At 47.8% G+C, this 139,528-nt stretch overlaps 11 protein-coding genes, 1 long non-coding RNA gene and 1 pseudogene across 17 annotated transcripts; 1 reads left to right on the top strand and 12 right to left on the bottom strand.

Moving 5' to 3' along the window:
- Nucleotides 1–10,318: 10,318 nt before the first annotated feature.
- Nucleotides 10,319–15,348, bottom strand: LOC120700252 (BEL1-like homeodomain protein 7). 2 transcript variants are annotated; one of them, XM_039984477.1, is made up of 6 exons: nucleotides 15,197–15,348; nucleotides 13,783–13,858; nucleotides 12,164–13,149; nucleotides 11,594–11,970; nucleotides 11,447–11,507; nucleotides 10,319–11,253 (listed from the first exon to the last, which is right to left on the bottom strand). In XM_039984477.1, exons 3-6 carry the CDS (start codon nucleotides 13,025–13,027, stop codon nucleotides 10,606–10,608), a joined length of 1,950 nt encoding a protein of 649 aa, XP_039840411.1. In that variant the 5' UTR covers nucleotides 13,028–13,149; nucleotides 13,783–13,858; nucleotides 15,197–15,348; the 3' UTR covers nucleotides 10,319–10,605. The 2 variants fall into 2 exon arrangements, with proteins under 2 accessions (XP_039840411.1, XP_039840410.1); XM_039984476.1 differs by having other exon boundaries at nucleotides 14,735–15,203.
- A 4,895-nt stretch (nucleotides 15,349–20,243) lies between these two features.
- On the bottom strand, nucleotides 20,244–32,567 carry LOC120700253. 2 transcript variants are annotated; one of them, XR_005685826.1, is made up of 5 exons: nucleotides 31,556–32,567; nucleotides 24,458–24,523; nucleotides 23,130–23,206; nucleotides 21,026–21,059; nucleotides 20,244–20,920 (listed from the first exon to the last, which is right to left on the bottom strand). It is a non-coding gene; the product is annotated as an uncharacterized LOC120700253 (long non-coding RNA). The 2 variants fall into 2 exon arrangements; XR_005685825.1 differs by having other exon boundaries at nucleotides 24,446–24,523.
- A 2,501-nt stretch (nucleotides 32,568–35,068) lies between these two features.
- LOC120700254 (epoxide hydrolase A-like) lies at nucleotides 35,069–37,039 on the bottom strand. 2 transcript variants are annotated; one of them, XM_039984479.1, is made up of 4 exons: nucleotides 36,606–37,039; nucleotides 36,326–36,502; nucleotides 35,703–35,941; nucleotides 35,069–35,616 (listed from the first exon to the last, which is right to left on the bottom strand). In XM_039984479.1, exons 1-4 carry the CDS (start codon nucleotides 36,906–36,908, stop codon nucleotides 35,355–35,357), a joined length of 981 nt encoding a protein of 326 aa, XP_039840413.1. In that variant the 5' UTR covers nucleotides 36,909–37,039; the 3' UTR covers nucleotides 35,069–35,354. The 2 variants fall into 2 exon arrangements, with proteins under 2 accessions (XP_039840413.1, XP_039840412.1); XM_039984478.1 differs by having other exon boundaries at nucleotides 36,597–37,010.
- A 3,599-nt stretch (nucleotides 37,040–40,638) lies between these two features.
- LOC120701166 (epoxide hydrolase A-like) lies at nucleotides 40,639–56,035 on the bottom strand. Its single transcript, XM_039985309.1, has 6 exons — nucleotides 55,991–56,035; nucleotides 55,655–55,903; nucleotides 48,602–48,691; nucleotides 48,316–48,492; nucleotides 41,303–41,541; nucleotides 40,639–41,196 (listed from the first exon to the last, which is right to left on the bottom strand). The coding sequence occupies exons 1-6, from the start codon at nucleotides 56,033–56,035 to the stop codon at nucleotides 40,947–40,949; spliced, it is 1,050 nt and encodes a 349-aa protein (XP_039841243.1). The 3' UTR covers nucleotides 40,639–40,946.
- Nucleotides 56,036–56,738: 703 nt separating this feature from the next.
- Nucleotides 56,739–60,368, bottom strand: LOC120700257 (ubiquitin-conjugating enzyme 15). 2 transcript variants are annotated; one of them, XM_039984481.1, is made up of 7 exons: nucleotides 60,213–60,368; nucleotides 60,000–60,103; nucleotides 59,642–59,744; nucleotides 59,472–59,535; nucleotides 57,848–57,883; nucleotides 57,216–57,304; nucleotides 56,739–57,125 (listed from the first exon to the last, which is right to left on the bottom strand). In XM_039984481.1, exons 1-7 carry the CDS (start codon nucleotides 60,240–60,242, stop codon nucleotides 57,030–57,032), a joined length of 522 nt encoding a protein of 173 aa, XP_039840415.1. In that variant the 5' UTR covers nucleotides 60,243–60,368; the 3' UTR covers nucleotides 56,739–57,029. The 2 variants fall into 2 exon arrangements, with proteins under 2 accessions (XP_039840415.1, XP_039840416.1); XM_039984482.1 differs by lacking the exon at nucleotides 57,848–57,883 and having other exon boundaries at nucleotides 60,213–60,367.
- Nucleotides 60,369–61,323: 955 nt separating this feature from the next.
- On the bottom strand, nucleotides 61,324–64,646 carry LOC120700256 (purple acid phosphatase 2-like). The gene is made up of 3 exons (XM_039984480.1): nucleotides 64,087–64,646; nucleotides 63,649–63,961; nucleotides 61,324–62,527 (listed from the first exon to the last, which is right to left on the bottom strand). The coding sequence occupies exons 1-3, from the start codon at nucleotides 64,255–64,257 to the stop codon at nucleotides 61,629–61,631; spliced, it is 1,383 nt and encodes a 460-aa protein (XP_039840414.1). The 5' UTR covers nucleotides 64,258–64,646; the 3' UTR covers nucleotides 61,324–61,628.
- Nucleotides 64,647–71,773: 7,127 nt separating this feature from the next.
- LOC120700259 lies at nucleotides 71,774–72,715 on the bottom strand. The gene is made up of 2 exons (XM_039984485.1): nucleotides 72,583–72,715; nucleotides 71,774–72,551 (listed from the first exon to the last, which is right to left on the bottom strand). Exon 2 carries the CDS (start codon nucleotides 72,532–72,534, stop codon nucleotides 71,806–71,808), a length of 729 nt encoding a protein of 242 aa, XP_039840419.1. The 5' UTR covers nucleotides 72,535–72,551; nucleotides 72,583–72,715; the 3' UTR covers nucleotides 71,774–71,805.
- Nucleotides 71,868–73,470, bottom strand: LOC120700260. The gene has a single exon (XM_039984486.1). It carries the CDS (start codon nucleotides 73,439–73,441, stop codon nucleotides 73,049–73,051), a length of 393 nt encoding a protein of 130 aa, XP_039840420.1. The 5' UTR covers nucleotides 73,442–73,470; the 3' UTR covers nucleotides 71,868–73,048.
- A 235-nt stretch (nucleotides 73,471–73,705) lies between these two features.
- Nucleotides 73,706–75,509, bottom strand: LOC120700258 (purple acid phosphatase 2-like). Its single transcript, XM_039984484.1, has one exon. It carries the CDS (start codon nucleotides 75,346–75,348, stop codon nucleotides 73,885–73,887), a length of 1,464 nt encoding a protein of 487 aa, XP_039840418.1. The 5' UTR covers nucleotides 75,349–75,509; the 3' UTR covers nucleotides 73,706–73,884.
- Nucleotides 75,510–98,654: 23,145 nt separating this feature from the next.
- On the top strand, nucleotides 98,655–102,637 carry LOC120700261 (protein NUCLEAR FUSION DEFECTIVE 4-like). The gene is made up of 2 exons (XM_039984487.1): nucleotides 98,655–100,728; nucleotides 102,408–102,637. Exon 1 carries the CDS (start codon nucleotides 98,746–98,748, stop codon nucleotides 100,696–100,698), a length of 1,953 nt encoding a protein of 650 aa, XP_039840421.1. The 5' UTR covers nucleotides 98,655–98,745; the 3' UTR covers nucleotides 100,699–100,728; nucleotides 102,408–102,637.
- A 2,600-nt stretch (nucleotides 102,638–105,237) lies between these two features.
- On the bottom strand, nucleotides 105,238–107,609 carry LOC120700262 (annotated as a pseudogene).
- Nucleotides 107,610–112,563: 4,954 nt separating this feature from the next.
- On the bottom strand, nucleotides 112,564–114,576 carry LOC120701615. 2 transcript variants are annotated; one of them, XM_039985594.1, is made up of 4 exons: nucleotides 113,866–114,576; nucleotides 113,638–113,749; nucleotides 113,138–113,315; nucleotides 112,564–113,053 (listed from the first exon to the last, which is right to left on the bottom strand). In XM_039985594.1, the coding sequence occupies exons 1-4, from the start codon at nucleotides 113,866–113,868 to the stop codon at nucleotides 113,011–113,013; spliced, it is 336 nt and encodes a 111-aa protein (XP_039841528.1). In that variant the 5' UTR covers nucleotides 113,869–114,576; the 3' UTR covers nucleotides 112,564–113,010. The 2 variants fall into 2 exon arrangements, 1 of the variants encoding a protein (XP_039841528.1); XR_005686180.1 differs by having other exon boundaries at nucleotides 112,564–113,315; nucleotides 113,875–114,576.
- Nucleotides 114,577–114,965: 389 nt separating this feature from the next.
- On the bottom strand, nucleotides 114,966–119,108 carry LOC120700263 (LRR receptor-like serine/threonine-protein kinase FEI 1). The gene is made up of 13 exons (XM_039984488.1): nucleotides 118,862–119,108; nucleotides 118,647–118,782; nucleotides 118,314–118,385; nucleotides 118,055–118,126; nucleotides 117,860–117,931; nucleotides 117,701–117,772; nucleotides 117,519–117,590; nucleotides 117,305–117,411; nucleotides 117,017–117,199; nucleotides 116,533–116,865; nucleotides 116,180–116,434; nucleotides 115,738–115,871; nucleotides 114,966–115,636 (listed from the first exon to the last, which is right to left on the bottom strand). Exons 1-13 carry the CDS (start codon nucleotides 118,986–118,988, stop codon nucleotides 115,412–115,414), a joined length of 1,860 nt encoding a protein of 619 aa, XP_039840422.1. The 5' UTR covers nucleotides 118,989–119,108; the 3' UTR covers nucleotides 114,966–115,411.
- Between the last annotated feature and the right edge of the window lie 20,420 nt (nucleotides 119,109–139,528).

A 139,528-nucleotide genomic window follows, 5' to 3' on the forward strand; every position in this document is an offset into this window, starting at 1 on the left:
ATCACTTGGTTTTGTTTTGGCTCTCAAGTTCCAACAGGTGCTCATCATCACTTGTCCTTCTGGTCATCCCTTTGTTGTATTCCTCCTCTCTTTTTTTTTTCTTTTCCTGAAGTGTGAGCCAACTGCCTGCATGCCAATTCAGTGTTGGATTTGCATGAAGGAAAAGAGGAGCAGTTGTGGATGCACGACGTGGCGGTCGTCTGGTCGGTTGCCCCTTCCAAGTTCCGACCAACCAATGCTGCCGTTACGTTCGTTCTACTAGAGTTCATCTGGATGAAGGTTAATTGCTGCGTGCAGCTTCAGTTCACTGCTGAATAGTCTGAAACCAAAGGGATGTTTCACTTTCTAGAATAATCTAGGTTATTACTAGTTGCTTCATTCTTTTCAACTCTACTAGGCTGTCAACAACAGTAAATTTATAGCTTAGCTGTAGCTGTAGATATTTCACTTCCAGCTTTGATGCATCTGGGCTTCAGTTTTCATGGATGTGAGATGGATCGAGTGCGTGCATAACCAAAAAGAGCATCAGACGATGGTGCTGTTCTACCAACCTTTCGCTAGCTTTTGATGTGCAAAAAGGGTCGGAACAGCATCTGATCAGAAGACCCACCCAGTCGAGAAGCACATTGGAATACTATTAGGTCTGGTTTGTTGGTAAAGGAGATCAATTAATAAGAGGCAAATAAAGTGTAAGGGTTGAACAAAACAAGCATGGAGGGGAATTTGTCTTTACACATGCGTGGACACGGGAGCATATATGATGTCCGTAGAGTGTCCGAGATCAACCTTTTGTATCACTAGTCTATCAACCCGTGCTCCCGCACGGACTAGTTAGAGATATCTAATAATTATCTATCTCACACTCTCTTTAACCAATTAAATATTCTAATCCAGTACTGCAAAGATACATATTTATTATTATGTAATTGAAATAAATGTGATAGGTTTAGTTACTAACATTTTTTCTCTCACTTCGCATCACACCTCCATATATGTTTGATATGCGTTTAATTAAAAACTTTGTTTGAGCTATGTGAACAACATGAAAATTGGTATTCTTATCTCTTCTCTTATACATGAATATATGGTGACAAACACATTATGGTTAGTATGTTTATATAAATAATAACATGAATAATATAATAATAATGATAGGAATAGTAATTTAGAATTTTATATTGATGCGCTTTAAGATTTTATTATAATAACAAAATTTTGATTCAGATTTGGGGTTCATTTTAACTTTTTATTATGTTATCATTGGATAATATATATGAAAATTTAGGGGGTTATTTCATATTATTTTATAATGGCATAAGTGGGTAATTTACATGAAGATTAGGGGGTTACTTTAGATTATTTTCTATAATGACAGAGGTGGGTAATTTAGATGCATGTTTAGAGGGTTACTTTAGTCTATTTTTATAATGGCAAAGGTGAATAATTTATTGAAAAAATAACAGATCCAATGGCTATTATGATTAGAGTTGCCGAATTGATGGCCGTATGTTTCTGATTTTTGTGAGAATTTGTAAGATTTCTCTATTTTTTTAAACTGTCCACCTAGGATCTTAGGTGGCTTCACCTGAAGACTTTAAAAGGAGCCTCCAATTAGTAATAGTAAGATGTTACATACAGTAGGCCCGGCACAGCATCTTCAGTAACAAAAAAGAAAAAAAATCTCAAGATCGATGGTAACTGATCTCCAGATCGATCATCAGGAGATGTCTTGGTCTTGCAACAGTAGGGACTCATATACGATGTGTATATAATCATTCTTATTAATTTCACATAAGAAAAACAAGAAGTGTCAGTCACAGAATAAATAAGCAAACTTTGATCAAGCAAGAGTCCATAGACGACGATAGGAGGATTAAAATTCCATCCATGTGGTGCTGGGCGTGGACTGGTTCACGCAACGCAAGCAAAAGAGTCCAACAGGAGACTAGCTAGCTACCGTAGAAGACAGGGCGGAAGAAATTAAAGTTACTGTATTAGATTAGAAATAAAAAAAAGGACACATTTCTGCCCAGGTCCAACAGGAGACTACTCCATCAGTCCACTGCCACCCGGTAGTCTATGGTAGGCTGGTTTCCTTTGGAAAAATGAAAGACACTGGACTAACAGCGGTCACGAAAAGCAGAAGGCGCATCGACGACGACGAGGCGAGGACGGAAGACTTGTGCGACGACTATGATGAGCACGCAGAAACTGCAGCTAGATATTTCGTGTGCAAGCAGAGGCAGGTGAGGCCGTCTCCGAGGATAAGGGCATGTACAGCATGCATGCATTAAAACACAAAACACCCACAGCAAGCAAGCAGATGGTCCTCCTGCTCTACTATCAATGCAAATAAACTTTATTATTTGGTCGCTTTTATTAAGAGAAAGGAACGTCACCTGGAATGGAAAAGGCAGACCAGTGCTGGAGGTCGACGAGAAGCACATTGCATTGCTTGCTTTGCTGTGCCTGGAATATTATTATTAGGTTGGCATGGTGGCGAATGAAAGAGACTAATAATAGGACCGCTGGGATTAAGACCGTCCCACGACTTTTCATTAAAAAGCAAGGAGCATGGCGGCCAAGGAGACTAGCGAGCTGAGCTGACACCAAGTGTTTGATTAGTAATAATAAGCATGTTACAGTAATTGAAATTCCTTAACAGCTGTATATATGCGTGTACATGTCAATTCCACAGCTAACACTTGGCCAAGTGGTAATTAATTCTGTCGTAGCAACTACTGTTTAATTACTCCTACGTCCCGGTATATATATTTATGTATTAATTATTGGGAAAGAGAAGAAATATTATTATCAGTCCCAATGGGACAATAGTAAAACAGAATCAATTAGACCTTGTTCGGTTACAGGGGCGAAGCTTAGATCAAAATGGCGCATGGGTCTTGTCCATCGCGAGCCGGGGTCTTTGTCTTTGAAGAACAGTGCAGCACAATATTTCCTATGGAGTTTGCACAAATCTATTGGGGTATGCAAATTCCAATAAGAAAGGGCAGCTCCGCCCCTGTTTGGTTATATAGGATTTATTCTGGGCCGGGAATACGCATAACAAGAGAATCATGATAGATGCAACAAGAGATAGAAATTTATTCTGGATCGAAAATTGCAACATCATAGAATATTGGGATCCAGCCAATGAGTCGAGGGGTGTGGAATCAATTCCAACATCTTAGTGTACCTATCATGAGTCTATTTTCTTACAGTGGAATAAACTCGGAACTCTTATTGTACCTATCATAAATTTTTTGTAGTAAATTATTACTGGATCGGAATAAACTCTATATAAGTGAACAATGCCTTAGGAAGATGGCGGTGAAAAGCGCTACCACTATTATTCCTTTATTTCACAAAGACAAGTGACCCAAAAAAAAAAGGGACTTACAAGCAGGTCATCGATCATCAAAGGCCGGCAGGGTCGTCCACGATAAAGAAGACTTTTGTGGACAATGAATAGCTACCTACCTAGTTAGCTAGCTAGCTAGCAGTGCACCCAAGGCGAGGCGACTGACCTAGAGCAAGTATTATTATGGCAGGCGAGTTGTTGGCGAAATTCTATGTGAAAAAGTGAGAAAAGAGGAGAGGGATTGAAGCGGACGGAAAGCTGGCTTCAAGTAGACGACTACAGATCATGCTGCTCCTATTCGTCATGAGCATTAAATGGCGCACGCTGCGGATAAAAAAATAGTTATTTTGGAATTTTGGATGGATGACATGGTGCTGCTATCCGCCGGCAGCAAACAAAATCTATTATAGCTTTGCTCCGAAGATGCACGAGAGTAATGGGAATTGACAATTTGTTATGCTATCGATCAATCTACAGTAGTGGTGGCGCAGTTAGGGAAGTGGATGGCTGGTTGTCCAAGATTGGCGCGCAATTCCTCATCATTAAAAAAAAGAATAGACTGTTAGCGTTCATCCTTCGCCGTCGCTGCTTGCTTGCTAACTAATCAGTCATGCATGTGATGACTTCATTGACTTATTCGTCGTTGCATTTGAATAACCAATCCATACGAAACAATATGACTTCTTTGGACTTACTGGCTTATCGTGTTCTAGAACCTACCAATTCATTTCATTTGAGGATCATCGTTCACTCCCCAAAAGCTGTTCGGCGAGCGTTGGCCATCCCCGACCGTCGGATCAGCGGGCCGGACGGTCCATATATATCGTCCGAATCATGGAACTTTTTGTAAAGAGGTCCTTCTACTTATTGAAAATCAATTCGTAGTCTAGGGAAGCATGCATTTTTTTCACAAAACCTCTTGAGCTTCGCTCAACTCAACCCGCAGTTCGAGCGCCCTCTCAGTTCTTTTGCAGAACCCCCTCCAATTCCGCTGAAATTATCTGTAGTGCGTCTTTGGAAAGACGCAGGACCGGGTTAACCCGCGACAGGTCGCGCGATAGGCCAGCGCGCGACACATGTTTTTCTCCGACAGCAAGATTTCTTGTTTTTCTACAGCGGCGCGGCGCATGCACCACTCAGTGGACAGAAGCGAGTACTAATATACAGATACGTCCCTTTCCAATGACATCACCACTAATGTCAGCAATACAAATTAGTTGCATTTTCTTTTAGTGGTCATTAGTCACTCATCAAGCACTCGATTTCAGCTCCGATCGCACCATTGTGCTTCTTTTAAAGAGATTTACAAAATAAGATCCATATTGGAGGACCAACAAAAAAGTCTGTATTGTATTTATTATATGATAAGTAAGGTTATTTTCCTTTGTTATTGTGTCAAAGTGAAATATAGCTATCAAAAGTGAATGGAGTGAGTAGTTTGGTGCACATTGTTTGCTAGGTACAAACTATAAGTTGCTATGTAGGTTCTATATAAGTTGCTACATAGGTTTCTGGGGTCTATGAGCCATTTAAAATCATTCTTGGGTCTATGATCCTTCCAAAATTTGGAAGAAGACCTAGTTGTTCTCTTCAGGAACAAGTTTCATCAGCCCCTTCGTGTTCGCTTTTCTGTGCCATGCTGAAAAGAAGTACAAAAATACACTTCATAGTTGAGTATCCCTAGCTGCTGGGGATGATTTTTATAAACTGAAGATACTTAAGTTATTATGCTATGTTATGTGTAAGTTGCTACATGATAGTCCAAATATAACAGAAACAACGGGATGTGTGGTCAATAAGTTGCTAGTTGGTCATCTGAAAATAAACTCCCCTCTAAGAATAGTATGGCAGGATATGTATGTGCTCAATAAGTTGCTAATTGATGATCCAGAAAATAAACATCCCTCTAAAAATATTGTGTGATTATAAATAAAGCAAATTCTAGTATAGATTTGTGGAGAGAAAAATAAGTAGTCATATAATTTATTCATGGGTAGCTGGTAAAAAACACTATAATCTCCAACCTCATAAACTGTCTCGTGTCAAGGAACACAAATTAGAACACCCCCTACATTGTGTGGTGGAAAAAAATGCATGAACAAAAAAATAATTGAAAGTTGCTCCTACATCTGTACAGGTTGCTATAAGTTGCTAATGAGTTAACCATTAAATTGCTAATGAACATTTTTCATAGGAGATGTTGTTTGCTAGTGCATCATTTTGCTAGTGCATGAATATAACTTCACACAAACAAACACATATTCAGAAAAAAAATCGCACTTGCATGACCAGTAGAACTACCCAGTACCCACCCTACCCCCACCCCCAAATCCATGTGCGAGGATGCTCCCTCTCTCTCTCCCTCCATCCTATGGATTAGGACATCAAATCCCAGAGGATGATGCTAAAAAATGCTCCCCAACCCCGGCGTCCACTCGAGCTCAACCTACGCCAACTATCCCTTGTAGAAAAAACATGAAAACTCAGTGTTTGAGTCTGCATATTGTGATAATCTATCCTCTAGTTCTAAAACGGACTAAGAAAAAATCCCAAGCAACAACGGACGATCACAATTGTAGCAACTGTAACAGTAGCATTTACGTCTATTTTTTCAGCCACATCAAATTGCATAATGCAAAAAATAAATCAAGCAAGTTATGTCATGATCGTATGGATAAAAAACATAGAAGAGGAAGAGAGAGAGAGAGATTCATCATTTTCGAGTTTCAATTTCCTTGCTGTGGTAGAAAAAAGTAAAACAAATGTGGAGAAAATGGCATACAAAAACGGTAACACATAGCTTGACACTTTATATTGCCAAAGTTGACACAACTATTAGAAAGTAAATTGACCTAGAATACATTATAAGATGTATTCTTTTTATCATCATTCAAATATCCTTGCAGATTGAGTATCAACCATCGGGTTCTCTCAAAAACATTAATATGGGTTCTTTACAGGTTGGGTGCCAACTATCAGGTCCCACGAAAAAATAGTAATATGTTCTGAACGGGTTGCTAGGCGCGCCCTCTATCCTGTTTGCATGTATCACCTTGAGTGTGAACATTCCGCAATCATTCCCAAGTTGAGAAAAAAAAGAGAGAAAATGGTACATAATGTATAGCTAATCCAGAGTTTAATACATTGTACTATATCTGCATGAGTTGCTACTATCATATGCATAAAGTTTGCTACTGCTTATGCATAAGTTGCTACTGCATGTCCATAAAGTCTGCTATTGCATATACATAAAGTTGCTACATAGATTGTCTGGTAAAAAAACAATAAAAGTGACAACGAGCCTACTATGTCTAGTTGCCCCACCCTCCCCAACATGACATGAATATTCTATAGAGATAAAGACTACATTTCTCCATATTCAGAAAATGGGCAACTATCCCTGCAAGTTGGGTTCCAGCCATCATATTCCCTCTAAGTGCAAACTATTTTAGAGACAAATTGTGGTGGTACAATGAAAATAATAAATTAATAATACATATGCTGTTTTACTTATGTCTTTGAAATATACATGCTATCTAAACAAAAAGAAAATTCACCTCTAAATTAGTTGCTAGATGCTTTATCATATCATAAAAAGTTAACAAGCTCTGTCAATTGTGTGTTTTAGGAGGGGGTGCTACTGCATCCGTTACCATACTTCATGTAACCAGTTATTGTCTAGCAGTACGGAAACGCTTCCTGACGTTGATTTTCAGCACCTAGCTAGACTGCAACAATGATCTATGTTCTATTTTATAGATACAAAAAAGCAATATGAAAAGTAAATAAACACTAATTCAGAGTAAGATCAAAACGTACATAAACAGATAGCTTCCCCTATGGCAGACATCCTCTTGCACAAACGCCTTCTTCTTCCCGAGCGGCGGCAAGGCTACTGCTGTAGGGATGACTGGGCGCCAGCAGCTCGCCGCGGCCTGCAGCTGCGCCGCTGCTACCTAGATGCCATCCACGCCCAGTAGAAGAGGCCCTCGCAGTGCTGCTGTAGTGGCACGGGGCTAGGGTGGTGAACGACGGGAAGGAGACGGGCGCCGAACTCACAGGAAGGACCGGTGGCACGGAGAAACTCTCCGGCACGACCGGAACTGCCGCCGGAAAGGCCGGGATGCCCCGGACCCATGGCTGCGCGGAGAGCGATGGCCTGCCTACGAGCGCCGCTAGACGCGCTGAGAGGTCGTCCATCTGGCGCTGCATGCTGTAGATGGCCACCGTCAACATGTTGAGAGCGCCCGTGGGAGGCGTAGACTGCTACGCAGGCAGCGGCGGCGTGGTGGCCGTGGCGGTGTTGAAAATTGGCGGCGTGATAGGTGAACCAAGGCCAGCCATGGGCGCTGTGGTGGGGAACATGGCTGGCGCAGCAGGGGCAGCAGAGTGGGCAAATCAGGGCCTGATCTCTAATACCAAATTGTTATGGTGGTTGTTGGGATGAGAGGATTAAGGATGAAGAGAGAGAGATAGCTAGGGCTGCTGGGGCGCTGGGAACGCCGGCCGCGGGGCTTTGCCCACGGCCGGCAAGAGAGAGAAGGTATTTCTTTCTAATCTCTTGCTTGATTTGATTGATACATCTCCTCTTTTTATATAGAGAGGTTTACTTGACCCTTAAGCAAGCAACTAATTAACTCTAATGGGCTAAGGCCCAATAGACCCTTAACTCCTCTAACAGGTTCTCTCTTTTGTTTACACCTACGTAGGTCGCTAGACTTGAAACAACGGGCACCCTACTTTTTTTGCGTGCGTGTGTGATGCGCAATTCTGGGAGGGTAGCAACTAGTTTCTTGGAGTAGCTGCAGATACAGCCTCATGTCCTGTTTGAGTACGGAAGCATGCCATTGGTGCTGTGCTTGATGAAGCAGTTAACTGAAGATCAATTTCACAGAAATGCTTTGACAATTGAAATGCATACGCCCTTGAAGCTCAGTAATGTTGTTTAGTTGGAGAAAGTTACCAGCAGGAAGTGTGACAGTGTGTAGCCTTTGTGGAATTTCTTTTTAAACACTTCAACATGCATTTTTCTTCTCCTTCTGTTGCTGAATCTGGCACCAGTAGAATATTTCAGAGGCTTGAATGTGATGCTCAGTTGAAGAGGAGTTTCAGTTGCTGGGTGCATGGTGGTCATGTCGAGGAATGTTGAGTACTCTATCCTGCTTGTGATGAGTGAATTGTCAACCGTGCGGTGTGATCGTGCGCTTGGTCTTTGGATTGCAGGTACACGGGCGTCGAGTGTCGACGGAGAGTTGCCGTGGAGGAGCTCGGGCCGAGCGGCAGCTGTGGCGTCCATTCCTGGATCGAGGGCGCAAGCGGCGACGGAAGGCGGGTTTCTTGGTTTGCGCCACAAAACTAAGGAGGCGGACGGCGGTTGAAGATGCCAAGTCGTGGAGGCACGGGCGTCGGTCTCGGGACTGACGGAGGCGACGGGCGTCGACGGCGTCTAGAGCCTCACTGCGGGCGAGGAGGTGACGGGCGTCGGGCGGCGTCTAGGGCCGTCAGAAGGCCGAGGCGGGAACGGCGTCTAGGGCCACGGCGTGGAGGCGGGAATCTTCCCGCGCGAGGAGTTTTGGCGGTTTTCTCAAAACCGGCCATCTACCCGGGTTTCACGGACCTTCCAAAACCGTGCACCAGATCTTCATCAAGATGGCGGCATCATGGAGAAGACTTCGTTCCGAAGAAAGAACCTCAGCCGTCAGATGAGATTGTGTACAGGGGGATGCTGCAGACCAACCGGTCTGACCGGTTCCTGGCACCGGTCTGATCGGTCTCGGCGGGTATAAATACCCCCACCAGCCCGTGGCTGGTTGAGTCTCTTGAGTCTTTTTGTATTCTCTTCGTTTTTTCTTTTCCCTGCCCCTGCTCCAGGTTAGGGCCAAGGACTCCAACGCAAAAGAGGGTTAGGGTTTAGTTAATCTCTCAATTTTATTGGGTAGGATGATGGGCGGATGGCTCTAGCTTTGTATAGGTGAATTCCTCTGAATTTTATGAATGAAATCTTGTTCAGATCATCTATGTGTGCTGAGTATTCGTCCTCCCCTTCCTCTCTTGCGTTTTGGGTTTGATTTCTCCTCTTTTGGGATGCTTCGTGTTTAGAGGAATCGAGCCCTTGGATTCGTGTTTTGCCGAACTCTTTGTGACGATTCCGATGCATCTAGTCTAGTGCCAAACCCCCTGGAATCGTGAGTTCTCACGAATTGAAGTTTTTTGTGTTCTTGAGAAAACCCCAATCCACTTTGATCTTCCCCCGAATTCTAAAGATTCTTTAATCTTTTGGGAGAGATCTCTTGGGGATATGTTCACTGGAAAGGTGTGAAGGTATCCTCCAAGTTTCGTTGGATTTGGACTTCGTTTGCTCGAGATTTGCCATTTGAAGCTTTGGTTGCGGGCTGTCTGGGAGCGACCGGTCTGACCGGTCTAGGTAACTGGTCTGACCGGTCTAGAAATTCAATTTCCAGCCCGACCGGTCTGACCAGTCTGTGATAGCGGTCAGACCGGTCTGACTCAGCAGTGCTGCTGTTTGGGGAGTTTTTCCCGTTTTGCTTCCGCAAAGTTTTCTAGGATGTGCTGCTGTGAGATAACTAGTCCATAGCTATTCTCTCATACCTTAGGTTGAGGGTTTGCGGTGATTTTGGGATATAGGCCGACGGGTCGATTTCGGAAGAAATTTTGATCGGCTCCCATTCACCCCCCTCTGGTCGCCGGTTTCAGTCCCTCACATATCGTTGGCAACTTGCAGCGGAGGAGGCTTCAGGCTGTGTTTTCAAACGGAAAGGCACTTGTGCCCTCAAAAACAAAACAGAACGCACTTGTACGTGGAGCGAACTGAAACGGAGGTGTAGTGGTATGGCAGTGGATGATGAATAGGTTGGCTAAAGTGATAGAAATTCACAGAAACGTTTTCAAATTTTCGAACACATTGCTCGATAATAAAGAGTAAAACAAAGAATAACATTAGCAGCAAGTAAACATCATATTACCAATTCCTGGAACCTAAGTAACCATTACTTTACAATATGCTGCTCAAATCACAAGATTTTACACGTATAGTATATTGTGTTTCATCTTTACAAGATCCTTTTTTACCCTATCACCCCCACCACCTACACTATATTACATTTCCTGCTATACCTCCAATCTGTATCGAATTGAAACTACAGGCTACAACCCAATGCTCCTTTTAGGCATATGTTATTCACCCAGCCAAGCCAGGTGTTAAAAATCTTCTGAACTATGAGCATTCAGGCCACAAAATCATGCAGAAGAGGTGATTGCTCGAACCTTTGCCGTTGATCCATCTGGTTCATTGATTCATAGTCTGAAGACACAATGCTCACACCGAGAGGAGCGGTAGCATTGTAGATGTCATCATCCCCGACACCAGCAAAGCTCTGCTGAGCATTAGGAACCGAAAGGCTGCTGCCGGAGTGCTGCAAGCCAAGTGTCAGTGATACGTTGCCGTTTCCATATCTCCCAAGCTCTGCAAAGTGGTAGGCCATGAACCGGGCATTCTCATCTTGATGATGTGCAACAGCATTGTGGAGGAGGAGGCCACCATCTGCTTCGTTTGGTCTTTGGTCCTTCAGCATCAGGTTCATGAAGCTGTCGTCAGGGTTGGCCTCGTTCTGGAATCCAACAGCTGCTCCACCAACGTTCATAGTCCCTATGCTGGCTCTCGACTCGCTCAGCTGGCTGCTCTCACAAACCCGAGGTGTAGAACTTTTCAGATCCTCCTTGTTTTCAGAAGATGCCATTTTGCGCTTGCTTCTTGGCGCATTGTCGGAGGAAGAGTTGGAGTCTTGCTCAATATCTCCAATCTCTTCCTTGTACATGTCCTCAATCATTGGTTTCCAAAGGCGGACACGGGCATTTATGAACCAATTTGAAATCTGGAGAGGCATGAAAGTATAGTCAAAAGATAGAACTCTTGAATAAACATAAATAATGTTAGAGGCAAGAATAACAATTGTGCTGAACAGCCTCTGGCATTTGTGTACAGGTTTGAGGCGCAGCGATCAGCATAACAATATCAGCTGCTGGAACTTAAGATATGGATCAGGAAAAATGAATAAGAAACATTACCTGACTCCTTGTCAAGCCTGTTTGTCTAGCTAGCATCAGCTTTTCAGAATCTTTAGGGTACCTGCAAAACAATGTCATGGCAAATGAGGAACAAGAAAAGAGAACAAAAGGAATATTGGATAAAGCACCACAGGAGAAGCAGCTTACGGGTGAAGGAAATGCTCAAAGAGCCAAGCACGAAGAATGGTAACAGAGTTTTCAGGAAGCCCTCTCTGTGGCCTCCAGGCATTTTGTGGAATCATGCCATACTGTTGGAAAGCTCGTTGTTGCCTTAGCTGTTGATCAATGTACCGGAGACGAGTTAATTTGCCCTCCTTGCCAGATGAATTTTCCTCCTCTCCAAGCTTCTTTCTGATGACATTGATCTGATCATTGATAGCATCCTTCAGGCACCGGAAGTGTCGTGAGATTGTCTGGAGGGCAACTGCAGTGTAAGGCTTGGCAGCTCCAGGCCCAGCTACCACATCAAAAGAGGAAACCACACTTTGCATTTGGTGGTAGTAGTGCTTGTATTTCCTATCCACCTGAAATATATACACTCAGCATTAAAAAAGCAGTGTCCAAAACCTTACGATTTTCTAATCTCACTAAGCTATTAAACACTATGTTATAACTCAACCTAATAGTTTGGATACAGATCTTTGATACAATAATTGTATAGAAAAAAAAAGAATTGATGTTGGTTATTGGATTTTTATTTCAGACAGTGTCACCCACCTCATCCAACATAGCCATCAGCTTTGCCATCTTGTTCTGAAGTTCTTGCTTCTCAGCAGTAGAAAGCTCAGGCGCTGCATTGGCAGCAGACTCCTGTGGATTAGAGGACACGCCCTCACTTTTCAGCCCTCCCTCGGTCTCCTTGCCATCTGTCTTTCCAGCTTCGACTTGTTCTTTCTGAGCTTTCTGCTTAATATTCTTCCACACGTTCACAACCTCATCGAGCAGTTCTTGTGCTGCCTTCAGATACCTGGAGTTCCGGATTGCACGTGAGGCCTCAGACTGCATACTCTTCATTCGGATGTCATCAACTCGAAGACTGTCATGGTAAGAGTGTGGTGACAATATATCTGGTTTGACAGACCAGTATGGTAAGGAAGGTGCCAGGATTTGTGTGTTGAGGCTCAGAGATAAACCTTGGCCTTGCACTGAGGGAATGTTCGATGAACTGTGGTTGTTCAGAACACCAAAATCAAGCTGTGCACTATTGTGGGCATCATCATGGATGAGATCAGCAGTGCTACTTTGTGATCCATCCATCATATGCATCAACATCTCGTTTTTCATATCTTTGACTGGACCGAAAGAGCGCTGCCCCTGGTGGGAACCAAGCATGTCAGACTCCCTTGCTGATGAGTCTTGGGACATGACTGAAGGATGGCCAGGGTCAGGCATCTCCATGCAATTCTGCTGAGACTGCAGAATACCACTAAATTCCGTGTATGGTCCGGAAGTAGAATTGTTCAGATAAAGCAAGTTCCCTAGAGCTGATGGCATAGGATAGGATGCATTGCCGAGGTCTCTTGAGTACATGTTCTGCGAGTCCCTTTCACTACCCGGGCTCGAGTAATAAGTAGCCATCATACAGTTTTGGCTACTAACCGATCAAGATCACTCCAAGAGATAGGTGTACGCAGAAGCACCTCGGGTATTGATAGATGAATCACGTTTTAGCAGAAGACCCAAACCTTTCACTTACGGCTCGCCTGCAATTTGAGTGACGAGATGCGGGTCAGATAAGAAGCTTCAATAATATTCAAGATTGATATAGGTTTATTCTTTACTGCAGTACCAAACAACACAAAAAGTTCATGAAGTAGAACAGCAAGTGTTAGCAGTGCAGCTCAATGAAATGGAAATGACTTCAACAGAAACTTTGCACACTAAACGTTTAATAAAACAAGGTATTCTCCTGGGAAAGCAGAAAAACTTGAGGCAAGTGATAAGTTAGATATCAAATTGAAGCTCAAGCAGATTTGTGAGAGAAGTGGGATTATATGAACTGAAAATGCAACATGCCAATTGGCAGGCTGGAGGCACAGGTGGTCCTCTTCACTTTTAGATTGGATCAAGAAAGTATTCGGCTTTGTGCGCAGCCTCCGTTATCATGATAAACAAGAATATATGCTTACGAATTCCATTTTTTATACCAAGATGAACAATTGTGCATCTCAAGAAAACAAAATCAAATAATTGGACCAATATTTTTCAAAATACGGCTCGATATAACCTTGTCTCTACGGAAACCATAATTAAGAAAAATAGAATTGCGTAAATAATTTGTCAGAGTTTGGACAACTGACTCTTGAGAGAGAGTATTGGCCAATTTTCAGTAGTACCTTGTTCAACCAAACTGAGAGTCCTCAAAGATGCTTCGCAGGCATGTACCACCAATACGAACTGAGTTTGATCAATCTGGAATAAGAGATAAAAACTGCTTAGCCTCCTATCCCCAAACTCCCAATTAGGGTGGGGAAATCATGGCAGAGACTAATATTTACGGCATAAAAGAGGTGAAACCAAGAGAAAACTCCAAGACAAAAGCTTTGATGTTACAGGCTGGGTAGTACAGAATAAATGAAGCAGTTAATTCCGATGAAAATACGTAAGATTTTGTTGGCAGGAAAGCCACTTGTGGTGCAGTAATCTGAGCACAAGAAGTACAAAAAATCCAATTCCAATGATAAACAAGAGAAAAACTTGTAGAATTCAGTCACAAATCCAATTCTACTGATAAACAAGATCAAATTAATAGCCAAGATACTCAACAAATGAGTTGGTTGCCAGTTCGAAAAGAGGCTGAACACAGAATTCGGAGAAACCAATCTTTGAGTTGTGAACCAAATAAAAGAGGCGAGGTTCGCAAGCATCAGTTAGTAGAGCAAGAAAAGAGAAGAACTTTGGTGAGCACATGTCACCTCAAGGTAAAAAAGGAACATCTTTTGTCTTGGAGAGGTCTCTCTTCTACAAGAAAACCCAACAGCGGCTTATCATCCGTATCGGACCGAAATCGGCGAACAACGAGAGGAGCTCGATTTTGTTTTCCAAATTCAGAGAGAATAAACGGCAACACACCCTACCAACTCTACTAACCCAAGAAAGCAAGAGCAGCCGGGGAACCGAAGAACAGCAATAGCACCAGAATTCAGAAGTTTTCATCGGCCAACCGAAGCGAGCAAAGAAGAGCTACACAAGCATGCAGGGTCCAATTCTTTGCTGCTGCAGCGGCAAGGAGAAGCTGCCGATGGTACAATAAGGGAGAGGCAATAAGAAAATGGGAGGGAAGATGACCTGAGAGCGTGTTGTGCTCCTCTCATGGGGAGCAGAGCAGGAGCAGGCAACAAGGCAGTCAGGGATTGCCTCCACAGCAAAGCTGATCTTCTTGAGGTTGAATGGGGAGGGGAGGAGAAGGAGAAGAGAAGGGGAGAGATGAGAAAGATAATCAATCCTCCCAATATGGTGACAAAATCAGATCCCAGGATTAAAATAACAATTCCAGAAAGAAAAAGGAGCTCCCCTTCTCTCTCTAGTCTCTAGTCTCTAGTCTCCCTCCCTCCCTCCCTCTGCTGCTATAGCTCTAAGCTCGTCTGAGGCAGCAAATAAAAAAGGGAGAAGAAGCTGAGCTCGCACCACCCACTAACAGCACCACCAAATATGGAATAATGTGTGCCTCAAAAAGAAATTGTTTTTCCTGCTTTTATTCATTAATTGGTTGTTGTTGGGGTGAGCAGGATTATACTGGCATTAACTAACCTCTTCCCCTTCCTACTGTTTGCAGCTTGGAGTTATTTGCAGGTGTAACCACCTCAGGAGTAGGAGGAGCCTTCGGCGGCTGCTTGCCGTCGCCGAGTTGTTTCTTTACGACAAAGCCTAGGCGTCGCTCGCTCCGGCAGCATCTCTCTCTTCTCTTGTGCTGTCTGTCAACTAGTAGTAGATTAAAACTGGATTTGGAATTGTGTAAAAATCCAAGCTTTATTCAGAGGAGATGAAAACCTGTTGGTTGATGGCATTGCTAGTGCATCTGGCTTTTGGGGGTTGGGTTTGATGCCAGCTAGCTGATGGGCGAGATACGCAGAATCGTGAGACCATTCGAGGACAAAGGCATGGAGGCAAGGTGATTTATCGTGGGCACTCTCTCGTACACACTAACACCCTCTTGCTTGCAGTTGGAGGGAGAAAATGAGAGGAAAAAAAGGACTCAGGAAGAGCACACGAAGTGGAGCTGCTTAAGACTCTGAGCTGCAGCTGCTCTCCTCTTTATAGACACACCGGTCAAAATGAGCATTTACAAGGTAAGGCGTTATAGTGTTATGCAGTCTCTACCACTACTAGCTACTGCTGCTACTACTAGTCACTACTGCTACCATGTTGCCAACTGCAACTGCTACTATACACAATAGTATTTGCCGCCCAACATTGAAGAGACAGCCTTGACTGAGCAGGAGCAAGAGCCCCTACCAGTGTAGAACCTAGACAAGCTAGAGCATGGGTAATTATCTAACAATTCTTCCCCTAATTGCACTGCTCTTGCTTGATCTCCTCAACTCTTATCTTGGTCCTCAACTCTGTGAGTCGAACGCGCCCAAATGGCTTGGTGAGGATGTCCCCGAGCTGTCGAGCTGTCTCGACATACTCCAGCTTGATCTGTCCACCATCGATGCAATCACGGATGAAGTGATACTTGGTGTCGATGTGCTTGCTCCGGTCGTGGTGGACGGGGTTCTTCGCTAAGGCGATGGCGGACTGGTTGTCCACCATCAGGACGGGTGCCCGAGCTTCTTCTCCGGTGAGCTCTGCTAGCAGCCGCCCCAGCCAAACTCCCTGGCAACATGCCGTCGCCGCCGCAATGTACTCTGCCTCGCAAGTGCTCAGCGCGACGACCTTCTGTTTCATCGATTGCCAGGAGATCGGGCACGCTCCAAGGAAGAAGAGCACACCAGTCGTGCTCCATCGTCCATCAACATCGCCCGCCTTGTCGCTGTCGCTGAACCCAATCTGCTCCAGCTCTCCTCTGCTCCTCCTTGGGTAGACGAGCCCGTAGTCGCGCGTCCCTGCCACATAGCGGAGCAGATGCTTGACCGCGGCGAGGTGATCCTCCCGCGGCTCCGCCATGAACCGGCTCACGTACCCCACGGCGAACCCAATGTCCGGCCGCGTGTGCGTGAGGTAACGTAGTGCGCCGACGATGCTCCGGTAGCTCGTGGCGTCCACCAAGGGAGCAGTGCTGTCCTTTGACAGCTTCACCTTCTCCTCCATGGGCGTCTGGCACGCCCTGCACTCACCCAATCCGCTCCGCTCCAGCAGCTTCCTCGCGTAGGCGCTCTGGCGGAGCTTGATGGCATTTCCGGTCTGCTCCACCTCAATGCCGAGGTAGTAGGTGAGCAGATCGAGGTTTGACATGCGGAACATCGACTTCATCTTCTCCTTGAACGCGTCGATGTCCCGCTGCTCAGCTCCGGTGATGATGATGTCGTCGACGTACACGCCGACGATCACCAGACCTCCCTTCGACCGCCGTGTGTAGAGGGCGTGCTCGATGGCGCACTTGGTGAAGCCGAGCGACGCGAGGCTGGCATCGAGCTTGATGTTCCACGCGCGCGGTGCCTGACGCAGCCTATATAGGGCCTTGCGCAGGCGGAGCACCCTGTGCTCCTCGCCGGTGATGACAAATCCTGGCGGCTGCTGCACATACACCTCCTCGGCGAGCTCTCCGTTGAGGAATGCCGATTTCACGTCTAGGTGATGGACCTTCCAGCACCTCACCGCCGCCAGCGCCAACAGCAAGCGCACGGACTCCATGCGCGCCACCGGCGCAAAGACTTCCTCGAAGTCGATGCCCTCGCGCTGCACGAATCCCTTGGCGACGAGCCGCGCCTTGTGCCACACCACCTCGCCGCGCTCGTTCCGCTTCACCTTGAATACCCACTTGAGCCCAATTGGCCGGCAACCGGCCGGCGGATCCACCAGCTCCCACGTGCGGTTCTCCTCCACCGCCGCCATCTCCTCCAGCATCGCCACCCTCCAGCGTGCCTCCTGTTCTACTGCGGCGAAGTTTGGTGGCTCCTCTGCGCTGCCCAGATGCAGCTCGAGGTCGTCCAGCACATGGGCCGCCTGCCCGGGCGGACTCCCCATTCCAACGATGTCATCCACCAAACGGAATCGGAGTGGTTTGCCGGAGTAATTGGCATCGATGTTCGGGGAGGCGCTCGGCGGAGGCGTGACGAAGCGAATCGACGAAACGATGCTCGTTGTGGCGGAGATCGGAGTCCCCTGCCCCGCTCTCGAGGGTGTCCGTTGTGCCTCGCTCGAGGGTGCCTCCTGCGCCTCGCTCGAGGGTGCCCCCTGTGTCGCACTCGAGGGTGCCTCATGTGCCGCTCTCGAGGGTGTCCCCTGCGACTCGCTCGAGGGTGCCCCCTGTGCCGCTCTCGAGGGTGTCTCCTGCGACTCGCTCGAGGGTGTTGCTTCCCCTTCGTCGTGAGCCAGCTCCCCCGCCCCAGAGTACACCATGTACTCGACGGTGAAAGAGCTGCTCAGGCCGCCTGGCGTCGCTTCCCCATCGCCGGACTCCCAGCCCCAGCACGCCGCATCGTCGAAGACGACGTCGCGGGTCACGACCACCTTACTGCTGGCCGGGTCGTAGAGCCGATAAGCCTTGCTCTCGCGCTCGTACCCTAAGAACACCATGGGAGTGCTCCTGTCTTCCAGTTTGGCGAGGTTGGGCTTCGTCATCTTCACGTGCCCGACGCAGCCGAATGTCCTGAGGAAGGACACGTCCGCCTTCCTCCCGTGCCAAGCCTTGAATGGCGTCGTGCCCTTCAGGCTCTTGGTGGGCGCGCGGTTCAGGATGAACACCGTCATGCTCACCGTCTCGCCCCAGAATGCCGCCGGCATCCTCTTGGCCTTGAGCATGCTCCTCGCCATGCCGACCACCGTCTGGTTCCTCCTCTCGACGACGCCGTTCTGCTGAGGCGAGTATGGCGCCGTGAGGTGGCGTTCCAAGCCCTGTCCCGCGCAGTAGAGGCTGAATTCGATCGAGGTGAACTCGCCACCGCGATCCGTCCGCAGTACGTGTAGCTTCTTCCCCGTCTCTGTCTCCACCTGTGTCTGGAACTCCTTGATCGCCGCCGGCGCCTCGTCCTTACTCGACAGCAGGTGCAGCCACATGTAGCGGCTGCAGTCGTCCACCAGGAGCAGGAAATAGCGCCGTCCGCCATGCGTTGCCGGCGTGATTCGCCCGCAGAGGTCGCCGTGGACGAGCTCGAGGGTGTCGCCAGCACGGTAGCTCGCCTTCTTGGGGAACGGCAGCCTCCTCTACTTCACGGCAAGGCAGCTGTCGCACAGCTCACCGGCATGCTCGATCAGTGGCAGCCCTCGCACCATGCCTTGCCGCGCCATCCTGGCCAGAGCATCGAAGCTCAAATGGCCGAAGCGCGCGTGCCAGCGCAAAGCCGCATCGTCGCACCTTGCCGCCAAGCACACCGGGCGCGCAATGCGCAGTGCCAAGGTGTAGAGGCGATTCCTGTCGCGCTCGACCTTGCTGAGCAGCTTCTGCACGCGGTCCCTGATCCGGAGCACGCCGCCGTCGATCAGCACCTGGCAGCCTCGCTCGTCGAGCTGGCCAATGCTGACGATATTGCTCCGGAGCTTGGGGATGTAGTACACATCCGTCAGCGCCTTGTGCTCGCCATTCTTGCACTGGAACAGGACCGTGCCGCACCCCTGGATGTCGACGCCGGAGTTGTCCCCGAACTTCATGGTGCCGACGACTCCGGTGTCGAGCTCGGAGAAGGCCGCGCGGTTCCCGGTCATGTGGTTGCTCGCGCCGGTGTCGAGGTACCACTGCTCCTCTGCCTCCTCCTCCGCCCGCCCAAGGTTGACCCGTGCACGCGGCTCGTCGAGCTCGACGCGCCCGCCGCGGTCCTCTGCCTCGATGTTGATGGCGCAAACCTGCGCCATGAGCAGCGCAGGCTCTTCCTCGTCATCCTGGGCGAGGTGCGCCCGCTCCTGGCGCCGCGGCTCCTTGCAGTCGCGGGCCCAGTGCTCGATCTTGCCGCAATTACGGCAACGATCCTTGTCAGCGGCACGATCTCCGCCGTCCTTGCCGGCGCCCTCCGCCTTCCACCGTGGCTTGCCACGCCGCCTGCCGCGCGCGCCGCCTCCGCCGCCGCTGCGCGAAACAAAGGAGCCCTCCCCCTGCTTCCTCTCGCGCAGGCACGCTGCCCACTGCTCCTCCGTGAGCAGTAGCTGGCCGCCGGCGGTCGTGCGGGCGGGGGCCTCCGCGCGGTCCTCGATCGCCTTAAGCCGCCTGGTGACTTCCTCGATCGAGTGCGCAATCTGCGCGAATCGCGGCGGCACGACGCGGAGATACTTCGTCACCGCTTCCTCTTCGCCGATGTCGATGCCGACCTACGCTAGCTGGCTTACCAGAGATGTGAGCCGCAACGCGAAGTCCTCGATGGCCTCACCATCACGGAACGCGATAGCCTCGTACTCCCGCCGGAGCTACTGCGCCTTCGCCTTGCGCACGCGGTCGCCGCCGAGCCACATCGTCTCTAGGCTCCCCCACGCCTCCTTGGCGGAGTCCTTGGCGCCGAGCAGGACGACATACTCGGTCAGCACCAACTTGAGAATGGCTTCCATGGCCGACTGGTCGTCTTCTTCGTCAGCGGTGCCCATGGTCACCGCCGCCCACAGGCGCCTTGCCTTGAGTATCACCTTCATCAGCACCACCCACTCGGCGTAGTTCATGCGAGTGAGCATGGGTACTGTGCGCCGCCAACGTCCCGCACCGTCTTCTTCACGACGTACGTCGTCTGGCGCCCACGGCCACGCTCTTGAGAACGCCCGCGCTCATGCTCACGATCCAAGGAAGCCATGGCCACCAAGCTCGAACACTCAAGCTCTCAATACCACTTGTTGGCACTCCTTCACACACACACACAACACCCTCTTGCTTGCAGGTGGAGGAAGAAGATGAGAGGAAGGACTCAGAAAGAGCACACGAAGTGGAGCTGCTTAAGACTCTGAGCTGCAGCTACTCTCCTCTTTATAGACACACCGGTCAAAGTGAGCATTTGCAAGGTAAGGCGCTATAGTGTTATGCAGTCTCTACCACTACTAGCTACTGCTGCTAATACTAGTCACTACTGGTACTATGCTGTCAACTGCAGCTGCTACTATACACAATAGTGTTTGCCGACCGACATTGAATATGCAGCCTTGACTGAGCAGGAGCAAGAGCCCCTACCAGTGTAGAATCTAGACAAGCTAGAGCATGGGTAATTATCTAACATTTATCACGTGTGACATCAACGCCCCAATGAGAGAACCCCAAAACAATTAGTGGTGGGGCCCATCCCTCTCCTCTTCCTCCTCTCCTTTGCTTGGGTCATTGCCTCATTGGGTGGTGGTTCATGTGGTCCACGAGCTTACGCCATGGCACGGGTCCACCAACCAAACCAAACCTCCTCATTTCCTCTGCACCAAATTGCAGAGCTGGCTCGTTAGCTGCATGCACAATATTTTTTGAAAATGGGCTGCATGCACAATATTGATGCAATGTTGAATTGGAGCTTAGCTTACTGGTAATTAACATGTGGCAACACCCCAGCAGCAACTGCAGTGAACATGAATAGATTTATTTAGGCAAATTTTGCATAAGCGAAGGGTGTAAATTAAAATATTCCACACACAAAAAAAAAAGTATCATACCCCAGAATGAAAGCTAACATATTCCGCAACTGTTTGCTGGAATACGAATAAATAATAGTAGACGTAGACCAAAAATTGATGTGTGGAAGGACACCTTTTAATTCCGTCCCTAACTTCTACTACATAATTTCACCAATTTACCTTTGTGCTGACGTCACATATATGAAGTAGCATCTTTTCACCCTATGATCACACATCTTAGCAGTCATACCTGTATTAAATGACCTTAGTACACCTGAACCATAACATGGACATAATCCCGAGGCATCCTCGGCTGAACCCGGCAGGGATAACGCTAATAATTAAGTACTCTCACTAATGGTGGTTAACTTAACCTCTCTTCAAATCAAAGGTTGCATTGGGAAGCAAGGGCTTGCTGTGCACACATTGAGGTTGGAAGTGGGTGTGCTGTGGTTTGGATGGTCAGATGGATGGATGGATGGATGGATGCTCTTCATCTCATCTCCCTAACAACCAGTGGGTGGACCTAATACAAAAACAATTCATCCAGCCTTGTCTTAGACTTTAAATTACAAATCCATCCATCAACCCTACCTCCTCCCTACCTGTAGTGAGTGCACGCCTTCCTTTTTATCCTACTGGCTACTTCTACCATCTACTCCCCATCTTTTTTACTTTCTTGTAACCACCCACTAATTAACCTCTTTCCACTTTTTAGCTTGCTTCTTTGTGACGAGGATATGTAGCATATTTTAAACATGACAATTCAATCAAAATATCTGGTTAAGAGGAGCAGTACAAACTTTCGTATAGGAATTATTATTTTTGAGTTACTGTAAATATGTTTCTTAGTTACCCAACCATCACCAGAACAATCAGATCACGAAGAACTTCAAAAATAAAACCAAAAAAAAATCACGCGAGCATCCAGAGCTCATGTTTACATCGTTATTGTTTCTTTGGTCCTGTTACTTGTCAGGATGAAGAAGAGGATATAATTATTTTGTAGTATACTAGAAAATATAAGAAAGTGTAAAACAGAACAATTAAGATAGTAACAGAAAAAATATGCAAGCTGCTGGATGACAAATCTTATATGATGCCTTGTTATGCAAGAGAAACACTTTGATTGGCTGTTTTGTTTTTCAGGGAAATCCAGCAGTCGTCTTGCAAGTTGAAGCCAAGTTCGGCCACCATCCACAGTTGATATCTTATTCAAATGAGTGGGCTTAAGATAAAATTATCGGCATGATTATTCTGATCGATAATTTGTTCTTTGGCTACCTTGGTAAGCTCTCCTCCTTTGTTGTAACTATTGGCTACTTTTGGTATTTGTACATGATATATGTATAGAGCCAAGGACATCCATGAAATTGTCAATCAATTTCCAACGGTGGTAATTATAAAGTAGAGGAAAATAAATTCCCTTGGATCATACAGCGATAGAATCTAGTTGCCGAAGAGTTATATATACGATGGAAGTTAGTATTTGAAATTGTTGTGAACTTTCGCTGACAGCTGGATTTATATATCAGTCAACTAATTAGGTGCAAAATTTATAGGGCCCTCAAAATTTTTAATTCTGTAATTAAATTTGCACAAACACATTATACAGTTCCTTGATTATTAGCAACTAATAAGCTGTTGCTGATATCGCGGTGACGTGTGGTGATCAATTATTATTATTATTATTAGCCACACCACACGATGACAATGGTAGGCGAGTAGGAGTTGCTGTCATGGTCCTTGAATTTAGTGTGGGGGCTCTTGATCTGTTCCTGCTTGCTTACTCAGCCTTCCTCCCTCAACCATTTATTTTTTCCTAGCGCATTTGTATTTGTTGCTATATTATATGCGTCTTCCTCTTTGATTGCTTTCAATCACAGAAGCTTCTCTTTGAATTAGGTGTCCCGGGCGTGCCACGTGGCCGCCGCTTACCAGACAAATCAACCTTGTCAGCTTTTAGTACTATTGTTAGTCTCCGTAATCAACGATTAAACTACTACAAACTTACCAGCCGATCTGGACCTGCTTGTTGGATTGGTTTCCATGTGCGAAGCAAATCTTGTTCTATGCATGCCTCAGACAGATCTGCACAAAAACCACAAAACCTATACATGAATAATTTAATTGCTGCGGATATGCTTTTTTTTTGAACTGAAGATATGCTTTCTTTTCTTATCCAGGGTTAGTACGTATATATAGTGTCAATTTTCTTTTCACCTTTGTGTTTACCGTACCCTGCTGTTAAGTTTTAATCTGCACGAGCAAGAGTTCCCTAGTGTCACAGTGTGTGAAGAGAAATCATACATGCGCGTGTAAAGCTTCATACAAATATCTCGATTGATTCATAGTGTGTAAGTTTGTGAATGGCTCCATTGATGTGCAGCACACGGCATAGACAAATTGGCATTAAAAACGTCGAGGTAAAATCCAAAGTCCACATAAGATTAACTTAAATTGACCCAACCAACTGGATCACCATCACGGTGGTATTAAATATTCTTGGCCATCTTAACCATGTCATCATCCAAACTACCAGCAGTTATATATTGTCACTAAAATATAGTGGCTTGTAGGCCGGAGGATCAGAAGGCTCTAAAAAATGCACTGATTGTGCTATTATTTTAGGGCACACCTGGACAAACAAGTCTTGTCAAATGCTGCCTAAACAATTGCTTTAGTGTTTGTGCCACACAAGCAAGATCCACTTCTTTATTTGCTTGCTATTAATTACGAGGAAAAATTCTTCCCATGGAACTGTTATTGTTTAATTCAGCTTGGCAGCTCTAGGTGACGGTATATCCATTCTTGAATATGCAGAGATCAATTAGGGATCTTAGACTGTGTCAAACACTAAAATGCTTGTCCAGATTAAACAACATTGTGGGATATAATGAATTTTAAAGAAGTGTCATCAAAAGGACTATCCTATTTCGTTCTGAAAACCCTCTTTTTTTGCATCCTTTCCCGTGGCACCAATTTCAACTTGCTGCACCTTCATTCTTCTATATTCCATGGATAAATGAATATTGACCCATGGATACTGCAGCTAATTAGTTTGATTTCCTTAAAAAATTATAATTTACAGGGCCTTCGTCTATTAATCATTTTTATCAACGTACTTTTGCCATCTAGCATAAGTGAATTATATTTGTACTTGACAAAAAATATTTAACATTATAATAATTGTTTTTTATCTTTAAAAAAAGAGAATAATTTTTTTTAGCTTTGGGAAAAGCGAATTGCTATACTTAGACATTGTCACCATCTACTTTGTTCACCTTAAAAATATTTGTGAAAGGGAGATGGAAGCATGAAGAAGCTGACCAGATGAATGACCTTTTTGATGACTCATGATTGGCGCCAGCTACATTCCGTCCGTCCGTCTGTATATATATCCATAAGCTGGCAAGTTTTCAGGTGTTAGAACAGCTGCTAGAAAGCACTACATATCATGCATGGTGCGTCTACATGTCAATAATCATGGACGAAATGGACCTAACAATTCGGCGTCTCTGTCGGTCGCCAGCCGATGCAGATGCGTGCATTTTTTGGCACAAAAAAAAACGTGGAAAAGTTGTTGCCTCCGGATAGAGACCAAGATGACAAGTTCCGGCAACTCTTAGGCTTATGAGACAAACAGCCAGCTTTTCCGTTGCACCGACGGTGATAGATATGATGCATGTAAACGAATGCATGCAAATGACTGAACCATCAAGCCGACAGCAGCAGGCAGAGCTATCCTTGTTCATACCACACTCATCAGTCAGCCATAAGCCCTAGGAATGCAGATGCAATGCATGACCCATGACCGAGTTCAAGACATCCCTCTCGATCGATCTCTGTCATCCTTTTTTTTTCCTAACTTAAAAAGGAACATAATCGACTAATTTCCTTGCATTTATTTGTAATAGAAACATTGTCTAAGCATGTCACTAAGATGAGATTGCAGAACATGTGTGCCTTTACTCTCAGCTCACAGGTCACAAGGCTGCTGCCCTGCATAGCTACAGTACAGTAGCACTGCCTTGCAAAGGACAAGGAGGAACCCAACCCTAGACGCTTTGCATTTTTACATTGGTCAAAGCTTCCCTCTTTGTGCAGAGCCAGGAAGGCAGGAACCTAGGCAAGTACAGTGGTGTGCATATACACCAAGGAGGATATGGTGCTACTGTTGTTCTGCCCTGTCAGCCTTTACTGCTCAACAAGTTTGCCTTGCCAGTTGCCCCATCCATTAGCCTAGCCTGCTGGCCAACTGTCTATGAGTCTATCCCATCTAGGAGTATCATCTATCTTTTTGAAAAGTTGTATCATCTATATCTATCTGTGGCTAATGCTATTATCAGTAACCTTCATAGCCTTTTAGTTGAGTGGAGCTAAACTTTGGCCTCTTGGTTACTGCACACATTTGAAACCTACCCAACTTCCATTTCCATGCGTGAAATTGCTCACCAAATATTTTTCACTTCCATTTCTACGTTTGATTGTTTGAAATTGGTCGCCAAACATTTTCAAAGCTCTGGAAACAAAACCAGCAAACTCTAGGTCCAAGACATATGCTATATGTACAAGTACAACTACCCTATGAATGCAGGAGTATCTATCAGGTAATCAGAGCATCCAGATACATCTTTGATCTACTGGGTATTTTTCCTTTTCCTTTTGGAAAACGGTGCGTTGGGTTGGGTCCAATGGGCATTTAAAAGCCACAGTTTCAGTTGGTCTAATTAATTGTAGCACCTGTTGTGAAAACATCATTTGATCTGTTTTTTAATAGAAACCAAATAATTAGGTTCCACTTACCTCTCAGGAGAACAATACATAACCATGCTATATATATCACTTCAGTTACTTCTAAAAAATAAACAAGAAACCAGAAACATGGTGCTGAGTGCGAACTAGAATAATATACACCATGGAAGCATGGTATGTGTTATCCTGTCCATCCATTAGTCTACTGTTCATGCACCGAGATCCGAGCCGAGCAGCAGGTGGCAGAATTTATATCACATCCAGTATTTGGTATAGTGTACGTATACGGTACATGTACAGGGTTATACAAAATAAAATAACCTCTCTCAGTCTCTCCCCCCCAATTCTCCATTTGCATTCGTGTCTTCTCTCTCCTGCGTCCCCGTCTCTCTCCCTCCAACCAAATCTGTACCCGACCGCCGGCACTCCGGCCAAATCCGGTGGTGTTGGGCGGCGCACCGGCCAGATCTGGTCGTGTTCGGCGGTGCTCAGGCCAGATCTAGCGGTGCTCAGGCCAGATCCAGCGATGCTGGCCGGCGCTCATGCCAGATCCAAGGGAGCTCCAGCGTGGCGGTGGGGCGCGCCAGCAGCAGCTCTCGCTCGCCCGTGGGCCGTGGACGGAGTGGAGACCTGCCGGGCTGCAAGGACCTCGCTGCGCGGGTTGTTGACGGGAGAGCAGCGGTGGAGCTCCTGCGCGGGGAAGGGTTGCGCTCTTGCGGTGGCTAACGCCCACCCATGGCCGGCTGCCACGCGCAGCGGTTGGAGATGCCCCGTGGCCTGCCCCATGGCCGGCCAGTGGAGCTGCGCGGGCGGCAGCGAGGCGCGGGCGCCGCCGGTGCTCCTCCGGCCAGCGGATCTACGTGTCCGCCGAGCATCCGTGACGCCATGAGCGTGAACGCGGCGGATCTGAGCGGACTAGCGCCGGATCTGGGCGGCGCGCGGCGGGCAGACGGTGGCGGGGCAGGACCACGACACAGCCTTGCCATGGAGAATCGCTGCTTCGGCCCTTCCGCGGCTGCTGCGGTGTCGTGGGCTCATCCTTCATCTTCGGCGACGCGTGCGGGGCCGTAATGCGGCGCGGAGGAGGGCGCGCTCCACGCCCAGCAGCCCCAAGAGTTCCACCACTGTGATTTCCCCACGACTTCCCCGCACGTCGACTAGTTCTTGAGCACCAGCAATGGTACGCAATTTGGCTGCTTTCCCGAGATTTATCATCGTTTTGTCTGGAGATTGACGGCTTCCATGTGTTGCGTGTGCAGAGCTTATGGAGGCGTCGCTCTCGACGGCGAGCTGCGCGGAGGAGATGCAGAAAGCGGAGGGGGTAGGTGCCGCAACGACGCGGCGGCGCTGCGGCTCAAGGAGGTGCCCATAGCAGCGATACTAGTGGCCGGGGTGCTTGGGGTCGGCCTACCGCTCGCTGGGCGGATGCGTCGTGCGATTCGCATGACCAGAGCAGCGTTCTTGGCGGCCAAGGCACTCACGGCCGAGGTCATCCTCGCCAAGGTTCGTTCACATGCTGCACGATGCCCAGCACACACTCTCCAGTCCCTTCCTCCCTGCCGATGAAGATGCAGATGCCGAGGAAGGAGCGCTCCACGCCAAACAGCTCCAGGCACGACTATCTGAGTGATTATGCGAGTGATTTTTGGCTATTTTTTTCCTTTCTTCTGAACGGAATGATTTGCAATTGTGCTCCGGTATCTTGTTGTGGTTCTTCTGCAAGACATGCCTTCTTCGCTCATAAATCTATAATGCCTTGTTCCCGCTGTTGATTAGTTGAAACTAAGGTGTAGCCATTCTAAACTGTTCATGAGCACAATTTTATTTTCTGTCTTTTCTATTGCTGTTTTTCGTGAGCAACAGATGTGTGTTTAAAGGGTTATTCATATGTGGGGTACTTAGATTTGTGGCTGGCTGGAGAACTTTTGTTCTTTTTTCTTATATATGCTTGTATTGCTCTGTGTTGTTGGAATTTTTTCCTTCTCAAATTTCTGTCTTACCTACCTTTTTATTTCTCTTGATATTGCATTTCATGAGCAAGATCTCTGTTCATGTGTTCTTCACGTGGTGTATCATGGTGTACAAGAGAGTACCTACTTTTGTTCTTTTTTCTTATATCCTTGTATCACTCCATTTTGTTGGAATTTTTTCCTTCTCAAATTTCTGTTGTACCCACCTTTTTATTTCTCTTGATATTGTTTTTCATGAGCAAGACCTATGTTCATGTGTTCTTCATGTGGTGTACCATGGTGTACAAGAGATGAGTAGCTAGTGGTATCTGATTTGATTAGTGTTTATAATTTATTTTTATGTACATGGTATTTTATTGTAGGTGTACCCCGGTGTACTATAGACTATATACTATGGTACATGATTTGATTAGTGTGGTTAAGATTTGAGTGCAGCGTCTCCTATTATTTTTTTGTGATCTTGGAGTAAAATGTAAATTAGATTGATCTTGGAGATTTCCGTGTATGTATGGGGAGAATTTCTGCTTCAATTTTTGGAATTATACGAATACTCAAAAATATGTTGAGTACACCACGGCACTTATTTCATTTGATAAATATCATAATTAGTACCGTTGCAGTAGCAGTTAGAGCGACTTGTTTCAACATATTACTTTTCACGAGCACGATGCGAGTTTATGGATTTTTACTGGTACCACAGTGCATATCAAAATGGTATTTTGATGTATATTCAAATAAATGTGTTATCAATTAAATTAAAAAACCGTAGTCTATATTCAAATAAATGTGTTATCAATCAAATTTAAAAAAAATGAGAACGTGACAGTGTGCAGGGGACTAGAAATGAAAGTATTAGGGGTACATGTGTTCAATTGATGTGCGTGTAGTTCATTTGCGAGGAAACAAAACATGTACCTCGTTAAATTTGAAGAGTACCGGGCCTTCACAGCTTGGTACATGAGCGTACAACATGTACTGGTGGCTGCTCCCGGAGCCAAAATATCTGTACAGACGGTGGCATATTGGAGCGGTAGTGGGGTGTCATACGCCCAACGGTCAAAAAGGTGTTGTACCCCCTGCTCAGCTTTATGCACGAGCGCACGGATCGAAGCGCCTTTACATCCAATCAGTCAACATCAGTGCAGTCCAGAGGCGGTATACGATGCAAAAAAAATTAAAATACGCTAGTTATACGATGGGTGGGTGCTCCGATCTAGCGGTTGATATCAAAATGGATGGACAAGATAAGATCAACCATAGCTGCAAGGTGTACCGTTCATTTTTCGGCTGAGTGCAGGGTAACAGAAAACTTTGGGTGTTATATTTATGTGCTTCCAGACCTTTTGCCAGAAGTCAGTTCAATTGATCAGAGAAGAGGACGCAGATGCACTAATGCACCCTTGCAGCTTTGCTCCGTTCATCGCAACATTCTGTTATATGTTAGGAGTTGTTTGCTTCAAAAAAAAATGTTAGGAGGAGTTGGAAAGGGAATTGCAGCAACTAGCTACAGTATATCCATTGCAATCTGACTGGCATTGCAGCATGTGCCTCCAAGACATGGTACTGGCAGACAATGCAGAGAAAAAGGCGTCTTGATTCAGAGATGCTGACTGGTTCACGGGTCCCAATTGACACAATGAATGGGCCCGTCTGGATTACTCTGAACACGAACCCAGCTACAATCCTACTTCAGCAGAGTACTACTATCCTAGCTAGCTATGTAGGCACGCAGAGTCCAGGCATGCCATGTGTAGGTTCAGCCTTCAGCAAGGCCAAGCGCCATCATGATAGATAAGTTCACTGCATGCAAACATAGCAGAGAAATGGGCAGGGCAGCACCGAATCTCTCTCTAGGTAGAATCTAAAGAATGTCTCTCTAGCCACACATTCATTCAGAATATGATTATAAGGAGGTAGTTGAGAAGAATTACCAAAAGCGGGCCATGAATTAGATATAGTGATTATCTCTTGCATGATTAGGTTACTAGTACTAAATTGTCCAATGCTACAACCAGATGGAGCATCTATTGGGCAAGGCCCTGGTCATGCTACCATGCTCTCATTTGTTTGGATACTAGCCAGCTGGAGTTTATATTGTCCATTTGTCGATGATGGGTGTAATGTTCTTTTTGCAACTTTGCTAGGAACTTGTATAATCAAAGTGTGAAGGGTTTGGTTTTGACCAAAAGTATGTGAATGAGCTTGCACAATACATTTGATTAGCACCAGTTTCCAGCCCCCGCGTCATCTTAATTTTAACATATCAAAGACACAAATGTTCACATATGTTGCGTGCTTGATGAACACGCACAGCTCCCCTGTTTTTCTTCTTCTTAAATGTCTATACTTTTGAATGCTTAACCATGGACGCATCAGAAGTGGATAGAAAAATCCTCAGTCTACAGTCTGAAGATATCATATACGGTTACCTAAGCAGAACATATAAATTTCATTAACATTTGGAATAATAATCTCAAGGAAGTTTGTGTTGTGATTCCTTACGCCACATGTGTATGATTTCAGGATCAAAAGTGTGAGCTCCTACTTTTTGTAAGCTGTGCGTGTATGACTTCAGGATAAGCAGAGCTTAACTCAAACAACCTTTTTGTTTCAGGATAAGCAGCAGCTAGTACTATAGTAGTACTGTGTTCTCGTCAGCCTTGGTGACTAATTAACAAGTGCATATGTAGCACCGTGGAATGCAGGATAGTGACCTCTCACTTGTACTACTGACATGTTCTTAGTTCCGAATGCAAAGGGTATCACTGCTTTGCACAGGTAGGTAGTTAGAGGTTGGAGGCCGAGGACTGTTTTTTTCCTTGTGAAAAATATGGTCATCATATATTATGAGCTTCATAGGATACATGGAGCTCAATCTATCGTACAGGTATTATAATAGATGCATGAATGGGCCACAATGCAAAAAAGATGAGCTCTTGTGCTTTTTCAAGGACAGAGCACAGTGCCTACCATTTGTGAACGAAGATATCACTATATCAGCACGAGACCAATCACAACGAGCACACCAACTAGAAAACCAGTACCGCAGGATACAGTTAGGGATCGAAAAGCTGCAAATAGCTCGATCAGCCTGGACACCATGGAGATTAGCCAATCCTGATTGATTTTTCAGTTGTCAATTTATTATTGTGTCAACTTCTATGAGAGAACGAAATTAAAGAGCCTTATGATAGATGTCTGTTAAGCCGGCTATGAGATGAGATGATTACTTTTGCGTTTATGATGATAACATTATTGAAGCTAGTAGCAATGGACCATAGCGGCCGGCCGGCCCCTTAACTTGGCGTGAGGGAACCGATCACATTAGCTTGCGCGTAGAAAATGCTGTGTGGTCCGTGGTTGTCTCAATTATTGATAAGAATCTAGCAAGCTGCACCAGAACACAAGTCTCATCCCATCTTCTTTTCTCGAGAGAGAAAAGGAAAAGGGAAAGGGAAAGAAGAGGTTTTGGTCAAGCCAGAATCATCATGAGCAAACCTTACAGTTAGGCCCATCTGGCCCACTAAACCCCTACAGAATGATCACATTTCGTTATCCTCTCTTCTCATTTTCTGTCATTTACTGGTTTCTTTAATTTGATCTGTCAGATTAAATTATTCATGTAAGGTTCTGTTTGCAGCTAGCAGAGTATATACTCCTATCCTACTGCATGCAGTAATAAAGATTCATTCAAGAGTAATAAAGAGATCAGTACCTATGTTGTACTATCAGCAGAGTGAGAAGAGGAATCCATGAGGACAGGTTGTTTGTTCTGTTCTTGGCTGCGGATCAGAGGATTAGGATTGCAGTTGCTATACTGTATAATGCACCACATAGCTTTCGCAGCAAAGCCTGAACTTTATCTTGTAAAGCATTTGTGGGGTCGATTCAGCTCCAGGGACTTGCAAAAACCATGGTAAAGCATTCAGGATCATCGCAAAACATGTCAGGAAATCCTGCTTTAATTCCTGTGGCAATAAGTGGCATCCATGTTGGCTGCAATCCACTTGATGCTCACTGGCCCCCAACCTTGTAGGAGAATTTGTTTAGCAGTATGCCATGGCACTCTGTAGTATGTACAGTAACTCCTGAGTGCAATTGCCAATGTTGTGATGGAATGAGACACCTCATATTCAGAAAACTGATGCTGGTTCTTGGCTCTAGCCCTCATAATATACTAACATTGTCACCATCTTTGCTCAGGTAGCCCATATACCACAAAAAATGTTGATGAACAGTGTCGGGTCATCTTCAGAGACAGCTGATTCTGACAGAAGACTTAAACGGCCCTTTCATGTACCTTCATCTGATTAATAAAAAAAATTCTTTGTTCCAGAAAAAGTTAAGCTGATAAAAATTCTGTGTGGGCAGCAGAGATCGGCAGTCACCGCCAAACCATTCTCGTGCACGGACAAGGAACAGGAGCAGTAATTCTTGACCTGAAGGCCCACACTTGCAAGTTGCATCAACAGAAAAAATGACAACCGGAGTAAGCAGATCCACATGAAAACGTAGCCCCACCCTTGAGCAATTTTGTCACCGTCGTCCACTTGCAGACGAGAGACGTTCCTGTTAAGCCACCAAGTTATTGATCCCAACCATCTGCATCGGGTGATCACAATTGATAGCTGCAGTTGCAGCAGCATCTAGACTTTTATGGGGACCTGACGGCGAAGCAAAGAAGCCAAATGTATGGCGCCCTCACCTCGGACGGGCTTCGAGATGACGGGAAGGGGCGCCTCCTTCCCGTCGCCACCCACCCCCCCCCCCCCTCCCCCCGCCGCGGTTGGCGGCATGTCCTCCCTCTCTGGCCGCCGCCGCTCGCCGGTGCTCCGCCTCGCGAAAAGAAAATTCCGATAGTACTCCCGGGCCCACGTGGGCCCGCGGCGCACGAGCGCGCGCCAATTCTTGGCGCGTTAGTATACTTACTCAACTAGTATTTTTCATTTGGACGGTGATTAAAAGAAGATAGAAATTCTAATAATATATGTAATTCATGAAGAATAATGTCAGTATTACAAATTGCAGCAATTTATTTAGAATATATATGTGCCTAGCAATTAAAAAAATAAGAACCCTAGCAATTAATCAAATGAGAGGTTGAGAACCCTAATGATGAGAAAATTAAACTTACGGCTCATTACCTGCAACCTTTTAGAACGCTAGTGCTAGCACCTAGGCATTAGTAGAGGCCCGCGCGAGTCGCGGTGCCGCCGCGCCGGCTGACGTGCGCGTGCGTGAGTGTGTCGGACACCCGAACTCCGGTCTCCGGTGTCGGTGTCTGATCATCCGGAGAAGGAAAACACCTAGTGCTAGCCCTGCGAAAGCAGATGAAACCGAAATGCCAAATCTCGATTCGCGATCGTGATGTGGAAGGGCGAAAGTTCGGAAGACCTGCGTGATTGGCTGCCTGCTCGTATACTCCAATTTGAATCAAGTATTACTACCTATACTGCTGCATGGTAGATCTTGAGCCCTCCTATTCCGTGGGCCTGGGCCGTCACCCTGCTTGCCCTCGCCCTAAAGGCGGCCCTGAACACCACTCTATAGCTCCGATCAGCCTCCAACCGTCTCTACCTCACAGATACCAGCCTTGCGTCCGCTCTCTTTGCCTTGATCGCTTGGCAACTGTGGAAAGAGCGAAATGCACGGACCTTCCATGGCGTTGCTCTGCAGCCGTCCATGGTCCTTCTGCTCATCCAGCTTGAGGAGAAACTGGCTTACGGCTGGAGCCAAGAACCTCGGTCGTCTCGTTTGCGAGGAGTAGCCTTGATTATTCTCTCTCCCCCTCTCTCTTTTTTCCCTCTCCTAGGTTGTTCTGCTTCGTGTAATATAGCCCTTAGAGTCGGGTTGGCGTCATGGCACGCCGATGGGCACAGCTTGCCGTGAATGGTTGTAATTCTCAAAACTCTTTTCTTCTTAATACAATAATGGCGCAGCTCTTCTACGTATTCGGAAAAAAAATAGCTTTCAAGGATTCTCACATCGTACTGTTTCTTGATCGGATTCTCAGGCTGCAGAGCCAGGACGAGATTTCTCCATCATCCCTTCGACTTTACCCCAAAGCCTGACAAGTGCTTCGCATTGCATCGCTCTTCTCCGCGACTGTACCTGCCGTTCAGATTAAATTCTGATAGCTTGATTGATTGTTCCTCATCCTCTTCGTGTACCATACATGCAGACTTCAATCCCACTTAACACCGACCTCGATCGATCCGGAGCCCACAGGATTTGAGACGTCAGACGTGCACGCAAGAGCATCGATCCAGGATCAATCTGCTGCTGCCCTGTATATAGTTCTTGCCTCCTGATCCCAGAGACCAAGCAATCGCAATCCTATTTCACCATGTCGTCCAAAGTTCAGACAATGGCGAGCGGGCTACACGGTGCGGACAGGGCTCGGCGGTTTGATCTTACCATGTCTAGGAGGACAAGGAGACCAACAACAAGCTTGGCTGCCAATTGCCATCCAGAAGATCATGCCATGGAGAGATTAATAATCCAGACGATGCAACCTCAGCATCAAGTTCAGGATTCCGAGCTGAATGCCGCAGCGCCGTCTCAGTGCGAGTGTCTACGCCTGTCAGATCATCTGCAATCGCAGCACTCCGAAGATGCCGAGGCGCACAAGATAACGTCAGCGCCGTCTGAAGCCACCGATGAGTGCCAAGATAGCTCTCGCCGTTTCTCGCTGCAGGAGCTGATAGAAGACGACGCCGCCGTCGACGGGGAGAAGCACGCCGCCACCGGAGGCCACGAAGAGGATCCTGCTGCCGATGCTGTTGTCCATGGCGTTGCAGAATCAGCTGCAGCAGGGGTGGAGAGGCCGCCTGAGCATGTGGCGGGGAGGAGGGTGATCGGCATGATGCGCCGGTACGTGAGAGTCCGGCCCATCAAGACCAAGCATGCACAGGAGAAGAATGTGGCGCCTATATGTTGAGGACAGCAAGAAATTCACTGATTGGTAGATGAGCTGCTTCGTTCATCTTGTGCAGTTTCTGTTTTTGAACGTGTTTGATGCTCCTGTGTACTATATTGATGAGTTGTTAACTGTAATACCAAAATGAGGAAGTTTGCTAATCGAGAGTGACAAATAAATTTTATACAAAAAAAACTAGACATGACGAATTTCTACAATATTCAGATGCTATAAGAAGTGCCTAGTTGCATACGCACAATTAAGTACTGTATCTAATTTTTTTTGAAGGAAAGATACGTATAAGTGAAGTGAAAGGAAAACGACGAGCAGGACCTCATAATTGAATTTCCACCTGCTGAAACGAGCAGATGGAGTGGAAATTTTACAGGACCACATATGACACCGTTCATGGATGAAAAGTTTGAATATCAACTGTTTTTGACTTGCTCTGTTTACTCTTAAATGCGAGTGAACAGATGGCTAACCCACTTATTCAAGAACAGTTACATATGAGCATCACCATTTTCAGTTTGGAAGTCACTCGATCACAGGTAGGATACCATCTTCTTCTCAGGACTGACTGAAAATAAGAACATCATGCTGATGCCTCCTCGCTGGCAAACTTGTCTAGGAAGGAAAGTATCTCAGAATTCACTCTTTCAGCCTTCTCTTGCTGCAGGAAATGGTGACCTTCAATAATCGAGACCTCAACATTTGGAACACTGGACTTCAAACCCCCACTCTTGACGTACTTCTCAGTCCCGAAGGACTGGAGACCAACGTCATTCTCACTAAGAATGAACTTGGCAGGCACTAGGATTTTCGCTCCACTCCAAGGTGCAGTAAGCCTCCAATTTCTGCAGACACCGTACATCACTGCTTATTAACTTCTTAAAATGATACAAGACATCAAGAGGTGGACATAATAAGGTATGGAGATTACATGTCCAACGTGCGGTAGTAGTTTAGGGGTCCTGTGAACCCGGTCTTCTGAAACTTCTCGGCATACTGGCCAAGCTCGTCGTCTGTCATCCAGGGAAGTGGTGACGAAGGTGCCTGAAGAAAGTCTATGATCTCTACTCCAGGAGGAGCAATGAGTTCATCGATTTCAAGGGCATAGAACTTTTTTAGCACAGTTGCAACGTCATAGCGACCAAATGCCCTTTCGGCTCTTCCAGGCTCCTGCAAGCAAGCATATAAAAAATGTCACCTGAAAGTTAATTTGTTCTTTCCCTCCTGAGTTTAGACAAAAGGAAGATTCAAGCAAACATTTATAATTACATCTAAGCAACAATTTTATTCCTCAAATCTGTCCAAGCAAGAAAAAAGGATGTCCAATTATTTTTTTTAGGGGGGAGCGGAGCATCCCCACCTGATTCATTTCCATTATGGCCCCTGACGGCCCGCACGGTAATAAAAGGTTTTACAGCATTTTCTCATAGTTCTTACATTGCCAAAAAAGGATGCCCAATTAATTATAGTTTCAGGCGATGACTTAAGTCTGTGTTTTCGATATAATGGATGCAAAAAAAAACGGACTTAAGTAGTTGAGCAAGAGATCCTCGCCTGAAACTGATTGATGTAGAAGCCATCGCCGAGCTTTGCAAACGACTCGGCCATCGGGCGAGGACCGCGGGGAAAGTAGGGAATCCCCAGGATGACGGCGGCGCGCACCCTGTCCGGCCGGAACAAGCAGAGGTGCCACGCCACATGCGCACCCCAATCGTGCCCAACCACGAACACCTGCACCGCCCAAGAAACAATGGTGAAGCAGCTAGCCAAGAAAGGATAATTCAGACGATGAAAAAACAAAAAACAAAGGCAGCAGCAGCAGCACCGTACGTACCTTTGGGAGGCGGAGGTGGTCGAGGAGGGCGACCAGGTCGCCGACGATGTGGAAGATGGAGTAGGCGGCTGGGTCGGCGGGGACGGAGGAATCGCCGTAGCCGCGGAGGTCGGGGGCCAGCGCGCGGAAGCCGCGGGCGGCGAGCGCGGCCATCTGGTGGCGCCAGGAGAGCCACAGCTCCGGGAAGCCGTGGATGAGGAGGACCGCCGGCCCGGTGGAGGGGCCGCGCTCGGCGACGTGGAGCGAGATGCCGTTGACGTCCGCAGCCCAGTGCCGCAACTCGCCGGCGGCGTCGGCCTCCATGCTTTGCTTTGCTCTGCTCGCCTCGCTAGCTGTTGGATCGATGAGTCCAAGTAAGTAAGGTGCCCGGCCAAGCCCGGCCAAGCCAAGGCAAGTGCTCGTCTGGTCTGACCGAGTCTACACGGTGCAGGTGCAGCTTGGACACGATCCGGGATGATGCATGTGATGCAGTGTTCCTCCTCGCAACCCATTCTGTATATGATGGGAACGTGTGCAGCTGTGAACCGCTCATACACGGTCCTGATCCCCCAAGAAAGCAACCCGGTACGGAGCAGTGTCAGTGGATGCGTTCCGGCCTATCTGTACGTCAAGATTGCAGCTAAGCTTCTGACAACATGGAAGCAATGCAACTCGAGATAAACGGGCTGGTTGATCTGGACCAGACGGGTCTCATGAAGGCGCGCGGCTTCAACACTCGGCGGTGCTCGAATTTTTATTTTATTTCATTTTTTATCTAATATTTTAATAATAGCCTATTCGGATCTAAATTTCCAAGAATTAGCTCTTCTTGTCACGTCACAGCTCATGGTGGCGCGACTCCCTAAAGGGTCACGCCTGGCGTGACCAACCTGTGCCATGACTGACATGGCAGGGTTGAGTCGCGTCACATGCTTTGGCACGACGCGCGACATGGCGCGACTCAACTTAATATAGTTCCAACAGACTAACCTCCTACTTTTCCTGCTGCTTTTCTTTTTTTTTCCTCCCCTCCCCACCCGACCCGACCTCCATAGCACTGCCCCTCCCCCTCCCCCTCTAGATCCACTCCATCCTCCACTCGATTCGAATGGGAAAGAAAAAGAAATCGATCTTTGAAAGTAACTCAACTATTCTAATCGATTGGTTTTCCTCTATTCTGTGGATTTTTTTAGAATTTGATTTGACACATTTCTATCGTGTAGAAATTGTTGTATGCAGAAAGATATTTGTATGGAATTTGTACAAAATTTAGAAATAAAATGATATGGTTAGTGCTTGGAAATATTGATATAGTTCGCGTTGGTGCAATACATTTGGAAATATTGAAGTTGTAGGTATGGAAATTGCTGGCACATTATTGTGAACTAAATGTTGACATGGATTTGGAAAAGTTGAGGCTATAGATAAAATGCTTGGTTGTAATTGTTATTATTAAAATGGTTATATGCAATTGGAAGTGTAGCTCTTATATGCAATTGGAGGGAGATGCCGTTGACGTCCGCGGCCCAGTGCCGCACCACCTCGCAGCCGGCTTCGACCTCCATGCTTACTCGCCTCGCTAGCTTGTTGGATGAGTCAGTCCAACAAGAGAAGACGAAGAAACAGCCGCCGGCTTCGGCCTCCATGCTTACTCGCCTCGCTATTAGCTGTTGGATGAGTCAGTCCAACAAGACAAGACGAAGAAACAGGTTACGCCGGAGAAACATGTACGTCGTCACTTGCATAAACACAAATTATAGAACAGGATACGCATCGCCAAGGCTGCAAGCAAGTGCTCGTCTGACCTGACGAGCCCTTCACGATGGCAGGCACGTAGGTGCTGTTTCTCTGTTGAGGGTGTCGTACTCCCAGTACGTCTTTCACGGGTGAAAATTCAGTCCATATCTTGGACGAGCAGCGGCGGCGACGCTATCAGCGCCATTCGCTTCTCGAAGGTGTTGCTATTGGAACTTGTCTCCATCATGATGTTCCTTCTAGTGGACAATCTACGCTTCTCGGCACTCGGTCGACGTGAGAAGTTGGGACTTTCTGCGTGAAGTCGAATCTGCTGCATTGGGGACGTTGCTCAGCAATGAGGCAATGATAACATGAGGTGAACAACACCCCCCCCCCCCCCCCTCTCTCCAGTGCCCGATTTTTTCACTTAGAAAGGAAGTCGGAGCTGCTCTTCCTTGAGCTTAACAACAATGACCTGTCGCGGCCTCTTGTTTTGGACCCGCTTGTTTTGGCATCACTAGTCATCCAGGATTGGTCCTGGGGAGATGGAGCTGCTGGCTGCTTTGCAATCGTACTCAACAATGATGACTCAAGATTGCTGTGTGCTCTGCTCCGTTGGGTGAGTGGATTAACCTTCGGGTGCCTGGTGTGGACGCTCGGTTCGCTGGATGCTCTGCCTTTGGGTATACTGCAACCTCTCAACTTGCACGCACCATGCTGTAGCTCGCCGATACTGCGGTTCTTCTCCATTTCCATCTCTTACTCTGGCTCCCGCGCGGTGTATCACATTTTAAACACAGCCCTAGGAAAACTTTATTTCCCTACAACGTTTCACATATTCTTAGGGAAAAATAACCCTAAAAAATAAGTAGATTCCAGTAGTATCTTCTCTTGTATCTAAATTCTTTCGTATTAATTGAAAGACGGAACTCCTGCTATTGTTTTAAAAAGGAAAGAGTCCGTTTGACCCCCCTGAAGTTATATGCGAGTTTGAAAAACACCCTCAACTTCAAAACCAGAAATGGATGGTCCCCGAACTTCTAAAATCGGGCAAATAACCCCCTAGATGGTTTTCACGGTGGTTTCGCTGATGTGGCGGTCAGCCCCACAAGTCAGTCCTCCCTCTCTCCTCTCCTCTCCTCTCTCCTGCTCTGGTCAGCCGCTGAAGCCTCCCTCCACCGTGCGCGCCGCGGGGCGGCGCCACCCTCCCCTGCTCCCTCCGCCGCGCTCGCTGCGGGGCCGCGTCGTCCTCCTCTGCTCCCTTTGCCGCGGGCGCGGCACTCCCCTGCTTCCTCCGCCGCGGGGCGGCGCCGCCCTCCGCTGCACGCGCTGCGGGGCCGCGCGCCCTCCCCTGCCCCCTCCACCGCGAGTCGTGGGGCCGCGCCTCCCTCTCTTGTCCCGTTCGCCGCGCGCGCCCACCTCTGTTACACCGCCGCCGCCCATCTCTGCCGTTGAGAGCAGTCAGGCTGCTGCCTTGCCTCGCAAGCGCGCGCACCATGTGCGACCTGCCACACCCTTGAGGGCCACCGCCATGGCCAGAGCTCGAGTGTGGCTTGCGAGGCGGCGTGGCTTGGCGGCCCAACGCCTTGTGCAGCGCAGCGTGGGGGTGGGTGGCGGTTGGCGGTGAGGGTTGCAGCGGCAGCGATGGTCGGCGGCGGCGAGTGGTAGCGGCAGAGGTGGGGGTGGCCGGCCGGAGCAGAGATGAGGCCGGCGGCGCTGCCGGGAGGGAGGCAGGGGAGGAGAGAAAGAGAGAGAGGCTGACATGTGGGGCCTACCTACCATGTCAGCAAAAACCACCGTGAAAATCATCCAAGGGGATTATTTGCCCGGTTTCGGAAGTTCGGGGGTTATTTGCCTGGTTTTAGAAGTTCGGGGACCATCCATTTCTAGTTTTAGAGTTGAGAGGGGGTTTTCAAACTCGCACTAAACTTCAGGGGTCAAATGGATTTTTTTTCTTTAAAAAAAATTGTGGTACACGACAGCACATGTGAGTTATGTGGTGCGGAACCGGAAACAACCTCGCATCTGATCCTACACTGCCCCTTGGCATCAAACTTTTGGAATTTGACATTCCCGCGGATTGCTCCGTTCTACGAAACCTTGGTGCTGCTAGCAACTCTGGAAACGCAGGAGGCTATGACACTACGTCAGACTCTGCAGGTCTGCAAACACGAAGCCAGCGCGTGGAGTTGCCGGTTGCCGCTGGGCAAGAGGACGCTGGGAGACCATTGGTGTTCGTTATTTTCTTTGGCGATGTAAACCAATAAAATTGTACTCTGCTACTGTCTGGTCTTTCAGGGCCACCGATAAATGAAAATTAGTCCAGGTACGGTGGGGGATTATCTCCCCCTCCGTTGACACCTCAAAAAAAATAATAACAACTACAACGCAGAAGATTCAAGCACCAAGTACTTCACATGCTTTCTGAAAAAAAAGCTCTTCTATTCCTGTAAGCAAGCCAACAGATGGCTAGCAATCACTTATTCTAGCACACAGTACGTTCTGAGTTTGGGCTCCAACATTCTCAGATCAGGACAACAGACTAGCAGTCTCCCAAAGATTTTATTTTTCAGACACGACTACGGTCTACGGAAGAACGTCGTGCTGATGATGCCTCTAGCCTCTCTACTCGCTGGTAAACTTGTCGAGGTAGGAAAGTATCTCGGAGCTCACTCTCTCGGCCTGCTCTTGCTGCAGGAAATGGTGGCCATCGATAATGGCAACCTCAAGATCCGGAACATTGGACTTGAACCCCCCACTGTTGATGTACTGCTGGGTTCCAAAGGACTGCACACCAATGTCCTTATCACCAGCTATGAACTTTGCAGGCACTGTAATCTTGGCACCATTCCAGGGTGCAAGAAGCCTCCAATTCCTACAGTTACCACATACATGGATGCATGATACAACTAATAAATCGCATACAAGAAGGCAATAAGCAGACACAGAAATAAGATAGTAGTACAAGGTAAGAAAATTACGTCTCAGCCATGCGGTAGTAGTTGAGGGGTCCAGTGAACCCAGACTTCTGAAACTTTTCAGCATACTGGATCAGTTCTTCCTCTGTAATCCAGGGAAGTGGTGAGGGAGACGCCTCCAGAAAGTCTATGATCTCCATCCCAGGAGGAGCAGTGAGGTTGTCTATTTGTATGGAGTAGAACTTTTTTAGGACTGTTGCGACGTCATAACGAGCAAATGCCCTTTCAGCTCTTCCAGGCTCCTGCAAACATGAATATTGATTGAATTTTCAAGCAGAGCGCCATATCCTCGACTTGAAAGGTTTCAAGTGGAGCTGGCAAGCTTGGCTTTGACAAAATTATTGAAATGCTAGGAAGATGAACTGCTGCTTCAATTCTAGACCATAAAGGTAAACCAGGACTCAATCAAACTGAAAATGCCAACTGAAATTTTCCATTCCGATTACGAATTTACAAGAGGTCCGAGGAAGACTTGCATGGATGCCCACCCCTCCCGCGCCGACTCCGGCGATCTCGCGGGCGGCGCCGCCGAACCCACCACCGACTGATCCCTCATGGCGGCGCCCCCCCCCCCCCTCCCCCCCGCGAGCGCAGAAACTTGGGCAGGCTCCGGACCGACACGTTTGGATGCGAGGCCCCCACCTTTCAGTGAGTCATCGTCTTCCTCCTCCCCATCCTGTAGAAACACGACACTTGGAAGCCGATCGGGAGGGGGGCATCTGGATCCTGCGGTTGAACTTGGAGAGGAGGAGATTGAGGAATTTTACGGCCAACTGTGGGCGATCCCTTCCGCAACAAAGCCAGTTAGGGTTCCAGCCAAAGGCTTCCTGGCCTGGATCCGGCGGGATCTCGTGGAGGCGAAGAGCTTCACCATGGACGACTGCTTTCCCGTCAAGAGATCGGATCGGATTGAAGGTATTCCTAAACGCATCAGTTTCTCGAGGGACATTTGGGGAGGAGAGCAACGGCGATTGACATATCTAGAGGCAGTTCGAGGGAAGATGGCGGAGGAGAGGGGAAGATGGGTGTGGCAACCAGAACCTGCGAGGCAACCACCGCCGCGCCCTAACCAGAGACCTCCGCACCCTAACCAGAGACCTCCGCACCGCGATCCCCACCCAATCCGCCACCAGCAACAGAGATTTGGACAACAGGGCCAAGGTGGCCGTCAAGCCCCTCCTGAAGCCCGGCAACCAGGTGTGCTCCCTGGTGGCCGTCAGCCCCAGCCATACCACCTGGGCGCCCCCCTCAACGCAAGCAAAACCAGCAGAAGGAATTGAAGACAAATGGTGATATGCAGCCTGTGATTGATCCCAGGTACCGCACCCTTACTTGCTTCAACTGTGGTGAACCTGGGCACTTTGTTGGTAATTGTGGGAAACCCAGAGTCTGCTTTATGTGTGCTATCCCGGGACACCACATGGATGCATGCCCGAAATGGAGTCAACCTCACCCTGCAGCAGTGTTCTATGGCAGTGCTAGTAGAGGTTTGGGTTTCTACCATGTCAATGTTTCTGAGGAAGGCCCTAGCCAATGGCTGAACTTAACAAACTGTGGTGTGGTGAGAGTTATCTCTGGCCAGATTACTGCCAATGAGCTGGAAAAAGAGCTTGCTGAAATTTTCTGTAAGGAATGGCCCTGGCAGATCAGAGAGCTTGAGACAGGCCAGTTCCTTGTGAGGTTTCCCCCACATAAGAGGGTGGCCGACATTAAGAACTATCCCTCTTTTGGATTAAGGAAACAGGGTGTTCACGTGGAAGTCTTGGAATGGGTTGGTGAGACCATGCACTTTGAAGAGCTGCAAGATGTCTGGGTTTAGATCAGGGGTCTGCCTTCCAAGTGGTGCAGTTGGAGTGCTTTTACTCAAATTACATCTGGCATTGGAATCCTGTTAGAAGTGGATTGGCCTTCAGTTTTCAAAAGCTTCTACGAAGTAGTAAGAGTTAAAATCTCATTCAGAGACCCATTTAAAATCCCTCTTGAGAGGCTCTTTGAGATGAAGAGGAAATTATACAACATATCATTCTCAGTGGAAAGAGAACAGCAGGATCAGAACAACTAAAGGATAGAGGATGATAGGCCTGATGATCCTGACGACAATGATGATGAAGCTGATGACTTAGATGGAGATTCCAATGGGGGAAAAGATATGGATACAGATCCTGACAACCAAAGAGCGCAAACCAAAACAACACCAAAAGAGGCCCCATCAAAATTTGCTACTGATCATACCAAGGCTAAGACTGTGCCACTAAGCGAACCAATGCTGCATGAAACTGAACAACTGGCACAAATGAAGGTGGAAATGACCAGTCATACCAGTGGCCTAGAGACCAACAAGCAAGAAGCTAGCAGGGAGGTACAAGTGGGAGATGAGACAAAAGGGGAGAGTTTGCAGGTGGACACTACCTATGGTGAACACCAAGAACAGGAAGATATCACTGGATGGGAGAAACTGAGGCTGCTGGCAGAGGAAGAATCATCTAGAGAGGATTGTGCTAATCTCTTGAGAGAAATGGAATTGGATGAAGAAGATAGTGAACTTGACTCTGATTTTGAAATCAGTGATGAGCTAACCACAGCTGAAAAGATCCTACTCTACTCCTCTACCAAGAGAAATCTGTTCTCTGACTTGGAGATGTGTGCTGACACACAGGAGACACAAATGGATCAACCACAAGATGCAGTGACCAAGAACAAGAAACAAAGATGGGGACCAGCACCACTATGTGATAAACCAAAACGAGGAAGAGAAGATGGGAGAACCATGTTGCAAAAAGCTATGGACCTGAAGAGCTACAAGAACTTGGGGACATCTAAAAAGCAAGGTAACTCCTTTGCTGTTCTATATAATGAGCATCTTATGCATGTAGCTAAGTCTGCTCATATTTCTCTGGGTGCTGACATCCAACACATGACTGATAATATTGACATTATGAAAAGTGAAGAAGTAAAAAAGTGTGACAATTTTATTATTGATTTTCCTGAAATTGCCTTACCTGTCAATTTGGAATGTGAGCTGGACTACTCCAATGTTTGCAGTAATAAACCTACCTCTTTGGGCCCTGAGCATACTCAGTGTTCCCAAATGAAGGCAGATAAAACCTGGTCACAGGTTGTCCAAGGTGCTATGAAGCACCCCAATAATTCTGATTTTAATCATGATAGGGGCCATGTGGAATGTTAGAGGCCTGAATAAATCAGGCAGATCGGAATGTATCAAAAACTTTATTGACACTAATAAACTAGACTTTGTGGGCTTGCAAGAAACAAAGAAGGCTACCTTTGATGTTTCCTTCTTTAACTACATTAATAGTAGTTTCAGTTGGAACTACTTGCCAGCTGATGGGACTGCTGGTGGCATCTTGGTTGGATTTAGAAACTCTAAATTTGATATTATCTCTTGGGAAATTAATTGCTTTTCTATTAGCACTATAGTTAAAAATACTACTGATCATGTGATCTGGAAGCTGATTATAGTCTATGGCTCTGCTTATGATCATGGTAAACAAGAGTTCATTGATGAACTTCATACTATCCTGTCTGGGTGGGCTGGTCCTATGATCATAGGTGGTGATTTTAATCTGACCAGGGAGGCTGCTGATAAGAACAATGGAAATATTAATTTCCATTGGTCTGACCTTTTTAACAATTGGATTAATCACTGGGGGCTGATGGAGCTGAAAAACCCTACTCGATCTTACACTTGGACTAATAATCAGGACCAGCCAACTATGACTGTCCTGGATAGAGTGTTTATATCCACAAACACTGATGCCCAGTACCCTAATATTAATATTAGGAGTGTTGCTCGGTTAGGTAGTGACCATGTGCCGCTGTTAATTGATTTTGGTGTTGACAATAGGAAGAAACCTTATCTCTTTCGCTTTGAAAAATGGTGGCTAAGTCAGGAGGACCTCTATCATGTGGTAGAGAAATCATGGAACTCACCTAGTAGTCTCTCTGATCCTTTAGAGGTCTGGCAATTCAAAATGAAAAACCTAAGGAGGAAATTAAAAGGCTGGGCTCTTAATATCAATGCTGATATTAAAAGGAAGAAGAAAGCCTTGCTAGAAGAATTTGATCTTCTAGATGTTTTCTCTGAACTCAATCAGTTAACTGATTTAGAGAGGAAAAGAATGGAAGATATCCAAGAGGAATTGGAAGATATTTGGAAGATAGAAGAGACCAAAGCAAAACAAAGATCTAGAGATAGAAACATCAAAGAGGGTGACATGAACACTGCTTACTTCCATGCCATTTGTAACCATAAGGCAAGGAAGAAAACTATTCTCTCCCTTCAGGGGCCTGATGGAATGGTCACTGAAAACAAGGAAATGCTGGGCCTTGTGGTTGATTTTTATAAAAAGCTTTTTGGTTATGAGGAAAAAATTGATATCCATTTAGATGAGAACTTCTGGGAGGAAAGTGATTATATCACTGCTGAGGAGAATAATCTCCTGGAAGCTCCCCTCTCAGAAGAAGAAATCAAGGAAGCTGTTTTTGGGTCATATGCTGATGGAGCCCCAGGACCTGATGGCTTCCCTTTTCTGTTCTACCAAAAATTTTGGGAGGTGATTAAAATAGATCTCATGAATATGGTCAGGAAGTTTGAAGTGGGTGAGCTGGACATTGCTAGACTTAATTACGTAATACTGACCCTGATTCCTAAGGAAGCTGAAGCTACAGAGTTAAAAAAATTCAGTCATATTGCCCTCATTAATTGTAGTCTTAAAATTTTTAGCAAGGCCCTGAATAATAGGTTAATTAAGATTAGTGAGTGTCTCATCTCTCCTAATCAAACAGCCTTTATCAAGGGGAGAATATATTTTGGAGAGCGTGGTAGCTGCCCATGAAATTATTCACGAGATAGCGAGGAAGAAGGATTCTGGAGTTTTTTTGAAGCTGGATTACGAAAAAGCATATGATAGAGTTAATTGGAATTTCCTTGAGGAAGTCTTGAGAACAAGAGGCTTTAGCCCCAAATGGATTGTCTGAATATTAAGTCTTGTTAAAGGAGTTTCTGTTTGCGTTAGACTCAATGATGAAAATAGTAGTTTCTTCACCCCTGGTAAAGGGCTTAGGCAAGATGATCCCTTGTCTCCCCTGCTTTTCAATATTGTGGTGGATGTCTTTACCAAAATGCTTATTAAAGCAGCTAGAGCAAACCTAATCTGAGGGCTTTTGCCTGATGTTTATAAAGGAGGTATCATCAGCCTGCAATATGCTGATGACACTCTCCTACTTGTTTTGAGAATCTCTCAGGAATGAGGATCAATTATGCCAAGTGTGACCTGCTGACCTTAGGTCTGGATGAGAATGAGAACAACAATTTTGCTAGATTGTTTTGCTGCAAAATTGGTTCTTTCCCAATTAAGTACTTGGGGGGTGCCCCTTCATTTCTCTAAGCTTAAGAGAGAAGATATTCAACCTGTGGTGGATAAACTCATTAAAAGAGTGGCTGGCTGGAGAGGCAAACTCCTCTCTAGTGCTGGAAAATTCACCCTTTTGAAATCCTGTCTTGCTAGTATACCTATCTACCTGCTTTCTGTGATTAAGTTCCCAAAATGGGCTATTGAGAGTATTAACTCTCAGATGGGGAATTTTCTATGGAATGATAATGAGGGAAAACATAAGTACCATCTTTCAAATTGGCCTAGTCTGACTCAGGAAAAAGACTATGGAGGCTGGGGGATTCCTGACTTAAGTTCTTTGAATCTCTGCCTCTTAGCCTCAAGGATTAATAGATACCATTTGAATGAGGCTGCAATCTGGAAGAAGATAATTGACTTTAAATATAATTGCAAAAATCCTAATATTTTATGCTGCCCAGAGCTCAATGCCTCTTCCTTTTGGAAAAGAGTTCTGTGGGCCTGTAAAGCTGCCCACATGGGGGTGAGATGGAAAGTTGGTGATGGTAGAACTATTAGGTTCTGGGTGGATACCTGGGTTGGAACTTGCTGTCTAGCAACCCAGTTTTGGGATCTTTACATTTTAGCTGAGCAAAAGAATGTAAGTTTAGCCTCTGTTTGGGATGGCAGAACTTTAAAGATCTCCTTTAGGAGAAGAGTAGAGCCTAGATTAATTAGACTGTGGGAGGAACTAGTCTCCTTAGTTGAGTTGGTCAATTTTGAAACCGATTGTGATTCTATCATTTGGACTTTCCAAGGGAATGGGCAGTTTGCTGTGCATCCCATGTATAAAGCGGTTAGCTTCCGAGGGATTCAACCTGTGCACACACCTGCTGTTTGGCAGCTTAATGTCCCCCTAGAATCCATATCTTTCTCTGGCTGATGGCAAACAATAAAACTCTGACCAGATCAAACTTAGTCAAGAGACAAAATTTAGATGATCTCAGTTGCCTTTTCTGTGCAGAATCTGAGACGGTGCATCATTTATTCTTTGAATGCTGTGTGCCTACAATCATGTGGCTTATCCTCTCTGAAATCTTTGGAAGAAATCTAGGCACTGACTTTGAATCGGTGGCCAGGTAGTGGATCAGTAATAAAAAAATGCTATCATGAACACTTGCTGCGCTGCATTGATGTGGTGCACTTGGAAAATGTGTAATGACCTTTGTTTTCAGGCAAAACAATGGAGAACCCAGAAGGATCTGCTGGCAAAACTGATCAAAACCTTAAAAAATTGGAGAGCTCTGTGCAAAGCTGCAGATTTGCAAGGCCTGGACCAATGCTGGCGTGCAGGCAGCACTGGAGGAGTTCTCTGAAGATGGGAATGTAATGGCTGATCAGTCACCCTACATTGCTCCCTCCGTGTCGGGTGTTGTCTCGCTAGATGCTTAGCTTCTTAAGAGCTGTGAAAACTTTGTGGAGCTTGTGAACTCCTACTTGCTTTCATTTGTACAAACCTGAAACCTTTGCTTTGTTTTCCTAAAATAAAGCGGGAGTGATCCTTTTTTCTAAAAAAAAATTTCCATTCCCCCCAATGTCTGAGCTTAGTTGATCATGTCATGTGATTGTGCGGTTGAACCAGGCGAGAGAAGATGGCATTAGCACCTGGAACTGCGTTATGTAAAAGCCATCGCCAAACGCAGCGAAGACCTCCGTCATCGGCCGAGGGTTTCGAGGGAAGTACGGTACCCCCAATGCGACGACGGTGCGCACCCAGTCTGGCCGGAACAGGTAGAGGTGCCGCGCCACCTGAGCTCCCCAGTCATGTTCGACAACGAAAACCTACGGATGCATCCATGGCGATCGAGCACCACACAAGAGAAGAGATCAATCACTCCTGTCTGTGGTGAGGTGAGGTCAGCCGGAAAGGGGAAAATAAGAAAGGAGGCACCTTTGTGAGTTGGATATGGTCAAGGAGCGCGACGACATCGCCGACGATGTGGAAGATGGAGTAGGCGGCGGGGTCGTCGGGGGCGGAGGATATTGTGAATGTGAATTAATGTGAACACAAAACTAATGTGAATGTGATCTGGGCTAAATTAAAAGCCCACAGTTGTTGACTTGCCATGATTGGGGGCAAGATCAACCTAGAACCAACTAGGTGATGTCCCCCCTGTGTGTAGTGCTATAAAAGAAAGATAAAGCCCCTCAAGAGTGAAGCGATTGCACTCTGAAGCCACTGCCCTAGTTGATCCAATCCTAGCAAGCACTACCAACATAGGGAAGGACATTCCACCCTCTTCTCCGTGCCCTGAACGTGAGCAGAGAAAGCACAGAAGCAAGAAGACTAAGGTATGAGCCTAATCTATACTATGCATGTGGTTCTAATCTGAGCTAGTTGATCCTGCACATCTAACAATGGCACCAGAGCCACCGAGCCTCAAGATTGAACCCACTCAAGTGTTAATTTTATGTAAAATAATCAGTTTATGTTAAAATAAGGTGTTCTTGCCCTTAGTTCATGTTCTGTGCAAGTTATTCATGTCCAATATCATGAGTTATTCATGTTGTTCATCACGATTAGGCTAAGATTATGTCTCTGTCATCCCTAAATTCCTAACTTTTTTGGCCTAATTATGCAAACCGGCCGCACAAGTGAATTAAACACCTAGGCTTCTTCGGTTTATGCATCAAGAAGTGGGGAATTGGATCAATTAAGCTAACCCTAAGACAATCTTTCCAAAATCCACAAAATTCCAAAACCCTAGGTACAGTGCCACCCAAAATCCCCTAAAATCTAAGGACCCTAAACCTAATACCTAAGATAAGGGGCGGAGGAGCTTTACCTTAGGGCCATGGTGGCTGCCGTTGGCGCCGCCGTGGCCGCTGTCTTCAGTACGCGAGCGTGCGCTCAAAAGGGCTTGGCCCCGAGCTGCCTCGCCGTCCTCCGCCCATATGGCTCGCCGCCGGCCTTCTTTGAGGCCACAGCGGGCGCCGACAGACCGGCCAGCGGCCAGATCTGGAGCCTCTCGCCGCCGCCGCAGCTGCAGACCGTGGCTCGGCTGGCGGGTGCCTTAGGGCACCGCCGAGCAGTGCTCAACGGGGATGCGCGCCAGCCACGGCGGCACGCAACCCCGGCGAGCAAGGCTCGATGTCGCCACCAGCTCCACCGGCGAGCGCTGCTCTGCCGAAGCCATCGCCCTCCGCTCGCCTACGGCCGCCACGGGAAGAAGAAAGAGAAGGTGAAGGAGCAAATGAAATTAGGGTTTGGGGCGCGGGCGGCTGAAAGGCGTTTTTGTGCGGCGCGGGCGCAACATCGACCGTCGGATGAAATCCGACGGCGCGCGCATCTTGCGGCTGGAACGGGCCGGCGAGGCAAAGCAGGCCGGCACGGAGGCACGCCTCTTACCCGGCCCAGGCCCAGGTTGTCGGGCCTAGAGCCCGAGAAGGGAGGCGGTTCGGCCAAATGGAACAGGCCGAAATCGGCCCAGCTCGGAAAAGGGGCTTTGGGCCAAATGTCTTTGATGTTTTTCCTAAAAAATTATGAAATAAGTATTGGGCTGCATAGTGATGGGCCGGATGAATTGATGGGCTAAGATAATGCTTTTTATTATTATTATAAATATTATTTCACTTTTAAGTATTATGATTATGATTGTTATTTTATGTTTAAAGATCTTTTATCGTGCCTTAGTAAATTATGACAAGAATAATAAATGCACTTATTATGTGATGAAATTACCTTCTATTCTTTGCTTTATGGAATTGATTTTTATGCATATGATGTGATAATATTATACAAAATTAAGTTTTGTTTTTATTAAGTATTATTTTATGAAATTATTTTAATGAAGTTATGAGTTCTTTGCCCACTAAGAATAATAGGGTCATAGACTAATATAATTCATTCTTTGAGATCAAATAATACACCATTTTGGGCAACAAACATTAATTACTTTGGGGCGCGGGCGGCCGAGCGGTGTTTTTGTGCGGTGCGGGCGCAGCGTCGACCGGCGGATGAAATCCGCGGCGTGCGCGTCTTGCGGCCGGAACGGGCCGGCGGGGCAAAGTGGGCCGGCACGGGAGCACGGCTCTTACCCGGCCCAAGCCCAGGTTGTCGGGCCTAGAGCCCGGGAGGGGAGGCGGTTCGGCCAAATGGGCCAGGCCAAAATCGGCCCAGCTCGGAAAAGGGGCTTTGGGCCAAATGTCTTTGATGTTTTTTCTGAAAAATTATGAAATAAGTATTGGGCTGCATAGTGATGGGCCAGATGAATTGATGGGCTAAGATAATGCTTTTTTATTATTATTATTATAAATATTATTTCACTTTTAAGTATTATGATTATGATTGTTATTTTATGTTTAAAGATCTTTTATCATGCCTTAGTAAATTATGACAAGAATAATAAATGCACTTATTATGTGATGAAATTACCTTATATTCTTTGCTTTATGGAATTGATTTTTATGCATATGATGTGATAATATTATACAAAATTAAGTTTTGTTTTTATTAAGTATTATTTTATGAAATTACTTTAATGAACTTATGAGTTCTTTGCCCACTAAGAATAATAGGGTCATAGACTAATATAATTCATGCTTTGAGATCAAATATTATTTTTTGGGCAATAAAATTAGGTTTTTGAGCCATTTATACTTATTCTCCATAATAAAATTTTTGTCCCTTTTATTTATAATAAATAGTCCAAAATAAAGTAATTAATGTTTGTTGCCCAAAATGGTGTATTATTTGAATAATGCCTTTTATGATAAATGAGTTCTCTAAATTTAATGTTAATGATTAATTTATTCCTAAGAAAAAATAAGTGGCCTCCTATGATTAATCATATGTCAAGATCATGATCAAATCAAAAGAAAATTTAGTTCTGAACTAAAGTATTGGGCTTAAGTATACCTAATGTTAACTTTTCATGGTTATATACCAATCAAAGTTGTGTATAATGGAGTGTCATAATCTAATGCCCATTAATAATAGATTCATGTCCTAAAGCCATGCATATTTAATTAGGTTATTTTCATTAAATAATGTCTCAGATTATATAAAGGTGGCTTGTATTTATCATTCTGGCCAAAGCTGATTGATAAATATCTGTTCACAAAATTTTATTGTTCTAGTCCATTTCTGGCCAAAGCTGATATGGACTAGATCAATAAAAGAAGTACATAGAGACATGTGATTTCAATTAAGTGTGGCTTATATTTGTCATTCTGGCCAAAACTGATTGATGAATATCTGACCACAAAATTTTGCTGCTCTTGTCCATTTCTGGCCAAAGCTGATGTGGACTAGATCAGTAAAAGAAGATTAAAGTCAAGTAAAGTGTGACTTGTATTTGTTATTCCGGCCAAAGCTGATTAATGAATACTTGCTCACAGAATTTTATTGTTCCTATCTACTTCTGGCCAAAGCTGGCGTGGGTTGGATCAATAAAAGAAGTTAATGATATGGGAAAATCTTAATGCATGAATGGCTTTTGGATTTACTTATATAAGGCCACAAAATGATTGATGTATTATTGGGGAATTATGCTAAAGGCAAAATGTTTAAGTAACTATAAGTGAATATTAGCAACAAATGTTTACGCCTCCGCAACTAAGTTCCTCTGATTAAAGCATTCTTGAGACTTAATAATTTTTATGATTATATTTGTAACTTATGGCTATATTCTGACCAAAGCTGTTTATAGCCATGTGTCATTATTTAATTCCCAGATCAATTAAGTTTTAAAGTCTCAAGCATGACCAAAGTTGATTAAATTAATATGTTTATTTTCATGTTATGATCTACTTTGTTTCTGTCTAGAGGTGATACAAAGTAGAATGATTAAGTCTTGTCAAAATTATCAATTAAAGTATCCCTATTGATGATGTTTTGAATTTAGCCATAATTCTATTGGCTATTTTAAGTACCCTCAATAAGAAATATGCCTAGTGCTTATGCACTCATTGTTCATGAGGTCATTGATTATGATTGCGTGCGAAAACACAATAAGCTCCTATTAGAAAAGTCTTGATGATTATGAAAATGATGAGAAACCTAATGGATTTCTTGTCTAATGAAGCAATCTAAAGAAATATATATCTTATGATCAAAGCCAGTAAGTATCTGGGGAGCAGATCCCTCGGTACAATTATGCTATGATTTCTTTGGCAAATAATGGAGAAGTAATTCTCAAAGTCTAGGGATCATAAGAATAAAATTAAGATATAAAGGGTCATTGGGACCTTTTGAGTTCATTTTATCATGTCGCCAATCATAAAGCATTTTGGTTGAAGCTCAAACAAATTTATACTCATAAGAAATTATGAGTATGATGATATTATGGCCTCATGAATATGAAAGTTTTAAGATAAAGCCCTCAAATGTTGAAAGTGGATCGGAGGTTAATGTTAGGCTATTGGAAATTTTTTCCATTAGCATAAAGTTTTCGCATCCGTCATCCCATTAATATGAAATATTTGTTATGAAAGTTCATCGAAATATGACTCTATCGCTTAGTCCATATTTCGAGGGGGAGAGTTGAACTTCCCACTAAGAATAAAAGAAGGAAATACTTTATCAGGTATGTCTATATTTCATTTCTTTAAGTAATTCCTTTACATAATTATGTTGTGAAAGATCATATTATGAAAGATATTAAAATTTAAGACACTTATGTATATGTGGAGATTTTGTATTTAGTATCTTGATTTTGTTACTTAGCTTCCATTATGTTTTAAAAGGAATATAGTTACTAATATTAAATATTTCATTGAATCTAAAGTTTTAGTTAATGACATTAAGAGTTATTAAGAATGAGTGTTTGTTTTAAGACAAAAGTGACTAAAGTATAATTAGATTTATCTTTTAATGCTAATGACCTAAGTTTGCCATCTTTTAATAATAAAGCCTCATATAATTTCCTTCTAACTGAGATATAAGTTTTAAGAATTCTTTCCATCTCATGGAATGGAAGTTTGTAATTTTCTAATACTTATATTAAGTTTCTTCTAATAGAGACAATGCCTAAATATGACTATGAAATGAAATAATGAAAGATACAATTTTATGTTCATTAGATAAGGTTCATGTAAAATAAGGAATTGATTATTATGAAAAAATATATTAAAGAAAAGAAGTTCTTATTATTGCACATTGCTTTGAGGGTATGAGCATTTAGAATGATGAAATAAAGTTCAATAAGAAATTTAGATTAGTCAACGTCTTGTTGGCAATAAGCAATAGGGATATTGTATATTATAAGGAATGAGTTTTATCCTCATGGAATTAAGTTTATTCTTGGTGATGTCCCTTAAGTTATTTGAGTATTAAGATTCACCAAGATTGGTCCAGAAAATGGGAGTATTAGGTATTATCCCCAAAACTATGTTTCTCCCATTAAGGTCAATAAGTTCTCTTATGTTGTGGCAGACATAAGTGATGTATATACCTAAGTTATGATATGCCCTCAAATTTTAAAGTCCGGAATATCTGGCAAACATAAGTCTAGGATTGGACCCCTGGAAAATTGTTCAGAATACACTGTCTATTGGCATAAGTGCTAAAGAAGTTTTGTGCTATAAATATAGCACTAAGGGATTACATGCTCACTTTTAAAAAAGTCTGATAACCACCGTGTTATGAGATGTTCAGACAATAATGTTTCTTAGCAAAGGTGCATTAACGTCCACAAAAGTTGCACCCATGCGGGGGAGCCAATATTTGTGGAATGGCTTCACCCAACTCAAGGCATCATTTAAGATAAAGATTAAGTTGTGACATGTTTTAATCCTAATATTTTCTTAGATATGGGTTTATGTCCCTAATCCATATTATTTTAAGAGAGTAAGAAATTTCTTGAGTAATTTATCCCAGAACTCATTATGTAAAGATTGCAGTTCTATTCGAGTAAATGTCAAAGGGTATTGCCAGACCCAGGACATTGTGAAAGATTGATTTCAAAATATTCCAGAATCAAACATTATATGTTTCAAGGCCTTAATGATGTATTAAGATTTTAAGTTTTACTGCTCAACAAATAAGTATTGAAGATATAAGTGTTGATCATTTTATAAGACTAATGTTGATGCTCAGTATATGTAAGAGTTAAGTACTAAGATATAAGTGTTGAGTATCATAATTTAAGAGGTTTGTCTTACAAAGATTGCCGGCATAAAGATTAAATGGTAGCCTAGTATTCAGGGACAAATCATGATTCTGGAAACATATTTGATTTTTAATTTTGGAAGTGCGCACATAAAGTTCATAAGGATATATGTATGCATATAAAAACAAACTGCACTCTGGGACTATTGTAGCACCATCTCCCCATAAGCCTAAGAGGAATCATTTTGATTTTGAACGGGAACCATGATCACTTAGTCCTGTGGTACTTAATTGACTGCAGTGATTGATTGGTCTGGTGTACCGTCTTTTGAGAAATGAGTACATAAGTTTTGTATAACGATAAAGAATAAGTTTTGGAGCTTCTAAGTTAAAGAAGTTCATTTGATATGAGGTGACATGCTATAGTAACTGGATTTAATGGTATGTGTAATTGACCATTGTAATCTTTTTGTCTTGGTATGTCATTTTGTTGAAAAGTGGACTTGTAAATTTAGTCTCACGATCAAGGGGGAGAATGTTGTGAATGTGAACTAATGTGAATGTGATCTGGGCTAAATTAAAAGCCCACAATTGTTGACTTGCCATGATTAGGGGCAAGATCAATCTAGAACCAACTAGGTGCTGTCCCCCCTGTGTATAGTGCTATAAAAGAAAGGTAAAGCACCTCAAGAGTGAAGTGATTGCACTCTGAAGCCACTGCCCTAGTTAATCCAATCCTAACTAGTACTACCAACATAGGAAAGGACATTCCACCCTCTTCTCCGTGCTCTGAACGTGAAAGCACAGAAGCAAGAAGACTAAGATATGAGCCTAATCTATACTATGTCTGTGGTTCTAATCTGAGCTAGTTGATCCTGCACATCTAAGAGAGGAGTCACCGTAGCCGCGGAGGTCGGGGGCGAGCGCGCGGAACCCGCGGGGGGCGAGCGCGGCCATCTGGTGGCGCCAGGAGAACCAGAGCTCCGGGAAGCCATGGAGGAGAAGCACCGCCGTCCCATCCGCGGGGCCCAGCTCGGCGACGTGGATGGACACGCCGTTGACGTCGGCGTTCCAGTGCCGCACCTCGCCGGCGTCCCTGGTTGGCTGCTTTGCTCCACTCGCCACTCTTGCTTCCTCCGTTTGCTACGCCGCTCAGTCAATGCGCTCACGGTTCACGTTCGAACAAAAGAAACGGCCAAAGATTTGAGAATCTTTTGTCTGACTTCCAACGAAATAAATATTCCAAATATCTTGAATAAATTCTCTTAATGCCATTGAGTTTTTAACTCATCCCTTGAATGCCATCCGATGGCATTGAAAGGATTTTCGTGTGTCTATGACATATGAGTCTAGTGGGGAGGAGTTAAATTTTCGATGTCTTATGAATTTTTTCTCGACACCGCGGAATATCATGTCATACTTTTCAACAACCCAACTACAATTGATCTCAATAGAGAAGTCAACTAGCATCGTATTGATTTGGATCTAAGATTTTAAGTGCGATTAAACTAACACATAATTTTTTTTAACATTGGACTGTAGAGTTGTTGATGTTACCAAAGAGAATCTGGAGACTCCTGTACAAAATGATATGGCTATATTAGATCTTTAGCTTATCCATGAATTAACTTCATATTACACAAAACTGGGGCACTATTTTTTTTCTACAAGCAATCTACGAGTAAGAACAATTTCATTTACTCGTTACAATACAGAGCAGTACTCTAACGGCGACCGCAGCCAGCCATGAGTTCTGCAACCAGAAACTGGTAACATTCTACTGGGGACATATTGAGAGACGCGCACACACCATTGCAGCTTAAACTCAGCGTCAGGTTACATTCCATCTGATTTAAGCACATCCATAAGCACACGGACAGAAAGCTGGAATCTACCAAATCAATGAGCACACAGATAACTGGTGCTGAGTGTGGGGAGTTAGAGCTACCACAGTAGCAGCACCTTCAGGGGGTAAAAATTGGTAGAGGCACATTAGCAAATCACATAGTAAATCTGCATATTCCTTTTGAGCTCGTTTTCAGTTATTCAGGCACGGTACACTCTTGCTTATTCTATATATATATATCATTGGTGGTGATAGTATATTTTCAGACTGACACGTGTGCAACTCATTTACATACCACCACAGCAAGGTAAGACTCGCAGTCCAATAGAGGGGTGCTTAGGAATACGCCTAAATCATCTCATCTCCCCTTGGAAGAGATATATCACGGTAATGAAGGCTGGCAGGCAATGCCAAAGATGCTCGTCATACTGTGTCATCATGGAACCACCATCTGGTCTCCTTCGGCGACCTCCCATTGCGGCAGTTCCTAACATAGCGGTCGTTGTCTGCCGGACGTTGCTGCAACCATATACTATACCTAGTTAGATGATGAATATCAAGTGAGAGCAGGAGTTTTTGATGGAATCAAATGATACGAGTAAGGGTAACCTTTGCTGGCGAACTAGACAACATAGACAGTATACTGATACACACGGAACTCACAGTCATCGCTGGTGACCACGAGTCATACAAGATATCTGCAGATAAGAGAAGCAGCAGGAAGCTGTCATCATTTCACACAAATGGTGCAGTAAACAGTAGCACATGGTATGATGGTCATCACGGCTCTACAACATAATTTTCATTTCATTCACAATCTCAGAAAATTCATGGAAGATGGGTCAGATATTAGCTATTTTATGGAGAGAAGAAAGGCTTACAAAAAACAAGACAGAGTACTAACAACAGAACTTCATACTTTAAAGCATTTTGCAAAGTTGTCAAGGTGATCAACAGAACCAGGTAGATTAAGAAAAGAAGATACTGTATGAGTCAATGGGTAAGATGCTTGCTTTACACGATATCGTAGATTCAGTTCACATCAAATTGGTTGGTTTTAGAAGTACCATACAGTGGGATAGATAGCTCCAATTGCTAAAACATAATTCTCAACTGTTGCAATAGCAATACTGCCACATTACAGCCATGGACAGCAAAGTGATAAACGCTCAACGGCAAAGTGATGGCTGCAATTATGGGCGAGAGGGGGGGAGAGGGAGTTGAATCTATTCAGGACATACCATGAAGAGTGGATGCTTCAGATACGAGTTTACATTCTGGGAAAGCTAAATTATTAGATCTAGACTTGCAATTTATATCAGAAATTAGATAGTAAATGGCACATTCAGCACAGACGGAACTGAGTAAGAATGCCCTATATAAAAAATAAAGAAGTCCATCTGTAAAGCAGTCCTATTTCCCATTTCACATGTAGCCTAGCCCCTTTGCATGTGATGCTTTGAAATAGGATGTGAGGATATCATAGTTTGTTCCCTTTGACTTGCTATTTGAAATAATATATGACACAACCCATGTGAATACATTATGGTTACATGCGAAGAATAATGCCAAAAACAACCTTTCCACACAACTACATGAAGGGTTTCATTTGAATAACTATTGATTTAGTTCCCTAATGTACTGGTATCTGCTTTCATATAAGTAATTGCGAAACCCGAGAAACATAAGAACCAGCCTAAAGTTGTTGAATAGTTATTAGTTAGAAGTAAACTATGGAAGCATTCTTTCAATGATTCATTCTAGCTAAATCTTTGTATCAAGAATTTAAGATGTTTCGTCTGACACCAACTTTCCAAAAAGACTTATTTGTCAAATACCTCTGCAAGTGGCCAACCAACCTAACATGCTTCCTCGCCTAACACATTATCACCTCATATACTCTACCTATATCTGCCATTCATATCCAGGCTCATAACTCAAGCCAGAATATTGGTACTTTGGGGGATAAAGAGATTTAAGGAATTGGTGGTTCTCATTGAACTTTACATTTTTCCTCATTTTTTGAACTCTTCACTTCCTTGAAGGAAATGAAAAAAAACAGTTAGTGTAAAATATAAAGCATGTTTCTGTTGTGCATGCATGCATAGTATAATACTGTCTGACAGATATAATTTTTTCTCCATAAGTTAATGCAAGATAAGATGGATTTTTCCCTAATAAATGGCCAATAAGAGAAAATTATGCAACTAAAATGGAACAGAAAAGGAGGTTCAGCAGCAATTTTCCTACAATAGCAATTGTCACAACCAACCTACAGACAAACAACAATGCGTGAAGTTGTAAAAAAACGTAGCATCTAGACAGCTAAAAGTACTCGATACCAGAGGGAAGACAGTGCATGACATCGTCAAAGATAAATGAGTTATAACTCATGATGTAAGGATAAACAGAAAAGAAGACTCATACCACTACTCTGCTAATGACTAGAGATGCATTGATGGTACTTATAACATCAGCAAGAATGCAAGATAAAGGTACAACCAGACAAGCCACCAGAATCCAGACATTACGAGAAATTTAGAAGGGATAATACAAAACGGCTGCGCAATAGCAAAGTTCACATGTGGCTATCCCATTAAGACCCTCTAGTAACAAAAGGAAATGGTGTGCTGGGGCATCTCAGTCGTGAGCCTACTATAGAACTATAAAAGCACAATTGGTTAAGTTGGCAACTTTCTGCTAACAAATGGAATCTTAGCACCTAACTGACAGCTAGATGGAACATTAGGTCAGGCAAAGAACATTCCCGTAAGGCAACAGCCGCGAAGTTAACCAAAAGCATCAGAGGTGGTGTCCTACACAAATCTTCATGAGAGAAGATGCACAAGAAACAGCTTTTTTTACCTAAGCAGATGTGGCCGTTGCTGTAAATGTGTGGATGCATGGGCGCAGGATTGAGAAAAATGACCTGGAAGCAAAACAAGGTTATCATCCAATAAAATGCAATGGAAGGAACGGAGGAAGAGAGTAGATATAATTAAATTAAGATGCAATCTTTAATGTGACAACCAGACCTGAGGTGCCTCCATGGGATAATGCTCGGGGAAGTCAACCTGCAACTGGTAGGTTTCGCCGGCATATAGGGTGCCTGCCGCTCCGGTAACCTCAATCACCCACCTGTTCAATTATCAAGATAGAATTATACTATTAAGCGAAGTAGTTCAAATCCACCTCCACACATAACGACTGAGATCAAGAAAAACCCCTAGAAATCAAGAACAAAGATCAACAAAAGAAAAAGGTTCTTCAACGGTTGGATCCATCGAACTTGAAGTTTTAAACAAGACCAAACCCGGAATAAACAGGAGGGAAAAAAAGGAAGACATGATAAGTGAGGAATTGCAGGAAGGGGCGCGGCGAGAAAGGCGGCACCTTTGGAGATTATCTGAGACCTTGTGCTTGAACCCGGCGGGGGGGCTGAGCTGCCACTCGGCTAGCTCCTTCTGCAGTCGATTGCAAGCGATCTTGCTCAGCGCCTGCACACGCGGAAAGGGATCGATCGAATTACAGCCGAATCGAGAAGGAAAACCCACCGGCCTGCCGGCGAATCGGACGGATTGGGGGGAGGAGGGAGGGTGCGCCTACCTTTCGGGAAGGAGAGGAGGAGCTCGTCATGGGGGTGGGGGGCTGGGTTCTTGGGGAAGGGAGGGAATCGAATTGTGGAGAAGACGGGAGGAGACCAAGGGGAAGGGGAAGGGAGGCCACGAGGGAGAGAAACCGCAGCGCAGTCGGCAATTTGCCATTCTTTATTTGTGGTTTTTTCTATGTTGGCCCTCTGTGTGAAAACACTTGCAAATGGATCCTGCTGGAACTATTTCCATTGTGGTAAACGGTTGATCCGCACAATATAGGCAGAAAAAGATTTTGCAAAGCAAAAAAAAATGAAGATATTATCTTTCCTAATATTCTCTATGGAGGTCTGGGTTTATAAAGTTATGAAGTCCAGATTTTTCATAACGATCGGCAATAGAGTAATTAGCTAGGAAGTTAGCCATAGCAACGATGGTGGCGGATGGGATGGTAGGCGGTGGGAGACGCTGGTCGGACGAGGATGACCGATGACTCCATGAGGTTCGTGTTAGACGGCGAGGGACGCGGTGATGAAGATTGCTATTGCTAGAGCCATTTGAGAGGTAACAAAGAGGGTACTCGAGTTAAAAGGTGCGCTCAGGCTTGGTAAGCAGCCTAGAAGGAAAATTGGTTCGCTAGTTCATTAGTCCAACAATGAGTCAAACAGTTAAACTACGGTTTGATAACATCTCTGTATTTCTGGAATACTCGATTCAGAGCAAGCGAGTTGCCCGGGGGAGGTAGTAGAATTCAACCACATACCATGATTGAAATCCCCATCTATTTTCATTGGGTTGCCCATTTGGGCTGAGTTCCAGCCCGATATTTCAGGAGTTTCCGTCCAATATTTCGTGAAATATATTGGCCCTCAATTCGTACAAGATAGTGATTACAACAGTAATCTCATTTTGAGAGTTACTCTAGTTAAGGTATGCCGCTCCGGGCTGGATCTGGATCTGGGACAGGATCATGGCGCGGGCCATGTAGTCGGCCCGTGTAATGTAAACTATGGGGCGGGCTGCCCTGGAAGCTAGCGTTTTCCTTTTCCTTTTGGATGGAGACATTCTCTATCTCTATGTGGTGATGATTACACAACTTACATCCTGGGTTTAAGCCCAGCCCAGTATATATGATATGATACGGCCCACTCCCTTGCTTTATTTTGATGGGCAAATAAAACACTACCGTATGCTGCTGACATCTTCATTCATTCGTTTGTTCCTTCATTCATTACAATCGAAGAATCATCACAAAATAAAATAGTACTACTGTATTTTCGTGAAGGAAAAGTTGCCAAATGGAACATTAATTAATTAATAATTAATGTCCAAAGCTGGCTCGCTCAATCATCTATCTCATCATCAGCCTCTCAGCAGGAGGAGGGAGAGATGGAGGATCGTCGCCGTCGGAAACGAGAAGAAGAAGAAATCTCTAGTTGGTGTCGTCGTCCTGCGTGGGCAGCCAGTACCTGTTTGCGAGCCAGACGCCGTCGGCGACGACCTTTGCGCCGTCCTGGTTGCGGTGCCAGGCGTAGTAGGCGTGCGTCCGGTTCCTGATGTCGAGCGTGGCGTGGCCGAAGCTGGCCTCCCGGAACGCCGAGTAGCTCGGCTGCGGCTGCGTGAAGTTGTCGGCGATGCCCTCGATGTTGCCGCCGTCGCCGATGGTCACGTACACGGGCGCCGCCGCGTCCCTCGCCGGCGTGGACTTGCCGTTGACGACGTCGTAGGCGACGTTGGACACGCGGTGGCTGCGCTCGTACGCGTGGACGTGGCCGGCGAGGACGAGGTCGGCCCGGGCGTCGACGAGCCAGCGCTCGAACTGCACCCGCATCGTCTCGCCCTCCATGTAGTGGTAGCCGTTGCTGTTGTACCAGGGCGAGTGCATGAGCACGACCAGCCATGGGGTCACCTTGCGGTCGACGCGGCGGAGCTCCGCCTGCAGCCACGCCCACTGCGGCGTGTACTTGCCGTAGGCGGAGTAGGAGGCGAGCACGATGACGTGCGCCGAGGCCAGGCGCACCGAGTACCAGAAGGGCTCGGTGCTGCCGGCGGCGCGGTGCGGCGTCGGGTAGCGGTGGGCGAAGGGCTTGAAGGGCGTCGTCTCGCCCAGCTCCGGCGCGAAGTCCAGCTCGTGGTTGCCGGCAGTCCAGATCCACGGCTGGTAGGCGGCGCTGCGCTCGGCGAAGCGGCCCCACGTGTCCCACCGGTTGTTGTCGTGCAGCGGGTGGTTGTCGGCGTACGAGAGGTCGCCGACGTACAGCACGGCGTCGCCACCGTTCTGCTCGTAGTGCGACAACGTGATGTTGGAGTCGAAAGTCTGACCAAGGTCGCCTGCATTTGCATTGCATCAGTTTGTCAGGCTTACCTATCTGATCAATCTACCAGGGCTGTGTTTAGATCTTGGAAAAGACGGGAGAAAAAGTCACATCGGATATTGTAGTATACTGTAGTATTTTTCGTTTATTTGTGGTAAATATTGTCCTACCATGACCTAACTAGGCTCAAAAGATTGGTCTCGCAACGTACATCAAAACTATACAATTAGTTTTTTTATTTACCTACATTTAGTACTCCATGCATGAGTCATTTGCTATATTTAATGTTTCGATGTGATTTTGATATGATGGAAAGTTTGGATTTGGGGGGTGTTTGGATCTAAACACACCCCAGTTGCAGTTGGTACATTGGTCATGTTTGGTTTAGTATCACAACTACGACACACGATTTTCGAGAAAAGAATCTTCAATGCATGGAGTACTGAACGAAGTTTATTTGCAAAACCTTTTCACGAATATGTGTAACTTTTCGAGACGAATCTAATGACGGTAATTAATCGATGATTGTCTACAGTAATGCTACAGTAACCAACTTCTAATCGTGCGGTCAAAGACCTCATTAGGTTCGTCTCGCGAAATAGAGAATGGCTGTGGAGTTAGTTTTACAAATTGCCTTCATTTCATACCCCTAATTATTGGTCAAAGTTTTTGTGCTACTTGTGCTAGGCACAAACCAAATAGGGCCATTAGTAGTCAGTCGTTTGGGATTGTTCATTCAATCAATTCAATTGGTCCCTGGTCAACACGGCACGGCAGGCCGTGATTGAAAGAGTGACTGACTGCTACACTTGGCAGGCAGGCAATTCTTTCAGACTTTACTTTTTGTGCTCCAAGTTGACCGTGCTGATGGCAACCAGTATACTTGGGCAGACACTACTCTACTAAAAAATCAGCATGGTGATTGGGACATTACTAGTATAATCTCCATCTGTAAACAAACTATTAAGCACTGGATGGATGCTGGAATCGCAATCTCGTCGTATCCTGTTAAGCACTGGAACCTCGATTCGGTCGAACTGTATGTATCTTCACATGGCCGGCTGACTATGCTAATGAATGAATGAAGACGAAATGGGCACACAATTCAATATCATCTGGATCTCGCGATGCACTTACCTATGAGGCCGAACTTGTAGGGCACATCCGGCCCCGGCTTGGGCGGCGTGGTGAACCAGAAGGTCCTCACCGTGTGGCCGAACCCCATGGCGTAGTAGTACTTGGTGCTGTGCTTGAGGTTCCGGAGGACGCAGTGGTGGATGAAGCCGGAGGTGTAGTTGAAGTAGTCGTAGCGCGTGTGGACGCCCTCCGCCCGGAGCTCCAGCTTGTCCGGCGCGCCGCCGTACATGACCGTGCTGTTGCCCAGCTCGTTGGGGGTCACCCACGACACGATCATCGCCGTGCCGTCCTGGTCGCCAAGCGTGATGTGCACCTGCAGGCAGGCCAGGCCAGGCCATCAAGCAGATTGAATCCATCTTCCAATACATGGACATGGCAGGCTCAACTCAAGATGGAAGAAAAGGCAGGCAGAGGAGGTCGGAGATGGAGAATATTTACCTGCTGCGGCGCATTGTAGCCCGGCGGCACGCGGAAGACGTCGGCGTCCAGCGGCATGTCCGCCGTCGCCTCCAGCTTCCGCCGGTACCGGCTCGTCACCCCGGCGTCGGCGACGAGGAAGAGCGCGGCCACGAACGCCGCCAGGCCCAGGCACCGGCGACCGCCCAACATGCCGTCTCTGGCACCGGCAGGCAGGAAGGCAGGGCTCCCCTGCGTGCTTCCTTGTCGCTCGCGGCTCGCCCCCAACAACGATCTTGACTCGCTCAACAAGGAACAGAAAGGAGAGGAAAGAAAGAGTCTGCAACGCAACTGAGACGCAGGCTGGAGCCGTTTAAATAGTTGAGATGAGATGAGATCCCATTTGGAGATGAGGTCACGATTTTTCGGGGATTAACTCATCTCATCATAAACTAACTAACTGACTCGCTCAGTCTGCGGCGAATATCCCATTCATGTGCTTCGGCAAAGATGGGGATTTGTGCGCCGATGCATTTGATTAAGGTAGGTCTCTCTTTGACTTCTTTTTTTAGACTACTACTAGTAGTTTAGGAATTAGTACGAGTCTCGATCTCGTGGGAACAAGAAGAATACTATTGCGTTGCGTCTCGGCTGGAATTTATCTCTTGTCACGACTCACGAGGGCGAAGCCGGACAAATGAAATGCATCGCAGTCGTGCCGTGTGGCCGCGCCCACAGCGAAACAAACAAAGGCAGGCTCCATTTGAACCATCTTAACAACTCCGGCGATGGGGATGTCATACCGTGTAGTATAATACATATTTCCTTATCAGTTTATTAAGCAGTTTCATTGTAGCTCAGGATGAGAGAAATACTCGCTCCTCTCCTCCTTCACGGCCTCAGCCACTCAACAGTCAGCTACGGGCTACAGCATACATCTCAAAGGACCAGTGGACATGGACAAAAGGGGATCACATGCTGTGCCCAAGGCAAGCATAGGGAGGGGGGCATAAGAAACTCCAGTGGAGTGACTAAAACTCATTTTAGGTCCTGTTTGTTTCAAGAGACTTATGGGTCTAAACAAACAAACAGGTGGGATTTTTTTAGATCTAAAAATCCTTTAGAGTCTAAAATAAAAAAGACTCACAAGAGAGGAGGCTATTGAGACTTTTTCTCTAAGATTCCAACCTACCCCTCCCCCGGTCCCACATGTCCTCCCGCACCCGCGCCTCCACCCGTGACCCGGTGTGCTGTGCATGCATGCCGGTGTGCTGTGCATGCAGCAGGCGCATGGAGGGCAGAGAGTGCATGCTTTCTAGGGGTACTTTTGTATTTTTAGAGTTTATTTAATGACTTTTAGTCCCTCTAAGTCCCTTAACCAAACAGGGTGGGGCTAAAAGTTTTAGCCCAGAGACTTTTTTTAAGCTCATGAGTTTTTTCTAACCAAACAGGGTCTTAGTCACCAACTTTCCAAGTTTAGTCACCCAAAATGTATCTACTCCAACAGCACCGACTAAATAGACTAAAAATGGTGGGCTTTACTTTTGATAGTCTAAGAGCAACTCCAGTGGAGTGACTAAATTTGAGTGACTAAAACTTATTTTAGTCACCCATTTTTTAAGTTTAGTCATTTAAAATGTAGTCACTACTCCAGCAGCACCGACTAAATAGACTAAAAAATGGTGGGTCTTACTTTTGGTAACCTAAGTAGAGGGTGACCAAATTGAGGGGGTGAGAGAGGAAATTTAGTCACTCCCTCATTTTAGTCACCCAAATAGAGTCCCTGCTAGAGATGAAAATTTGAGCAAAATGACTAAAATGTGGGTTTAGTCACCCAAATAGAGGCCCTGCTGAAGTAGAGGGTGACCAAATTGAGGGGGTGGGAGAGGAAATTTAGTCACCCCCTCATTTTAGTCAGCCAAATAGAGACCCTGCTGGAGATAGAAATTTGAGCAAAATAACTAAAATGTGGGTTTAGTCACCCAAATAGAGGCCCTGCTGAAGTTGCTCTAAAGACCTGTGCTTTTTCAATCTTTAGAGCAACTCTAGTGGAGTGACTAAATTTGAGTGACTAAAACTCATTTTAGTCACTCAAAATATAGTCTCTACTCCAGCGGCACCGACTAAATAGACTAAAAAATGGTGGGCCTTACTTTTAGTAGGCTAAGTAGAGGGTGACCAAATTGAGGGGGTGGGAGAGGAAATTTAGTCACCCCCTTATTTTAGTCACCCAAATAGAGGTACTGCTGGAGATGAAAATTTGAGCAAAATGACTAAAATATGGGTTTAGTCACCCAAATAGAGGCCCTGCTGGAGTTGCTCTTATTAGCTCAACCTTTTTTATGCCCACTTGTTTTGTACACGAATTGTGGCCGTGCTCTTGCAAATGCAATCCCAAAAGGAAAAGGCTAATCATTTAGCATTTGACTTGTACTATAACCCTTGCATATATACAAGAGGAGGCATATCTCATATTCCTACTTTTCATTCTCATCTCAAAAGGTTGGACCTAGAATAATATACTCTTTTCTCGCTTTATTAATTTTCTCTTATGCCCTGCATTGCATCTAATAAAATGAAGTCGTACCAAGACAAGCAATATAATTGTAATTGGCGCGCGCGCAGAGAGAGAGAGAGAGAGAGAGCATGTGCCCTGTTTCTATGGTCCAATAATCCATCAGAGGCCATTGCCGAGAAAAATCAACCTTTGAGGACAAGGACTTGTGAATGAAATGAATAGGCACACACAGCAACATTGTTTGACCCTAGAAATGCATGCTAGTGCCATGGAAGTCCTTGTCATGCTTGACGGGGCTCTCTCCACATGATGCACGCATTGCAACTTGCAAAGACGAAAACGAAGACCAATGCAGGAGGCAGGAGGCAACCATCACATGTAGGCTTCATTAATTAATTTGATTAATCATCCATTCAATTCAGAGTATTGTTTTCGGCTAATTAAACGCGGATGTCAAAAGCATATTCGCATCCCATCTCATGTTGATGCCATGTCTCCATAGACTATTAGCATGCATTGCAGACTATATAGTAGGAGTATACTTTTGCTATAAATCAAATGAACTTCAAGCAAAGCCACCGAGCGAGCGAGTAAACACACCAATAATGTTTTCAAGGATGAACCGAGCGAGTCTGTATGATTCATACATCTTTTTTCAGCAATTTCCTTTCTGCCAAGTGAAATGAAAGTGGACGATCCTTCTTGTCAGGACCAGCAGCGAGAGATTCTTTGTGTCGCCGCGTCACCATCAAAAAAGCATCTTGAAAGTGGAGTTGCCGCAATTTCCATGGCTGGAAAAGAAGATAAAAAGAGCACCGGCCGATCAGTCAAGCTACTAGCTCTTTGCAAGCGGGCAAGCAAAGCCGAAAAGAAGGATTTTTTTCTTTTTCTTTTTTGTGATGGGTCCATGCATATCTTTGTTCCCTTTTCCTCTATCTTTCTCTGTTGAATTCCGCTCGACAATCACTGCGTTCGGCTGGTCTCCAGCCCTCCAGTGCTACAGTATTTCCCTCTCACATCACTCCAGCTCCAGCCACCAGTCAGGTAACAGTGTTTTTTTCTCACACCACACCAGCTCCAGCCTCCAACTCCAACATGGCGAACGCAGTTAATGATGGGGAAAAAGATGATTCACGTTCGTGGATTCTGGGTAGTTCGCATCTATCTAATCAAAGCAGAGCATCACTGGCCAGCCGGCATCCTTTGTGGGCTCAGCACTGTGACTGTGTGAGCTGCGATGCTCTGCAGTGCAGCCATGGGTTCTCTTCTGCTGGGCTCTTTTAATTCATAGCTGGCAAGGAAAGATGAGATGGTGACAGAGCTTGCGTGGCTCGCCGGCCCGGCGCTTCATGGGCTGAACATGCATGTATGTACATCACCGTGGCCTGCAACTGCAAATACACTACAGCCAGTTTCTGCAGTGCTCTTCCATAGAATTTGTGGTTACGAGCGGCGGACCGGTAGTTAAAATAGTACCTACACGAAAACACAAGTACATATCGGCCAATGTTGCAGCCAAAGAAATATATACCATCTTACTATTATTAATTGGAGGTTCCTTTTGAAGCCTCTAGATAAAGCAACCTAGAATCCTAGGTGGACAGTCTAAAAAATAGAGAAATCCTACAAATTCTCACAAAAATCAGAAACATCTGGCCATCAATTCGCCAACTCTTTCATAATAGCCATTGGATCTGCTATCTTTTATAATCAATTATCCACCTTTATCATTATGAAAATAGACTAAAGTAACCCCCTAAATATGTATCTAAATTACCCACCTCTGTCATTATAGAAATTAATCTAAAGTAACCCCTAATCTTCATGTAAATTACCCACTTATGCCATTATAAAAAATATCAAATAACCCCCTAAATTTTCATATATATTATTCAATGATAACATAATAAAAGTTAAAATCAACTCCAAATCTGAAAAAAAAATTATGTTATTATAATAAAATTTTAAAGCGCATCAATATAAAATTCTAAATTACTATTTCTATCATTATTAATATATTATTTATGTTATTATTTATATAAACATATATACTAGCCATAAGATGTTTGTCACCATATATTCATGTACAAGAGAAGAGATAAAGAATATCAATTTTCATGTTGTTCACATAGCTCAAACAAAGTGTTCAATTAAACATATATGGAGGTGTGACAAATATGTATCTTTGTAGTACTGGATTAAAATATTTAATTGGTTAAAAAGAGCGTAAGATAGATAATTATTAGATATCTCTAACTAGCCCGTACGGGTTGATAGACTAGTAATCCATAACCATAGCAGTTTGCTAAAAGTATGCCAGAATCAGATAGTACATGGTGACTGGTAATAAAACAACAGATCCGATCCCTGCATAATAATGTCACTGCCTTACAGAGAGGCGAGACAAACGAAATAGCAGCAGTCACCCCCCCCCCCCCCCCCCCCCCTCAATTTGCTCTCACAAGCAAGCTCCTGCATAGCCCAAAAAATTACATCTTATACCTGCTCACCAGCTCCATCATAGACCACACCTTAAAGCCTTTATTTGTCTACCTGCTACGACTCAACCTGGCTCTTACAAGTCTTCCTCCCTCACCTGCATCAAACAAAACATTATGGATTACTTTCTTCCCTAACAAGGTTAAACTATACTAGTTTTTCCTGACGACCATTAGTAAACGGAGTTCAAGCAAGAATTACTTGGGGCAATTGAGTCCCAGCTGCAAAATGTGATATATCACCTTGGGGTCAACCACAGAACCACATTATTTTTAAAATTACAAACAAAGACCAGATTCCTCCCACTGTTCACTTCAGGTACCTCATTTATTATCAGAGCAGGAGTAAATGGAAACAGAACACATCTTTTAAGCTGGGTCTAAGACAAAGAGACCAGAAAAAAGAAAAGTAGAGGGCATTATATAAGAGACCATATTTTCTTGTCACCAGCCAAAATCACATGGTGGCTTTATCCTTTTTATTTTTTCAACAAGTGAAGGTGCCAACAGTGCCTAGCGCTGAAACACTTGAGCATTATGCTCCAGCACTGAAACATGAAGGACGGACATGGCCTTTTTTGATTGGTTGCTCCATGATGCTGATCCACCAACTTGCAAGATAGTTGCTGCCAGTCCAGGATGCCAAAATCTGAGCCTCCTGCCAGTCCAAGATATTTGCACGTCCAGGCCTTCTAGACAATTTCGTTCATGTCTAAGAAGCATGATCCTAGAAACTGATTTGGCAGCCCAGAGTATTAAACTAACTAATAAAACTCGGATTATTTTATTAGTTTGGCATCTATTAACAATAAGCCAAGACCAAGCAAGAACTCTTGATCTCAAGAGGCACCTGAATATCCCAAGTGTGTTCATTGTGCCCCTCCTATTCCATAAAAAAATCCCTAGTGTGTTCATTTTGCCAATGAAAAGGTGGACACAAGTTCTTGAATCAAGGTGTATTACCTGTAATTTCTATCTCAATTTGTTTATCGTCCTGATCCTCTTAAACCTAAGACAGACCATATATATGTCGAAGCCACTCCCCCGTCCAGAACAAATCAGTAGCCTTTTAATGTATAAACTGTGTAATAAAAAAACATGTGTTCATTGACCTCAAACTCCTACATCATAATATCATTGGAGTTTTTATCAGGTTTTGGTGGACCAAATAAAGAGGAAATTATTATCAATATAGTTATTCTCAATTGTCTTAAACTCCAAATTAGTCAACTAACATTACCAAGTGTTTTTTATGAACTCAGAAACACGGATACGCCAGTGTAGGCGCGTATCCCGTGTCGGATACGTATCCGATACGGATACGGCACATATACAGCATGGATACATATCCGTGGCGTGTCCGCGTATCCCAGATTAAATGGGCCGAAAACTGAGGAATGGATACGTATCCTTGCCATCGATACGGCCCGGCCCAAACTTCTCCATGGAGGTAGGGGAGGAACCGCGCGGCTCACCGGCGGAGGGGCACGGGCTCGCCGTGGAAGAGGGTAGGGGAGGGGCGCCGCGGCTCCTCGCTCACCCTGCGGCCTTCTTCTCCTCCCGCTCGGGCACGTCGGTGGAGGGAGCCGCCGGGAGAAAGACGGAGGAGGGCGCCCCCGCAGCCATGGCGGAGCTCGCCATCTTCCTCCGCACCTCCCTCCATCCCTGCTCGCCGGCCGCGCGCGCCGCTCGGTCCGCCCGCGCTGCGCCGGATGGTGCGCCATGGAGGGGAGCAGACGGAGCAGGGGCGATGCGCCGTGGAGAGGGGAGCGGATGGAGCAGCGGCGCCCCCTTCTCCGGCAAGATTCGGCCGCGGGAAGGTCTCCTCCACTCTCCCCGGCGGCGGATCGGGGCCCAGCGGCGACGGATCGGGTCCTGCCTGGAGTAGAGCGCGAGGGGGAGGAAGAGTTGCGGCAGTGGCGGCGGCGGCAGTGTCGCTAGGAGTTGGATTGTTGGATAAATAGAGCTTAGGGCAAGTGGTGGGCTAGCTGGGCCGTAAAACAGCAGGCCGACGGCCCATCTCTTCCTAATTGCTATTGCAAGATAATTTACTGTTTTACAAACTTAATATGTGGCATTATTTATTTATTTAAAAAAATAGTAAAACGTATCCGCATATCGGGTTTTTTAGAAAATTGCCGTATGCGCGTATCTGTATCCTTCCGATACCGATACGCGTATCCGTATCCGTGCTGCATAGTTTATAAAGGCATTTATCAGTTCATCATTGTAACTTGGTACAGCATGCGGTCCTGTGATCGACTAAATATGCAGAGTTAGTAGTTACTTTTTTTTCAACAAAATAATAACATATACCGTACAGCCAAGCAGATGGAATTTGTAAGATAATACTCCCCCCGCTCCAAAATGTAGGTCGTTTTGACTTTTCTAGGTAGTGTTTGCTATGCACCTAGAAATAACATATGTCTAGAACTCTAGATGCATAGCAAAATATATTTTTTTCGAAACGAGGCTCGACCCCAATTCTAGAATTACAGAGTTAAGGTTTTTCAGAGACAGGCGTGAGCAAAGCTCGTTGGGGGGGGGGGGGGGGGGGGGTTGTAAAGAGCCCTAACTGACTAACTCGACTTTCAAGGTAGACCAGCCTGGAACGACACTACAAACCTTCACCCGGGATTCCCGAGTGGACACCTACCAGCTTTCCGATTTCATAGCAAAGTATATGAATCTAAAAATGTGAAAACGACCTACATTTTAGAACGGATGGAGTATATAATAAGTCTGTCACATGCATGTGCTGAGATACATATTGCCCGAATAAAGAGTTATAAGCAGCATTGCGTAGATGAAGAAAAAGTTATAAGCCTTGGTCAGATATTTGGATATTTCAGTAGGACGGTAGTGGCGTCTAAAGGAAAAGTTTTTCCTTTCATCAAGCCTGGCGATACCTTGCAGCTTATTGTCCTTGGTGCCAACAACAATGATCCATCCCTCACGGGCATTGCAATACACCTTGGTCAGGAAGTAAACGGTGACATGACCATCCAAGCCAAGCCCCAAGCCCAAGGTGGGATGAGAAGTGACCAGTCTACTCAAGGTCACCGCCGCTGCCTCCTGTGGATCAACGGTCAGCCCTGGCAGCGCCAGAAGCAGCTCACGATGCCTTGGGTTGTCAATGACCATGTTTCCGGCATCGATTGTGCAATCCTTCCATGAAGCAATCGGCACGGGCATAGTCCAGATGGTGGCTGTCCAGTAGTCACGGACATAGTCGCCGCCGCCGCCGCCGCTGCTGTCGTCGTCGTCATCAGAGCTGGAGTGGTGCACCTGCTGCCGTGGAGATGAAGATGATGGGATCACATTGTTGGCAGGACGAGTTCTTCTTCCCATCTCGACATACTTGATAAGGTGCGATTGGTCTGGGAGCTTGATGACGGTGATGTCCCGATGGCCACTGGAGCCTCCTCTGCAGAAGTAGCCCCTGTTGCACCTAGCAGGCTTGGGCAGCGGCATGTCCCGGAGCACGGGACTTTTTTTTTTTTTGAAATGGGAGCACGGGACTTTGATCAAGCACGTCGCAGAAGAGGATGCCCCTCCAGAGATCCACCTAGCCGACGGTGGTGGGTCCGAGCGCGATGGTCTTGGTGGTGCGGTGGAAGCCGAGCTCGGTGGCCGAGTCCGGGATGGGGAGCACCCTGTCCCTCTGCGGCTCCTGAACGCGCAGCAGCCTAGAGGTCCAGCGTTGCGTGCCGGAGTCGTAGAGCTCGAGCGTGAACTCGAGGGGGTCGAGGGTGTTCCTGAGGACGGCGATGACGTAGCGGGAGCCGGAGCAGCGCACGATGGCGGCATCCTGGTCCCGGAAGCCTTTGGTGGGCTTGGGGAGCCGGCGGAGGTCGGAGGCGCCCGGGTGCGGACGGGTCGTGTAGACGAAGTAGTCGAAGGTGGAGTGGTCCTTGACGACGGGGGAGCCCGGGATGGCGACCCAGAGGAGGGCTAGGTCGGCGTGCGTGCCAACGACGAGCGGGCACTACCTGACGCAGCGGACGGCGGGGGTGCCGGCGTCGGGTCCATAGATGGTGCCGACGTCGGGGCCGAGGACGGGGCCTGGGAAGTGGACGCAGAGGTAGGAGAGGCGAGGCGGGCGCGCGAGGCACAAGGAGACCTGGATGGGTGCGCCGTTGGTCATCCAGCCGGCGGCGGTGGTGGTGTTGGAGACGGCGTCGGCGGAGATGTATGCTGTGGTGTCGAGGATGACCGAGCTCGGGCTCAGGTGGCCGCCGCCGCCCTCCTCCTCCTCGGTTGGGAGGAGAGGCGGATCCAAGCACGGGAGGCACAGATCCATGGCGACGGAGGATAACGGCGCGATCCGATCCGATCTGACACCTTTGTTGTTTTTACTCAAAGAGGAAAATACACTCATGGACGCAAACCCTCATCTCTTTTGTTGTTTTTACTCGGCATCTGTTTCTCTCTCTCTCTTGAAGAATAATAACTTCTTCTTTTTTCTGTTTGTAGTCCGTCTTAAGCCTGCAAAAGGCTTCAGTTGTGTGAGGGTTTGGAGTTGTTTGTATTTCTTTATTAACGTTCTTTCTTGTAATAAAAATGAGGATTCGCGGAATTTGAAATATTTTAGTCTCTAAAAATGTTTGAACGACGACTTACCATTTTGGAGGGAGTATATAACTATATATCATGATGAACAAACTGGACGTCCAGCCATCTTATTTTCAACATAGATAAATATTCAAGTGCACATCTCATGTCCATGGTTATTATTGGGTACTAGATAAATATATATGCAGCACAATTAATTAATTAATTAATTTTCCTGCAGCTCGGGAAATTTATATATATATAATTGTATTACGCGTAGTAGGGGGTTTTTGAGACGGAGGCGTCGTCGTGGTTGGGCATGTGGTAGCGATTGGTGAACCAGGTGGCGTCCGCCGTGACCTTGTTGCCGTCGTGGTTGCGGTACCAGGCGTAGTAGGCGTGCGTGCGGTTCTTGATGTCCAGCACGGCGTGCCCGAAGCTGTACTCCCGGAACGCCGAGTAGGCCGGCTGCGGCCACGTGAGCTCGTCGGCGAGCCCCTCGATGTTGCCGCCGTCGCCGATGACGACGTAGACGGGCGCGCGGCGGTCGGCGACGGGCGTGCACCTGCCGTCGGTGATGTTGTACTGGATGTTGGAGAAGCGGTGGCTGCGCTCGTAGGCGTGGACGTGGCCGGCGAAGACGGCGTCAACGCGGGCGTCGACGGCCATCTTCTCGAACTGCACGCGCATCGGCTCGCCCTCCATGAAGTGGAAGTTGTTGCTGTTGTACCAGGGCACGTGCGTGCTGATGAAGAGCCACGGCGTGAGCTCGCGGTCGACGCGGGCGAGCTCCGCCTCCAGCCACTTGAACTGCGGCGTGTACTTGCCGAAGGCCGAGTAGGAGGAGAGAACGATGATGTGCGCCGGCCCCAGCTTCACCGAGTACCAGTACGGCTCCGACGACCCGCTCGCGCGGTACGGCGTCGGGTAGCGGTGGGCGAAGGGCTTGAACGCCGTCGTCTCCCCCAGCTCCGGCGCGTACTCCACCTCGTGGTTGCCGGCCGTCCAGATCCAGGGCTGGTACGCGACGCTGCGCTCGGAGAAGCGGCCCCAGGTGTCCCAGCGCCTGCTGTCGTGGAGCGGGTGCTTGTCGGCGTAGGAGAGGTCGCCGACGAAGAGCACGGCGGCGCCGGGGTGCTGCTCGTAGTGCGCCAGCGTGGCGTTGGAGTCGGCCGTCTGGCCCAGGTCGCCGATGAGCCCCAGGCGGAGCGGCGCGTCGGGACCCGGGCGGGGCGGCGTGGTGAACCAGAAGGTGCGCACCGTGTCGCCGTGCCCCACGGCGTAGTAGTACCGGGTGGCGTGGTCCAGGCCGGTGAGCGTGCAGTGGTGGATGAAGCCGGAGGTGTAGTTGTAGAAGGTGTAGCGCGTGGTGGTGCCCTCGGCGGCGAGGTCGAGGCGGCCCACGGCGCGGCCGTAGAGGACGGTGCTGTTGCCCTCGGCCTCCATGGTGACCCAGGACACGGTCATGGCCGTGCCGGCCTGGTCTCCCAGCGTGATGTGCACCTGCTGCGGCGCGTTGCGGCCCGGCGGCACGGCGAACACGTCCGCGTCCAGCGGCATGTCCTCGGAGGCCTCCAGCTTCCGACGGTACGTGCTCGTCACCCCGCGCGGGTACTGGTGGTGCGGCGCCGCCGCCTCGGCGGCGAGCACCGCGACGGCGAGGAGCACCGCGACGGCGAGGAGCACCGCGACGGCGGCGGCGGCGGCCTTCATTATCAATATTGTTCTTTCCATGGCCCCGGCGCGGTGGCCAAAAACTAAATTAATTATCAGGTAGAGCTTACTACGCCGGTGCTTGGTGCAAGCTACGTACTGCTAGCTAGCTAGGTTTAAGTAGACATGGGAGAGGAGGCATCAGCAGCAGCTGGCAGTGCAAGGAAGGATGATGGCCGGGGAACACGACAGAACAGTAGGCGTGTGGTTGCAGACGGCATGGATGTGGATCCAGGGACGGCCATGCATGCGCATCAACTTGTTTGGAGCTTATTAGCTCGAGATAGACATGATATCGCCCGGCCTGTCAATAATCTTGGACGAACGTGACACGTTTGTTCACAATTGAGGCCTTACAGAATCCGTCACATCGAATGTTCAGACACATGTACGGAGTATTAAATGCAGTAAAAAATAACTAACTACACAGTCTAACTGATTAGCACGAGATAAATTTTTAAGCTTAATTAGTTTATAATATTTATCTTATTATTTGGCCAACAAACGGAGCCTCCACGTTCGCTCTCAAGGCCTAAAAATTCCCATGTTAATTGGAAAAAAATAGAAAAATAAAAATTACCCACCACTGCCATTACGAAAAAATAGCCTAAAATACCTCTGTGTCTAATTAAAAATCACCCACCAATGCCATTATGAAAAATTAAATATAAAATACCATTTAGCTATGTATCAGTTATAAATATATACTATTAATAAAAACTAAAGCTAACAACAATCAATCAAAATAAAATAAAAATAAAAATAGTTATCTGCATAATATTATTAAAGCTCAACAAATCAAATTGTTATTATAGATAGATCATAGTTGAATTATTTTAATCAACAATAAGACATAATTTACGATAATGAACAGGATGATGTATGGTAAAAAAAATAGTATAACATTTAAGTAATGATACAACGACATGCAAATTTTTGAATTTTCAATACTAGCCGCGCAAATGCGCGGGCTATACGCCTAATTTGATATTATTTATCAAGTAACAACAAAATATGGTACAGTACCAAAATCAACAATTTTTCACGGACTAAACAGGGCCTGAGTGGTTTGTTGCCCAGCGTCAGGCAGCAGAGTGTGGCAGACAGTCGCCGTGCGATGCGCTCCATGCATGTCTGCTTCGATGCATTCGATGCTAATCTTGCATTATATTGCTTGGTATTACTAGTACACATATTATTGTCACGTGCATTATATTGCGCGCGGAGAAAGAGACCTCGATCAATCTGTCTCCGATCCTGACCTCACCTGGAGCGAGCGAGCCACGCGTCGTCGTCACTCGATATTTGCTTTGTCCCTGCTCCCTTGCTACGATTTTATTATTTCATTGCATTGCAGACAGATTAGATATCAATTACTCCGTCCGTTTCAAATTGTTGATCATTTTGACAAATATAAATACGTAACTTTTGTTATTCATCTACATGTAATATTTATCTAGGTGCGTAGCAAAAGCTATATATATCTTGTTATTCAAATTGTTGGAAATGAAGGAGTATAATGGACCATGCGTACGTTGGTTGTTCAGCTCTCGCTCTCTTCCATTATTGTACCGAAGAAATAGCACATCCATTATTCCTTCGTCTCGACTCGACTCGTCCATAGAATCCTTCATCATTGCTGTTTTTTTTTTCAAAAAACATTAAAGACTGGTGGCGTAGCTCGTCCAAAATTTTAGCTGACGCGGACTCCTTCAACAAACACAAATGATACCAAGAATGGTCACCTCCAGTGCAAGGATAAAACCTGTCAATTGGTACTTCAAGTCCCGTATAAGCAAAAACACAAACATTTGGATCAAAGAAAAATAGTTCCCTTATAAGATTAGTACCTCCATGATGTTCTTAACCACTTGCTTTTGAAGCTTGTTCTACCCCATTGGCCATTGCCCCAAACTCAACTAATGCAGCTTGAGCATCCAAAATTGGAAAACGGGTCTTCAAATCTGCACAAAAAACAGCAAAGCCTCACACCTAAGTACGTGAAATGCTAACAATTTGAATCCACCAAATATTTGATTTTACCTCTTCGTTACCATCTTCTTAATTATTCCCAATCGGAATACGAAAGATTGGGGGCACCGTCACACCTCTTCAGCCAACTGCAGAAACGGTGTCTCTCTGAGCCAATCTTTGATTGGGCCACAAATTATTCTGTTTTCTTTTCTCTTCCCAATTTTCCAACCGGCTTCTTTATAGAAAGAATATTAGGCCCACCATCTATTCTGAGGCCTGTTCTGACTGATATCTTTTTTCTGTCATCCTTGCGCCATCCTTCCCGTGGGGATCATCGTGTTATGGCCTTTGAAGCCCATCTCCCTCCCCAAGGCCCAATTGAGCTACAGCAGTGGCAGGCAAAATGGCTTGTCGTTTGCGATATCTCCAAGAGTTTGCTAAATGAGGTTGACATTCTAGAAAATTTGGCAAAACAAGAAAAAATAGCCTCCAACAGTTTGGCAACCAACTTGACATTTTTGGGAACTTGACAAATTCTACCCCTTCGACACGCATATATGCGCGTGCGGAAACGCTTTGGCATCGCGGTCTCCGTCGTCTTCGCAACTCTCGGACAGAGGCGGAGCACGTACAGACATGACTGCTGCTTCCTCTTCTACCTCGTGCTCTCTCCTGCTGCAGTTAGTCGCTGACGACGCTGGCGCCGGCCGCTCTGCGCACCTGACCGCCCGCTTCACCCACGTGAGGCTGACGGAGTCGCAGTCCACTATTGCCGCCGCCGCCCTCCAGCACGCCGTCGAGCTCCCCTTTCCGACCCTCCTCTTCCCAAGCTCGACCCCAAAATCGGTTCCTCTAGCCTCCGTGAAGCCCTTCTCCCTGTCCTCCCTCGCCGCCGGCTTCACCCGCGTGAGGCTGACGGAGTCGCATTCCGCCATTGCCGCGCCGTCCTCCAACTCGCCGTGGAGCTCCCCTTTCCGACCCTCATCCTCCCAGGCTAAACCCTAAAATCGGTTCCCCTAGCCTCCGTGAAGCCCTTCCCCTGTCCTCCCTCGCCGCCGGCTTCACCCGCGTGAGGCTTACAGAATCGCAGTCCACCATTGCCGTGGCGTCCTCCAGCTCGCCGTGGAGCTCCTCTTTCCGACCCTCCTCCTCTAAAGTTAGACCCCAAAATCGGTTCCTCTAGCCTCCGTGAAGCCCTTCCCCCTGTCCCCCCTCGCCGCGGGGCCCCTCGCCGCCGGATTTTGGCTGGCCATGTCCGCCCCTCCCCTGTACTCCTGCCAGGGACCCATTTGCAATCGCCCAAAAAGATCCAGGGGCCTAACTTCAAAGGTTGTGTTCTTGTGGGCCTTTTTTCTCATTTTGCTAAGTCCAAAATAGCAAACTCTTGGAAATAGTCTTCTTTTTAGCAAAAACGCTTAAAACACTCTTCCAACAGTTTGGCAAACGACTTGGCAAAATATGGCAACTTGGCGAAAACCTTCTCTCTCCGTGTATATTTGGCAACTTGGCAAAGGGCTTGGCAAATCCTCTCCCTGTTTGCATGCTGCGTACTGACCACGAAAATAAAGTCTTCTCTCTGTTTGCATGCTGCCTATTGTCTTTTTTTTTTGCCAAGTTCGAAATAGCAAATTATTGGAGAGAAACTGTTTTTTACAAGACAAATAGTTTTGGGAGTTGGCAAATTACAAGATTTGCCAAGTAGAATATGGCAAACTTTTAGAGATGCTCTAGCTAGTAGATCAGAATTCGGATGCGTGCTGTGCTGTGCTGCTTCTCCATGTATGTCAGTATGTGGGTGGCCAAAAAGTTTTGGGTTCTAATGCATGCCTGATAAGTGCCTTTCCATTTGACTTGCATGATGAGCAGTTGATCAAAGTGCACATGAATCATTAGGGCATCAAATTGATGAAGGAAAGGTGCTTCTTTCAAGTTGTATAACATGGTCATATGTGTAACACCCGGGTGTTAATCACCTGTAGTTAAGGTTAATCATGTGTTTGGTATCGTCATTAACACTAACTGTGCATGCATAAAATATTTTTTAATTACATTTTGCTAGCTTGTTAACACATGAAATGAAATGATGACTATTTTTCAAATCCAATGAAACATGTTTTAAAAATAATTTTTAAATTCTTGCTCAAATAAACTTTTGCCTAAAAACAAACTTGTAGAGTTTGGAGTGGTGAAAAACTTTTGTGTTTATGGTTTTTTTTAAGTTTCAGCACAAAATTTGAAGAAAACTTTTAATTTTGCTTTGAAGAGGACATTAATGCTTTGGTTTTAACATTTCAAATTTTAAACCATGATTTGATCTTCAAATGAAGTTTTGCCTAAAACAAAAGTTGGAGGAAATCAAATTTTGAACAACTTTCATTCTTGGAATTTTTTGAGTTTCTATATGAAAATTTGAGTTTTGGACGGTCAAAATTGAGCTAAGCTTCGTTGAATCTTTTTCTCTTTGTTCACTGCTCCCGGCGCTCATGTCGCACGCCCACGCGTCATCACCGGTGACCTCCACGCACCAGCCGCCCGAGGACGCTCCCTTCTACAGCCTTCCACGGCGTTCATGCCGTCCTTATCTATCTGCGAAGCCAACTCGCTTTTTCCCTCTCCACTCTCGCTCTCTCCCCGAGCCGAGCTCTGCTCGCGCGAACGCCATCGCCGCGCCGCTGCCCGCCTATGCGCGCACCATGGCCGCCTGCCTGCGCTCGAGCTGTGCCGCCGCCGCGCCGGCCGAGCTCGCCACCGCCACTGCTGTCATGGGCCGCAGGAGCGCCGTCCAGTGCTGGCCGCCAAGCGCGCCGGCTCCGCCGGCCTTGCAGAGCCACGCGCCGCCCGCCATGGCCGCCTGAAGCTCCTGCTCACCGCCGCGCCCCCACCTCCGACCATCCCCCACCCAAGCCAAGCCTCTGAACGGGTTCCTCTCGTCGCGCTGAAGCTTCCCAGCCTGACCCCGCTCGTCCTCCATCACCGGAGCACCGCCGTGCGCCGCCACTACGGCTGCCGGGCCACGGCCACCGCGGACAGCCCGCCTCCGGCCGCCTCCTGCCGCGCCGGGACCACCCACAGGTAGCTCTCGTCGCCCTCATGCTCACCCACCCCTCCCTTGCCGCCGGCCGGCCACCACCTCGCCGGAATCGAGGTCCCCGTGAGCTTCCTCTGTTTCAATTTCCGCCCAAGGGCCTCGTGCAAGAATAGATAGAATTCCAGGGGGTTTTCTGCGAAGTTTGTGACTCATATGAATAGTGCTGCAAATGGTTCTTTTGTAATAAATTGGCTGAAACTTTGAAAAATCATACTAAATCATAGAAAAATCAGAAAAATACAAACTAAAATTTGTTGGATTCCTTGTTCTAAGATCTACAACTTTCCTTACAGGTTGATCTTCAGTTTCTAAATAGTTTTTGCTCTAGTTTAAATGTTAGTTTAAGTGGTTGCAAGCTTTGAAAATGCATAGTAAATAGTAGAAAAATGGTAAAAATGTAAAACTAGTTGGGTTAGCTTTTTTTTCCATGTATAACTTAGGAAAAATATTTAACCTGCTAGTTGTTTAATATTTCTGTGATGTATTGATTTAATCATGGTTAATGCTTGTTTTCGCTTGTGTGTTTAATATCTACAGCTTTTGGATGTTCAAAAATTATGAAATTTATGCAGTAGCTTACTATTTACATGTATAGTCCACTGTAAAAATTTCATGTCCAAAAGCTATGTACATGTGTGTAAATCTATTTTTATTCAGTTTGTCTTGTTGAGGCTAAATAAATGCTTCCGATTATCAATAATTATTGGTAAATTTTTGTTGCATGCTTTATTGATACCTTAACCTTCTGGTAAAATTTTGCTACTATGTTATGGCTGCAAGTTATGTTTTCTCCTTTGTTTAGTTCATAGCTAGAGCTTTTCCTTCCAATGGTTGCTAGTTAATACTTCTCTGCATGTTTAAATGCAGCAGCTAACTTCTTGTTCATGTGTGAATAATGTTAACCCTGTTAGGACCAGTTGTTATTTACCTTGCCTATGCTTAGTCTCTCTAAATAGGTTAGTGATACTTCTTGTAGGAAACACTTCAGGCTAAAATAAATTGAACCTGATTTCTCTTATTGCAGCACCAACCCTTTTGCCTTTTGAGTTTGTTTGTTGTGTTTACTCGATAAATGATTGCACAGTCATGTCTTTCCTTTAATCGCATTGCATTTGCATCATTGCATATCATCTAGGTACGCTAGATGTGTGACACGTGGAACCAGAGGGCAATGTTGAAGCCGAGAAAGAAGATGGTGCACGGGTGGATCAATCCAGAAGACGGAAGGACCGACTGGAGTGCATGCTTGGACTGGGATGATGTCAAGCCGATGCAAGACTACAAGCTAACTAACTGACTTTGTGTCAAACCCAGGCAAGCCCCGGAGCATAACCCCTAATTTGAGTATTCAATGTTTATTTAAGTATTTGTGCATTTACGTTTTTAGGAGTTGTATAGAGCCCTAGTATGCATGTTTCTCCCTAGGTACCTATGAGTCTATACTAGTATACAGGTGTCGTTAGTATTGCCATGCTTAACTAGGATCCGGTAGAAGTCGAGTGATTGCTGTCACTCGCGAGCTATAGGTTTCTGTTACTATGGCAATGTGGCTTGAGAATGAATCAATGAGAAAAGAGAAATGGAGACCGGGCGGAGATGATTTTGGTTTTGGATATGGAATGGAGAGAAAGTAAGCCTCCGCCTGTGTCGATTGAGGACTGTACCGTTGTTGGCCCTGCTGACCGAGTTTGAACAGTACTAACCACATGCCGGAAGTAGGAGGTAGTCGAAACCGATAAGCTAATTACCTGATTTACAACGATACTTTGAATCGCGACCTGCTACTCTGGGAGTGGGATGATGGAGGGTGTTGGAGTGTATGTCGCCTCCGGGTTCTCTGGGAGTTCGCTGTGAGGGGCCCTTCACCCGGGTTTTGGCAGGCGTGATTCAGACATCGGGGTAATGATGGGAACAGTTGACGTGTGTGGCCCGTCGTGGTTTGCATGTGTCGTGTGAGTTAGGTCCACCTTGCAAGGTTAAATCGGATCGATTCGCAGTCTCTCTCGGTTAAGAGAACCTTGCTCACTGCGTCATATCATAGTAAAAGATTGAAATGAGATTGGAAAGTTGAGATTATGAGATATGACTGTGGTACTCTAAAAAGACAATGTGATCAACCATGCGCGCTCTAGATATTCAGACAAACCTAGTTGGTATTTGTATGATAAATTTGAGCTAAAATATTGAAAGTAGGGAAAATTCGATTCATGCCACCACAACTCCGTGAAATTGGATTTCACGTTGAAAATCATGCCACTCAATGGCATGAATTTCAACATGAAATCAAATTTCAAGAAGTTGTAGTGGCATGGATCCAACTGACCCTTGAACGTAAGGATCCACTATTAGTAGCTTTTGAGCAAAATAACTCCAGAGCCAAAAAGCTTTGCATGTCTAGGAGTCGGCTAAGTATATACCACTAGTCGGGTAAGCCTTGCTGAGTATTATTATACTCAGGGTTTGTTGTTATCCTGTTTTCAGGTAGCTGCTGCTGGTTGGAGCTAACCAGGATTCACATCGGTGGGCTCGATGTGACGTCCTCACGTCATCGTAGTTATCGTTGTTTTTTCTAAACTAAACTTCTATTTAATTTCCGCTGCATTTTGAACTCTGATATTTTATGTAAATTTGTTTGCAAAACTCCGCATTGTAAATTAAATTTGAGAACTTTTAGCTGCTTGTAATCATCTGTGCTCATCTTCGTGCGAGACTTCCAGTGTTTCCGATCTTTAACCCAACATGCTGCCGGATTACACCGTTTTAAATGCGTGTTTACTTGATTAACGCTTAAGATGATAGTTAGCGCACTTAAATCAGTTTAATTTGGGTGGTTCTGTCACAATATGTAATGAACATGGCACCTTTTATGCCATTTTGAGTGATTTTGGTGATCGTATGACAACGCAATCAATGAGATTAATGGTTTTGTTAAGTGAATATTTCTAGATCCTAGGGATGAAGTAAAAAGATCATGCAAAGCAATACACGAAGAAAAAACTCAAAGAAACGCTGAATTGGATGAGTTCTGCAGAAAACAGGAGCACCGGAAGAACCGATGCCTATAGCATCGGTGCATCCGTTGGTTGTCGGAAGTTCTGACGCCCTGGCATCGGTGCAAGTCTGAGCACCAAATGGAGATCAAGCGAAGACTAAGTCAAGATAGCCTGGTCACCGGTTAAACCGGCGGCGTCAAGCTAGGCATCGGTGCATTGGATGTACTATGTTCCAGAGACGATGTCAAACCAACAAGAGCCAAGCCTTCAGCACCGGTTGAATCGGTGGTGCTTCGGAGCATAGCACCGGTGTAATGACTTCAGCAGAAGAGAAAGAGGTCCAACGGTTAGTTGAGTGCTGTGAGTGACCGGTTTAACCGACACATAGTCATCGGTTAAACCGATAGTGCTGCAGACCGTGCATCAGAAGCTCAACGGCTACTTCAGGTCTGAGAGTGATCGGATGAACCGACGCCACCCCATGCAGAGGCATCGGTTCATCCGATGGATGCTGATTTCTGCTGACAGTTGGAGCAATTGCTACAAGACTTGGTGGCCTATATATGCCTCACCCCGGCCATTTTGAGTTTGCTGGAGTTGATGGACATCCCACTCACACCCAAGAACACCTCCAAGCCATCCAAGAGTATAGAGATCAAATTCTTAGTCCTTAGCACAAGCTTAGTGAGTGTTATGTTGGGGGCGTCACCTTCGGCCATCGACCGAAGGCCCGCGCACAGCTTGAATGCCATGACATGGTCTTCTGCCAGCACGGCAAGCCGAGCGAAGAGAGGCAAAGATCAAAGCGCCAAGGGCGAAGACGAAGCCGAGCGAAGAGAGGCGAAGAACAAGGCGCCGAAGGCGAAGACGAAGCCGAGCGAAGAGAGGCGAAGACCAAGGCACCGAAGGTGAAGACGAAGCCGAGCGAAGCGAAGAGATTCGAAGACCAAGGCGCCGAAGGCGAAGACCAAGGCAAGCGAATCGAGGCGAAGGCCGATGCGCCATTCGTGAAGACGAAGACCAGCAAAGGAAGGCGTAGGGGAGCGATCACTTCGGAAGCCGCGAAGGGATCGTGTTCGCCGGATGATGATGTGCGAACCTAGGCCTGGTGGGCTGTAATGGGCCCAATGGGCAGAAAGGGGCCTTTATGTAATCTTCTAAGTGATGTAAAAATACGGTTGTGCCCCGAGAATATACCGGGAATATAGTTGTTAGGGGGTATTACAATGTAATAACGAAGGGTGGTAGGTGAACCGTCACCTATAAATACCCGACCTCTGTACATTGATGGGACACATTGAATGCAGGGAGAGTTGTGCTTAACTGAGCGAAGCCTTGTTTCCGTTTTGGAGTTGTTCTCTTCGATAGGAGCACACTTTTCCTCACTGTTGTAGTGTTCGTCCATTTCGGAGGCACTCTCCACCAACAGTTTGGCGCCCACCCGTCGGTTCGACACATCACGCCACACCACATGGTGGCGAAGAAGAAGGGAGACGCTACTACCACTTCGACAGACACGACAACAATGACAACTCCGCAAGACGAAGCCGCCCCCGGACAAGAGCCCGCAACCGGCAATGAAGACATCACCGTCGAAGACATCGCAGAAGGCCAACACGAAGTTGCTCTGCTAGACCTTGGCATCTCTGCCGAAGACATCGCTACTATGCGAAGGGTTGATGCTCGCCTCGAAGAGGCACGAAGAGCCAAGATACAAGCTCTTCAGGAAGAATCTGCGGAGCCTCAGATCATCACGAGGGCAAAGGGGAAGGAAATAATGCTGACTGAAGCAGAAAGGCAAGAGCAGTACAACAAGCTGCAGGAAGAAGAACTTCGCTGCAAGGCGTTACATGAGAAGGTCAGAGCACAACGGCTGATGCTCAAAAAAATGCAGGCACCGCAGCCGCCGCGGCAACTGTCAAAGGGCACGGTCGCAACGAACCCACCAAGAAACGCAAGGGTCCGAACAAGGACTATACCAGTCGAAGAGATCTCTGACCAGTCTGAGCCAGAGGAGGAAGGGTATTATCGAAGGGTCCACCTGCGAAGAACGCCATTGTCCGAAGAGTTGGAAGAAATACAATGGCCTCATCGACTCAACCCAGCAGTACTGCCTCAGTTTGATGGTGAGTCTGACCCCGAAGAGTTTCTCCTAAAATACGAAGCCACCATAGAGGCAGCTGGAGGAGGAACAGCGTGCAAGGCGAAGGCACTAGTCCTTGCGCTGCGAGGATTGGCTCAGCGATGGTATGCAAACATACCCCCAGTAAGCATTTTATCATGGAACCAGGTTCGTTCCCAGTTGCGCTCAAGTTTTTGAGCCGTCAGACCAGACGAAGTCACATCCTGTGATTTCCATAACTTGAAGCAAGCAAGCATGACTTTACAAGAGTACCTTCAGAGCTTGATAAAGCTTCGCGCAAGAGGGCCAGACGTCACTGACCAGAGCATTATCGACTCAGTAGTCAATGGGATCAGCCTTGGCCCATGCGGGGAGTACTTATCCCGGCGTAGGCCGAAGACAGTTACCAAATTGTTCGAGATTATGCAAGAATATTGCATATCAGACCGTGCAAAGAGGCAAAAGCTTGAAGAAATGAATGAGAAGAGGAAGAAACAGCAAGAGGTCGCACCAGAAGCCATGGCATTCCGACCAGTCGAAGCAAAGAACTGTCAATAGTGTCTCCGAGGAGGAGTCACGTGAAACCAGGCACCACAAGAACAAGGGCGGCAGAGACCAACGCGAAGACAGATCTAGCCGCGGAGACAGATCCAGCCGTGAAGATAGATCTAGCCGCGAAGACAGGACCAGCCATGATAACAGGTCCAACCGCGAAGACAGAAACAATCGCGAAGACCATTACCAAAAAGGCCGAAGAGAAAAGGGGGGCCGAAGGGAAAAAACACCATTTTGCTATTTCCATAGGAAGGACCAAGGTCATTGGACCAATGAATGCCCAATCGCAATTGAAATGAAGGCAGAGCTCGAACACAAAAATTCACAATAAGCAAAACCAGTAAATTACACTTCGCAACCACCGCGTCCAGTTCCTTTTCCACAAACCACCTGGACCCCAATGCCAAATTGGCTAGTATCATACCCAGTTTACAACTACAACCCATCATACACACCTCCAATGTCATTGCCTTCGCAACAATCCATGCCACCACCTTCGCACCAGTCGATGCCGATGCTACCCGCTCCGCAGTACGCCAACACATGGTCAAGGAGCTCCACGCCTCTACCCCCACCACCGAAGATCGAGCCAGGAGAGATACCGGAAAGAGCAGGCGACGGACCATCCGGAAGCATGGTTAACGTCATCAACGCCATCTCCGGAGGATCCAATGAACCGGTTCATGAGACGAAGAGGCAACGCAAAGAATACTTCAGAACTGTCTCTCATGTGAGCGAAGGCAAATGCTTCCGAACTCTGTGGTCACATGTCCCCATAACTTTCACACAGGCAGACCTTCGGCTGCAACACTACCCTCACAATGATCCCCTTGTCATCAGAGCCAACATCGGCAAGAATTCAGTACACTTCGTCGGGAATGATGTCGGAAGGATGTTGGCGTTCCTTAAGTACCCACTTTATCCCTTGTTTATCCTTGATAATATCATGAAATTAATATCAAAATCACTAACCGTCCTAACCCCAGCCTAATTATTGGTCATTTTCACACTTGCACATATATTTTGGAGGAACTTCGTTTTTGCAGGTTTTTGGCCTATTTTGGAGCATGAAATGACGAGGCCCGTGATCGAGCACTAACACGGAGAAAGATGAAGGCCAAAGCCCAAAGGAAGGACCAAAGCCCATGTTGATTCGAAGCCCATTCAAGCACATCCATCCTCCAAGAGAGCCCAAAGGACCAAGCCCACGAAGATGAGATCAAGATACTTCGGGATTAAGCAAAGCAAACGAAAATTTAAGGAAGGATTCCCTATCCTATCCTTTCCTCGAAGATATCTCCAAGATAACGACATCCAAAGGGGTGCAATCGTGAAGGACATAAACTCTAGAAGATGCGAGGAGTCTACACGCGAAAGATGAGACCGAGGCGAGCCCGAAACAGGGTAGGCCGGCCGGCCTAGGTCCATGAGGCCGGCTGACCCAGCCCATTTTCGAGGCGGTTTGGCCTCCCCTTCGATCGGTGGCTTCCTCGGCTTATAAATAGCTCGCACCTTATTCATCTCGAGGCATCCATCCACCCAGAACTCGACGAAAACCTAGGGCCAAGACCGGAGGGATACGACGGCCGTCGCAAGTCTTCGAAGTTGTCTAGGAGATGGCTTAGGCCACCCCTAGCTGCCATGGCCTCCCTGCGTGATTGTGCCATGGTGGAGTTCATGAGCTAGTTGGAGTCGTCAATGGTATGTACTCGGTGGTGACGATCCAAACGAATATATTATGTGAGTAATGATAATCATGTCTTCCGAATCTATTAGCGATCATGTCCTCTCTTTCGATTTCGTTCTTTTCTTTGGGTTTGCTTCATCTTAGATCTATTATCGAGATAGATCACTTAGCATGATCTTGTAGTCATGGTGGCTAGAGGTTCATGGCGGAACTACCAAAGGGGGTTCGACTTGCTTCAGGGTATTTCGTTCAAAAGGGGGGCGTCGTGACAGGCCGTCTCCACAGAGTAGGCGGAGTATCGAGGGATCGGATTGGAGATTTTGAGTTTAAAGATGCTTTTGATTGAGATGCATGATTTATTTGCTCGTTAGCTTGAACTACAACTAGATGACGATAGGCCTAGTCATGTCTTTGGTTTTGCTATGATTAAGCCTATGTTCATGGATGAGATCAACCTTTACACATCACTCATATCTGTCAAAGGTTTACCCTTTATATGCAATCAATGCTTCATGTTAGGATAGATCCGTTAGATTAGATGGAAAACCTTAGGTAGTTCTTTGTCGATCCACGGATTGATAAACCTTGGGGGAATACTCTAAGGGAAAAGTTACACGAACCGTGCGCTTACGGTATACAAATCGGGGTGCTAAGGAGCGTCAACAAAGGATCTTGGTCGACAATGGTAGCTCTGCAGACAATCTGGTATGGCAATGCTTCGTCAAAATGGGGTTCACAGAGCAAGCCCTGAAGAAATCGCAGTACCCTCTCATTGGCTTCGGAGGCAAGAGAATCGAGGCCCTCGGCAAGATAGAGCACAACGTCACATTCGGCGAAGGGGTCACGCAAAGAACAGAAGCAATAACCTTCGATGTGGTGGACATCAACTATCCCTACAATGCCATCTTCGGCCACAACATGCTGGTGAAGTTTGCAGCTGTAATCCATCAGCCATATCTATGCATGAAGATACCTTCGGCAGGGGGAGTCGTGACTGTCTACGGCAATCAAGAAGAAGCGCGCAGGTGCGAAGATAACGCGTACATCACCAACAAGACTTTGCATGCCATTGAGGCGTCAGAAGATGACACAAAAACATTTATTGCCGAAGACATGCGAAGAGAAAATAAAAACGAAGGGGTCTCACCAGCAGAACATAAAAAGAAGGTACCGTTATGCGAAGATGTGCCTGATCGTATGGTGATCATCAGCAAAGAGCTCAAGGAGCATGAAGAGGCAAGACTCATACAGTTCCTGAGGAACAATCAAGACGTCTTCGCATGGTCTTCGCCCGACCTGCGAGGAGTCAGTCGAGAAGTCATTGAGCATACGCTTACAGTCAATCCGAAGGCAAAACCGATAAAGCAGGGGCAGAGGACAATGTCCGAAGAGATGAAGAAAGCAGCAAAGGCTGAGGTGCAGAAGTTGCTAGACGCAGGTGTCATTCGCGAGGTGCAATACCCAGAGTGGCTGGCAAATATGGTCATGGTACCGAAGAAGAATGGGAATTGGAGAATGTGCATCGACTTCACCAACCTCAATAAGGCTTGTCCGAAGGATGAATACCCTTTGCCTCGCATTGACACATTGGTCGATGCGGCGGCCGGCTCAGAAATGCTGAGCATGTTGGATTGTTTCTCCGGTTATCACCAGATTTTCATGAATAAGGAGGACGAAGAGAAAACTAGTTTCACCACTCCCTTCTGGACATACTGTTACATCAGGATGCCAGAAGGCCTCCGCAACGCAGGCTGTACATTTAACAAAATGATCAAGAAGGTGCTCGGGGACCAGCTAGACAGAAACATCTCCGCATATCTGGCTGACGTGGTCGTTCGGAGCAAGAAAAAAGAAGATCACATACAAGATCTTCGTGAAACATTTGCAAACCTTCGCCGGCACGGCTTAAAGCTAAATCCTGAAAAATGTGTCTTCGGTGTTCGAAGAGGCAAGCTATTGGGTTGTATGATCACAGAAAGAGGTATAGAGGCGAACCCTGAGAAGATCGAGGCAATCAGGCGGATGAAGCCGCCAACCACAAAGAAAGGAGTTCAGAAATTGACAGGTCGATTGGCTTCGCTGAACAGATTCATCTCCAGATCGGCAGAAAAGTCTCTCCCATTCTTCAAAGCACTAAAGGGAGCTGGCAACATGCAGTGGGGCGAAGAGCAAGCGAAGGCGTTTGAATCCTTGAAAACATTTATAGAAAACCTGGTAGTCATGACCAGCCCTTCTGAGAAGGCAGAGCTCTTGCTATACATCGCCTGTTTGGGTGCCGCGGTCAGTGCAGCTCTCGTCGAAGAGAGATTAATCGAAGGAGAACTTAAGCAAGTCCCCATCTATTTCGTCTCTGAAGCCCTGAGTGGCTTGAAACTACTTTACTCTGAAATGGAAAAAATGGCTTACACAACAGTCATGGCTTCGCGAAAACTTCGCTACTACTTCCAGAGTCACAAGATAAAAGTTCCAACTTCATTCCCTCTTCGGGACATGTTTGAAAACAAGGAGGCCTCCTGCAGAATAGGCAAATGGGCTACAAAACTAGCAGAGCATATAATTGACTTCGTCCCCAGAACAACAATCAAGTCACAGGTCTTGGCAGAATTCATTGCAGACTGGACTCCAGCTTCGCCTTCACAAGAGACACCGAAGTTAGAATCAATATGGTATCTTGAATGTGATGGGGCATACCAGAGAGATGGGGCAGGGGCTTCGGCAATCCTCACTGCCCCATCAGGCACACAATTGAAATATGCAGCGAGGTTAGACTTCAAAGGGTGCACAAACAATGTTGCAGAATACGAAGGCCTGCTCCTAGGTCTTCGCAAGGCAAGAGCACTGGGAGCGCGAAGGCTGTCTATCAGATCTGACTCGGAGCTAATCACCAGACACATCAATAAAACCAATAGAGCACTAAAGCCAGAGCTGTCAAAGTATCTGGCAGCCGTCCGAGGCATGGAGAAGTTTTTCCTCGGATTTAGCATACGGAGCTTCCCAAGATCGCAAAACAAGCAAGCCGAAATACTGGCGAAGGCCGCAGCTCAACATGATCCTCTGCCGCCAGATGTGTTCTTTGAAACATTGAAGTAGAGCTCTGTCAACTGCGCCGAAGAACCTGTAAAATTCATCAACGCCATAACTAGCGAAGACTGTAGGGCAACCATAATGACCTATCTGCGAGGGCATTTCGTTCCTGAAGATGACAAGGAAGAAAAGAGAATGGCTCTTCGTGCTCGCAACTACAAAATCATCAATGGAAACCTATATCGAGGAGGTGTCTGCGCGCCCCTCCTGAAGTGCATCTCTTGTGAAGAAGGCCGACAGTTGCTCGAAGACATTCACGCAGGCATGTGCTCTTCGCACATTGCAACAAGAGCATTGGTAGGCAAAGCTTTTCGCGAAGGTTTCTATTGGCCTTCGGCGGTTGCAGACGCGCACGAAGTGGTCCGAAAATGCACAAATTGCCAAAGGCATGCACCGTACAGCAAATTTCCACCAGACGAAGTGCAGTTATTGCCTCCGGTGTGGCCCCTAGCTCGATGGGGCATCGACATAGTAGGGCCTTTGCCCACAGCGCCAGGAAACTACAAGTATGCTGCAGTCGCAGTAGAATATTTCTCAAAGTGGGTCGAAGCCAAGGCTCTCAGAGATATCACAGCCGGAGCCTTGCAGAAGTTCTTCTGGCAAAACATTGTGTGCCGCTTCGGCGTTCCAAAAGAAGTCACCGTAGACAACGGCAAGCAATTTGATTGCACCACATTCAGAGACTTCACCACGCAGCTTGGGACGAAGCTATGTTTCGCTTCGGTCTATCACCCTCAATCGAACAGCGCGGTGGAAAGGGCCAACGGCATTATCTCCGCAGGCTTAAAGAAGAATATCACCGAGTTGCCGAAGGGGAAGTGGATAGATGAGTTAACAAGGGTAATTTGGTCACACAATACGACAGAGTCAAGGACAACAAAGTTTACTCCGTTCAAGCTCTTGTTCGGCGAAGAAGCTGTAACGCCCGAAGAAATCAAGCTCAAATCTTGGAGGACGTCCGAAGGGACAAACAATATAGAGGAAGACATGAAGCCTTCAATCGACACAATCGAGGCAGCAAAGATGCAAGCAGCAATCAACCTCGGCAAATACCAAGAAGAGACTCGAAGATGGAAGAACAATAAGGTGAAGCCCAGGGAGATTCAAGAAGGGGATCTTGTAATTCGCAGAATCCCGAAGGCCAAACAGAAAGGAAAGTTGCATAGCAAGTGGGATGGACCATTCATTGTCGCCTCCATGGTGAGACCAGAAGCCTGCAGACTTCGAACACTGGAAGGTATTGAAGACCCATACTCATGGAATAAAGATATGCTGCAAAAGTACTATGTGTAGGAACAATGTAAGAGCCCACGGAGAAAATAACCGAAGGGGCTCAGTAGTTTAGTATTTATTTCTGCAATTTTTAATTTTTTGGTTTGCGAGAAATTCGCACAATGTATTGAAGGGATCGTACTCTTTTCCTCACGGGGGAAGCCTTCGTACGTTCACTCTGAACGTCGGAGGTGTGAGGTTTTTAACGAGGCGGAACCCTGTGAAATATAAGCAAGGTCCCCGAAAAGAAAAACCTCAGGAACAGGAGTATGGTGAAAGCACCGAAGCGTCTATCCCTCTTCGCCAAGCGAAGAGGGGAGTCATCGGCGCATAAAACAAGCGATGAAGCTTGAAAGAAGTAAGCACGGGACACAATCCCGGATAGGGGCTTCGCACCCCTTAGCTTTACTTCCAACTAAATAGCAGTCCTTGTGAGCGAAGAGCCCAAGGCAAAAATCAAAGATATAAAAGTCCTTATGAGCGAAAAGCCTAAGGCAGAAAAGTCCTTGTGAGCGAAGAGCCCAAGGCAAAAATCGAAGACATAAAAGACCTTATGAGCGAAAAGCCTAAGGCAGAAAAGTCCTTATGAGCGAAAAGCCTAAGGCAGAAAAGTCCTTGTGAGCGAAGAGCCCAAGGCAAAAATCGAAGACATAAAAGTCCTTATGAGCGAAAAGCCTAAGGCAGAAAAGTCCTTGTGAGCAAAGAGCCCAAGGCAAAAATTCGAAGACACAAAAGTCCTTATAAGCGAAAAGCCTAAGGCAGAGAAATCCTTGCGAGCGAAGAGCCCAAGGCAGAAAGTCGAAGACACAAAATCTTTATGAGCGAAGATCCCAGGGCAGTAAGGTCGATGAGCAAAGAACCAAAGTCGAAATCTCACGTAAAGATTCATCTACCCCCCGCAAGTCGAGCAGGGGGGGTGGCGCTTCGCAAAATGTACACACGCTCGACTGCGGCGTCGATGACTTTCATCCTCCCGCCCGTGCAAAAGGGGGGGTGGCGCTTCGCAAAATACAAGTTTGCACGGTCGAAGGATAAAACCTGGGAGTACAAATATACTCATTTGTACATAAAAAAGAACAGTTCGTGTTACAGGAAAAATTACACTTCGCAATAATAAGCGAAGAAAAGACACGTGTACACTTCGCACAAATGCGAAGAAAAATACAAATTTCTTCCCTAAGCGCTAAGTCGAAGACTCCATGAAAACTAAATCATGAAGTTACATCTGAAATTTCTTCGTCGAAGATAAGGCGATCCAAGTCAGATATGACTTCGCGGACTGCAACATCTATTATTTCTTCGACTGTCTGGCGAAGAAAGACTTCAAATTCAACCCCTGCAAGCGAGGGCACCCCATCGTTAAGAAGAGCCTTCATCAAAAATCCCTTGGCGACGATACATGAATTCATGCGGAGCAAACATGTCTTCGACAGGCTCCGGCTTCGGCTCTAGAAGGCCCATGGGCGCTTTATAAGACCTATCAGTGTCCAAAAGACGTTTTATTTCACGGCGAAGACGACGCTCAGATAGAACCTTTGCGTGTTCTTTGGAATTGCGCTGGAATTCCGCGAAGAAACATTTTGTATCAGCGTTCCGATAGTCATATACGCATTCTCGGTCAGACCAAAACTCATCAAATGAAAGCCAAGGGCGACGAGCACGGGACTTCTCCCAAGTTAAACCAGAAACATAAAAATTCCCGCGGTTCAAGCGCCAAGGAATTATACATTCGATAATTCGCGCAGGGGCCAATGCAGGGTCCTGCGCAGACATCGAAGGCATTAGATACAGTGATACTTCTGTTTTCAACTCTACACTATTACAAAAATCACTAGGCCTTTATTCATCACACCTCGCCGATCTTCGACGCATCATCTACTTGCCCCCCGCCATCTTCGCCATCGCCATGGCCAGGGGCTCCGACTTCGCTGCCACTGGGAGCGCCGTGGCATAAGTTGCCGGCTTCAACTTCGCCAAGGAACCCTCGTGCGAAGATTTCTGCCTTCTCTTGAATCTAAGAGAAATCAAGCATGTTGATAAGAGAAGACAGTAACAAAAAGTGAACCTTTAAGAAGCGCGAAGCGGTACCTGATCTTTCATGCGCTCCAGCTCAACATCAACTAGTAGTCGCCCTTTTTCATGGAAGTACTTCGCGAAGTTTTTGGCGATATTCTTTGGCATGGCATGAAGGGCTTCGGGGCTCAAGGAGTCCAGCGAAGGCCATTCATAACACGAATCCCGGAGAAGTCGCAGCTGAGCCTTCACGATGCCCATCGAAGAGGCACTGCTCTCCGCTGGAAGCAAACGGCAGACAGCAGCACTAAGAGTACGTGCCGCAACCGTAGCGGACAGCTCGCATTTGAAGTCCGCACCAGATCTGGCCATCGCCAAGGAGGCACGGATCAAGCGGAAGAGCTCCGCCACTTCGACATTCTCCTCTTGTGACATCTCCGGAGGGTCAATAGCGAACTTCGCAATCAATCCATGAATGTCAGTTTGCACCAAATCTGCGAAGGAGCTGATAGCGGTGCGCCATCACTAAATAACTTCTTTCCCACGGGCACGTTGTGCCTCGGCAACCCTCCGAGCCTCTTCGGCTTCAGCTTTAGTTTTTTCAGCATTTTCCTTGGCCTTCTCTGCAGCAAGTGCGTCCCGACGAGCAGCCTCAGCTGCCTCAATGGTTCTTCGCCTCAGCACGTGCAGCAATGAGTGCCTCCTCGAGAGTAGTTTTTTCCTTTTCCAAGGCTATCACACGCTCCTCCATTCTCGCCAACTGCGAAGTTCATTCATTTTCAATCATGAGTTGACGGGAGGCGCAGCGCGAAGCGACGAAGGCTTTTAGGGAGAGGTCTTCGACATCTTGAAGAATCTGGCTCACTCCGGAGGACATCAGGCGCTTCTCCATTAGGGGAAAGCCGAAGGAGGAGCCGGCTTCGGCGAGGAATACCCTCTCCCGGTCGCTGCTTGAAAACCGAAGACTGCCGATAATGTTGCCCCCGATCAGCTTCGCCTCCGGCATCCCTAAAGCGGCAGCCACCTCAACAGGGTCTGAGGTGCTTATGTGGTAGCCGCTGCTCTCTGTTGAGGTAGGCCTTCGGCTGGAAGACCCGGCGGCAGGAACCCGGCCGCCCTCGCCGACAGCGATGGTCGGGGCTGTCTCGGGGGCAATGGCATGCCCCTGGGAAACAGGACCGGAACCCTCCACGTCCTTGCCGCTTGACGACGACGACGAATCCGAAGACGTCGATGATGAACTCGGAGACGAAGGGGCTGCAGCAGAGTTTTTAGCATGGGGCTCCGTGGCCTCCAGGACAGATTGGATCTCCTGGACGAGTTCGTCATCGCTGTCTGGCTCCATGGCACTGTACTCTAAAGCCAGTGAGGGCTTCGGCGGTGGAGCGACGGCCGCGATAGGACGAGCGGCAATGGGAGGCGAAGAAGCGGTGACGGGATTTCCGTTTCCCCCATTGTCTTCGGACTCCCCAGCACTGCGAAGGGGCGAGGAAGTCAGGAAATCTAGAAGCTTCGAGCGTTTCCCTCCACCAGGGCCAGAGCCCCCTTTTTTTGTTTATTCTTCTCAAGTGTGGCAGTGACACCACCGGTGCCTCCAACTTTTCCCCCTGCTTTTTGAACAGCAAGAAGAGCTTCGGCAACACGCTGAGGGGCTTCGATGCCGAAGAACGAAAACACCTGATTGCCTCGCGCGCCAGCAAGTTTGGACAGAAGCAAGTCATATTCATTGCCGGACACTGGTCCAAGCATCTCATCAGCGCGGGACTCCACCTCCTCTACATCTATCTCTGAAAACGAAGACAAATGTTCTTATTATCCTCGCAAAAAAACTTACGTTCTTTTCGAAGTCCGAAGGCTTCGCTAAAGTTGGGCATCGGAAGCCCATAAACTTCCCTCTCCGAAGGAGCCCAGGAGGAAATGGTTCAGCCCTCTCTGAGGGGGAAGCACCCGCATGCGACGAACTCTTCTATTATGTCACACATGCTGAGCAATTTCGACACCTCACGAAGGACGGTCATGAAGGCTTTGTTCGCAGGGATGCGAGCCACGTCAACCTTCGGGGTGTCGCCCAAATTTCCCAGCTTCTGAACAACCAAAGGATGGCGCTTCGTCTCCGGATCGAGGGGCACCCTGTGGTAAAACCAGAACGAAGACCAGTCCCCTGGCCACTTATTCTTCGACGCCCCAATGGGGCTGGGAGCAGTATGTTGAAAGGCGAAGGTGTAGCACCCGTACTGGGGCGCCATCTCCGATGAGACACCATCAGAGCCACGCACGGAGATGCTCTTCGGCTGGTAGTGCACCCGCATCACCCGAGCGAAATTCTCCGGGGTCGATACGAGGTGGCAGGTCTTCGACAACCACATGAAAAGGTTGACGCGGGCGAAGGAGTTCGGGGTCATGTGGTGTAGAAAGACGCAGTACTGGGCAAAGATGTCGACGACAGCGGGGTCGATGGGGAAGCGAAGCCCAGTAGGAAAGAAGTCTTTGAAGACAATCACTTCGTCTTCTCTTGGCTTCGCATAGGTGTCTGTCTCCGGGGGAACCCGTCCGAGGCCAGGGGTCAGTATACCTTGGTTCTCCATTTCTCGCAGCATGGCCAGGGTCATCTTCGTTTGGCCGAAGAAGGTAGTAGGCGGGAATTTGCTCTTCTTTGGAGCCATTGCATAATCAGGTGAATTCGCCGTGGCGCTAGCGAAAGGAAATGAGCCAAGACAGTGCTAGTCAAAGACAAAGAGACTCAAAGGCTGGAGGAAGCGAGAGAGTTCGCGGCAGGGAGGCAATGGAAGCGTACCGCCCCACGGCGGGCAACCTCACTTATATAGGAGGGGGGACGTGAAGAGTCCATTTTGCCCCTCCAGGGTTTTCGCGGAGTGAGCGCGCATGGAAGGGCAGTGACGAAATTTCGCACCAGACGCCTCGTTCGGCGTGTCGAAGGAAAAAGTCAAATTTATTTCAAGTAATTCATCAATGCATTAATCAATATGCCTCGATGTCTGGTCTGTTGCTTAACAAGTAAATTGAGAAGACTCAGGCCTCGACGGACCGCGAAGCGATCGGTCGAAGCTCGAAGGGTGGCGCTTCGGGAGAAAAAGTCGAAGTCATCGCCCCTCCAAGGATGGGCAACGACTCCGAGGGGCTACTGTTGGGGGCGTCACCTTCGGCCATCGACCGAAGGCCCGCGCACAGCTTGAATGCCACGACATGGTCTTCTGCCGCCACGGCAAGTCGAGCGAAGAGAGGCGAAGATCAAAGCGCCAAGGGCGAAGACGAAGCCGAGCGAAGAGAGGCGAAGACCAAGGCGCCGAAGGCGAAGACGAAGCCGAGCGAAGAGAGGCGAAGACCAAGGCACCGAAGGCGAAGATGAAGCCGAGCGAAGCGAAGAGATTCGAAGACCAAGGCGCCGAAGGCGAAGACGAAGGCAAGCGAAGCGAGGCGAAGGCCGATGCGCCGTTCGCGAAGACGAAGACCAGCAAAGGAAGGCGTAGGGGAGCGATCACTTTGGAAGCCGCGAAGGGATCGTGTTCGCCGGACGATGATGTGCGAACCTGGGCCTGGTGGGCTGTAATGGGCCTAATGGGCAGAAAGGTGTCTGGATGTAAAAATACAGTTGTGCCCCGAGAATATACCGGGAATATAGTTGTTAGGGGGTATTACAGTGTAATAACGAAGGGTGGTAGGTGAACCGTCACCTATAAATACCTGACTCCTGTACATGATGGGACACATTGAATGCAGAGAGAGTTGTGCTTAACTGAGCGAAGCCTTATTTCCGTTTTGGAGTTGTTCTCTTCGATAGTAGCGCACTTTTCCTCACTGTTGTAGTATTCGTCCATTCCGGAGGCACTCTCCACCAACATGTTAGTGCTAGGTTAGCTCTTGAGTGAGTGATCAAGTAAAGTTTAGATCCTTGTGCTGTGGTTCTAGAGTGAACCATCCTTGTATCTTGGTGCGTCTGCCATCCTTGGAGCTTTGGTGGCTCGCCGGCAAGTCAACGACTCTCCGGCTTGGTGTGGAGCGGCGTCGACGACATTGTGCGGGGGACGGAGACCCCTCCTTCGTGGGCAATCTCCCTTAGTGAAGATCGGGATCAAGGTGACCGTGATTGTGTTCACGGAAGAGACTTGATTGCCGGGAAGCGATACTTTTCGTGAGTGCTTCAACAACGTGGATGTAGGGGCGCCTTTGTGGCAATCCGAACCACGGGATAAATCCTCGTGTCGAGATTTCGCTTCCTCTCATCCCTCCGTTTAAGCTTCCGCATTTCATATTGCAACTTGTGTGTCTTTACTTTCTTAGTGTAGTATCTTGCTAGAATTGGCTATAGGTTGTAAAACTCTTTTGGGATGAGAGTTTCACACTAAGGTGAACCGCAGTTGCACATCTAGATAGTTTGTTTTAGTTTAAGTATTGTGCAAATTAGTTGGAACCATAGGTTAATGTTTTTAGAGTGTCTAATTTACTCCCTCCTTCTCTTAGGTTAGAGCACCCAATCCACTTTCATCATATCTACCTATATTCAGTGGTTACCCAAGTCTACGAGTGTTCAGACAACAGGTAGCATAGCACTCAGGACGGTCCACTTGATGGCTCGCTCAAGAGTAGTCAGTCAGTCAGTGACAAAACATGCATGTGCTCAATTGGCACTCCTAATCCAGTATCAATACCAAGTAATACCAATTCACTGAACTTGCTTTCCCCCAAACTTTGTGCAGTGCAGCCTCACCAACCTTACCAGCCACTCTGCATCCAAAGCAATCCAAGAAGAAGCAGCGGCCGGGGAGGGGAAGAGCCACTCCACTCTCCACCCATGGCGCCAGCGGCCTTGGCAGCGCAGGTGCTGCGCGGGCGGTGGTTCATGGCGTACGGCTCCTTCCTCATCATGTCCGCCGCCGGCGCCACCTACATCTTCGCCATCTACTCCAAGGACATCAAGGCCACGCTGGGGTACACGCAGGAGCAGCTCAACACTGTGGGATTCTTCAAGGATGTGGGCGCCAACGTAGGCATCCACGCTGGCCTCGTAGCCGAGGTCACCCCGCCCTGGCTTGTCCTCGCCGTCGGCGCCGCCATGAACCTCGGCGGATACCTCATGCTCTACCTCTCCGTCACCGGCCGCGTCCGCCCCGCGCCGCCGCTCTGGCTCGTGTGCCTGTACATCGCCGTCGGCGCCAACTCGCAGGCGTTCGCCAACACCGGCGCACTCGTGACCTGCGTCAAGAACTTCCCCGAGAGCCGCGGCGTCATGCTCGGCCTCCTCAAGGGCTTCGTCGGCCTCAGCGGCGCCATCTTCACCCAGCTATACCTCGCCTTCTACGGTCCCGGCGGCGGCGGCGACACCAGGCCGCTCATCCTGCTCGTCGGCTGGCTCCCGGCCGCCGTCTCCGTCTTCTTCCTCGGCACCATCCGGATCATCCGCGCCCCGCGCCCGCCCGCCGCAGCGCGCCGGGAGTACCGCGCCTTCTGCGCCTTCCTCTACGTGTCGCTCGCGCTCGCCGCCTACCTCCTGGTCGCCATCGTCCTCCAGAAGCGCTTCCGCTTCACCCGCGCCGAGTACGGCGTCAGCGCCGCCGTCGTGCTCACGTTGCTCCTCCTCCCCCTCGGCGTCGTTCTGCGCGAGGAGGCCGCGCTGTTCAAGCTCAACATCAGGAACGACGACGCGCCCGACGCGCAAGCTCCGCCCCCGGTGACGGTGACCGCGGCCGCCGCATCAGCGATGCCGCCGGCGGCGACGGCGGGTGCGAGATTGCTGCTTGCCGCGCTGAGGCCGCCGCCGCGCGGCGAGGACTACACCATCCTGCAGGCGCTGGTGAGCGTGGACATGGCGCTGCTGTTCACGGCGACGGTGTTCGGCGTGGGCGGCACGCTGACGGCCATCGACAACATGGGCCAGATCGGCGAGTCGCTGGGTTACCCGCCGCGCAGCGTGGCCACATTCGTCTCCCTCATCAGCATCTGGAACTACCTCGGCCGCGTCGCCGCCGGCTTCGGGTCGGAGGCGCTCCTGGCGCGCCACCGCGTCCCGCGGCCGCTGCTGGTGGCGGGCGTGCTGCTCCTGACGGTGCCGGGGCACCTGCTGATCGCGTTCGGCGTGCCGGGGTCGCTGTACGCGGCGTCGGTGGTGGTGGGGTTCTGCTTCGGCGCGGCGTACCCGATGATCCTCGCCATCATCTCCGAGCTCTTCGGCCTCAAGCACTACTCCACCCTCTACAACGTCGGCAACGTGGCCAGCCCCGTCGGCTCTTACATCCTCAACGTCCGCGTCGCCGGGAGGATGTACGACCGGGAGGCGGCGCGGCAGGGCGCCGTGGCGGCGGCGGCCGCCGGGACGAAGGGCGTCACCTGCGTCGGCACGCGCTGCTACAGGGAGTCGTTCCTGGTCGTGGCGGCGGTGACCGTCGGCGCGGCGGCGGTGACGCTGGCGCTGGCGTGGAGGACGCGGGCGTTCTACGGCGGGGACATCTACGCGAGGTTCAAGGAGGGAGGGGTGAGTGGCAATAATGGCGTCGGCGAGGGGGCGGTGGTGGAGTCCAAGGAGGAGGAGCCGGAGGTGGACGGACGCCGCCGGGGAGACCGCGCGTGATGGACCACGGATGCAGATGCCGAACCAAGACAAGCTTGAGGGGAATTTACATATTTACCATTATAAGAAATTTCACTCGCTGGATTAGCACTCTTAAACGGGCTCCTACAGATTTAGCACTACTGTAGCCAGAAATCTTACGTTTTTACCACTTTTGCCTACGTGGCAGGACACGGCGGCAGGCCACGTTGGCGCCCGGTCCGCAAGGCGAGGCGAAATGTCCTTTATGCCCTCTTTGTTGCCTCTTTGTTCATGTGCCCGTGACCCGTCCAGCCCGTTGACCGCTCCCACTCTCCTCACCCCCTCTCGCTATCGCTATCCGGGGTTGAGCGAGCGAGCAGGGGCCAGAGGCTGCGGCGGGGCCGGAGGCCGCGGCGGCGCGCTAGTGATGGGCCGAAGGGAGCGGAATCCGCGGCTGCGCGCGAGGCCTCCGCGGATCGATGGCATGCGGGCCGGCGGGAGAGGCGGCGCACGGGGCCAGCAGGCCAGCGGCGCAGCAAGCCCCAAGGGCGCACCTCTCCGGATCGACGGCGTGTAGGGGCAGCGAGAGCGGCGGCGCGCAAGGCCGGCGAGGGCAGCGAGAGCGGCGGGGCGCAAGGCCGGCGACGGCGGCAGAGCGCGGGGCTTGGTCGCGTGGGGCCGGAGACGGCGGCGGCGCGTGGGTGCTGCGGAGCAGGGGAGGCAGCTGCATGGGCCGGCGGCGTCCCGCGCGAGAAGCAGGTAGGCGGCGTGTACCGCGCCGCGTCGGAGGTGGCCGCACAGGCCAGGCTCGTGCGTGCGAGGTGCAGGCACAGGGCGGGGGTGCTGCTTCGCAGGGTTTGTGGCCGCACGGCGCGGGCGCGTGCTAGGAGCATGCCGGCGGCGGAGGCTACCTGCCAGGCTGCTGCTGCACGGGGGACGTGGCCGGCTGGCCATACAAGGCCAGCGCGGCCGCCCATGCTGCTGCGACGAGGATCAAAATTACAAGAAAAAAAAGATGTGTGCTACGAATCAAGCAGCTCTCCGCCGTTCACCTAATCTCTCTGATTTTGTTTTGATTATGAAGTAATTGATATTTTGCCTCAGTAATTCAGTTCTCTGATCTCCCACAGCTCTCTACCCCCATCTAATTTTGTTCTAATTTTGGTCTCGTGGAGAATTGGTGATTGAAATTACTGAACCAGCAAATTGGTGATTGGAATTACTGAACCATCATTGAACTTCGAGATTAGTAATTGAGCTACTACTCACGTTCTAACTTTTCTCCGCTTGTTTTGCTTTGATGCAGTTCAGTCATTTTCGTTATTTCTAGTTTTAGTGTTAACCATCAAGATCTATATCTGTTACTAGATTGTTCATTATCTGTTACACAGAGCAGAGCAGAGCGACAAGGGGAGCAGAGAAGGCAGCGGGGCTCCCATGCTTTCTTCTCCGTGGAGCAGATTGGGAATTAAAAATTACTGAATCTTCGCTTGAATTCGACAAAGGGGCGGTCAACGGGCTGGACGGGGTGTCACGGGCACATGAACAAAGGCTGGGGCACAAAGGACATTTCGCCTCGCCTTACTGACCGGGCGTCAACGTGGCCTGTCGCCGTGTCCCGCCACGTAGGCAAAAGTGGTAAAAACGTAAGATTTCCAGCTACAGTAGTGCTAAATCTGTAGGAGCCCGTTTAAGAGTGCTAATCCAGCGAGTGACCTTTCTTATAATGGTAAATATGTAAATATCCCCAAGCTAGAGAGGTGGACACGACCACACTAGTTAACAGCACACTCAACAGCATTACAGCAAGTAGAATTTAGTTTTTTTTGTTTGTTTTTTTTACAGAGAGCATGCTCAAGATTGGAATTTTGTTGTTTTTCGATTGGAGATATGGTAGCTAACCGTGACATTCGTTTTGTACTATGCATTATTTTTTGCCTATCTAGTTCCACAAGAAAAAATGATTTTTTTTTGTTAATGGTTGCCAGTTACCACTAGCTTACAATTTTTTTTATTGGATAGTCCACTAATGCACAGATCTGAGAGGACATGGAGAAGATTTTTGAATCAATTGCTGTATGCGATTGGAATTTGGAAATGCACTGACTGACATTCTGTGGTCAGAATCAAAAGAGCAGAGACACACATGCCGTTATCAGAGCACGTGGTGTCATCCTATTCCTATCCTTTCTATCGAGGGAAATTTGTCCACGGCACAGTGAAAACGTGATTTTGTATAGCACACATCACCAAACTTGATTTAGTATCCAGCACATCGTGAAAGAGTATTTTGGTCTGCTGCACACTACACTGAATAAACTAAACATTTTGCATCTCAAAGGAGGATGAAGATACCACTTTACCCTTGGGCCCACCTGTCATCTGCATCTCCTTTCTCCCTCCCTCGGTCCCTCCCCTTCCACCGCGCCATGGCGTCCTTCCGCGGCGGGCTCGTGCCTGTCTGCACCGCCGCTGGCCCGCGCCTCGCGACGGCTTCATCACACACCATGCCTTCTGCGATGCGCTCACCGAGGAGAGCGCCAAGGCCATCGGCCTCGGCGCCATGGCCGCCGCCGCACCAGCGCCCCACCACCCACTGCTCTTCTCCCCTCCGCCGCCGCAGGTGATGCAGCACCAGGTCCAGGACCTCGCCGCGCTGCAGGAGAACCACCATCACCACAACTAGGAGGTCATGCAGCCGCCGCAAGCGCAGCAGCAGCACTGCAACCTCGCCAGCCGCCGCCCGCGCCTCGCGGCGCACCCTCGCCGCCGATCAGCGCCGCCGCTGGCACGCCCCTCGCGACGGACCCTCGCCACTGCTGGCCCGCGCCTCGCCGCCGGTTAGTGCCGCCGTTGGTCCACCCACCGGTCTGCGCCGCCGCTTGCCCGTGCTACGTGGTTGACCCTCGCCGCGGTCAGTGCCTCCTCCACCAGCGCCGACGTCCCTTACCGCTGCCGACTGCGCCAATCACAAGGGCCGCAGGTGCAGGCACCACGGAGCTGAGTGGGTGCAGGCGGACGGAGCTGGGGGCGAACGGGCGGTGCGGTCGCCGACTCCGCGTGACGGGAGGCCCGGGGACGCGCCCCACACAGACGCGCGCGCGACGGCCGGCGCGGTCATGGGCACCTCCACGGGCAGCACGGTCACGGTCTCCGACACACCCGCTGCCGTCGCCGGCCTCCACCCTCGCGCAAGCAGAAGCGGAGGAGCAGCAAAGGTCGGAGGGGAAGGGAGGAAGAAGCAAATTAGGGGTGGGGGAAGATGATGACAGGTGGCCCCAAAGATAAAGTTGTCTCTTCATCCTCCTTTGAGCTGTAAAATGTTTAATTTATTCAGTGCGGTGTGCAGCAGACCAAAGTACTCTTTCACAGTGTGCTGCATACTAAATTGAGTTTGGCGATGTGTGCTGTACAAAATCGCGTTTTCACAGTGGTGTGGACAAATTTCCCTTCTATCAAAGATCTCAAGTAGCAAAACGTTTCAAATCGGATTCCAATGCAAGCTTTGAATTTACTCTCTCTGACATCCTAAAATATAGGAGTAGGATATTTTGATCTGTCCTAAATTAAATTATTAGTTGTAAGTTTGGCTAAACAAGTTCATAATGATCCAATTATGCTTGTTTGATATTGTACATATTATTACTCTTTTCCATCAGCGAGAAAAATTAAAATAGTTTTACTTGTGACAAACTAAAATACTTTATATTTTAGGATAGTGAGTATGTTTTAAAACTTCTATTGATTCGCATTGTTCACGTGTTATCAAGGACAAGGAGAAAGTAGAACATCCGATGAGAGTATAATTTGCAGCCAGCAATGTGACGAGTCCCCTCTTTTGCAAGAAAGTGACCAACGTTAGACAGATATTGGGCAAACAATAGAAATTCAGATGATTTCATAGAAAAAATATTATGGAGGTTACGAAACTGATATTGTGCGAACACTAGAATTTCAAATGGAATCATACAAGAGTTCATTATGGGGGTGATGAAACCGATATTGCACTAACATGATTATTGTTGCACAGATAGTGTGCAAGCACTAGAATTTCAAATGAAATCGTACGAAAATTCATTATACAGATGAAGAAACTGATATTGTGCAAGTGCAACCACCATCAAAGGGCCTAAGTACAAACGTCGCAGGACACCGAGAAAAGTGTGTAACCTACGAATGATGACTCACTTATGTACAAGCATTTTGGAGAAAACAAATGAATCTATTTTCACATGTGGGCCTGGGATTAGCATCTGTCTATCTTGTCCGGAAACAATCATACATTTCCCACTGGAAAATCAAATATCTCAACTAGCAAAAAGGTTTCATGTCCCGTTGGCAAAAATTAAGATCAATTCGAATTTCCAAACTTGTAACTCAATATTCTTGAACATCATACTTAATAATTTCAGATTCAAAACCGCTTTTTTAATAACGAAAGGAACTCAAATTATCTATCAAGTTCCAAACTTTTGACTAATTCTCTCATCCTAATAAGTAACCACAACTTTGTCTCAAATTTCAATTCAAAAGACAGCATGTATAACTGAAAATTTTGAACTGGCCTAAGTTGGAATCTGGAAGCAAGTTCAACCTTTCCAGAGGAGGCCATGTGCGCGCATGGGTCGTGGCCGACATCCAAGGATACATCGAGTTGGGTGTTGCACAACATTATTTTTTAGACTATATGGATTTCATGGTTCTGTATAGTGACAATATTCAGAGTATCGACAAGAACACTTGTTGCAATCTTACAACTGTTCCTCCTTGGGTGGTTGTACCCTGTCTCCTTCACCAATGGCATCACCACTGCTCGTTCCCTCTTTGAACTTTGCATAGATGTCTCCCGCGTAGAACTCCCTGGTCCTCCACGCCAGCGCCGCCGCCGCCACCGCCGCCGCCACGGTCACCGCCGTGATGACCAAGAAGGACTCCCTGTAGCACCGGACGCCAATGCAGGTGGTGACGCCGGCCCTTCCCCTGCCGCGCCGCCTCCTGGTCGTACATGCGCCCGGCGACGCGCACGTTGAGGATGTAGGACCCCACGGGGCTCGCCGTGCCGCAGAAATTGTATAGCGTCGAGTAGTACCTGAGGCCGAAGAGCTCCGACACGCTGGCCAGGATGACCGGCTGCGCGGCGCCGAAGCAGAACCCGATCGCCACCGACGCCACGTACAGCGACCCCGGCACGCCCAACGCGATCAGCAGGTGCCCCGGCACGGCGAGCAGGAGCACGGCCGCCAGGATGAGTGGCCGCGGGACGCGGTGGCGCGCCAGGAGCGCCTCGGAGCCGAAGCCGGCGGCGACGCGGCCGAGGTAGTTCCAGATGCTGATGAGGGACACGAAGGTGGCGACGCTGCGCGGCGGGTACCCCAGCGACTCGCCGATCTGACCCATGTTGTCGATAGCCGTCAGGGTGCCGCCGACGCCCAACGCCGTCGCCGTGAACAGCAGCACCATGTCCACGCTCACCAGCGCCTGCAGTATGCTGTGGTCCTCGCCGCGCGGCGGCGGCGGCCTCAGGGCGGCCAGCAATCTGGCACCCGGCTTCGAGGTGACAGGCGGAGGCTCCGGCACCGGCGCCGGCGCCGGCGCCGGCTTTGTGGCCGCAGTCGCCGTGGACGGCTCCGTGTAGTCCTCTGCCGCTCGTGCTTCAGGCGTGGTGTTCTTCTTGAACAGAGCAGCCTCCTCGCGCAGGACGACGGCAAACGGCAGGAGGAGCATGGAGAGCACGACGGCGGCGCAGACTCCGTACTCAGCGCGGGTGAACCGGAAGCGCTTCTGCAGGATGATGGCGACCATGAGGAACGCGGCGAGCGCGAGCGACACGTACAGGAAGCCACAGAACGCGCGGTACTCCCGGCGCGCCGCCGCGGGCGGGCGTGGCGCGCGTATGATCCGGATGGTGCCGAGGAAGAAGACGGAGACGGCGGCCGGGAGCCAGCCGACGAGCAGGATGAGCGGCCTGGTGTCTCCGCCGCCGCCGGGACCGTAGAAGGCGAGGTATAGCTGGGTGAAGATGGCGCCGCTGAGGCCGACGAAGCCCTTGAGGAGGCCGAGCATGACGCCGCGGCTCTCGGGGAAGTTCTTGACGCAGGTCACGAGCGCGCCGGTGTTGGCGAACGCCTGCGAGTTGGCGCCGACGGCGATGTAGAGGCACACGAGCCAGAGTGGCGGCGCGGGGCGGACACGGCCGGTGACGGAGAGGTAGAGCATGAGGTAGCCGCCGAGGTTCATGGCGGCGCCGACGGCGAGGACAAGCCAGGGCGGGGTGACCTCGGCTACGAGGCCAGCGTGGATGCCTACGTTGGCGCCCACATCCTTGAAGAATCCCACAGTGTTGAGCTGCTCCTGCGTGTACCCCAGCGTGGCCTTGATATCCTTGGAGTAGATGGCGAAGATGTAGGTGGCGCCGGCGGCGGACATGATGAGGAAGGAGCCGTACGCCATGAACCACCGCCCGCGCAGCACCTGCGCTGCCAAGGCCGCTGGCGCCATGGGTGGAGAGTGGAGTGGCTCTTCCCCTCCCCGGCCGCTGCTTCTTCTTGGATTGCTTTGGATGCAGAGTGGCTGGTAAGGTTGGTGAGGCTGCACTGCACAAAGTTTGGGGGAAAGCAAGTTCAGTGAATTGGTATTACTTGGTATTGATACTGGATTAGGAGTGCCAATTGAGCACATGCATGTTTTGTCACTGACTGACTGACTACTCTTGAGCGAGCCATCAAGTGGACCGTCCTGAGTGCTATGCTACCTGTTGTTTGAACACTCGTAGATGGATGGCTTTGGTAGAGTGACATAGCAAGTGCTTGTGTGCTACTGGATAGGACTTGGAGGGGATGGTCATCCAACCGAGACGCCCAATCCAAACTGGACTGTACATGACGTCGAGATAAGCATCATCTGCTTGACTTGCTACATTTTGCATACTCGTATCATCCGGCCGGCTGCTGCTTGCTTGTCGATCTCGAGCAAAGTGTGTGCTCTTCTGGGTTACTGTACTATTTGCTTAATGGGTAGTACAGCAGTACTCCCTCCGTCCCAAAAAACAAGTCATTCTGGAATTCAAATTTTGTCCAAAAAACATGTCATCTTACCCTATTTAGAAAGTGCATGCGCATGTAAGAATTAGTCAGCGCCAAATAAGGATAATAAATAGGAGCAAACATGGTCATTTTACCTTTTTGTTAATTTATCCTAAAATTTCTAGGATGACTTGTTTTTTGGGACGGAGGGAGTATATATAATAGTTACTGGAAAGCAGTAGTTAGTTAAAAAGTTTGTGGGTCAAATTACTCTAATATAATGCATGCTGTGATGTGAACTGGAGTGCACTGCTGCAGGACTCCTAGTTTTACCGGAGCATGCATGCGTATAGCGGTGAGTTGGAAAGTTAAAGAAAGATAAAATTGAACTTTAGACCAAGAAGTTGGCACTTGATATTTCTTTTTTTTCCTTCTTAGGCGTAGTAGTAGAATAAAATTTGAACTTGCAAGCATATTTGTCACATTAAGCAAAAGCTGTAACTTACGAATAGTTAACACAATAATGGGATGAGTGTTCACTTTTTTATTTGGGAGAGGGTGCAACTGGAATCTAAAAATGGTTTTTAGCTTAATCAATTGAAAAATGTTAAGATTACTAGTTTTATAGGACTTGTTTTTTAGCTTGGTCTTGATGGCAATCTCTTTTCTTTTAAAAAATATATTCAAAACTGACTGGCCAACTAGAGAGTAGAGAGAGCATAGAATAAAATATCAGCACGTAGTTTATGAAGAGATCACCATTTCGTGCGGCTTGATTCCGGCAGCAGAGTCACAAGCAACGACGACTCGCGTGGATGCATGCATATGTGCTCAGCAATAGATAATCAACGTGCAGATAATGAGGCGGATCTAGGGGGGCAAGAGCCCCCCTCCCCTGGGAGAAGGATTGGAGAGAGAAAAGAGGGAAGGGAAGAAAAATAATGGAGGAAATAGAAAAACAATGGAGGAAATAATTTAGTCTGTGGGTCAGCATGTATATATAGCAATTGCCAAGAAAATGAGTTCCAGGAGAACATTGTCACTACAGGAAAAAGGCTCATTCATCCCTGCACGTTAGTACCAGTTGCATATTGGACCGGTACTAACAGATCAATTTAATACCGGGCGGAACGCACAGTACCCTGGGAGCCAGTTAGTACCGGCTGGAACCCCGAGCAGGCACTAAAAAGCGCCACCGACACGAGCACCGCAACTACTAGCAACTATTTAATACCGGGTTGTGACTCCAGTCGGTACTAAATGACACCTAGAATATTTAGTACTGGGCAGAGTCTACATCCGGTACAAAAAGTACTCTGTTAGTACCGGGTGGAGCCTCCACCCGGTACTAATGTCAGCACGCGAAAAAAAAATCAACGGACGAGTGGCCAGCAGCAGCTCTTTATCTTCATCCTTTCCCTTCTCCCCTTCCCCTAATCTTCTCTCTCTTCCCCTTCTCCGATCCCTTCTCTCATCTCTCAGCTCGAGCAGCCAGGCCACGACGGCGGCACCAGGCTGCGGCAGTGGGGACGCGCGTGGCGGCGGCGCAGCCAGGCTGCGGAGGCCGGGGACGCGCGCGGCGGCGGCACCAGGTCGCGGCGGCCTCGAGATCGACATCTCCAAGCTGAACCGGCCGCTCCTGGCCTCGCAGCTGTCCTCGCTGCTCCGCGCCGCCGAGGAGCACAACCCGGAGGTGCTCATCTTCAAGGTGACCGGCTTGGACCACTACCTCGGCGGCGTCCCCTTCCAGCTGCCCTGCTTCGCGAGGGCCACCTCCATCCACCTCCGGATCTGGAACCGCAGCTTCGCCCTGCCCCCCGCCGGCACCTTCGCCAGGCTCGAGCGCCTTGCCCTCTCGCTTTGCTGCGTCGACCCCGCCGAGTTCCTCCCCCGCTGCCCGCGCCTGTGCGTCCTCCACATGGACTGCTTCTGGATGCAGCACGCCGTCGAGGTCCACTCGCCGTCTCTCCAGGAGCTCGCGGCGGCAGACACGCGCACGGGCGCGGCCGCGGCCAGGCCACGGCGGCGGCACCAGGCTGCGGCGGCCGAGGACGCGCGCAGCGTCGGACACGCGGACGGGCGCGGCTGCGGCCAGGCCACGGCGGCGGCGCCATGCTGCGGCGGCCGGGGACGCGCGCGGCGGCGGCGCCAGGTCGCGGCGGCGGACACGCGCACGGGCGCTTTTCTTGTAATATTTTTTTTTGTAATTTTAGGTTTTTATAGTCTTGGCTTGAATGTTGTAATCTAAGTAAAGCTTTTCTTGTTCCTCGTTCCTTTTATGATCTCAGTTTTCTTCCCACCGTCGCTTGCTCATCTTTTTTCTCTATTCTTGACGAACAACAAGAACAGAGCAGAGCTGACAGTGGTAGAAAGAAAAACGAGATGAGAGAGAAAGGGACGAGGAGCAAGAAAAGCAATCTGATTTTTTGAGCGAAAATATCTTTAGTACCGGTTGGTGTTTCTGACCGGTACTAAATACAAGCGTATTTAGTACCGATTGGGCGGTATCGGGCGGGGAACCGGTATTAAGTGGGGTTCCCGTCCGGTACTAATAGCTTGTTCTCTAGCAGTGTGTGTTGGAAATCATTATTTTCCCAAAATGCCTCCGCATGTTTAAAAAATAAATAATAGAAACTAACCCATTTTAACTCAATCTTTTACATCCTTTTTAGATAATAAAACCCCCCACAAACTCAACTTCCGCTTTAGTTAAATTATTTGAAATTTATATAGGGGCGTTGATTTAATTCCTAAGAAAATCAGGAAAAACATATCAATTGACCTGTTTAGTTGGTGAAAATTTGTTGGTTTTGGTACTGTAGCACATTTCGTTGTTACTTGACAAATAATGTCCAATCATGAACTAATTAGGCTTAAAAGATTCATCTCGTGCTAATCAGTTAGACTATCACTGCGTTCGGCAGGCTGGAGCTGGAGTGATGTGAGAGAAAAATACTGTTGGGCTGGCTGGAGCTGGAGCTGGTGGCTGGAGCAGTATGAGAGGGAAATACTGTAGGGCTGGAGGATAGTAGACCAGCCGAACACGGTGTGTGTAATTAGTTTTTTTTCAACTGCATTTAATGCTTCATGTATGTGTCCGAACATTCGATGTGACGGGTACTATAGAAATTTTTTTGGGAACTGCATTTAATTTGAATCCCAGCACTGTGGCACGGAAAGTCAGGGTTGGCTAGTCTCGTAGTACTGATGCTAAAATATGGAGATGGAATCTGACCTAGTGGAGAGGAGAATAAGGTGTAAAGATCTATATATCAAGTAACGGGGGAGTAATATATATAAAGATTGACAAATGAATGAGTTTGTTTGTTTTTTCAAATCAAATCAAAGAAAAAAATAAAGATTGACAAATTTACCAGACGAAGGAAGGAAGCATGTGACGATGTACAGCGTTGCGTTGCTACCGGTGGCTAGCGAAGAAAAGCAATGTCGAGGGCGTTGTACTTGCCTTGGGCAGCAGATAGATGAAGATGCATGCATGCGTCCACCCACCCGTGAACCAAACATCTTGGGAAAAAAATGGGGTGCGCCCCTCGCGCAAGGACGCTCCCGTGCGCACCCTGCCCAACGGTGAGCGCGCTGAACGGCTTGGCCTTCACACAAACACGGTTCGGCTCCCTCAGATCGGCTTTCACGCGCACCCCCTATCCGCGTTCTCGGCGCAATTTGCTACGACGCGACCTCGGCTCCCGCGTCAATTGAGCGATCGTGGGACGGAAGTTCCTCGTTGACTCATCTCGTACGGAAGGCGGCACCGGAGCCCTAGCTGCCGCGCAGGCCGCCATAGTTCAGGCGCGCCCAGAAGCGGACGGCAGGAGGAGGAGGACGCAAGGCTGCGGCGGCCGTCAGCAACGTACAGCAGCCATCCAGGAAGGTTGACGTCGCTGCGGTCGGGGCGGAACGGTGTTGCCGCGAAGCCCTACCGGCCGGTGATCGTGTGGCAGCACGGCAACTTCATTTGCAATCAACGTAGAACTTTGCTTGTGGGATCGTCCACCTGTCCGTTGCGGCGAGGTAGGCCACGAATCCCAGTTCGATCGTATGCATCTTGAGCACACATCTCCTTTGCATTCATGCTAGACTAGTATAATTTTCTGGATGCATTCATGCTAGACTAGTATAATTTAGCATAGGTAACTAGTATAATCTAAACTGGTATTTTTATTGCATATAGGTGGAACTCCATCTGTGAATGATTAAGTTCAATGGGCTGCACCCCGATCATCATTTGCTAATTTCATTTGCTTTAGCACTCCATCTGTCAATGATTTAGTTGCTTTTGCTATTATGCAGGAGATATCAAGTATACCTCTCACCGTCGCTTCCATGGATCAACGAGCATCCTCCATGGATGGTGTTCGAGGCCCTAAAGACATTGCATCTTCTGCTTTCATGGAGGATCCACGTTCACTGCAAATTGTTGTTGTTGGTGGCGATGGTGGAGAAGAGGAACAACCAATAAGACAGATTGGGTCAATGGACAATGAAATACCTAATGAGGTAAAAAACAGAGGCCACGGATGGGGATATGTTGAATATGTTGGAAGTATAACTGTGCTCCTTTTGATGTTAAGGAACCTGTCATTTTTTATCAGTTCGACAGTTTCTGAAATAATGTGAATCCTGATGCAACATCTCATGTCTTGCACTGTTCTTTGTTATAATGGATCTACCATTTTTTCTTCACATGTTCAATGTAATTTGTATGGAAATATGACATTTCTGTTATATAGGATACCCCATTTTGAACTTGTCATCCATTTGAGTGAACAATATTTTTCATATCCCTTGCAATGTTCTTGGGTCTTAAATTGAATCAACCAAAATAGAAACCTGTCATTGTATACAAACTGAACGACAAATATGTTGAAGAACAATCATATTTATTTTAGAATAATATCTCTTTTGTAATACATCCATACATTGTACAATTTGAGCCCTACACTATATACATCAGATTGTCAGCCTGCCTTATCCTGTATGCAGTGATGAATCATGCAAAATTTAACTACATATAAATAACTAGCCACAATTTGCAGTCGTAACGTTGAACAAGGGCTACTTTGTCCTCAGACAGCTTGTGAATCGCCTTTTCTTCTTCGTTTGGTTCCTCAAGAGCATCATTGTCTTCCGATGGCTCCATGCTTGCCCCATCTTCTTCCAATAGCTTCTCTAGAGTAACAACATTATCCGATGGCTTGACACTCTCCTCATTTTCCTCCTATGGATTCCCAGGAGAAGCATTGATTTTGATGGCTCAAAACTTGCCTCTGCCTTGTCTTCCTCCGATGACTTCTGGGAAGTTACACCTTCAGGTACTCAATTGCGTCTCCAAGAATCGAAGCCCTGTCCATCTACCAGTTGCAAACAGAGATAGTCAGTTAATTGGCCAACCTGACTTCCATGTGAGGACCCAAGAGTAGGAATTGAAGAGGCACTGCATTTTTGCTATTCGAACATGCGCTTGCATTTCTTCAGCTGATAGGTGATCAATTAGATGCTTGAGTGCTGCATTATCTCCACTTTTTGTGGAACCAAACTGTATAAATGAAGTCTGGTTCCACCATGTATCCAAAAACCACTCACTCCATTTTGACCTCCTTACGAAGGAAACTCCTGCATGAGAAGTGTCATGGTGAATGATGACTATATAAAATATTGTGAAATCAGGATACCGGAAAACAGAGAAAACTGAAATGACCATTCAAAATTTATATTTCTAAACATCATATTCTTCTGAATATGCATTACTGTCGGTGAGGAACACTCAAACTCAAATTAGTAAATGCAGTTTCAGACTCCATTATATTGACAGAGATGAGTTGACAATTTGGGATTATAAAGGTGCCTCTTTGGAGTTGGACATGATGAAATGTAGTGTGTCACAATAATTTGCTCTCAAAACAATTCTAATAAACAAAAAACACAAACTACTCACGTGTTAAGTCTCCCATACCAGCATTATTCACACCACTGAAATCTTCTGTCAGAATAAGATCAGGTGAGTCATCAAAATCACCATGTCCTATCACTGTGAACAAAATTCTCTCCTGCAAACCATGTAATGAAAAGAGAAAAGTATGTCAACATCAATAGACCTTATGAAGAGTATCAGTATGAAACCACTTTGGAATTTACTGGCTACTGAGTTAATCGGAATTTGTACCATGGTTACCTAAACTTGGAACCACATCAATCGACCTGGCCAATTCAGCAAACAGAGGTACTAAACAGAGGCAGCAAACAGAGGCCACGGACGGGGAGAGCGGCTGGATGGGGAGCCAGCAGCATCCGCTCCCAGCCGCGGGCGGGCCAGCGGTGGCTGGCCGGGACGCGGCCACGAGCGACGCGGGGCTGGGACGCCGGGAGGGGAGGAGGCGCCGTCGGGCGGAGTCGGCCGTGGTCGACGGGAGGGCGGCCGGCGGGGAGGCAGAAGTGGCAGGTAACGGGGAAGACGGCTCGGGCGCGTGGGAGCGGGGGCACCGCCGGGAGTGGGGGACGCGGCGGCTCCGGCGAGGGGATCCGCAGCGGGCGAGCGAGCGGGCGTTGGATTGGAGCGGAGCCAAGCCGAGCGATTGGAGCCAAGCGGGCCTCCTGCGCGGTTGCCGAGCCGAGGAGGAATCGAAACAGCGCAGGACTCTCGGATGCGAACCTGGCTGGGATGGGTGGCGACCATCGAGCGGGGGTGCGCACGGAGGCGTCCGTGCGCGAGGGGCGCACCCCATTTTTTTCCACATCTTGGAAGGCCTGGGCCTGTGCATGGATGTCGCAGCCGTCGTGTGCTCGATCTCCAACTTGCGAGGGCCGACGACAGCATCCACGGCCCGGTGCGCCATGGCCGTCCCGGCGCCCCACACCACAGCCACCCGTCGGCGATGTGTTGGTTGGTTCAAGACTCTCTTGAAGATGACCGGGAAGGAGGAGGCTTTCCTTTCCTTTTGTACGCACGCACGTCTTCATCTTCTCCATGGAACGTAACAGCAACGGAAGCATACATGCGTTCCTGGGCTAGCTGTTGGCCCACCCAACCAGCCCATGGTGGTCCCAGAATGTACCCATGGATGCCAGTCAGAGCGATAGGGGGTGTTGTCGGACACGTGACCCTCTCTTGTGGGGGCCAATGAGAGTTTTTTTTTTGTTTTTTTTTCTCTCTAGAAAAGCCGGGAAGCAGAGCGTCTCGAGCGCACCGCACCACCCACCCTTCCTTCACAAATCACAACTCTCCAGTCTCCACCCAACCACACTATCACTATAGATATTGTTTTCATCTGGAAACGAGCCACACCGAATACTTCATATGCATCAGAAACAGCTCATCCTTGTCATGTACATTCGACCTCCTCCCTCTTGCTTCTACAAGATTTCAATTTTCCATTGCAATCAGAGTAGTCGCTAACCTCACCCAGCTGCAGATCAGAACATGGCCACCAGAAATTAAGGCAAGACGCAACAAAAAAAAAAACATCTCTATGTACAACGAAACATGCTCATTCGGTCGTTGGTTCTGTGCCAAGAACCACTTTCACCTGCGTTGACTGAGCACAAAAAAAAAAGAGAATCTGCAGTTTTGTCCACCAACACTCCTACACGGTGTTGTCACGGTTCCTCATCATGTATCTACAAAACTTGTGCTTCCCAACACACTCAAGTCTCATCCATCATGTTGCTTCAGCAGCTAGCTAGCAGTACCAGTATACTACTTACTACTCAGCTCAGAGCTCCAGGTGCTGCTCGTAGCACAACTCGCTCATGCAGGGAGACAGGATCTCCTCCTCCAGCATCTTCAGGACCGCGCTCATCGATGGCCGCTGCACGGGGTCGGCGTCCGTGCACATTGCGGCGATGTCCAGAATGGCTTCCACGGCTTCCACCTCCACGTCTCCGCATCTCTCATCGATGATGTCCTCGAGCCGGTGCTCCCCAGTTAGGGTGTTGAGCTGCAAAAGTGGGTGGGGTAGGTAGAATTTTAGGAGTTCAGATGGCTTTTTGGTCGTTGCCAACTAGAACCACAACCACTAAACAGCACTTCAGTACTTACCCAGCCAACAATGTTCAGTCCCTTCTTGATGAAGCATGCATCGGTTGGCCTCTTTCCAGTCACCAGCTCCAGCAAAAGCACTCCAAAGCTATACACATCTGATTTCTCAGTAGCATGCCCATTCTGCAAGTACTCTGTCACCCGAAGTCAAAGTAACCCGAATCAGTGCTGCTCAACAAGTAGGGGGGATCCAAACTTTTCTATAATCTTCTATGTTAGAAAGCATTGGACGCCTAGTAACATGCAAATATAAACACAGACTTGTTTGTTTCACTGGTGGTCTTGTTACTTTTATTTCTCAGTGCACACTGTACAGCTACAAGGTCCAGTTTCAGTTGCATTTCTGTACACCTAGCTAGCAGTTTTGTGGAGTACTGGAGTTCTTTTCTTTTTGCATTGAAAAACTATCTAAATTGCAGTCTCTGATTAGGAAGACATGTACCTGGTGCTAAGTATCCAAAAGTGCCCGCCACAACCGTGGTCACATGGGCACCATTGTCCACAAGAAGCCTTGCAAGGCCAAAATCAGATACACGAGGCTCCAAGCTTCTATCCAGAAGGATATTACTGGCTTTGATATCACGATGCACAATCCCAGGCGAGCAGTCATGGTGCAGATACGCCAGACCTCGAGCCGAGCCTAGGGCAATCTTCATACGTGCGTTCCAGTTCAATGGCTGGTCCTCTTGTTCATCTCCTGCCATAGGCGACACAGCATGTAAGCAATCAGCCACCAGTGTCAATGAATTGAAATTGTGATCGTGCCAAGGGATGTATCATGGTGAGCATCCTTACCATGAAGGTAGCAATCCAAGCTTCCCAGCTCCACAAAATCGTATATGAGTAGCTTCGCTGTGGGGAGCCGGCAGTATCCTCGCAGGTTGACAAGGTTTATGTGCCTGATGCTGCCCAAAATCTCTAGCTCCTTCTCAAATGTCCTGTCACGGCTTTCACGGCTAAGGTCAATCCTCTTCACAGCAAATGATGTACCATCATCCATCACCATTTTATACACTGTGCCAAAACCCCCACAGCCAACCACATCCTCTTCATCAAGCAGCTCCAACATTCTAATAATCTCACTTGTTGAATATGGAAGGTTCCACTGGTACGTCACAAGCTTTGCACCTAAATTACAACAAAGCAAGTAAAATTAGTTTTCTTGGGGTCAGTCTGGATAAAGTGTAGAACTGGTTAGTTAGTCATCACAATCGGTATCTTTCTATTCTACTATCTCTTCTAAAGGGGCAGCTGTAGGAAATGGTGTCACTTTCATTACCATCAGGAACAGTTTGCTTGTCCATCTTAACATAGTTCCCACCAACGCTCTTCTTCCTCGACAGCAAGCAAATCCAAAGGAATCCGAGTACGGCGATCAAGGCAAGAGCCAAGGTTGACATTGCACCAATGACAATGCCATTCAGAAAGTGTGATGTTTTATTGTTGTTGATAGGAGAAACACCTATTCGAAACAAAAATAAATGACAACATCAGCTAGTCCGACACATGCACCAATATTGAGTGAAAAGAATTTGATGCTGCGATCAAATAGAAATGGAAGACTTGCCAGCTGAAGAGAGTGGATCGGAGTGCGGCAGCACAGCAGGAAAGCCGAGTGTTCCACGGCAAGCTCTCTGGATGGGCAAGCCACAAAGCTCCAGATTTCCAACAAAACTGCATCACGTGAACAAATGCACAACAACATTAAATACAGGCATCCAACATTATTACAGGATGCACGCATGAAACAAGGGACAAAGGGTGATGGGACCAAAGCTTACGAGCTGCTTTTGAAGGTTCCGAGGACACCCACATTTGGGATCTCTCCTGAGAAGAAATTAGTGGACAGGTTCCTGGAGATGGTAAAATGTTGTAGCTCTCTCAGATTTACTTTTAATCAGCATTTTGTTTTCCAACAAAGGGGGGGGGGGGGGGGGGCGTGATGAATACACAGAAAACTTACAGAAAGCGAAGGTGTGTGAGGCTTCCAATGGATGCCGGAATTGTGCCCCTCAACAGGTTGCTCGACAAGTCCCTGCAGTTTCATTTCAGCACATTATTATCTCAACAGAATACTGTAAAACAGAAGCAGTCGATGAAAGATGGTAGCTGAGGAGCATACAAGATTGTGAGGTGCACAAGCTCGCCAATCTCTGAAGGGATACCTCCTTGCAGATAGTTAGCTCTCAGGTAACTGAACATTCACAGCAAGAAATTGGTTCAATCATTTGACAGCCCAACAAGTTAGCTGAACAAATCGACGAAACTAAACTGTTAGTTAGGAGTAGCAGCTAAAATCATACTAGTTGTAGCTTACATTGCCCTGAGCTCCGTGCAGTTCTTGATCTCTGCAGGGATTGGGCCGTGCAAGCTGTTCTGGTGCAGAGCTCTGAAAAGGGAAAGATGCGCCCATCCATCCATCCACACCCACAGGAAGTACAAATACATGCACAAGCACAAGCAGAAAGAGAAAAGGACAATGCAGTTGGTATTGGTGCTTTTCTATTTTTCACATCTAACCCAAAAGAAGAAGAAGAAAAAACATTTGGTCCTAAAAATGGTGAAGAAAATTTTACAGTCTCTGCAGCTTATCGAGCCTCCCGATGCTGGGTGAAATGATGCCCCCGAGCTGCATGTATGGGAGATTTCTGCACCCAACCCAAAAGAAGACACGCATTATTACTACTAATCAGATGAATGGAGGGGTACAGTGTACAGAGGAGGGAGGTGACAAGGAATCCAAGAAGAAGAGGGCATCGGAAGCCGAGTCACCATCACACATTTGACATTTCATTCAAATAATAACAGAGCCAAAAAAAAAGGATAAGGGGAGATGGTAAAAGGGGGAGGGGACGAAGAAGGAACAATATATAGGAAGAAGAAATGCAGATCAGGCGAGGGGCACGCACATGGATTGGACCCTGAGGTCGGGGAGGGAGCAGGAGATGCCCTCCCAGCCGCAGGGGTTGGGGTCGGAGGGCCTCCAGCTGGTGAGGCGCTGGGCGGTGGCGTTGAAGGCCAGCTTGAGCTCGAGCAGAACCTCGCCTGCAAGGAAGCAAGCAAGACGCGGATGAGAAAGAAGGAGGGAGGCATTGTGCCACGGATCGCAACTGCAAATCAATACCGTCGGGGGTGAGTGCTACGGTGGGCGCGGAGCAGAGGAGGAGGGCGGCCAGCACGAGCATGGTGATGGCGGCCATGGGGCGGCTTCTCCGCTTGTTCCTCCTGCTGCTGCTGCCAATCTTGTCCATGGTGGAGGCCTGGAGGGGAGGGAGGCGTGTTCTTGGCTTTTCTCGGAAGGCTGTGGCTTGTTTGGGAGGTTTTGAAGCGAGTGGAGTGGAGTGGTGTGTGGGAGAAGAGTGCGCTAGCTGAGGCCCGTTTGGTTCAGGCTAGCTAAGCTAAGCTACGGGAGAATCTTCTATATATAAATATATATAAAGTAGTAAATAAAGTCAATTTATAAATTTTTTTAAAATTAGGTGTAATTTTTTGCGACGAATCTAATGATAGTAATTAATAGATAATTGGCTATAACGATGCTACAGTAACAATTTTTAAATCGCACGGTCAAAAGCTTCATTAGATTCTTCGAGATTCCTAGCACGGGTTCTGAAGTTAGTTTTGTCAACTGACTTTGTTTGATACTGTAATTAACAATTAGCAGTCAAAGTGTTATTATTCATTATCACAGCGCAAATCAAACGGGGCCTCGTTCAGAGAGCAAGAGGACCGAGCTAGTAGTACAGTGAGCGAGAGAAGAGTCTGCAGAGAGCTCTGACGGAAAAGAAAAAGGCTGCCCGGACGTGCTTTCGTGACAAGGGCCACTGAGTGGTGGGACCCATCGTCCGTAGACCCAGCTGTCAGTGATGGGTCCAGGTACAGGGTCCGGTGTAACGGTGTCGAAGACCCCACCCAAGAACTGCTGCAATCGGTAGGGAAAAGCGATAACGGACGTAAAATAGTGGTAAAAAGTATCACATCGCATACTGTGGTATACTATATCACTTTTTGTTTGTTTGTGGTAATTGTTGTCCTACCATGATCTAATTAGGCTCAAAAGATTCATCTCGTCGTGTACATCAAAACTATGCAATTAGTTTTTTTTATTTATCTACATTTAATACTCCATATATAAGATAAAAAAATTTAATGTGATAGGTGAATAGTGAAGTTTGGATTGAGAAATTTTGGAAGTGAACACAGCCAACATGATGGTTGGATTTTTTTTGAAACACTCGTTGATTTTACTCATAAATCCAAATCCTTGACTACTGCTGATAATCTTGGCAAGGCTCAACTTCGATGACACTAGTACATGGCTTTTATTTTTTTACTACTACTATACTACTTCCTTACTTCCAAATTATAATTTGTTTGATTTTTTAATCTCAATTTAACTATTCATCTTATTTAAAAAATTTGTGTAGATATAGTTAAATTTAGTTTATTTTTAAAATTTTATATTAATAAAATAAGTCACAATAAAAAAGTGATATTTTATCTAATTTTTAAATAAATGTATAGTCAAATTTGATATAAAAAAGTCAAACAAATTATAATTTGAAACGGTGAGACTACAATAGGCAGTAGCATATACGTCTGAACTAAATAGTACAGTAGTATATACGATATGATAAATAAATAATCATGGTCAAAGTCTTGTTGCCATACGCAGATATATGAGGCCATGAAAACAGTAAGGCTTAGAAAAAGATCAAATGGTCAAAGTCAGTCAGTATTTGAATGCATGCGGCAGCTACAAATATGTGTTTGAATGCTAGGCCGTGTTTGAATGGATGAGATTTGGGGCTGCTGTTTCTTGATAGTACGAGACTAGTGACTTGAGTTGAGAGGGAGGCCATGCCATTGCCATACATGTCGGGACCTGACCCGTCCAACACGCTGCTGATTCCTGCCTCGTACGGAACCACCAACTAGCCGTTACGTTGATGCATGCATGCTTGGCCCGACTAGACTAGTTTCAAAACGGAACTGTGAGCAGCCACGCCCCCTACCTACCACCCAACTACTATTTTTTATATTTCTCCTTAGCCAGCAAAGATTCATGCGGCCAACACACAACACAGTTCCACAAACACTGCATTCGGCAGGCTGGAGCTGGAGGCTGGAGCTGGAGTGGTATGAGAGAAAAATAATGTTACCTGGCTGGTGGCTGGAGGCTGGAGGCTGGAGCTGGAGTGGTGTGAGAGGGAAATACTGTAGGGCTGGAGGCCTACCCACCAGCCGAACACGGTGAAACTCAGCATCTCTCCCTCCCCACTCTCCTATTCCGCTTCAACCAGTCAACAATATTTTTATCTCACACCAAATTCACACCAACCACCAGCCACAACCAGCCGAGCAGTACTAATACAAACAAACATTTGGTTATGGCTGCATTTGTGTCAAAATTTCTTGCCAACGAAATAAAAAGTCACACGCGTGGATAGCCCCAAAGTAGTGTAGCAAAGATTTTAGGCATCTAACTTTAACCAAGTTTGGTAATCTTTTTACACCAATTGGTGACAAACCTTATTTGTTTAAAAAATCTTCATGCGGCACTCATGTAAGGTGCCATGGTAATGAAGGCAGCCACAATATATGTATATGTTAATTAGTAGGGTGCCATGGTAATGAAGATCATTTGGTTTCGGTAGTGTGTTATGTTTATGTAGCAGCACCATTAAATTCAGTTCAAGGGCTTCCATATCTTTTTTTTTGTTCTTCCTAAATCAAATTGTCGGTGTTCGGACCCGGGGTCGGGCACCAACTAGTGATAATGCTGCGTGTTCCTCGTCCCAGATGGTTGATGCAAGAGGCAATATAGTCACTCACGGGTTTATCCTGGTTCCGGCCGCGGAGCCATACGTCCAGCAAAGGAGTGTGCGAGAGCACTGTACTGTCTTGCACTGGGGGTGCCTGTAGTAGGGGTACAAGCGAGGCGAGAGAGGGAGGGAAGCTCCCAAGTCTCTGCTATAGGAGGAGTTGATTGAGGCGAGTGCCAATATCGGGGGCTCAGAAGAGCGTATGTGCTCTGTGAGTAGTGCTGAGTGTTGTGTTCTACCGGTTTCGTGCGTGTGAATCCTCCGGTCCCTCGAGATAAAGCCCGCCTCCTCCTTTTATAGACGCAAGGAGGGGCAGTGTACATGCTCAGGAGGTCGTGGAAGTCGTCGTCTTCTCCCCGAATCACGCGGGTGCAGTGGTCGAGCACTGTGGGAAGTACACCGTGGGGTATGGCGCCTAGCGTGGCAGTCGTCCTGGGTGTCGTCCTTGGCCTTGCGGAGATCGCGCCGGCGTCCTTGTTGCTCCAGCGGGCGGCGTGGTCATTACTGTAGGTGGTACCATCCTCCAGGCGTGATGTGGCGACGTTCCGAGGGTCCTGCAGGCCAGGGTCTTGTACTGGTCAAGGTCGGAGCCACTTCCGAGGGTCGTGCCAATGCCGTTCGAGGGCTCCGTGGAAGGGAAAGTTTGAAGGAGGTATGGGGAGTTGGCAGTACAGTGGCTGGAGCAGTGCCGAGCACGTCTTGCACTGCATCGCAGGTTCTCACAGTGTCGCCACAGCGTCCAGAATGGCAGAGCAGTGACCGGAGTTGGCGGACGGGACTCCGGTCACAGCCACTGTGGGGAATGGCGGCCTGACGCTGTCTGACCCTGTGACATCCTAAAAAATTTATCAAAATAAATCACGCATTAAAAATAAATTTTCAAATCTCTGTCATCGTTGAGCTCAAACCTTTCCCGCCCGATCTCCCGAAAAACCGGTCCCTTCATCCGAATCCATCGCTGTCCCGTCTCACTGTTCGCCCTCGTCCCGCGCGTCACGCCTGACCGGCACGCGTGCGCGTCCGGCCGCGGTCGCCGCCGCGATTCCCGTCGTCTCTCTCTCTCTCCTTCTCCTTCTCTTTTTCTTTTTCTTTTTTTCCTTTTTCCTTTTTCCATTTTCCTTCTTTTTCTTTTTTTCCTCCTCCTCCTCCCTTCCTTCCCTCTCTCCTCTCCCGTGCGCTGCAGAGCAGCTCGCTCAACGCGCCGCCCTGCTCCCCGCACGCACACACGTGCACACCCGCTCCCGGTCGCCTCCACGCGCTCCACGTGCACCACGCGGACGCGCCGCTCGCTGAACCGTCCCGTCCCCTGGTCACCTCGCCGCGCCACTCGCCGAGCCGCACAGCACGCACAGCGCCCCGCCTCGATGCTCGCGCCCGCACAGCTCGACGCCGAGCTCCACTGTCTGCCACCCCCACGTGCCCGCTACCCGAGACGTCGCGTCGCCGCCGCGAATCGCGCCGCCGACACTCACAAGCGGACGAGCGCCATTAATGGTGCCCCGTCGAGCTCGCCGGCCGCCACCATCGCCGCGCCCCTCCTCCACCGCCTTACTCCGCCTATAAATAGGCCTCCTATCACGCTCCCCACCACCTTAAACCCTTCCACCGCCGCTAGCCCCTCCCCTCGCCTTGCAGCGCCGCCGCCAGGGCCACCTCCGCCCGCCGCCGTCGGCCTTCGTGGCCAGGCCGCCCCGCTCCATTCCAGCCCGAGATAGGTAGGGCATCCGAACCCCCTCATCCCTCTCTCCATTTTCCCCCGCTTCCTGGCCGCCGCCGCGCTCCATAGCGCCACCGCCCGCCGCCAGCCAGCCTCCGTGGCGCCGCCGCCTCGCCGTATTCCGACCCAAATCGAGGTGGGGGACGGGATCCCCTCGTCACCCTCCCCCTTTTCCCCCAGCTCCCGCTTGCCGCCGTGCCCCAGGGCCGCCAGCCCAGGCACCGCCGTTGGTGCATAAGTTTTATTTGTTTGAGTGCTTAGGGTTTGAATTCAAATTTCATTTAAATTCAAATTAGTTTGAGTTGGTTTGAAAAAAAGAAAGGAAAGGAAATAGAAAACCCAAACCAACCCAAACCGGCCCAAACCCCAGCGTCGGCCCAACCCGCGCTCCTTTCCCTCGAACCCAAACTCTACGCCCCAGCCCAACTCACCCCGCCTCCTCTGCCCAGCAAGCCGCCCGAGGCCCAGCTCGCCAGCGCCCCGTTCATCCTGCGTGCGCGCGCCCCCTTTCTCTCTGACGTGCGGGCCCTGCGAGTCAGCCGTTCCATCCGCTCGCCGTGCGCTCGCCCCCGTCTCACTGCTCCCCGACCCCACCTGTCATCCCCGTCGTCCTCCTCCACCCGAGTTCCCCGGCAGCGCCTCTACTCTGCCTCGCCCGACCCCCGCTGTCCCGTGGACCTCCCCGACCCCCCTTGACCCACCGGTCAGCCTCGCTCGGCCCTCTAGAAGCTTCGCCCAGAGCCCGGGATCACGCCGAGCCGTTCCACGATCTGTTTCCTCCGCGTTGCGCTCGTCACACCAGCAATCCTCGCCGACCTTCTGTTTGTGGCACGCACGCCCAAAAAACCCCGGCCGCCTCCTTTATTTTGACATCCCCGCGGCCCCTGCGCACCCACCTCTCCACGCCATCGCCGCTACCGCACCCCGACCACCCTGCCGCCTTGCTCCGCCATGCAGAGCACCCCTGCGCCGCCGTGGCCACGCTGCTCTGCTGCACCACAGCCTCACCAGAGCCGCGCAGCAGCTTCGCCGTGAGCCCAGGGACATCACGGAGCTGGCCATCCTCGACCCCAGTCCCTCTAGTGGCCGGAATTGCGCCCGGACGCCGCCGCGGGTAAACCTGTTTGCCACCGCGATTTCTCGCCGCCGGTGAACCACAGGCTGCCCTGAACCGTTGTACACCTTCACAGGCCACGCCCGAACCAGATTGAGAGACCAGCAGGCCTGGAGATGCCCTGCAATGACCTCCTCTCCGAGCTCCGCCCAGCGCCACCACCGGATCTCGAAGCCGACACCCCTACGCGCCGAGTTACCTCGACCCGAGCCCTCAGTGAGCATCAGTAACACCTCCCCGTCCTTTTGCGCTAGATGTCAAGGCCTGTGGTCTGCGCCCGAGGCTGAAACACCGGTCGCCGGCGGCACACACCGCAGCTCCGCCGTGGCGGACTTCCTGCAGCGCAGCACAGCCCCGTGCGAACCTCGTTTCGGCTTGCGTTAGCCTTGCTCACATTCACAGCCTCTTTTGCGCCTAGATCCGAGCCCAGAACGGCGCGAACGCGTGCACGCCAGCGAGCACTGCTGTGCAGACCCGCCACCACCGTTGCGCGAGCCGCCCAGTGTACTGTAGAGCCCCGCTAAGGCCCTAGGTGGATTACGTATGTCGCGTTGGCCATCCCAGACCCAAACCCTAGTTGATTTGACCTCCGGAGCACCGGAATTGGTTAACTCCGGCAAACTCGTGCCGCGCGCCGCCGCGGAACCTGAAGTCAGGCGACCGGCGCCGCCGCCCCCGCGCCCAAACAGGTCCTAGCCGCGCAATCTGTGATGGACGCTCATGATTTGATTTAGATCTCATCAAACTCTGGCCCTTGGATCCCAATCCAACGTATTAGATCCATGCGTACCGCTTCAGCCTGGCTGTTTTGCTAAAGAGTCCCTAGACTTTCGCTGAATCAACCCGCTGTCCACTGTAGTTCAAAAGTAATTGCAGAAAGGTCCTGTTTTTAGCGTTTAGACCACAGATCTTTTCAATATTAGAACCCGCCGTCCAGTCCACCGGTTTTGCATGTTAGCCCCTGGATCTACCCTTTAATTATGTTTAGGTCCCTGTGTAAGCATCTAGGCCCTCAAGGTATGTTTCGGTGATTAATGACAACCATTATTGTGACTAATGAGTTTGTGCAGCTTAATAAATCATTATCGCTCATTTGGTCATATGTCAAAAGAGGCCCCTAAATTTCATTATTCAAAAAAGGCAATCTCGTATTCAACTCAAGATTATAACAAGACTAAGGATCTTTCTAGTACTAAGTGTCACAAGGTTGAGAAGGACACTTAGATTAGTATAGGTTTTATAGTTTTGTAGAGGTCGCACTATTAAGAGGGGTTAAGGCCAAGTAACTTGAGCATGGACATGATCTTTCAAAAATGGATGCACACTATGGTCACTCAGGTTCTTAGAAGTTCAAATAAGTGGTTTTCAACTCATATCTCAAGAATATTTGGTTTTCATTCAAGACTCAAATCAGAAAAGGCAAAAACAGAAATAGTTCAGTACACCAGTTTAACCGGCGCTGACCATTTTCTATACGTCGGTTAAACGCTGTGATCAGTGTCTGGACAGTATTAACACCGGATTAACCGACGATGTTCAAAATTAACGTCGGTGCAGTTGTCCAGAGAGTTGGTTTTTCCAGGGTATTTCAAGATTATACTCACCGGTTAAACCGACGATTTGGTTTGAGTTAACATCGGTGCAGTTGTCCAGAGACTTGGTTTTTCAGTTGATCAGTAGACAACTACACTCACCGGTTAAACCGATGATACGTCGGTTAATCTGCCCAAGTTGTAACGGCTAGTTTTCAGAAGGGGCAGTTTACATTCATCGGTTAAACCGACGCTGGCTATTGGAGGATCGTCGGATTAACCGGCGCTACGCAGTTTTCTGGCAGCTTTTCTCCATCGGCTCTATTCGTGTGAGCTGCCTATATATACCCCTCTAATGGGCCATTTTGCTACTCTTGACACCAGGTAACATCCATACACTTATACAATAGTCAAGAGCCACCTTGAGCTTCATCTTCCATCAAATTGATCATTCAATCATTCGAGAAGCAAGGCTAAGGACTTGAGTAGAGAGAAGCTTGTGTGCATCCGTTCTTGGTGATCGGTTCTTGCTCAAGTGAAGGCCCTAGCTTGTTACTCTTGGTGATTGGCATCACCTAGGCGATCTTGGTGATCGAGGTGTTTCTCGCGGAGCTTGTCAAGGATTATGGGAGCCCGGAGAAGAAGATTGTACGTGGCTTGATCTCCACCACGCCGGGATGGTGAACGGAGACTCTTAGTGAGCGCCCTCGTCTCAGTGACTTGGGAGGTGACAAGACTCTTAGTGAGTGTCACAACGTGGATTAGGGGTGTGTGCCAACACATCGACACCACGGGAAAAAATCTGGTCGTCTCTTGTCCACTCTCTTTATTCAAGCATTTTCTTTCATGCAATTTATTCATGTGATTGACTTAGAGATCATAACTTAGCTCTACCTTGCTAGGCTTTACTTCTCTTTATATCTCTCTTAGCTTGTGTAGGTAGCTTAGTTATCCGGTTGGTGAATTGGTGCCTTACTAGCTTTGCATAGGTTAAGGTTGCTTTATTTTGTTTTAGAATTTGAAAAAAGCCCAATTCACCCCCCTCTTGGTCCATCGATACTTTCAATTGGTATCAGAGCCTCGTTGCTCATTTGGATCATTAGGCTTCACCGCCTAGATCTATGGCCAAGATGGGTGGTTCGCCTCCTCACTTCGAAGGCAAGAACTTTGCTTATTGGAAAGTTCGCATGGCCGCATACCTTGATGCGATTGCCCCCGAAGTGTGGTTGGCAACAAAGATCGGGTTCACCGGAACTCCCACCTCGGAACAATTAAAATGGAATGCCAAGGCTAGAAATGCAATTTTCGAAGCCATCAGTGATGAAGTCTTTGCTAGAGTTAATGGCATGGACTTAGCAAGTGATATTTGGAATGAGCTCATTGAAATTCATGAAGGCTCCACTAAAGTTCGTCAGCAAAAATATCACTTGTTTAGAGCTAAGTATGATTCCTTTAAAATGCTAGCTCATGAAAATTGCAATGATATGTATTCTCGCTTGAATGTCATTGTCAAGGACATTAATGCACTTGAAATATCCAAAATTGACAGTGGCTCCATCAATCGCAAGATTCTCATGCTCCTCCCAAAGCCCAAGTACAACATCATCAATGCAATGCTTCAAAAAGAAAAGTCTTGACACAATGGAAGTAGGAGAACTTGTGGGCAAAATTCGCGCTCATGAAATGGGTATCCTTGGTATGTCCGAAGAGCCAACTTCAAGCAAATCAATTGCTCTAAAGACCAAGGCAACCAAATCCCGCAAGCTCAAGATGATCAAGCAAGAATCAAGCTCAAGCAATGAAGAAGATGATCATCATGAAAGCTCGTCCGATGTTAAAGATGATGGAGAACTTGCTCTCATGATGAGAAAGTTCACACGCTTGAATGACAAGATCAATAAGAAGGGTTTCAACTTTGACTCTAAAAGAAGAATGTTCCGGCCAATGGATGTCAAGAACAAAATTTGCTACAATTGTGGAGAAAAAGGTCACATCCGTCCAAATTGCCCCAAGCCGGACAAAAGAGACAAGGATAACAAGAGCAAGCATCGCCATGATTCAAGCGATGATGAAGAAGAAGAAAGGAAGAACAAAAACAAGAAACTTGGGAAGAAAAAGAGCAATGACAAGAAGACCAAGCTCTTCCCAAAGAAAAGGGGCAACATCAAGAGAAGCTTCTTGGTAGAAAAACAAGAATGAGTGACCGATGTCTCATCAAGCGAAGAGTCAAGCGATGAGGAAGAAGATATCGTCACCATCGCCCTCACAAATGAAGAACCATCGCTACCTCCACCTCCAATGTGCCTCATGGCCAAAGGTAACTCTAAGGTATGTGAGAGTGAAGATGATAGTGATGATGAGCTTGACCCTAATGAGTTTGCTAACCTCATTAATGAGTATACATCCGTTATCAAGAGGGAAAAGGGCAAAGTCAAGGTTCTTGAGAGCACTCATGCCAAGTTAGAGCTTGCCCACTCCGATTTGCTTGGCAAGTACAATGACTTGCTCAAAAAGCACAATGAGTCACTTGTACTTGCTAAGCAAGTTGAAGAGAGCCACAAAAAGCTTAAACAAGAGCATAGGGAGTTGGCTCACAAATATCAAGAACTTGAATTTGCCTATGAAGCAATTGACCCAAGTCTTGAGAACTTTGCTCATGAAACTATTGAAAAAGTCAATGCTTCTACTTCATGTGATGACCTACTCATTAATGCAAATGCCACTAATATTGTGCCCGAGCTTGCTCCTTCTAGGGAAAAGGAATTGATGGATCAAGTAGCAAGCCTCAAGAGTAGTGTGGAGAAGCTCTCAAGAGGAGAATACATCCACTAGGAAATTCTCTTCAACAATGCTCGTGACTATGGCAAGAGAGGTCTTGGTTCATTCCCGGAGCCAAATCAAGGCACTACTCCTTCTCCGGAGATCAAGACTAGCTTCATCAAGGAAGTTGGTTCATATTGCCAACATTGCCAAGTCACCGGGCACCACACTAGGGAGTGCACTTTACCATCACGTCATCTTCCTAATTTACCCAAAAATTACTCATCAATGTTTCAAAATAACTATTTTCTCTTGAGTAAAGTGAAGGGCAAGGTGAAGACCAAATTCATTGGCAAACTCACTAAGGAGTCAAAGAAGAAGCTCCCCAAGCAACTTTGGGTTCCCAAAAGTCTTGTCACACATGTGCAAGGCCCAAAGCTTGCTTGGGTTCCTAAAACTCAAAAGTGAATTCTCATGTGTGTAGGTGAACTACAAAGCCGGTGGAAAACATTGGGTACTTGATAGCGGTTACTCTCAACACATGACCGGCAATGATAGCATGTTCACCTCTCTTGAAGACCCCGGCGATCATGAACATGTCACCTATGGTGATAACTCAAGGGGAAAAGTTTTAGGTTTTGGTAGAATAGCAATCTCCAAAGATTTATCTATTTCAAATGTCTTGTTTGTAGAATCTCTTAGTTTTAATCTTATTTCTATTGCTCAATTATGTGATCTTGGACTAACGTGTACCTTTGACAAGAATGGTGTTGTAGTAACTCATGAAGAAGACAAGTCATTGGTATTCACGGGGTTTAGGCATTGCAACATTTATTTGGTGGATTTATCTTCAAAGCAAACAAGCTCCATGACATGCCTCTTCACCAAGTCGTCTCTTGGGTGGCTTTGGCAAAGAAGAATTGCTCATATCGGCATGAGCAACCTCAAGAAAGCCCACAAGAGAGGGATGATCACCGGCTTGAAGGATGTCACTTTTGACAAGAACAAGTTATGCAAAGCATGCCAAGCCGGGAAGCAAGTTGCAACACATCATCCCATCAAGACGATGTTGTCTACCTCCAAGCCGCTCGAGCTACTACACATGGATCTCTTTGGTCCAACTACATACAAGAGCATTGGTGGTAACCTCTATTGCCTAGTAATCGTTGATAATTTTTCACGTTACACTTGGGTCATGTTTCTAGGCGATAAGGGTGAAACTCCGGAAATATTCAAGACATTTGCAAGAAGAGCTCAAAGGGAGTACAACTCCCCAATAGTGAAGATCCGGAGTGACAACGGCACCAAGTTCAAGAATATAAAGATTGAAGAATGGTGCGATGAAGAGGGCATCAAGCATGAGTTCTCCGCCACCTACATGCCTTAGCAAGAGCAATGTTGGATGATTATGGCACGTCTGAGAAGTTTTGGGCGGAAGCAATCAACACGGCGTGTCATGCATCCAACCGAGTGTATCCTCACCGACTCCTCAAGAAAACTCCATATGAGCTCATCACCGGGAAGAAACCAAATATATCCTACTTTCGAGTCTTTGGTTGCAAATGCTTCATTTATAAGAAGAAAAGGCTCGGTAAGTTTGAGAGTAGATGTGATGAAGGTTTCTTTCTTGGTTATGCATCAAACTCCAAAGCATATAGAGTATTCAATCAAACCTCCGGGTTAGTTGAAGAAACATGTGATGTGGAGTTTGATGAATCTAATGGCTCCCAAGAGGAGGTTGTTGGCTATGACAATGTAGGTGATGAGGAAATTGAAGAAGCTTTGAAGAAGATGTCCATTGGGGATATCAAGCCGGAAGAGGTGCATGAAGGCAATGATCAAGGGGGAGGACATTCCTCATCTACACCAAGCATCTCTACGGCACCCCAAGTGGATGAAGATCAAGACAAAGATGATCCACAACCTCAAGAAAATGTGCCAATGCCAACACCCCAAGTCCAAGAACAAGAAGAGCAAAGTGTTCCACCACAAGCACAAGTCACCCATGATCCACCCCAACAAGCATCCACGCAAGTACCGCTAGTGAAGCATGGTCGCATCTCCAAGGATCATCCAATTGGCCAAATCATTGGTAGTCCTTACAAGGGAGTAAGAACTCGCTCTAAGCATGCTTCATTTTGCGAATGTTACTCGTTTGTCTCTTGTTTTGAACCCACTAGCATAGAGGAAGCACTTGAGGACTCGGGTTGGGTGATAGCCATGCAAGAAGAATTGAACAACTTCACCCGCAATGACGTTTGGGTCCTCGAAGCTCCTCCGAAAGACAAGAACATCATCGGCACCAAGTGGGTCTTTCGAAACAAGCAAGATGAACATGGGGTGGTGATACGCAACAAAGCAAGACTTGTGGCAAAAGGGTTTTCTCAAGTTGAAGGTTTGGATTTTGGTGAAACTTTTGCTCCTGTCGCAAGACTTGAAGCTATCCGCATCCTTCTTGCTTACTCTTCACATCATAACATCAAGTTATATCAAATGGATGTGAAAAGTGCTTTCTTAAATGGCGTTATTAACGAACTTGTTTATGTTGAGCAACCTCCCGGGTTTGAAGATCCGAGGAATCCTAACCATGTTTATAGGTTGCACAAGGCACTCTATGGGCTCAAACAAGCTCCAAGGGCTTGGTATGAGAGGCTTCGTGACTTCCTAATCATGCAAGGCTTCAAGATCGGGAGGGTGGACACCACATTGTTCACAAAAGACGTCAACGAGGATCTATTCATTTGTCAAATTTATGTTGACGATATTATCTTTGGCTCAACTAACGATTCACTAAGCCATGAGTTTGCTACCATGATGTCTAGGGAATTCGAGATGTCTATGATTGGCGAATTGACCTTCTTCCTTGGTTTTCAAGTCAAACAATTGAAGGAAGGGACATTCATCCATCAAGAAAAGTATACTAAAGATATCTTGAAGAAGTTCAAGATGGATGAGTGCAAGCCAATCAAGACACCCATGGCAACTAATGGGCATCTCGACTTGGATGTGGACGGTAAACCAGTTGATCAATCCATCTATCGTTCTATGATAGGGTCTTTGCTTTACCTTACCGCATCTAGGCCCGATATAATGTTTAGTGTGTGCTTGTGTGCCCGCTTTCAAGCTAACCCAAAGGAATCACACCTCTCGGTTGTGAATAGGATCCTTCGGTATCTCAAGCACACCCCAAGCATAGGCTTGTGGTACCCCAAAGGCGCTAGCTTAGATCTCTTGGGATACTCGGATTCGGATTTTGCCGGAAGCCGTGTGGATCGTAAGCGTACCTCCGGGGGTTGCCACTTGCTTGGGCATTCTCTAGTTTCTTGGTCGAGTAAGAAGCAAAATTCCGTGGCTTTGTCCACCGCGGAAGCGGAATATATAGCGGTCGGTGCATGTTGTGCCCAAATCCTATATATGAAGCAAACCCTTTTGGACTTTGGTGTGAAACTAGATAGGATCCCACTCCTTTGTGACAATGAAAGTGCCGTAAAAATTGCCAAGAATCCGGTTCAACACTCTCGCACAAAGCACATTGATATTCGTCATCACTTCTTGCATGATTACGAAGCCAAAGGAGACATATCTCTTCAAGGTGTGAGATCCGAGTAGCAATTGGCGGATATTTTCACAAAACCATTAGACGAGAGTACTTTTGTAAGGCTAAGGAATGAGCTTAATGTGTTAGATGCGGCAAACGTCATATAAGTTGCCATGTCATATAATTGCATACATATAGGACGCTTGTCTAACCATGGTAAGATAGTGATGAGCATGGGTTTAGCTAGAGGTGGTGGTTCACTTGTTTTCCTCTAGGCTTGTAGAAAGGCTCATCATGAAGAAGCTTCCCGTGGGTTCAAACTTGACAAGTAGATCTTAAACTCTTGTTATGCATTCCTTGTCATATAGATGTGCACTTCATGTTTATTCTTTCTTTCGCATGTGGTTGTAGCTTGCACCATCATTGCATGCGTATGGGTCACAAAGGAGATCACTTGATGAAAATGAGACTTGCTTCATATACAAGATCTTAATTCATGAAAAGTGAAAAGAGCAAAGTGTTAGGTGCGTTATTGCCTAGTGAGTCATGTTATAATGAATTTGAAGCTCTCTATCTTCAATATTCCTACGACATGGCTCATACATTTTATTTGACGCTTTGTCTCGCTTTGCGGCTTTTCCTTGTGTTCAAAAAGAAAAATATTTAAGCTAGTATGCTATCCTAAGTATTTTGAGGGGTAAAGTCGCCTATGCAAGTCCATTAACTTGAGTTTAGTTGAATCTTATAAGTTTATTGGACTTAGCATAGAAGTGTGAGCTGAGTGAAGGTTTTTGGGTTCACCGGTTAAACCGACGCCTAAAAGGATTTAACTCATCGGTTTAACCGGCGTTAGTAAGTTTCTGGCTCAGCTCAGCAAAACCAGGCGTTCAACCGGCGTATACAAAATTGACAGCATCGGATCAACCGGTGAACGTAACATAGAACTGACCTATCAATCAACCGGTGTTAGCTGCGTTCAACCGGCAAGTTAAATTTGCATATCATCGGATCAACCGGCGTTCAGATGGATTTTGTGCTGAGTCTCGGGTGAACTGCACCGATGCAATCGACCGATGCTCTAAACCTAGTCATCGATTTAACCGGCGTTAAGGAAAAACGCGGGGCCCACCTGTCATATATGTTTCGTACCCTCACAGCCGACCCCTGTTTTCTTTTCTTCCTTCACGCCGCCGCGCCCGCACCCGACTCCGTGCCGCCGCCGCTCGTTTCGCCTCTCCAAGCGCCGCCGACTGTACACGACATCGCTGCCAGTCCTCGCCCGCGCCGTAATCCACGCCGCCAACCTAAGCCACAGCCACGCCGCCAACCTAAGCCACAGCCACGCAAAGCGCGCAGCACCGCCGCTCGCACGCCGCCCGCCTGCGCGCGCCCGCTCCGCCCGCGTACGCCACCACTTGCTGCTCACCGCCGCCACCGCTCACCACTCAGTGCTGCCGCCGAGCTCTGAGCCGTCGCTCCCACGCCACGCGCCGCCCACGCAGCCGCACATCCACGCCTGTCACACCGCAGCCGCAGCCACTCCACGCTCACCAGGTGTTCGAGTTTTTGCCTGATCAAGATGGGTCGCGAGAAGAGGAAGGGGAAGGAAGTCGTTGTGGAGAAGCCCGTCCGCAAGCGGACCCGAGCAGAGAGAGAGGCCGAGAGGGCCGAGATGGTGGCCAAGGCCGCCGAGGAGCAGGCGTCAGGCCGTGCTCGCCCGTTCGCGATCATGGATCCGCCAGCCAGGGGCAGGGGCAGAGGCCGAGGTATGGGCAGAGTCAGAGGTCCCAGGGCCACCAAAGCCACGACCGAGGCAGCAGCAGACACAGATCACTCAGATTCAGCTACAGAGTTAGATGCAGATTCAGAGGCAGAGCAGTTTGAGCAGTCTCAGGGGCAGGGCACACAGGAGTCACCGACTCTATGATATTCTGGCCGCACTCGGCAGACGTCCCCAGCAGGAGAGTCTTCTCCGGCGACCGAGCGTCGCACTGGACCGAGGACGCAAGGAGATCACCAGCCACAGGAGCCTCGCAGGTCCGCAGCAGCAGCTCGTAGAGCCGAGGCCCTAGAGGCCGAGCGCGCAGTGTTCCGTATGGACACTGTTGTGCGTCTGGAGCCAGGTGTGCTGCTCCAGAACTTGACCAAGGCCAATGCGGTGAAGGTCAAGAGGCTCAGGTGGAGTGTTGGGGAGGAGGACTGGTTCCCCGTGACCCGTGACAGCAGGGTCGACCGTAGGTTCTGGACGCTTCTTCAGGCCAGTTTCTACGAGACCTACCAGAGGCGGGGCCACAAGATCTTCTCTCACAGAGTGCTTGACTGGGTGTCACTGAGGACAGCTGCAGGGGGAGCAGACGTCAGAGAGCACTTCGCTCACTTCAGGGGCATGCCCAGGTTACTCCAGATAGAGCAGAACAGATATATCGAGGACTGGGTCAGAGTTTTCTATGCCACGGCCTGGATAGCTCCCGAGCGTAGAGCCGCACACTTTGTCTTTAGAGGCCAGGTCTTTGGGCTGTCGAGAGCGACATTAGCAGGGATACTTGGAGTTGACTTGGTTGACATCTCCCTGCACGAGATGGTATACGGGGACTCAGATCCACCCCGCAGGGCGATGAGTGGCGAGATTGCACCTTTTCACGAGGCGATCTCTCAGTGCTTCCGCCAGCCGTTCCCTGCTTCCTACGCCAGAGTTCCCAGCCTGCTGACCCCAGAGGCATACGCAGTACACATGGCACTCCGGAGGACTTTGCTACCGAGGAGTGGCTACCTAGAGGGGTTTACTAGTCTGCAGCAGCTACTGCTTCTACACATCCTCACTCACGAGCCGTTTGACATAGTAGACTTTATTCTGGCTGAGATAGAGGATGTGATCACAGACGGGATGGGTGTGGTGCGACAGTTTCCCTATGCACACTGGATTAGCTATATATGTTCTATGATTGTGCCAGCAGAGTCACCCATCAGCGCTCCCTACCGTCACGACGAGGCTCCCCGGTTCCCAGTTTACCGTCCGACAGCACCACAGGACCGGAGGAGAGGCAGACAGGCAGAGAGAGCTGCCATGGCACAGCTGTCACCAGAGGCACAGGCCCGTGTGGCACAGGAGGATGAGGCACTGCTAGCTGCCGAGGCACAGCTTCCCGGAGGAGACGATGAGATACACTGGTCTGAGCTTGAGTCAGACTCCTCCGAGGACGTCGAGTACTTTCCTGCAGCAGCCCCAGCTAGTCACGACCACGAGGCAGGGGGGTCTAGAGAGCTAGCTCCAGAGTCACCAGCACCTGCCACTGTCACAGAGTCCCAGGTGACTCAGCCGTCCGAGCTCACCTCTCTTCTTCAGCAGCTTGTTACTCAGCAGAGAGAGGATCGGATCGCTCAGGAGGAGGCCAGGAGAGCCCATGAGGCTCAGCTTGCAGCGATACAGAGGGAGGCCGCCCGAGAGCGTGCTGCAGCGGAGGAGCGCTTTGTCGGGCTCATTGACAGAGTTTCACAGAGGACAGACGCTCAGTTCCAGCAGATGCAGCAGGGCATGATGGCGATGTTCGGGATGATTACTCAGCTGTACACTCACACCGGACTCACCCCGCAGCAGCCAGGATAGCCAGGCCTTCAGGGTGTTCGAGCACCTCAGCTTGCAGTCACTCCAGCTCCAGCCCCTACTGCAGCTCCAGCTACCTCAGCGACACCGGAGACCACGTTCTCGATGTCCGCACTACTTGGGTCTGCCGGTCGTCCACTCTTCTCACCACTGCCAGCGACTTCACTCTTCCAGGAGTCTCCTTCGGCAGTTCAGTCAGTCGCCCTCCCCGTCGTACCACAGACACTACCTTCAGGGGGAGGAGGAGAGGGTTCCTTACTTCAGCAGTCGACACACCCGACAGCTTCAGCACTTACTACTTCAGATGTTGACACATCTTCTGCTGAGCCGGTTACCACTTCTACGGACCCTCTTCCAGGCAGTGCTAGCACGAGAGCCTCGATGATAGCTATACCTCCAGTCAGTTCAGATCCAGCAGGCAGTTCTGACCAGCAGCTTGTTACCGAGGGTACACCGTCCGACGACGACGACGACGACGATGACCCGGACCGCTTCCTCGCCGTGCCGCGACAGCCGGATCAGTAGCTCGCCTTTTTGGTGCTTTGACACCAAAGGGGGAGAGAGTCAGGGGGAGTTGGAGTCAGGGGGAGGGTAGAGTTAGAGAGAGCTCGTAGTTATCAGGACTTTGATGCCTTGTATCACATTTGGTGTTAGTTCATGGATATGTACATTTGACGCTTGAGTATGCTATGGTTTGAGACATATCTATGGATTTCGTTTGAGCCGTTGAGCTCTTTGGTCCTTTCTCGAGTTTGCTTGTGTTTTTCCTGTTTTATCTTTCTCGCTCTCTCGTTATTTTTGTTTGTGTTGTCATCAATCACCAAAAAGGGGGAGATTGTAAGCATCTAGGCCCTCAAGGTATGTTTCGGTGATTAATGACAACCATTATTGTGACTAATGAGTTTGTGCAGCTTAATAAATCATTATCGCTCATTTGGTCATATGTCAAATGAGGCCCCTAAATTTCATTATTCAAAAAGGCGATCTCGTATTCAACTCAAGATTATAACAAGACTAAGGATCTTTCTAGTACTAAGTGTCACAAGGTTGAGAAGGACACTTAGATTAGTATAGGTTTTATAGTTTTGTAGAGGTCGCACTATTAAGAGGGGTTAAGGCCAAGTAACTTGAGCATGGACATGATATTTCAAAAATGGATGCACACTATGGTCACTCAGGTTCTTAGAAGTTCAAATAAGTGGTTTTCAACTCATATCTCAAGAATATTTGGTTTTCATTCAAGACTCAAATCAGAAAAGGCAAAAATAGAAAAAACTCAATACACCGGTTTAACCGACGCTGACCATTTTCTATACGTCGGTTAAACGCTGTGATCAGTGTCTGGACAGTATTAACACCGGATTAACCGATGATGTTCAAAATTAACGTCGGTGCAGTTGTCCAGAGAGTTGGTTTTTTTAGGGTATTTCAAGATTATACTCACCGGTTAAACCGACGATTTGGTTTGAGTTAACGTCGGTACAGTTGTCCAGAGACTTGGTTTTTCAGTTGATCAGTGGACAACTACACTCACCGGTTAAACCGATGATACGTCGGTTAATCTGCCCAAGTTGTAACGGCTAGTTTTCAGAAGGGGCAGTTTACATTCATCGGTTAAACCGACGCTGGCTATTGGAGGATCGTCGGATTAACCGGCGCTACGAGTTTTCTGGCATCTTTTCTCCAACGGCTCTATTCGTGTGAGCTGCCTATATATACCCCTCCAATAGGCCATTTTGCTACTCTTGACACCAGGCAACATCCATACATTTATACAATAGTCAAGAGCCACCTTGAGCTTCATCTTCCATCAAATTGATCATTCAATCATTCGAGAAGCAAGGCTAAGGACTTGAGTAGAGAGAAGCTTGTGTGCATCCATTCTTGGTGATCGGTTCTTGCTCAAGTGAAGGCCCTAGCTTGTTACTCTTGGTGATTGGCATCACCTAGGCGATCTTGGTGATCGAGGTGTTTCTCGCGGAGCTTGCCAAGGATTGTGGGAGCCCGGAGAAGAAGATTGTACGTGGCTTGATCTCCACCACGCCGGGATGGTGAACGGAGACTCTTAGTGAGCGCCCTCGTCTCGGTGACTTGGGAGGTGACAAGACTCTTAGTGAGTGTCACAACGTGGATTAGGGGTGTGTGCCAACACATCGACACCACGGGAAAAAATCTGGTCGTCTCTTGTCCACTCTCTTTATTCAAGCATTTTCTTTCATGCAATTTATTCATGTGATTGACTTAGAGATCATAACTTAGCTCTACCTTGCTAGGCTTTACTTCTCTTTATATCTCTCTTAGCTTGTGTAGGTAGCTTAGTTATCCGGTTGGTGAATTGGTGCCTTACTAGCTTTGCATAGGTTAAGGTTGCTTTATTTTGTTTTAGAATTTGAAAAAGGCCCAATTCACCCCCCCTCTTGGTCCATCGATCCTTTCACCCTGGTTTTTGCGCAGAACCCCCTGTAGCTTTCAGTTTCTCGCAGTTTAGTCCCTGGATCTTGTTTTAGCCCTACTTTTCGCGTTCGAGCACCGTTTTAGGTGTTCTTTATGTCCACACGATCGTTGTAACGCGTAGAATAGTTCTAGCTCAGGTTTGTTTGCTTTTTTTATGTATTGTTGTACTGTTTCTTAGCATTTGCCTTTGTTTGCATGTATGTGTATGTGCTGGACCTTGTTTTGGCGTTGCGATCGTGAGTAGACGTTGATCCTTCGGAGGAGTACCAGGAGCCACCTTCCGCGGGACACTTTGAGCAGCAAGAGCACTTTGAGGAAGGCAAGTATAACATGAACACCACCTATCACTTTTAAATACATTTTCATACTGCATTTTAATATTGTATGCCTATAAGGACTTCCCTAGCCACTTTATATCATTTATATATCCCTTGGGTTGCATTTTGGTTAGTTGTACTAGGTGCCGCGCTATAACACACTTGGTCCTTTTTAATTAATTTGATTAATGGCATATGCAACTTAATTCTGAGAATGACCCTCTGTGTTCTGTGCTTGAGTGACTCACGTCTCGTTAAAATTGGTTTTTCTAGAAACATGGTTTAGGGGGCCAGCACGGTGCTTAGTGCTTGGTTAGCCACTCTCCCTAAGGACTGGTTCATAGAGCGACAACCTGGGACAACAGTGCTACCACAAGACTGGAATGGGACGGTCTTGGCTTACTAATTAGGTCTTTTTGGTTTGGAGTAACTTACCTGCGGGGCAAGGGTGGTAAGCTTCTATGGCCCTCGTACTGAGTGGCCTCGTCTGTGCTTTGTGTCTTGACGCCCACTAGACCTGCTCCATCGTCGCTGATCCAACCCTCGAGGTTACTCCTTACCAACGAGATTCTTTGTAACGGCCTCGTAGTGAGTTTGCTAGTCATCTCACCTACGGAAGTGTGATGAATAACTAGCGTAGCTCACGACTTGTGGGTAAAGATGTGCAACCTCTGCAGAGTGTAAAACTGGTATACTAGCCGTGTTCACGGTTATGAGCGGCCCAGATCCTCCTTTTGATTAGTGGGGTTATTCTCCTTTGATAGATCATCCTTTTGATTAGGGGGGTTATTCTCCTTTGATTAGGGAGGTTCATCGGGTGGTTTGGTTTGGTTCTCAGTAGTTCATATTTAATTTTGATTAATTTCTATGTAATTGGGTTTATGGTAATTCATCCACTTGTAGTAATTAGCTTTAATAAAATTTTGCCAAGAT

This window comes from Panicum virgatum, chromosome 3K (genome assembly GCF_016808335.1).
Source record: "Panicum virgatum strain AP13 chromosome 3K, P.virgatum_v5, whole genome shotgun sequence".
Taxonomy (NCBI): Eukaryota; Viridiplantae; Streptophyta; class Magnoliopsida; order Poales; family Poaceae; genus Panicum; species Panicum virgatum.

Bases quoted from the DNA above. Each gene is read 5' to 3' on its own strand.
- LOC120700252 (XM_039984477.1), bottom strand. From the start codon at position 13,027: ATGATGGCTACTTATTACTCGAGCCCGGGTAGTGAAAGGGACTCGCAG. The intron at 11,971-12,163 runs GTGGGTGACACT...TATATATTTCAG, and splicing joins TGATGGCTATGTTGGATGAG to GTGGATAGGAAATACAAGCA. The intron at 11,508-11,593 runs GTAAGCTGCTTC...ATTGTTTTGCAG, and splicing joins TTTGAGCATTTCCTTCACCC to GTACCCTAAAGATTCTGAAA.
- LOC120700254 (XM_039984478.1), bottom strand. From the start codon at position 36,908: ATGGAGGCCGACGCCGCCGGCGAGTTGCGGCACTGGGCTGCGGACGTC. The intron at 36,503-36,596 runs GTGCTGCTGCTG...TGGGCGGTGCAG, and splicing joins GCCTCCCAAAGGTACGTACG to GTGTTCGTGGTTGGGCACGA. The intron at 35,617-35,702 runs GTAATCTCCATA...CGGTGTCTGCAG, and splicing joins TACTACCGCACGTTGGACAT to AAATTGGAGGCTTACTGCAC.
- LOC120701166 (XM_039985309.1), bottom strand. From the start codon at position 56,035: ATGGCATTAAGAGAATTTATTCAAGATATTTGGAATATTTATTTC. The intron at 41,542-48,315 runs GTGCTAATGCCA...TCATGTTTGCAG, and splicing joins TTTACATAACGCAGTTCCAG to GAGCCTGGAAGAGCTGAAAG. The intron at 41,197-41,302 runs GTAATTTTCTTA...TGGTAACTGTAG, and splicing joins TACTACCGCATGGCTGAGAC to GAATTGGAGGCTTCTTGCAC.
- LOC120700257 (XM_039984481.1), bottom strand. From the start codon at position 60,242: ATGACGAGCTCCTCCTCTCCTTCCCGAAAG. The intron at 57,884-59,471 runs GTAAAAAAAGCT...TAGCTTTCCCAG, and splicing joins CAACGGCCACATCTGCTTAG to AATGTAAACTCGTATCTGAA. The intron at 57,126-57,215 runs GTTACCCTTACT...ATATGGTTGCAG, and splicing joins TGTCTAGTTCGCCAGCAAAG to CAACGTCCGGCAGACAACGA.
- LOC120700256 (XM_039984480.1), bottom strand. From the start codon at position 64,257: ATGTTGGGCGGTCGCCGGTGCCTGGGCCTGGCGGCGTTCGTGGCCGCG. The intron at 63,962-64,086 runs GTAAATATTCTC...GCCTGCCTGCAG, and splicing joins GCTACAATGCGCCGCAGCAG to GTGCACATCACGCTTGGCGA. The intron at 62,528-63,648 runs GTAAGTGCATCG...ATGCAAATGCAG, and splicing joins CTACAAGTTCGGCCTCATAG to GCGACCTTGGTCAGACTTTC.
- LOC120700259 (XM_039984485.1), bottom strand. From the start codon at position 72,534: ATGCCGCTGCCCAAGCCTGCTAGGTGCAACAGGGGCTACTTCTGCAGA.
- LOC120700260 (XM_039984486.1), bottom strand. From the start codon at position 73,441: ATGAGTGTATTTTCCTCTTTGAGTAAAAACAACAAAGGTGTCAGATCG.
- LOC120700258 (XM_039984484.1), bottom strand. From the start codon at position 75,348: ATGGAAAGAACAATATTGATAATGAAGGCCGCCGCCGCCGCCGTCGCG.
- LOC120700261 (XM_039984487.1), top strand. From the start codon at position 98,746: ATGTGCTCAATTGGCACTCCTAATCCAGTATCAATACCAAGTAATACC.
- LOC120701615 (XM_039985594.1), bottom strand. The intron at 113,316-113,637 runs GTGAGTAGTTTG...CTTCTCATGCAG, and splicing joins TGGTATGGGAGACTTAACAC to GAGTTTCCTTCGTAAGGAGG. The intron at 113,054-113,137 runs GTGCCTCTTCAA...TGCAACTGGTAG, and splicing joins GTTCGAATAGCAAAAATGCA to ATGGACAGGGCTTCGATTCT.
- LOC120700263 (XM_039984488.1), bottom strand. From the start codon at position 118,988: ATGGACAAGATTGGCAGCAGCAGCAGGAGGAACAAGCGGAGAAGCCGC. The intron at 117,932-118,054 runs GTAAGCTACAAC...GTGAATGTTCAG, and splicing joins TGCACGGAGCTCAGGGCAAT to TTACCTGAGAGCTAACTATC. The intron at 117,200-117,304 runs GCAAGTCTTCCA...TGTTTCGAATAG, and splicing joins CGATCCACTCTCTTCAGCTG to GTGTTTCTCCTATCAACAAC.